This window comes from Narcine bancroftii, chromosome 13, assembly GCF_036971445.1.
Source record: "Narcine bancroftii isolate sNarBan1 chromosome 13, sNarBan1.hap1, whole genome shotgun sequence".
Lineage (NCBI taxonomy): Eukaryota > Metazoa > Chordata > Chondrichthyes > Torpediniformes > Narcinidae > Narcine > Narcine bancroftii.
The window spans coordinates 52,035,103-52,179,281 of record NC_091481.1 but is presented as its reverse complement, the minus strand read 5'-3'; the positions used below and the strand labels follow the sequence as shown (position 1 = coordinate 52,179,281).

General features: G+C 47.4%; 1 protein-coding gene across 5 annotated transcripts; it reads left to right on the top strand.

Annotated features, from left to right (window-relative positions):
• Positions 1 to 27,196: 27,196 nt before the first annotated feature.
• LOC138748198 (protein starmaker-like) lies at positions 27,197 to 128,578 on the top strand. 5 transcript variants are annotated; one of them, XM_069907985.1, is made up of 72 exons: positions 27,199 to 27,408; positions 29,022 to 29,051; positions 29,163 to 29,183; positions 37,080 to 37,133; positions 39,550 to 39,585; positions 39,733 to 39,768; positions 40,089 to 40,124; positions 41,096 to 41,131; positions 41,865 to 41,900; positions 42,406 to 42,462; positions 44,376 to 44,411; positions 46,127 to 46,183; positions 47,091 to 47,126; positions 47,259 to 47,294; positions 50,484 to 50,519; positions 50,665 to 50,700; positions 51,909 to 51,965; positions 53,007 to 53,042; positions 53,190 to 53,222; positions 53,687 to 53,743; positions 54,922 to 54,957; positions 55,416 to 55,469; positions 58,585 to 58,641; positions 60,613 to 60,645; positions 61,377 to 61,433; positions 62,707 to 62,742; positions 63,945 to 64,001; positions 65,407 to 65,451; positions 67,898 to 67,933; positions 68,483 to 68,539; positions 69,083 to 69,139; positions 70,356 to 70,391; positions 70,528 to 70,563; positions 74,788 to 74,844; positions 76,084 to 76,119; positions 76,257 to 76,292; positions 76,862 to 76,918; positions 78,800 to 78,835; positions 79,393 to 79,449; positions 80,630 to 80,665; positions 80,802 to 80,837; positions 81,401 to 81,457; positions 82,505 to 82,540; positions 82,677 to 82,712; positions 83,282 to 83,338; positions 84,740 to 84,775; positions 85,339 to 85,395; positions 86,567 to 86,602; positions 86,739 to 86,774; positions 87,344 to 87,400; positions 88,627 to 88,662; positions 88,799 to 88,834; positions 91,056 to 91,112; positions 92,538 to 92,573; positions 93,141 to 93,197; positions 94,326 to 94,361; positions 95,099 to 95,155; positions 96,556 to 96,588; positions 97,143 to 97,199; positions 98,393 to 98,428; positions 98,574 to 98,609; positions 99,173 to 99,229; positions 100,659 to 100,694; positions 102,819 to 102,875; positions 103,885 to 103,941; positions 105,922 to 105,978; positions 107,256 to 107,312; positions 110,214 to 110,249; positions 114,606 to 114,641; positions 114,771 to 114,806; positions 116,783 to 116,858; positions 126,268 to 128,578. In XM_069907985.1, the coding sequence occupies exons 1-72, from the start codon at positions 27,351 to 27,353 to the stop codon at positions 126,401 to 126,403; spliced, it is 3,294 nt and encodes a 1,097-aa protein (XP_069764086.1). In that variant the 5' UTR covers positions 27,199 to 27,350; the 3' UTR covers positions 126,404 to 128,578. The 5 variants fall into 5 exon arrangements, with proteins under 5 accessions (XP_069764089.1, XP_069764086.1, XP_069764088.1 ...); XM_069907988.1 differs by lacking the exon at positions 107,256 to 107,312 and having other exon boundaries at positions 27,197 to 27,408; XM_069907987.1 differs by lacking the exon at positions 83,282 to 83,338.
• The last annotated feature ends 15,601 nt before the right edge of the window (positions 128,579 to 144,179 follow it).

Below are 144,179 nucleotides of genomic sequence, written 5' to 3'. Positions count from 1 at the left end.
GACATTATTTGCCCTTGTACATAGCCATCTTCTACATATCTGATCCCTTTACATGACCAGGCATGTAGAACTAAATTATCCATTAAGGAAATTAATCGATTTTGAATCAAGGGCATTTTTGGAGTTATTTTTCCAGGAAAGTTCAGGAAAAACAAATTTGTACCATATATTAAAAACATGCTTTGTTAAAGGTGCTTCGTTTCCACCAGAAATAAATTTAATATCCACTTTTATTTGAAAATTTTATTTATTAAATCTTGATGTATATATTGAAACATACAATTAATGAATAAAACTTAAAAACAATTAAAAAATATACATACATGATATTTTTAAACTAACCCCCTACAATCCCCAACCCTTTCCCTAACCCACCCACCCTCTTCTAACCTTCCCCAAAAGAAGAAAGAAAGAAAATAAGATCACCCTTAACAACAAAATTCCCATTTATATATAAGATCTTCTGCCACTCTTCGACTTTGTGTAGTTCAATTTCCACCCATGAAGGCTTGGCTCTTCCATCAAGAGAAACAAATTTCATCTGGGCCACCCAATAGTAATATTTGAAATTTGGGAGAAGTAAACTCATCATATGATTTTTCCAAGTTAATTTTTCTATGAAGACTCTGGCTAACTTACCTTTCAAAAGAAACTTCCTAATTAACAATTTTCCTAAATTGATAAATATGGATCAAAATGGATTTGTGAAGAAAAGGCAGTCAGCAGATTACATAACAAGACTGCTTGGTGTCATTTATTTGGCCCAGAAAAGAGATGAATCTAGTGTGGCAGTTGCTCTGGATGAGGAAAAGGTCTTTGATAGATTGGAGTGGGACTTTTTATTTAAAAGTATTGGAGAAATTTTGATTAAGTCACAATTTAATAAATTGGATTCAAGCTCTGTATAATGAAACTAAGGCTAGAGCTGTGACCAATGGACAAATATCTCCGACATTCCTAATACCTATGACTAGTAGATAAGGATGTCCACTATCCCTGGCTCTCTTCGTATTGGCCATAGAATCTCTGGCAGAAACTATTCAATGGGATCCAAACATTAAGGGGTGCAGAGTGGACCAAGATGAACATAACATTAAACTTTTTTTTTGCAGACAATGTATTAATATATCTGACAGACCTGTAACTTCTCTACAAAGACTGCATTGGCAATTGAAATATTATGGGAGGGTCTGTGAGTACAAAATAAATGGGAATAAAAGTGACAGTATATCTTTAGTGGATGGGGACTATACAGATTGTAAAAGAAATAGATGGCCAATAAATGGGATCAAGTACTTGGGGATTAAAGTAGTTAATGATCGAAAACCATATAAATAAATTGAACTACCTCCCCTTGCTTAAAAGGTTGATTTAAATAAATGGGAACTCTTCCAATAACATTGATTGGAAGAGTGAACTGTATCAAAATGAATATATTCCCACATTTACAATACCTTGTCCAGACTCTTCCAAAACCATTACCATAGAAATTCTTTCAAACTTGAATAAGTTCTTCAGGAAATTTCTTTGGAAAGTTAAGCCAGCCAGAACCTCCATGGAAAAACGAATTTGAAATACCATGGGGGGGGGTTGTAACTCCTGACTTTCAAATATTACTATTGAACGGCCAAGATGAAATTTGTCTCTTCCCTCTTGATGGAAGAAACAAGCCTTCATGCGTGGAAATTGAACTGCACAAAGTTGGAGAAAGAGGAACAGAAGACTTTATATACAAATTTATTTCTGCTGAAAAGGGAGGCTCTATTAACAAATTGTATTTTGAACATTCAGCACAAATTGAACAATTTAATTGGTGATCATGTCTCTCCATCAATCACGGACTCTGACCCTTCATATGGTTGCCGCCTCCCCTGTTTCTAACCATGATGTTAATGCATCTCTCCTTTTCATTCTCTGTCTGCCTCACTTTCTTTTTCCTTCCTGCTTTCCAGTTGTAACTAAATGTTCTCATGTATCTCTTTGCATGATGTGTGCAAAGAATTTTTGATTTCTGTTTTTGGATTCTTTTAAGTGATGTGCATTTTGTTTTCGTTCTTTGTAGAACTTCCTTGTTTGTTATCCTGTCCATATGCACAGTGTTCTTCTGGAAAACTGCATCTCTGCTGCATTGATTCTTTTTCCCATTGTATTTGTGATGGTCCATGACTCACAGCCAGACATCCATGCAGGAAGAATGGAGCAGCTGACAGTTCGAAGGCTGACATCAATAACTTGTTCGTTAAGACGTTTCTCACTTTTATAAATGTTGTTCTTGCCATTGCTGCTCTTGCTTTTATGTCTATGCTTTGAGACACTGGTCATGCCCAGAATTAACGTGGATCTGAGCAAAGATCTTGACCCGCTGCAATTCGTCTATTGCCACAATCGCTCCACAGCAGATGCAATATCACTGGGTCTCCACTCAGCTCTGGATAATCTCAAAAACAACTCATACACACAGCTGCTCTTCATCGACTACAGCTCAGCCTTCATTATTCCCTCAGTGCCGGTTAAGAAGCTACAAACTCTGAGTCTCTGCAGCTCCCTCTGCAACTGGATCCTTGACTTCCTTGTTGGAAGACCTCAGTCAGTATGAATTGGAAACAACATTTCCTCCTCACTGATCATCAACACAGGTGCACCACAAGGATACGTGCTTAGCCCACTGCTCTACTCGTTATAAACCCACGACCGTGTGACCAGGCACAATTCCAATGCTATCTACAAGTTTGCCGATGACACCACAGTTGTTGCCAGAATCACAAACGGCAATGAAGAAGTGTACAGGAGGGAGATAGATCAGCTTGTTGAATGGTGTAGTGACAACAACCTTATGCTCAATGTCAGCAAAACCATGGAGATAATTGTGGACTTCAGGAGGAAGTCAGGGGAACACCACCCAGTCCTCATCGAGGGTTCAGTAGTGGAGGGAGTCAAGAACTTCAAATTCCTTGGTGTCAACATCTCCAAAGATCTGTCCTGGAGTCTCCATGTTGATGCAATCGCAAAGAAGACTCACCAGCGGCTATACCTTGTGAGGTGTCTGAGGACATTCTGTACGTCACCGAAGACTCTCATAAACTTCTACAGGTGTACTGTGGAGAGAATTCTGGCTGATTACATCACTACCTGGTATGGAGGCACCAACTCTCAAGAATAAACTCCAGAGGATGGTAAAATTGGCCTGTGACATTATAGGCACCAGACTTTACTCCATTGAGGACATCTACATGAGGCAGTTTCCTAAAAAAAAAGCAACCTCTATCCTCAAAGATACCCCACCACCCAGGCTCTTCACTCTGCTACCATCAGGGAAAAAGGTCCAGGAGCCTAAAGACGAGTGCTCAGCGGCACAGGGACAGCTTCTTCCCCTCTGCCATCAGATTCCTGAATGATCAATGAACCCAGACACTGCCTCACTTTTCATACACTATTATTTTAATTTTTTGATAGGAATGTTGTAAGATTGTCATAATATGAATGTTTGCTCTATGACGCTGCCACAAAACACCAGATTCTCATTCTGATTATTTTGCATTTACCATCAGATGTTCCTTGTGATCCAAGGTACTTGAAGTTATGAACTTGTTTCAGGATTTCATTTCCGAATACTACAATTTGGAAAATCTGGTATCTTTGATATTACCAATACTTCAGTTTTCTTTCTGTTTATATTTAGGCCAAATCTTTCACTCTCTGTGTTGATGACAGATACTAATTTCTGTAAATTTACTTCACTGTTTCCTATCACGAAAGGTTAAAATGGCCAGAGTCCAAAGGGTTAAGGTAAGAGGAGGAAGGTTTAGGGGAGATGTCTGTACCGCTGGCCAAGCAGCTATCTCCTTTACTGAAAGGCACACCCTGCTGACCAGCAACCGGCCAATCAGGTGTGTACCACCCACAAGCCTGAGTGTGCACTGCCGTTGGCTGTTGGCTGGTCCTGGTCATTGGCCGCTGACCAGCAGAGCGGGTAGTATTTAAGTCTGAGTGGGCTGCTTCTCGCTCTCTTCCTCCCCTCCACGTGGCGAACTCCCACTGTGTTGCTACAGTAGATTCCATCCGTGAGGATCACAGGTAATGGGACACTGTGTCCCCTAAGGCCAGCCAGGGTATCCCGGTGTACAGAGATACTGGAGCAGATACACAGTCCTCCTAATCCCCAGAGAGGGAGACTGTGAAATCCTCTTGGGAATCACATTCCCCTGGAGTCCAGCACAGAGGGAAATCTCCCCTCTTGCCTCCAACTTCACAGAGCCCCTTCCTTCCCCGTCGGGTCCCACCGTCTGAGTGTGAGTCAGCATGAGTGTGCGAATGCTTATATGAGTGGGTGTAGCGGGAGAGCTGTTGCACTGGGCTGTAGGCTGATCATTGTATTGTGATCCGAATCTTGGAGCTTGCACCCCACCAAACCTTCCATACAGTACAATGTCAGAGGCAGGTTTTTGACCCAGAGAGTGGTGGGTGCCCGGAATGCATTGCTAGGGGTGATGGTGGAGGCTGGAACAATAGGGACAGTCAAAAGACTCTAGGGAGGGTACATTGATGAAAGAAAAATAGAGGGTTAAGGGAGTAAGGTGGAGAGAAATTGGATTATTTTGGTCAACACAACATTGTTGGCTGAAGGGCCTGCACTGTGCAGTAATGTTTGATGTTCTGTTAATGGTGGAGCCGGTTCAAAGGGCTGAATGGCCTAATCTTATTTACTGGGTTGCTACCTTGTACCCTGGCACCACAAGGTTTAACAACCTCCTGCCCACATGGAACCCCCATAAATTCAAGCCCATTCCTCATTTCCTTGTCCTGTGGTCCAGCCATTCTCAACCTGTGGCCTCCTGAGGACTATAATTTATCGGCCCCCTTCCCTGTGAAGCAGTCTAGTTGGTTTCTTCAGTATTTCTCTCAGACCGTCTATAAAAAAAAATTATGAATTCAATCTGTGGGCCCCTTGAAATGTGCTGTGATTGAGAATGGCTGCTCTTGGCTAGGGTTGTGCAACCTGTTGAAATGAGCAATAGGTGAGCATATCATCTGACTGAGCCTCTAACTCGAACTCCCACTGTGACCCCGGCAGCGCACAGGCCCGAGCCTCCGACTTGAACTCCCACCCTGGTCCCTGAACTCGGCAGCCCACAGGCTTGAGTTTCTGGCGTGAACTCTCACCCTGGCCCCAGTGACCTACAGGACGGAGCTTCCAATGCGAACCCTCACCTTGAACTCGGTGACCTACAGGCCTGAGCCTCCACTTTGAACCCTCACCCTGACACTAGCGGCTCACGTCTGAGACTCTGATGTAAACTCTCTCTCTCTGATCCATTTCACCACCCCCCTCAACCCTCTGACTTGCCCTACCCTCCCCTCCTTCTCTTGGATTCTTCCTTTGACCCATGGACCTCACCCCAGTCTAACCTGTCTGGTCTTTAACATCCACCCTGACCTTCCCCTATCAGAGACAGAAAGGACTGTCCTCAGAAGAGACCTCACGTTCGTCCTCCTTCGCCTACACCTCAACGGGTTTACGCCCACTACGATGCCGAACTCTTCTGTCAGCTCCACTTCTGCAATCAGGATTCTCCACCCCCCACTACAGATCCCTTCCACCTTAAAACTTCTTCCTCCCCCTGAATGCACCCTACCAGCCTGGCCTGGACCTTTATATTTCCAGCTGCAACTAAGACATCAACTGTTTTGACTTCACCTCTTCCCTCACTCATTCCAGTCTCATCCCCTCACAATGCCTGGCCCTCCACCCTCTCCACACTAATCCTAACCTCACTATCAGACCCACAACGCCTGACCCTCCACTCTCTCCACACTAATCCCAACCTCACTATCAGACCCACAATGCCTGGCCCTCCACCCTCTTCACACCAATCCTAACCTTACTATCAGACCCACAACGCCTGGCCCTCCACTCTGTCCACACTAACACCAAACTCACTATCAGACTCACAACGCCTGGCCCTCCACTCTCTCCACACTAATCCCAACCTCACTATCAGACCCACAATGCCTGGCCCTCCCACTCTCTCCACACTAACCCCAACCTCACTATCAGACTCACAACACCTGGCCCTCCACTCTCTCCACACTAATCCCAACGTCACTATCAGACCCACAATGCCTGGCCCTCCACCGTCTCCACACCAATTCTAACCTCACTATCAGACCCACAATGACTGGCCCTCCACCCTCTCCACACCAATCCTAACCTCACTATCAGACCCACAATGCCTGGCCCTCCACCCTCTCCACACCAATCCTAACCTTACTATCAGACCCACAATGCCTGGCCCTCCACTCTCTCCACACTAATCCCAACCTCACTATTAGACCCACAATGCCTGGCCCTCCACCCTCTCCACACCAATCCTAACCTTACTATCAGACCCACAACACCTGGCCCTCCACCCTCTCCACACCAATCCTAACCTAACTATCAGACCCATAACGTCTGGCCCTCCACTCTCTCCACACTAATCCCAACCTCACTATCAGACCCACAATGCCTGGCTCTCCACCCTCTCCACACTAATCCTAACCTCACTATCAGACTCACAACGCCTGACCCTCCACTCTCTCCACACTAATCCCAACCTCACTATCATACCCACAATGCCTGGCCCTCCACCCTCTCCACACCAATCCTAACCTTACTATCAGACCCCTAACACCTGGCCCTCCACTCTCTCCACACTAACCCCAAACTCACTATCAGACTCACAACGCCTGGCCCTCCACTCTCTCCACACTAATCCCAACCTCACTATCAGACCCACAATGCCTGGCCCTCCCACTCTCTCCACACTAACCCCAACCTCTCTATCAGACTCACAACACCTGGCCCTCCACTCTCTCCACACTAATCCCAACCTCACTATCAGACCCACAATGCCTGGCCCTCCACCGTCTCCACACCAATCCTAACCTCACTATCAGACCCACAATGACTGGCCCTCCACCCTCTCCACACCAATCCTAACCTCACTATCAGACCCACAATGCCTGGCCCTCACACACTCTCCACACTAACCCCAACCTCACTATCAGACTCACAACACCTGGCCCTCCACTGTCTCCACACTAATCCCAACCTCACCATCAGACCCACAACGCCTGGCCCTCCACTCTCTCCACACTAACCCCAACCTCACTATCAGACCCACAACGCCTGGCCCTCCACTGTCTCCACACTAATCCCAACCTCACCATCAGACCCACAATGCCTGGCCCTCCAACCTCTCCACACCAATCCTAACCTTACTATCAGACCCACAACGCCTGGCCCTCCACTCTCTCCACACTAATCCCAACCTTACTATTAGACCCACAATGCCTGGCCCTCCACCCTCTCCACACCAATCCTAACGTTACTATCAGACCCACAATGCCTGGCCCTCCACCCTCTCCACAGCAATCCTAACCTTACTATCAGACCCACAATGCCTGGCCCTCCACCTTCTCCACACCAATCCTAACCTTACTATCAGACCCACAACGCCTGGCCCTCCACTCTCTCCACACTAACCCCAAACTAACTATCAGACTCACAACACCTGGCCCTCCACTCTCTCCACACTAATCCCAACCTCACTATCAGACCCACAACGCCTGGCCCTCCACCCTCTTCACACCAATCCTAACCTCACTATCAGACCCACAATGACTGGCCCTCCACCCTCTCCACACCAATCCTAACCTCACTATCAGACCCACAATGCCTGGCCTTCCCACTCTCTCCACACTAACCCCAACCTCACTATCAGACTCACAACACCTGGCCCTCCACTCTCTCCACACTAATCCCAACCTCACTATCAGACCCACAATGCCTGGCCCTCCCACTCTCTCCACACTAATCCCAACCTCACTATCAGACCCACAACACCTAGCACTCCACCCTCTCCACACCAATCCTAACCTCACTATCAGACCCACAACGCCTGGCCCTCCACCCTCTCCACACTAACCCCAACCTCACTATCAGACCCACAATGCCTGGCCCTCCACCCTCTCCTCACCAATCCTAACCTCACTATCAGACCCACAACACCTAGCCCTCCACCCTCTCCACACTAACCCCAACCTCACTATCAGACTCACAACGCCTGGCCCACCACTCTCTCCATACTAATTCTCCTTCGACTCATCACAGGTCAAAGAGGTACCTGCTTGGCCCCAGCAATGACTGATATTTTGTTGGCTACGTGCCTACACAGGCAAGGCCCCTCAACTCTTCCTCTGCTATGCCGATGACTACTTTCGTGCTGCCTCATGTGCCCATGATGAGCTCATCGACTTCATCCACTTTGCTGCCAACTTCCACCCTAACCTCAAATTCATTTGGTCCATCTCCAGGAACACTCTTCCTTTCCTCGATCTCTCTGTCTCTATCTTGGGGACAAAATTTCCGATAGACATCTACAAACCCACCAACTCCCACAGCTACATCTTCCCTCCCTGTCCCCTTAAGGATTCCATTCCATTCTCTCACCTCCTCCGTCTCAATTGTATCTGCACCCAGGATGAGGATTTCCTCGTCAAATCATCTCCTTCTTCAAACAATATGTCTTTCCCTCCACCACCATAAACTTGGCCCTCACCCACATATCCTCCTTTCCCAACACATCTGCTCTCGACCCTCTGCCCTCACACACAAGGAAAGGATTCCTCTTGTCCTCACCTACCACCCCACCAGCCTCCATGTCCAACACATCCTCCTCTGCCATTTCCACCACCTCCAATGTGATCCCACCACTAGACACATATTCCCTTCTCCCCGCTCTGCCTTCCACAAGGACTGCTCCCTCTGTGACTCCCTCATTCGCTCCTCCCTCCCCACCAATTGTTCCCTTGGCACCCATCCCTCTGTCCGCAGGAGATGCTCCACCTGCCCTCACACCTCCCTCCCTCACCACCATTCGGGGCCCCAAACAATCCTTCCAAGTGAAACAATATTTCACTTGTGAATCTGCAGGGGACACCTACTGCATCTTGTGCTCCCATTGTGGTATCCTCTCCATCGGAGACACTGGGCACAGATGGGGAGATCACTTCAATGAGCACTTCAGCTTTGTCCACCGTGGATCTCCTAGTGGCCACCCATTTCAATTCCCAGGCCCATTCCCTTGCTGACAGGAACAGCACCTCATCTTCCGACCGGGTTCCCTCCAACCTGATAGCATTAATATGACTTCTCTGGTCTCCATTAATTTCCCATCCCTCCCATCCCCTGTCTCCTTTCCTCTAGTTCTGCCTATCTCTTCCCTTTACCATCTGTGCCCTTTCCCCCCGATCTGCATTCACAGAACCAAACCTCCACCCCCACCCCACCCCCACCCCAATCCTCCCAATCATTTCTCCTCTCCACTGGCCTCCTCTCCCTGTTAATTAACACCTTTCATCTATTGGCCCGTACTCCTCCCTCTGCCCGTTCTTTAAATTCAGGCATCAGCTTTAGGGTTTAGGCCCAAAATTCGGTAACGAATCTTCACCTTCTTTGGACGCTGAGTTTCTCTGGAATTTATGGGTTTTTAAAGGATCAGTGGTGGCACTTGGCGAGACAAAGAACCAAGAGAATTGGGCAGCACGTTTGGCATTGCAGTGAGTGCAATGCCTTTACAGCGCTAGCGATCAGGACCCGCGCTGTCTGAAAGAGAGTTTGTGTGTTCTGCCTGGGTCTGCATGCTTTTTCTCCGGGTGGGGCTCCGGTTTCCATTCAAAGCGTACCGGAGGTTGTAGATTAACTGGATGAAATTGGTGGCATGGACTCATGGGCCGAGATGAACTGTTACCGTGCTGTATGTTGGCATTTTTAAAAAAAATCTAAACCCTAGCTGGTGAATGGATCACACAATCCAGAGAGCAGGCCAGTTTATTATCTTTCCTGTACATTCACAGGATAGATTAGACTGATTTGGAAGCTGTGATGTCTGGAGCTGGATTACTTGATCAGCAGATGTTACTCATTAAACACCCATTTAGATAGCCCATTCAACAAACATGACTTAAGATTTCCAGGAAGGGATATGGATTGTTTGAACAACACTCCCTGCTAATATTCCACTTCTATCCTGTTTCTATCTCGTTCCTCGATCAGTCAGTCTCTATCTCTGTCAGTTCAGGCCATGGAACAATGCCCTGTGAGAGAGAGGGTAAAGTAAGCCTGGAAGAGCAAAGGTCCAGAGTTGGAGACACAAGTGACAGCAGACACTGGAATCTGGAGCAAAACACAAATGGCCGGGGATCTCAGCGGGTCGAGCTGTATCTGTGGAGGGAGAAGGGACAAAGAGGTCTTCACCTGTAGGTCAGGGGCCAGAGCCTTGAAACACAATCAAACGCAGGGTCATGTTTCAAGATTCACTCCAGAAATTAGAGCAGAGATTGCAAGCTGAGGTCTAGAAGGACTGGGGGAGTGTTGCACTCTCAGAGGGGCAATGCTGAGGGAGTTGGACACAGGCCATGGGTTCTCAATCGGCAACCTTACCCACACAATCTGAGCCGTCTCTTGTCAACGCCCACTGTACTATTCCCAGGGGTGGAAAGGAAGTTCCTGTATGGGTTATTGCTCCACACCTTCTAATTCCTTGTCCCCGTACAGTGGCCAGACACGCCATGGCGCTTGGTGTTGCCATCTGCCAATCAGGGGCGGTCCCCAGTGGTGGCCGCTCTATGCTGGGATCCACCCCTTGTACATCAGGGACCTGGGGTGGAAGGTATTATACCAAGCGGTGCCCTGCGACTAGTATTGAGTTGGTACCCAGATCTCCCAGCTGTGTACCCCTTCTGTGGTCTGGAGGAGACCGGGTACCACATATACGTTGGGTGTGCGGCGTTGCAGCCCCTCGTTGCCTTTCTGAAGAGGCTGCTCCTTGCGTTCTGGTTACATTTCAGCCCGACCCTCTTTATCTTAGGCCACTCAGTGAGGAAGGGAGCGGGAAGGGAGGGGGATGTCCTCGTCACCTTACTCCTAGGCCTGGCCAAACTCTCCAACCGAGGCTCCCACAAGCAAGCGGCTCAGGATCCCTCCCTCAATGCCGTGCTGGACATCTTCTGGGGATACGTTCATGCCCAGGTGACATTAGAAAGGGACTATGCGCTGTCCTTGGATCCATGGAAGGGTTTCGGGAGCGTTAGGCACCGCGGGGTGTGCACTTCATCCTCGACGGGACCGTACTATTTTAATATAATCATATAGTTACCTTGTGTTTCATATCTAGTTGTTGTTTGATGACCTAGATGTATTTGTGAAATAAAGTATATTTTTCAAAAGAAAAGGAACAGGTGGATCCGGCTCTCAGGTGAGCGACAGTAACCATCCCCTCTCTCAGCTGATTGCTCCCCTCACATTACTGGCAGGACGAGCAGGAGAATTCTCGGTGATATCTGACCAATGTTTGCTCCCGCCCATTTCCTTACTGTTCAATCTCGTGGCGAAGAGATGAGGCACTCTGTTACTTTACTAGCTCTGTGGCAAAGGTACCACATGGGCTGCAAATTGTTTTGGGAAGGTGTGCACATGAAGGGGTTTACCGGAAGACAGGACTTTCTGAGGTGGGGGCTTAGTGCTGGTCCTGCCCTTGGTCTCCACTCTGCTCCCAATATATATCGTGCCTCGCTGTGGTCGTTCTCAGCCTCAAATTCCTGTCTCTTCCCTCTCACTGACAGCACTCAATTATCCAATCCCATACTGGGCTGACACCAAACCTCTTCTATCTCTCCATCCACAGCACCCGCCCCCCTCCCCCACCCATATCCTCCCACCTCCTCCAGGAGGCAGTGTCAAGGCATGTTTTTCCCTGGATTGGTGGCTTTGTTCAGTCAAGGGGACAGGGAGAATCGTTACTGACTCTTCCTCTCTCCACCTTCACCAGCTGGTGGAAACATCTGTTGTTGCAGGAAGGAAGAACTTCCACCAGGATTGGCTAACTCATGGACACTGAGATGTGTTAGCAGAGGTGCAGCCGGGCTTGAGGGTGGTGGGAGAATAACCATCGTCTGTGTCGTTTCCCAGCAAAATGATTCCAGATGGGAACGAGTTGGGTAGGAGGCAGGGGTGCACAGCAGTTGTGGGAGCTGCCTGTTAAACATAACCTCGGGGCCTCAGGTGTGATCCTGGTTTCAGAGGCTCTGATTGAAGCTGAGAGGAAACATTGACCGTGATTTGATGTAACTCTTACCTTTCAGGATGGAGAATGGCCGGATACTCCTGGCTATTAATCCTTTGATGGTCATTTACCCAACTTTTCCCGACATTTCTCTGGGCTGTCAGTGGTGAGTCAACATGTGGGAGGATTCAACTTCTGCCACTGGTGCAGTTGTTGCTTCCATTGTGGTTAACATTTCCTCTAAAAATACCTTCAGCTTCTCTCCTGGCTTCTCTTTAATTCCATTATGTTTCACATCGGAAGATGACAAATTGATTTCTGCAGCCAGTTTTCCCTCAGTTTCCCCATTTACTTTATAAATGGACACGCAGTGTCTGGGCAACTGCACCGTCTCTGGTGAAAAAAAAACCCCAGCAGATGTGCAAATTTGAAATAATTGTTTCTACTCCTTTGGAACATGAAGAAAATTCGGCAGGTCTCCCCAATGTGGGGTGAGAGGGACTCTGCTCACTTGCAGAAGATGACGGAGAAGGTGATGAACGAAGCTCAGGATATCACATAGCCCCCTCCCCTCCAGAGGCTCCGTCTATGTCTCCCGTGGTCTGGGAAAAGGCAGCCAACCTGAAGGAACCATCACACCCCAGACACACTCCCTTCTCCCTTTCCCCCCATCGGGAGAAAGCTTAAAAGTGTGAAAACACGCACCAACAGATTCTTCCCCGCAGTCATCAAGTTCTTGAGTGACCCCCTCAGCTGTGCTCTCCCGCTGCCTGTGACTGAGGCTATTTGATCTTCCTTTACAGCGTAACCCCACACTCTGAAAATTGGGCTCTTTACAGAGCTGTATGATACCAAAATGACACAAAAAGGCTGGAGGAACTCAGCCCATCCATAGCATCCATAGGAGGTAAAGATACATCACCGATGTTTTGGGCCTGAGCTCTTCATCAAGGCATTAACAAAAAGCAGGCAGGCATCTTAATTAAAGGCGAGATATTGAGAGGGAAGAAAAGGAGGGGGAGGAGTCCAGACAACAGACAAATAGGATACGATAAGAGGAGAGGTGAGAATTGATTTTGGCTTTGTGAATGGCGATAGAGGGAAAAGAGAGAGTCTGTGAAAAGATAGAGTCTGAGCTCGAGGAAAAGAGACAGGGGAAGAAGTGGGGGGGTTTAACAGAAACTGGAGGTCAATATTCTATCTGGTGGGAGGGTGCCCAGACGAGATGCTGTTTCTCCAATTTGCGGGCGGTGCATGAGACCACGGACAGACATGTCGGCAAGGGAATGGGGCGGGGAATTGAAATGGGCAGCCCCTGGGAGATCCATGTTCTTGCAGTGGTCAGAGCTGAGGTACCCCACAATGTGATCTCCCAGCCTGAACCCAGTCTCTCCGACATAGTGGGAGCACCTGTTGCAGTAGACGATCACGGCAGATTCACAAGTGGAATGTTGCTTCACTCGCGAGGACTGGGGCGACGAATAGTGGTGAGGGAGGAAGTGTGGGGGCAAGTGGAATATCTCCTGCAGTCTCTCACAGGTGCCACGTGGATGATTGGTGGGAAGGGAGGAGTAGACAAAGATCACAGTGACAGTGGTCCCTGCAGAAGGTGGAGACGGGAATATCTGTCTGGTGGTTGGATCATGTCGTAGATGGCAGAAATGGCAGAGGAGGATATGTTGGACATTGAGGCTGTTAGGATGGTAGGTGAGAACAAGGGGAATCCTGTCCTGGTTGCACTGGGAGGCAGAGGGTCCAGGGCAGATGTGAGGCAAATGGAGGATATGCGGGTGAGGGCCGAGTTAATGGTGTAGAGGAAAAGCCACATTGTTTGAGATAACCCTTCTCATTGTACTTGGTGACAAATAAATTTAAAATTAAAACAAAAATATGGAAATACTCAACAGATTAGGCAGCATCTGTGGGGAGAGAGACAGAGACAATTTGTGTATATGTGTGTGTGTGCGCACGAGAAACTGTGTATGCGTGTGTGTGTGTGTGTGTGTGTGTGTGTGTGTGTGTGTGTGTGTGTGTGTGTGTGAGAGAGAGAGAGAGAGAGAGAGAGAGAGAGAGAGAGAGAGAGTGAGAGAGAGAGAGAGAGAGAGAGAGAGAGAGAGAGAGAGTGTGCGACCTCCAGGGTCGTGATCTCAGGATTTTTACCCGTGCTAGTGGGGTGAGAAATAGGAGGATAATGCAGTTTAACACGTGGCTAAATCATGGTTCAGGAGGGAGGGCTTCAGGTTTCTGGATCATTGGGCTCTCTCCCAGGGAAGGTGGGACCTGTTCTGTTAGGACGGTTTGCATCTGAACTGGAAGGGGGGATTAATATTCTCGTGGGAAGGTTTGCTGGTGCTGCTCTAGTGGGTTTAAACTAGATTTGCAGGGGGAGGTGAACCAGAATGCCAGAGCAAATAGAGGAGGAAGGAGGGAAAAGATGATGTGAAAATTGCTTGTAATATTAGAAGTCAACGATTGTACGTGGTAGAACAGTTAGAGGAGTGGAGGAGGAAAAGATGACGTGAAGACTGCATGTAAAGTTCAAAATCAATGGGCTGTGCGTGGTGGAAATGTTCTCAGGTACATCTATTTCAATGCAAGGAGTGTTGTAGGAAGGCAGACAAGCGTAGGGTGTGGACTGACACGTGGAATTATGACATTGTGGCCATTAGTGAAACTTGATTGCAGGTGGGGCAGGACTGGCAGCTCAGTGTTCCAGTATTCTATTGTCTAAAACATAATAGAGCGGGAGGGATGAAAGGGGGAGGAATGGCATTGCTCGTCAGGGAAAATATCACAGATGTGCTCAAGCAGGACAGACCAGAGGGGCTCATCGACTGAGGCTATGTGGGTGGAGCTGAGGAATGGGAAGGATATGACTACACTTATGGGGTTGTATTATAAACCACCCAATAGTCAACGAGAATTGGAGGAGCAAATCTGTAGAGAGATAGCAAACAAATGCAGGAAACATAAGATTTGTGATAGTAGGAGATTTTAACTTTCCACATATTGACTGGGACTCCCACACTGTAAAAGGGCTGGATGGCTTGGAGTTTGTCAAAGGTGTTCAGGAAAGTTTTCAAAATTCATATATATAGGTTCCAACTAAAGAGAGTGTAATACTGGATCTCCTATATGGGGCCGAGGCAAACAGTTGACAGAAGTTTGTGGAGGGGAACATTTTGGCTCCAGTGATCATAATGCCATTAATTTCAAGTTAATTATGGAGAAGGAAAGGTCTTGTCCTCAGGTTGAGATTCTAAACTGGAGAAAGGCCAATTTTGAGGAAATGAGAAAGGATCTGGAATGTGTGGGTTGGGATAAGTTGTTTTCGGGCAAGGAAGTGTGAGGGAAGTGGAGGAACTTCAAAGGGGAAATTTTGAGAGTCCAGAGTCCAGAGTTTGTCAGAATTGAGGGCAAAACTAGCAGGCAGAGGGAACCTTTGTTTTTGAGTGATATTGGGGATCTGGTTAAGAAGGAGAGAGAGGTGTATAACAGGTATAGATATTATGGAGCAAATGAGGTACTTGAACAGTATAAAAAATGCAAGAATCAGAATCCAGTTCAGAATTTATTGCCATGAACGTTGCAAAATTCATTGTATTATGGAAGCTTCACAGAGCAAACATTTCTATAAATTACATTTAAAAATAAATAAAAATAGTGCAAGGAAAAGAAAAAGTCAAAATGAGGCAGTGTCTTTGGTTTATTGATCATTCAGGAATCTGATGGTAGCGGGGAGGAAGCTGTCCTTGTGCCACTGAGGGCTCATCTTCAGGCTCCTATACCTCCATCCTGATGGTAGCAGAGTGAAGAGGGCATGGCCTGGGTAGTGGGTGGATCTTTGAGGTTAGTGGCTGCTTTCTTACGACATTCCCTCTTGTAGACGTCCTTGGTGGAGTGAGGTCTCGTGCCCGTGATGTCGTAGGCCGAGTTAACAACCCTCTGGAATTTATCTTGCCCTGAGAGTTGGCGTCTCCGTAACAGGCAACCAGTCAGATACACCTGTAGATGTTTACGAGGATCTTTGGTGACATCGCCATTACTGGTTCAGGCACTTGATGAAGGGCTCTGTATCTTTATCTTTGCTGCCTTAAGTACCCTGTTTGACCTGAGTTTCTCCAGCATCGTGTTTTCACTCCAATCACAGTGTCTGCGGACTTTTATGTTTTACACCTATTACACAATCCTGATAGGCTCGTGTTTACACTCACTCACTAAACACAGAGCATTTCAGCGTTAGAAACAGGCCTTGTGGTCTCTGCACCAAACCAAATGCCCAAATGAAATGACAAATCTGCTGCTACCTGCATATACAGATCTGCACAATCCACTTCTCTGTGGTAAATGTTACGGTAGTTTCTGTTTCCACTCCTACTCTTGGCTGCCTGTTCCAAACACCTACCACTCTCTAAGATTCTGTACACTTTTGCCCCACACATCTCCTTTGCCCCATGTCATTTGAAATGCATGTCCTCGAGTGAGGTATCACAGTGCCGGCAATCCAGGTTCGAATCTGGTGCTGTGCATTCTCCCTGCGAGTGCTCTGGTCTTCTCCACCCTCCAAAAACATCCAGGGTTTGCGGATTAATTGGTGTATTTGGGTGGCACAGGCAAGTGGGTTACAAGCACCTGTTACTGTACTGCATCCTTAAATTAATGGTTGAATTCTTAACTGAGTAGAAGAACAGAGGGACCTTGGGATCCAAGCCCATAGAGCTCTAAAGGTTGCCACACAAGTTGATAGGGTAATTAAGAAGTCATATGCTGCCCTTCATTTGTTGAGAGATTGCATTCAAGAGCCAAGAGGAAATGTTGCAGCTCTACCAAACTCTGGTTTGGCCACACTTGGTATTCAGTTCTGGTCGGCTCATTACATGAAGGATGCGAGTGCTCTGGAAAAGGGTGGAGAGGGATTGACCAAGATGTTGCTTGGATTGGAAAGGTTAGCAGAGCTGATGCTTTTCTCTTTGGAGCGAAGAAGGATGAGAGATGACTTAATAGAGCTGTACAAGATTATGAAAGGCATAGATAGACAACACCTTTATCCCAGGGTGGGAATAGCAAACAGCACAGATCATCAGAATAATTTTAATTTAATTTAGACATACATCATGGTAATAGGCCATTTTGGTCCACGAGCCCTTGCCACCCAATTTACACCCGATTAACCTACAACCTCCGGTACGCTTCGAATGGTGGGAGGAAACTGGAGCCCCTGGAGAAAACCCATGTAGACTCAATGGGAGAACGTGCAAACTCCTTACAGACAGTGCAGGATTCAAACTCCGGTCCGGACCGTTGGCGCTCTAAAGGCTAACAACAGCTACACCAACCATGCCACCCATTAAGGTGAAGAGAGAAAAGCTTAGGGAAGATGTTAGGGGTAGCGGGTGCCTGAAGGCATTGCCAAGGATGGTGGTGGAGGCTGATACTATCGGGACCTTTAAAAGACTCTGAGACAGACACATGGATGCAAGAAAAATAGAGGGTTATGGGTGTGGGGCCAAATGGCCTGTTACTGTTCAGGAAGCCGTGGAGAAGAGCAGAATGCCATCTCTAAAACCAGTGGTGTGATGTAACGTCGGGCACTCTGCCTACACTCTACCACATTGTGTATAAATAACAGCACCAACCTCTGTGCAGCTTTTCCATACCGTGCATAGTTAAAAGCCCCATTACAATTCCCAGCAGCATTACTAACGACCCTACCCTACACCACATCCAGCAGCCCCCGCAGTATCCCCTGAGGACTGGGCCAATTGTCGATGTCTGACTTTCGGAAGGACTAGTATTTACTCAGTGGAATGGTCCAGTCCAGCCCTGAGTGCACTCTCTGTGTCAGCACCTGATGACCAGTGACTAATGCTGTGGTGCACATTGTGGCCAACACTTCCAGCTCATTAGAACGGGACTTTCACCTACGCACACTGCCTGCATTGAGCCTGTATTGTTTGGACTCATTCTTCACTGAGCAGTCCCTCCGCTGCTTCCCTGCCAAGTATCAGTCCCCAGAGCCAACGGGCTTAGCTAGACAAGTTTCGAGAGATACAGCCCCTCGCTCACCTGAAGACAGACCTCGCTTCTGGGACCACTGCATTTCCAGGAAGACCACAAGACCCATTGCTGCTGTGACAAGAATTACCTTCATTTAACATCCCTAGAGCAGAATGGTCTCTGACACAGTGCTGTTAGTGGAATCTTGCTGTGTAGGGATGACATGGAACAGACACCATTGGTGAGGTATACCGGTCATAGTGCTGTTAGTGGGATCATCCTGTGCCTGGATTATGGGACATGGGCAAAGTCGCCCACCTCGAGGAAAAGGAGCCCAATTGGCTGAGTCTTAGAGAGTGCCAATGCCGTAACAGGCCACTTATCCATCGAGTCTGCAGAAACCACCAATCCCATGGGGTTCTCGTGCGGGGTTTTCAACGGATGAGGCAGCATCCATGGAGGATGATCCCCGCCAGCCTTTTATTGTTTAGGCCAGATTCCAGTGCCTGCTGTTCCTACCCTGACCCATGATCATTCTCTCCCACTCTCCATCCCAGGTTCTTTCACTCAACCTCTGAACCATGAGCAATGTACAGTGACCAGTTACCTGACCAAACTACGCCTATTCGGGGAACCCCACCCAGTCACAGGCAGAACGCCAACAGGCAAGTAGCCCTGGGCTGACTGCCTTCCCCTCTCCCAGTATGATGTCCATGCCCCTGTGGTCCTGGAGAAGGTGTCTGCAGCTACAATGGGGGAATTCTGGGACCATTGGGAACCACAGTGCATTCTGGACGGTGCTGATCACATCACAACCTGAACATGCCTAGCGTGGCGGTTAGTGCAGTACTGTTACAGTGCCATTGACCCAGGTTCGAATCCGGCGCTGTCTGTAAGGAGTTTGTATGTTTTCTTTGTGTCTGCCTGGGTTTCCTCTGGGGGCTCTGGTTTCCTCCCACCCTCCAAAACAAGCAGGGATTGTGGGTCAAGTAAGGGAAATTGGGTAGCACAGAGTTGTGGGCTGAAAGGGCCTGTTAAATTTAAATTTAAATTCATGCAGTGTGTAACTGAAATAATATAATATTGTGATTTCACTCATGCCCCAATCAACATGAATGATACACGTGGTGGAACGTGTATCAAGCTTCAAATTCCTTGGTGATCACATTCTCCTGGTCCCTGAACTCCTCCATCCAGCGGGTGGTGAGAATTGCCCAGTGGATTATCGGCACCCAATTGCCCACCACTGAGAACATCTATCAGGAACGCTGTCTGGATGGGGCGAAGAGCCTCATTAAGGATGCATCTCACCCTAACTATGGGCTTTTTACTCTTCTCCTGTCCGGTACGTGCTAAAGGAGCCTCCATTCCCAAACAAGCCAGCTCAGGAAGAGCTTTGTCCCCCAAGGAGCGCTGAGTGGTTCTTCACCCACATTGTACTGTCAATACTTTTAGATTTGTTTGTTGCTGAATTCATTTGATTTTATTTGCATGTAGTTATTTGTATAGAGCACAATTTGTTTTAACTTCTGGTTGGATGCAAATTGTATTTCACTGGCTTTGAATTGTAATTGGCACAATCACAATAAAGTTTAATCTTGTAATCACTGAATAAACCACCTTTGTAAAAGGAAAAAAGTAGGCACATAGCCAGGGTCAGGTCTGATCCGAGGATATTGGTAATGTGGGCCAGTGACCCTATTGGCTGCACCACCACTATCAAGTCTGTTTCAGGACTCAGACCATACATGTGGCCCTGTGACCTGCTCGATCCTCCTCTTGCCTGCTGCCCCTCCCCTCTGAAGGCCGTCAGAGCCAGTGGGGTGTGCTTAAACCGCTGTCAATTCGTAAGTATCTCTGTGTGCGTCAAGGTGCAGTGAGGAAGTTCATTTCGCATAGTACAGCGGTACAGGCACAGTGGTGGGGGCAGGGTAACAGCGAGAGAACAGAGCCAAGGCAGGAGATTCCTCCTCCCCCTCGGGGACCCAAACCGTTCTTCCGAGTGGAGCAACACCTCACTTGTGAATCTGCAGGGGGTCGTCTGTCGCATCCCATGCTCCCGATGTGGTCTCCTCCAGAGACCCCTGACCGCAGACTGGGAGATCACTTCTTGGAGCACCTCCCCATAGCTACCCATTTCAATTCCCCACCTCGTTGCCAACATGTCTCTCCACGGCCGGACTGAGACCATCTGCAAATAGGAGGATCAGCAACTCATCTTCCGTCTGGGCACCCTCTCATTGACATTGACTTTTCTGGTTTCTGTTAACCAAACTCCCCTCCCCTTCCACCTCCAACTGTCTCTCCCATTCCCTATCCCGATGTCTCCTTTCTCCGGCTCCCCATCCCCCCTCTCCATTTCCATCTTCCATCTGGGCACCCTCTCATTGACATTGACTTCTCTGGTTTCTGTTAACCAGACCCCCCTCCGTCTCACCTCCAACTGTCTCTCACATTCCCTATCCCGATGTCTCCTTTCCTCCGGCTCCCCATCCCCCCTCTCCATTTCCATCTTCCATCTGGGCACCCTCTCATTGACATTGACTTCTCTGGTTTCTGTTAACCAAACCCCCCTCCGTCTCACCTCCAACTGTCTCTCACATTCCCTATCCCGATGTCTCCTTTCCTCCGGCTCCCCATCCCCCCTCTCCATTTCCATCTTCCATCTGGGCACCCTCTCATTGACATTGACTTCTCTGGTTTCTGTTAACCAAACCCCCCTCCGTCTCACCTCCAACTGTCTCTCACATTCCCTATCCTGATGTTTCCTTTCCTCCGGCTCCCCATCCCCCCTCTCCATTTCCATCTTCCATCTGGGCACCCTCTCATTGACATTGACTTCTCTGGTTTCTGTTAACCAAACCCCCCTCCGTCTCACCTCCAACTGTCTCTCACATTCCCTATCCTGATGTTTCCTTTCCTCCGGCTCCCCATCCCCCCTCTCCATTTCCATCTTCCGTCTGGGCACCCTCTCATTGACATTGACTTTTCTGGTTTCTGTTAACCAAACTCCCCTCCCCTTCCACCTCCAACTGTCTCTCCCATTCCCTATCCCGATGTCTCCTTTCTCCGGCTCCCCACCCCCCTCCCCCTTTTTATTTCCAACTTCCGTCCAGGCACCCTTTCATTGTCATTGACTTTTCTGGTTTCTGTTACCCCCCCCCTCCCCCCCCAACCACCCACTGTCTCTCCCATTCCCTATCCCGATGTCTCCTTTCTCCGGCTCCCCACCCCCCTCCCCCTTTTCATTTCCAACTTCCGTCCGGGCACCCTTTCATTGGCATTGACTTTTCTGGTTTCTGTTACCCCCCCCCCCTCCACCCCCAACCACCCACTGACTTTCTCATTCCCTATCCCAATGTGTCCTTTCCTCCGGCTCCCCACCCCCCCCTCCCCCTTCCCTCTCTGTCTCCTTCCCTCCAGCTCTGCATTCCACCTCCGATCAATTCTCACCTTTTCTCTCCTGCCCTCTGATCCATCTATGGCCTGTTGGACTTTGCTCGTTCCCCTGCCCCTCCTCCCCACACTGTTTTAATCAGGTGTATGTCTGCTTTTTGCTCGCACCTTGGTTACAGATCTTTACCTCCTATGTTGTTGGGCGACCTGCTGAGTTCCTCCAGTGTTTTTGTGCATTTGTATTTTGTGTGAAAGGCAAAGTTATTTCATTTGTGTGAAGTTCATTCAGTGGGTAAGGAAATATCCTTGAATCTGGCAAACAGAGATCTCACCCTACTGTGGCAACGTCAGACATATATTCACGGTGCACTGCAAGCTCCCACAAACTGCATTTCTGTCATGAGTAAATAGTATGCTCCAGGATAATGTTTAAATCTTCTTTGAACAGAGGTGGACGATCCAGTGATCATTGGGGGATGAGAGGTGGAGAAGGTGAACACATTTAGGTTCTTGGGAGTCACAATCTCGGAGGACCTTTCCAGGAACTAACCCGCCAATGGCATCGTAAAGAAAGCACATCAATGCCTCAACTTCCTCAGGAGTTTGGGGAGGTTTGGAATGACACCCAAAACCCTGGTGAATTTTTGCAGAGGTGCAGTGGAGAATGTGGCTGACCGGCTGCATCAAGGACTGGTATGGCATGAGCGTAAAGTCCTTCAAAAGGTAGTGGATGCAGGCCAGAACACAACAGGCAAAGGTCTCCCAACCATAGAGGACATCTATGGGGAACGCTGCCGTCGGAGAGCAGCAGCGATCATCTAAGGCACTCACCACCCAGTACACGCTTTGCTCTTGCTGCTGCCCTCAGGAAAGAGGTGTAAGACTCGCACCACCAGGTCCAGGAACAGCTGCTACCCCTCCACCACCAGACTCCTCAATGACAAGCTCAACCAGGGACTCATTTAAGGACTCATGCACTTCATTGATTTTTTTTGTTCTCTCTGTATTACAGAGTTAGTTTGTTTACATTCATTACTCATTGATAGTTATTTGCATGTTAACACTGAATACAGTTTATTTTTTGGCACTACCAGTTAGTGGTAATTCTGCCACACCTGCAGGATAAAGGAATTCAGGGTTGTGTGTGATGTCATGTATGTTCTCTGACAATAAATCTGAAATGCGATTAAGCTTTGATTTCTCGATGCAAAGACTTGAGCCGAGGAAGTGTGCCATTCCTTCATTACCGGCTGTATCCTGTGAGGAAGGGACTTCTGCACCCCTGTAATGTCAGCCAGGAGGTGAGTTACCTGCAGGAAAAGATTAGAAGGAACTCTGAAAACTTTCAGGAACTCTGAGCCGTGTTCGGTGCTGATGTGTTGCATGGGGAAGGCAGGAGGAGTGAATGAGGAAGGGAGAGAAGGGTATGTCTCTGTGACCCTCGGACCAGGCTGGGTACCTACCAGTTGTCAGGGCGCACTTCCTGCTGCAGTTACGGGCTCATGGACAGGAACAGGAGTGCTGGCTAAAACTCCTCAAGGAATGATGTTGACAGCACGGCACGAGACCCATTGTCCTGTCACAGTTCTGAAACTATCGTATCATTTTCCTTGATCCTGGATAGTTGAGGTTTCCTGACATTGGGGATGAATTGGTCTGGAGGCACAATGATTCAGGGGTGGAGCTGGGGAAAAATTCAGACAGTCACCTTGACCTCCTCCATGATCCCTTCCCGGAGGCAGGGGAGTCTGCTCGGTCTGCTGGACAGACCCCAGACTCAAATTCACTGGGATTGGATCAGGGACAGGTTACTAACCTTGGAAAGTATCAAGGCAAGAATTGGTTTCCTCGGAGGGTTACTACTGGAAACGTAGCCATGAGGAAGCATTGTCCCTCCCCCCTCCCCTCACTTCCTCCGCACTGGAGCTGGACAATGCCATGGTTGTGGGTTCTGAAGCACCAATGGGCTGGCACAGGGTAGCCGAGCAGGAGAGGACCCGGCAGGGTAGGACACCATGGCGTTGAACCAGCGAGGGGATCAGTGGCTGAAGGACCCACACCAGTCCGAGGTCCATAGGGGACCAGGCAACGGGACCAGGGTGCCCGCAGGGGAGCTGATGATGAGCAGAGCTCCCAAATGGCCTCAGCCACTGGTGGCTCCCTGATCGTATTGGGGTTTGGGAATCCGGACGGAAATTCAGCCACCTAGAGTTCAGGTACTCCGCAGGAACGGACAGGAGGCCGTGCTGGTAAGGAGGTTACGAGACCACAGGAGACAGTGGCATCAGAGGAGATTCATGTCTCTGAAAGGACTCCCCCTTTGTTTTTCTTTCTCTTCTTGACGGGGACAACTGGACTCATGGCAACTTCACGCACCTTTATGGGCAAACTAAAGTGTGTATTTATGAAAATAAAAATAAGGGAACTTTTCTGGACAGAGCCATAGCCCAAGAAGAGCAGCTTGGACCGATTAGTTAAACCAATAAAAACATGACGTTGGAGAAACTTGGCAGGTCAAACAGTGTCCTTTATGTAGCAAAGATAAAGATACAGAACCGACATTTTGGTCCTGAGCCCTTCATCAAGGTACAAGTGAAAGGTAGGCTGACACCTGAAGAAAATGGTGGGGGGAAGGAGAAGATGGCTCTCTGAGTGGAGATAGAAGAGGGTGGGGAAGCTGGAGGAAAGGAGACGGGGGGGATGGGAAGATAGGGAGAATGGGGAGTGGGGTAGCAGAAACCGGAGAGTTGATGTTAATGCTGTCCAGTTGGAGAGAGTCCAGATGGAATATCAGGTGCTGCTCCTCCAATTTATAGATGGCCTTGGTTTGGCCATGCAGGAGGCCATGGCCAGACGTGTCGGTACAGGATTGAAATGGTTCGCCACTGGGAGATCCCCGTCATTGCAGCGGACAGAGCCAAGGCGCTCAGCAAAGCAATCTCCCAGTCTCTCCGAGGCAGAGGAGACCAGGACGGGATGTAGTAGATGACCCCTGCAGGCTGTCAAGCTTTGCTTTACCTGGAAGGACTGTTTAGGGCCCCGAGGGAGAAGGACTGGGGGCAAGTGGAGGATCACCTGCAGTCACAGGGGTATGTCCCAAGGGAGCGATTGGTGTTGAGGGAGGAAGTGTGGGGCAAGTGGAGGATCTCCTGCGGTGTGCGGCATTTCCCAATGCCCCTTTATTTGCTTTGTAACACTCCTGAAGTTGTTCTTCCTCAATCGCCAGGAAATCTCGCACTCCACCCTTTATTTTATTAAGAATATTTATTTTCATGTATGTACTGAGTGTATGCTTTGTTGTCTACATGTCTCTTGGTGTGTTTTTCACTGTGGACTGGAAAATGCTGTTTCGTTAGATTGTAATGGTACAATCGGATGACAAACAAGTTTAAATTCCAGTTAACTCACCAAGCAGGCAGTCCCTCTCACAGCTCCAACTTGATGCACAGCACAGTTACTGGGCTAGAACCAGAAGGCCAAAGGGCCCCAGAATACATTCACTCAAAGATCCCAACCTGGTGGAAGCCTGCAAAATCACGAGAGGGATGGATGAGGTGCACAGTCCACATCTTTCGCTCACAGAGGAGGTGTCAAAAACATGAGGGTGTGGGTGAACGGTGAGAAGGAAGTTTACGGGGGATCTGAGGGGAGAGTTTTATTTTCGCAGACAGCGGTTGATATCTGTAGCTCGCTGTTGGAGGAGGTGGTGAAATCGAGCACAGGAATGCTGAATGAACTCAGCCGGTCTTGCAGTGTTTGTAGGACATAAAGATATATTACCAACATTTCAGGCCTGAACCCTTTCTCGAGGTATGTTAAAAAAGGGCTCAGGCCCGAAACACCGTCACAGTATGTAATGGCATCTAAGACCCACTTTTATTTCCCAAAAACTGGCTCAAAAATATTCCCCCGTCTTATATGCAAAGCTGTAATTGAGCAGGTCATCAGCTACTCGCCCAGCTTTAAGAAGCACGTGGAGGTGCTGATGCAGCCGTCCAGGAAACAGGCCCCCAGTTTCTGGATCCAGCTGCCACCGCCTCTCACTTCCCCCCACTGAGAAGGCCAACCACAACGGCCCCTGCCAGCAGTGCAGAGCCCGTGTTTGTAGAGCGTGCCGATGGTCTGGCCAATCGCTTGCTTTGAGGGGAGCATTGGGCCTTGGTGATCAGGTTCCACATGGGAGTGGGTGGCAGTGAGGGAGCAGCCTGTTTCTTTATTTCCTCTGTTGAAATGGGGGGTGGGGTGGGGGGGCGGGGGCGCTTGTCTTATATGCCTGTATGCTGTCAAATATGGTATATATCTTTCCCTCCAATGGACACTGCTGAGTCACTCCAGCATTTCTGTGTCAATCCAAATCAGATAAAATCCCTGTGTTTAAGTAAGAAGCATTTGGACAGATACGCCAATTGGGAAGGACACTGAGCAAGGAACAATCGGTTGGACAAGATCATCAGGTCGAACAGCATTTGTGGGTGAAAAACGAATGGATGATGTTTGGGGCAGAACCCTTGATGAAGAGTACAGGACAGGCCCGCTGAAGGGTCTCCCTTCCATCCATCGATGACATTGTCCAGTAGTGTTTTTTTAAGTGGGGCTCAGATTTCCATCCATCACACAGTATCTTTGACCCACTGCCATCAGGAAGGAGGTACAGGAGCATATATTGGGGGTAACTGAGTGGCACGGGCTTGTGGGTTGAAAGTGCCTGTTGCCATGTTCTATGTCCAAATTTAAATGTTGCAGAGGGGGAATGGATGTGAAGGGCAATGGGAGTATCTCTCTGATAGGGTGAGACTGTGGGTAAATGTGGTGACTAGAGGCAGTCGAAGAATGAAGATGAGTTTGTGGAATTTGCTGAGAGAACTGTCAAGAAGGAGACCGGTGATTGGAGAGAGCTGAGATGCATGGATGGAACAACAAAGGGGAATGATGGGAAAAGGGGAGGGGGAGGAAGAGGCAAGACCCTCGATGGGGGAATAGAGGGGGTTTGTGTAATGCAGAAGATCCGGTACTGGCTGATGATCTGGGTGGGGGGGGGGGGTGTCAGGGGCTGGGGCGAGAGGGAGTGCTTGGCTTAAAGGAGTGGAAGGCGTGCCGAGCGGGTCAGCGGAAGGTTCAGGGGTGGATGGCCGTTTCAAGGACTGGGGTGGGTGCTGCAAAGAGGGTGGGGAGGGGGGAAGGGGGGAAGCAATAATCAGTGGAGGTAACACTAGGTCGCAAGGATGGATTGGGGGGAGGGGGTGCGGGGTAAAGAGAGTTAGAGCAGCGTAGAATATTACGGATCATTGATCCTTGGCATTTCCAGCAGAGGTGGTGGAATGTAGACTGCAGTGGCACAATGATGAAAGGTCAGTGGCACAAAATGAGTGCATTAGGTTGGAATCCTGGCGACAACAATGTCCAGAACTGAAAGAAAAAGATTCACTTCATTGAGAACATAAATAGCCTGCAAACCTAGCATGACCACAGCTGTCCGGAATTAGCTCTGCACCAGCTCTGAGAGATGGAATAATTTGTCTGCATCACCACACACACATCCACCAAACAAACACACACTCTCCCCCTGTGCATTGTGACCTTCGAGGTTTTGTCCCGTCAAGATTGTGATTCACCAGGCAGTCGGTGAGGGGAGGAGGGGAGAGGAGGGGGAAGGAGGTGAGGGGCGGAGGGGGGGGGGCCTTCACTGTGGTTACCTCTGCTCCGTCCTGTGAGCAGATGGTAGCTGCCACAGCGTCACGTGACTCACCCTGACAGTCAGGAGGAACAGCATAAGAAGCCCGGTCTGCCTCTGCAATCATTCCAATCCCAGTCTCGGGTCTGACTGCATCCTTCCTGCATCAAGGACAAGGAAAGATGAACAGCCTTTACCTACTCTTGCTGCTTGGATTGGTGGCTCAGACTCATTGTAGAGGTAAGCTGTCTCTTCGTAGCTGAAGAATTAATCAGCTCTGATTGACACTGAAAAATCTGCAGTATGGAAGAATATGCATCGTACCTTGCAGGGATGCAAAGCCAAGGAATGTTTATAGTGTGCAGCCGTTTTTTGTAATGTCAGGTCATTTGTTGAATTATTGACATGATCTGTTCTTGGTTCCTGGCAGTCTCGGAATCTCAGCTGCGCATTTTGCAAAGAACAGGTTGAAAGGTGCTTAACTTCTGCACCATTTCACGGGCCACAGCTCCCTTGCAGTCGAGCTGCCCTCTGCAGCAAACAGGCGGCGTCCTGTGCTCACCCGGGGCTGCAGTGCTCCCCACCTGACTCTGAAGGGGGGGTGGGGGGTTACTTCCAGCTGGTCTACCTGGGGTGGAGGCACTGGACGCTGGCCCCAGCAGCGACCTTGCCACACATCCGGTGACATTGACAGCTGGCAGAAAGAAGCCTTTCCAACTCCCCTCCTCACAGCCCCTCTGCGGTGCTTTGGTGACCTTGTGACCTGATAAAGCTGGAGGTACTCCTACCTCCTTCACAAGGATCCCATGACTTTGTACAGTCTATGCCCCTCCACTTCCCCAGCATTCCCTGGGTGGGAGCCAGGAACCCCCACCCCTTGATTTTTTTCCTGAACTGAAAGGGTTTCTGGAGAAGGTCAAGTCAAATTAACTTTACCATCATCTGATTGCATAAGTACAACCTGATGAAACAGCATTTTCCGGTCCTCGGTGCAAAACACGCAGACATACGACCAGACATAACACGCACAGACAAACAATATACACGCAGGACAAGTCTTCATAGATACAATTAAATAAATAAATAAAAATTGCTTCATAATTATGAGGGCTTCGGATGGTGAGTGTGAGCAGTTCATCCTGCCTTGCTTCTCCCCCACTCCTCCCGCCATTACCTTTTTCTTCAGACGCCTGCCAACATTTTTCCATACCTTGAATAAAGCCTCAAGCTGTAAACGTCGTTTGTGTATCTTCCTTTGCTCTATAAAATGCGCCATTTGACCTGCTGGGTTTCTCCAGCGATGCATTTCCACTTCAACCACAGTGTCTGTAGACTTGTGTGTTTTACCTCAGCCTGGTGGGGCTGGCTCTGATCCTCCTGTGTCTCTTCCCCAACGGGAGCAGCTGAAAGATGCCATCCTCCACAATTTTACGTGTCCACTTCAGAAAACGATCCCAGTAGATCACGTTGATGGGGTGTGGGGGTGGGGGAGGGCGTCACCGCGAACAAGAGAGGGCAAAGCTTCAGCAAAAGACAATGGGGAGTGAGCAGAGCGTTCCTGGCCGAAAGGTTGAGACAGTGGATGCTGCTGATGTATCGGGGATTTAGCAGGTCATCTCCATCATTGCACAGAATGTGAGCCTCCCCCCCCCCACCCCCCTTCTCTGTCAGCATCCGGCAATGGGACAGAATGATGGAAGAGCAGAGGGAGAATGAGGGAAATATACAAATACTGCATGTAGTTGGAAACATTGGGCAAATCTCTCCATGGTAGAATTGCCTGTCCGTAGTGACCTTTGGTCATTGACCTGGCAGGAAGTACCTCTTTAACATTGTGTGTTTCTTTTTCCCAGTGATTTTGAGACACTCTGAGGAGGAAGATGGTGAGTTTCCCCAACCTTAAAATGTGTTGCTCTTCTCACCTGGAGATTCAATTTTAATTCCATTTTGATTTAAGATCTGTATCTAATTGTTTCTTCTTTGTTCATCTGTAGATCAATGGGGACCTGCTGAAGGTTTGTACTTTTGGAATTTAAATGTAATTAAAAATGGCCTTAATTATTCTGTTCATGCCCTGCAACAACTAGGACAAGAAATATAATTTGTTCACACACAGGATATCTTCCCAAACATCTCACACCTCCTGGAGGCTTGGAGTGGGGCATGTGTAAAGGATGAGTATATGGCAATCCACACTTTTTCTCAGATCCATTTTTGAGATGTGAAAGAGAAAGAGAGAAAGTGAAAGAGAGAGAGTGAGAAGGAGGAAGGAGAGGGGGAGAGAGAGAGAAAGAGAGAAAGGCAGATGGAGGCAGTGGGAGAAAGGGGGGATAAGAGAGGATGAGGGAGAGAGGGTAAAAAGAGGAGAGAGGATGAGGGAGAGAGAGAGAGAGAGAGAGAGAGAGAGAGAGAGAAAACCAGAGACAGGCAGGTGGAGACAGTGGAGAGCGAGAGGGAGAGAGAGGGAGGGGGCAGGGAGAGAGAGAGAGAGAGAGAGAGAGAGAGAGAGAGAGAGGGAGAGAGAGAGAGAGAGAGAGAGCAAGAGAGAGAGATAGAGAGAGAGAGAGAAGAGAGAGAGAGAGAGACTAGAGACAGAGGAGAGGGAGGGTGAGAGAGAGAGAGATGAGAGAGAGAGAGATGAGAGAACCAGACAGTGGAGAAAATTGGAGGGGGGTGTGGGGGGAGAGAGAGACAGAGACAGCGAGAAAACCAGTGACAGTGGAAGAGAGGGAGTGAGGAGAGGGATGAGGGAGAGAGGGGGTAGAAGGAGAGAGTGAGAAGAGAGAGAGGCTGTTGGAGCAGTGGAGAGCGAGAGGGAGAGAGGAGGGAGGAGGGGGAGAAGAGAGAGAGATGAGAGAGGAGAGAGCAGAGAGAGAGAGAGAGAGAAGAGAGAGAGAGAGAGATGCCAGAGAGGGGAGAGAGAGGAAGGGGTGGGGTGGAGGGGGGGGGTAGAGGGAGAGGAGAGAGAGAGAGAGAGAGGAGAGAGAGAGAGAGAGAGAGAGAGAGAGAGGAGAGAGAGCCAGAAAGTGAGAAAAAGGGAGGGGTGGGGATGGGGGGAGAGAGAGAGAGACAGTGAGGAAAACCAGAGACAGTGGAGAGAGAGAGAGAGAGAAGAGAGGATGAGGAGAGAGACGGAGAGGAAGGAGGGATGGAGAGGAGAAAGATGTTAGAGAGAGGGAGAGGGGAAGAGGAGGAGTAGAGGAAGAGGAGTAGGTCAATGAGGATGAGAGTGAGAGGGTGAGAAAGAGAAGCAGGTGAAAGAGAGAGAATTAAGAGTAGAATGAGAAGGTGAGAGATGAGCGAAACAAGGACTGGCAACCCAGTATCATTCCATGTCTCAGCTCTGCCTTTTGTTTGTCTACCTACTGCTTCCTTTTATCTATGTTACACTGATAGGAAGATAGAAGAAGAGAGAGTGAGAAGGAGGAGAGGGAGGAGAGAATCAGGCTGATTCTATATTAGATGAGTAACAAGCAGATGCAAGAGAGAGAGAGAGAGAGAGAGAGAGAGAGAGAGAAATGGCAAGAATTGATAAGCCTTTGACGCTCTTATGCCTGGAGGGGTGGGGGGTTGCAGGGGTGGGGGGGGGGGGGCTCTAGTGTATTCTCACATTGTTCACTTCATTGCTGTTGCTCTCAGCTGGAGAGGACAGGGTTCTCAATAAATCTTTGACTGCACCATACTGCTCCTCTGCTGTAACTAACACCTGACTCCACGGGTGACCAACTTTTTAATATTTAATTTAGACACACAGCGCAGTAAAAGACCATTTCGGCCTATGAGTCTGTGCTGCCCCATTAACTTACACACCTGATACAGACACGTGGGCCGAAATGGCCTGTTACCGCACTGTGTGTCTAAATTAAAATTAAAAATTAAATGTTTGGCCACCCCTGCTACATCCACTCTGCTGTAACTAATTCCTGCTTGGACTTCACCATCCCCTCTCCAACCTATCCTCTCAGAGACTGAACACTCCATCCTCAGTAGAGGCCTCACATTCGACCCCCCTTGCCCACACCATAACGTTTCCATGCACACCATGATATTGATTTCTTCTTCCGTTGGCTCTGTCTGCGCATCCACGACTCTCCCCTCCCCACTACAGATCTCTTCTCTCCCTTTAAACCTTCCTACTCCCTCCTGGACACCTCGTTCCCGACCTTCTGCTTGCTCTGGACCTTTATATTTCCAGTTGCTGCTGTGACATCAACTGTATAGACTTCACTACTCCCCTCACTCTTCCAATCTCATCCCCGCTGAATGCCTGGCCCTCCACTCTCTCTGCACCAATCCAAGCCTCACCAATTAAACCCGCAAACAAGGGTGGTGTTGTTGTGGTCTGGTGCACTGATCTCTATCTGGCTGAAGCCAGATGACAAACACTTAGACACCTCCTCTCACTTACCCCTCCAACAGGACGCCACCAAACACATCAAACCACTGTGTCACATGACATACTCAGCTGTTCGGGTCACCTCCCTGGCATGGCATTAAGTCCACGTGCTCCTGCCCCACCGAATTGGTCTCCACTTACCTCAACTCTCTTTTGTCCCACCTGGACTTGTTCTTCCCCACCTGCATCTGGGACACTTCACTCGCCCACCATCACTTCAACCGCTTCCAGTTCCCCAAACTCGATATCCAGTCCCTGTACATCTCCACCCCCCCCCCTCCCCCATACTTAAGGCCTCAAAGCCATTCATCTCTTTCTGAACAATAGACCCAACCAGCACCCCCCTCCACCACCACCCTCCTCCGGCTGACAGAGCTTGTCCTCACCCTCAATAACTTCTCCTTTGACTCATTCCACTTTCTCCAGGTTAAAAGGCTGGCCATGAGTACCTGCATGGGCCCCAGCAATGCCAGCCTTTTTGTTGGATCCATGCTACAAGCCCACACAGGCAAGGCCCCTCAACTCTTCCTCCACTACATTGATGACTGCTTTGGTGCTGCCTCATGTGCCCATGAGGAGCTCATTGACCTCACCCACTTTGCTGCCAACTTCCACCCCAACCTCAAATTCACTTGATCCATCTCTAGCAACACTCTCCCTTTCCCTGATCTCTCTGTCTCCATCTCAGGAACAAAGTCTCAACAGACATCTATAAACCCACCAACCCCCACAGCTACCTCGACCACACTTCTTCACACCCTACACCCTGTAAGGATTCATTCCATTCTCTCAATTCCATTTGCACCTGAAAGTGCGTTTCCATGCCAGACCATCAGAGATGTCCTCCTTGTTTAAACAACGGGGTTTTCCCTCTACTACTATCAACTCGGAACTCACCCGCATATCCTCCATCGTCCACACATCTGCCCTGGCCCCCAATCGCAACAAGGACAGGATTCCTCGTCCTCATGTCCCACCCACCAGCCTCCACATCCAGCACACCCCCCTCTGCCATTTCCGCCACCAACTGTGTGATCCCACCACCAGACACATACACCCCTCTCTTCCCATCACGGCCTTCCACAGGCACTGCTCCCTCAATGAATCCCTCGTCCACTCATCTCTCCCCTGTGACTGAATGAGATGCTTCGCTTGCACCCACAACACTAGGGTCACTAGGGTGGGTGCGGGGGGGGGGTCGAACCACAGTGGGTGACACCATCAGAGAGGGTGACATCAAAATGACTGTCTATATAATTTTTGTTCAGTGTTTCAGCAGAAATAACATAACATAATGTAACATAACATAACAATTACAGCACGGAAACAGGCCATTAGGCCCTTCTAGTCCGCACCGAACCAAACACCCCTTTCTAATCCCACCTCCCTGCACAATGCCCATAACCCTCCATCTTCTTCTCATCCATATACCTGTCCAACCTTTTCTTAAATAATACAATTGACTCCGCCGCCACTATTTCTCCCGGAAGATCATTCCACACAGCTACCACTCTCTGAGTAAAGAAGTTCCCCCTCATGTTACCTCTAAACCTCTGCCCCTTAATTCTTAACTCATGTCCTCTTGTTTTAAACTTTCCTCCTCTTAATGGAAATAGTCTATCCACATCCATTCTGTCTATCCCTTTCATAATCTTAAATACTTCTATCAAATCACCTCTCAACCTTCTACGCTCCAAAGAATAAAGACCCAATCTGTCCAATCTCTCCCCATACTCCAGATGCTTAAACCCAGGCAACATTCTGGTAAACCTTCTCTGCACTCTCTCCACTCTGTTTATATCCTTCCTATAATTAGGCGACCAGAACTGCACACAGAACTCCAAATTTGGCCGCACCAACGTCTTATACAATCTCAACATCACCTCCCAACTCCTATATTCCATGCAATGATTGATAAAGGCCAGCATACTAAAAGCCTTCTTCACCACCCTATTCACGTGAGTTTCTACCTTCAGGGAACGATGTACCGTTACTCCTAAATCTTTCTGCTCTTCTGTATTCCTCAATGCTCTCCCATTTACCACATATGTCCTATTCTGATTCTTCTTACCAAAATGAAGCACCTCACACTTATCAGCATTAAATTCCATCTGCCATTTTTCAGCCCACTTTTCTAAGCAGCCCAAATCCCTCTGCAATCCTTGAAAACCTTCTTCATTATCCACTATTCCACCTATCTTAGTATCGTCAGCATATTTACTAATCCAATTCACCACCCCATCATCTAGATCATTAATGTATATAACGAACAACAATGGGCCCAATACAGATCCTTGAGGCACACTACTGGTCACCGGCCTCCAACCTGACAGACAATTATCCACTACCACTCTCTGGCCTCTCCCTTTCAGCCAATGTTCAATCCATTTGACTATCTCAAAATTTATACCTAAAGACTGCACCTTCCTAACTAACCTTCCATGTGGTACCTTATCGAAGGCCTTACTGAAGTCTATATAGACAACATCCACTGCGCTACCCTCATCCACATTCCTAGTCACCTCTTCAAAAAATTCAATCAGATTGATCAAACATGACCTTCCTCCCACAAATCCATGTTGAGTGCTCCTGATCAGACCCTGTCTATCCAGATGTTTATAAGTACTATCTCTAAGAATTTTCTCCATTAATTTACCTACCACAGACGTCAAACTTACAGGCCGATAGTTGCCAGGCTTCCTCCTTGAACCCTTTTTAAATAATGGAACCACATGCGCAATGCGCCAATCCTCCGGCACTATCCCCATATCTAATGACATTTGAAAAATTACCGCCAGAGCCTCTGCTATTTCCTCCTTCACTTCTCTCAATGTCCTGGGGAAGATCCCATCTGGTCCCGGAGACTTATCCACCTTTATATTCTTCAAAAGCCTTAAAACTACACCTTTTGTAATCTCTATATTCCCCATAATTATTATTTTTTATAAAAATATCCATGTAGTTCTTTGTAACAACAAAAACATTTTTCATTAGCTCAGCTTACACGTATTAATATATCTACAAGGCTGAAACTCATTGCTCATTTACTTTTTGAACCAGTCAGAGCTGTTGTTATGGACCCAATGATAACGACGCTTTCAATCATGTGGTTTTGTCTGCACATGCGACCAGCAAGCGCTGTTGTTTTTATAGATGCCGATTTTTGTCAAATTTTCTGGTGTCTTAGCTACAATATTGTGGCCATTCCCATTTGGTTTCTTACTAAATTTTCCCGTTAACCACATGAGAGTATGTAAATGTAAATGCATTTAGTATGATGTTGCAATTTAAAGGTGTAATTTTAATTTTGCTTGTTGTTCATCTCGCTACTATCGGGAATTATGACTTATGAGTAACATTAGGTACTAAAAACTTTACTGAGGGTTTTGGATGGTCTCGTAGGGGAGCAGATCCATTGAGGGGGGAGGCATGACACAACGAGTTACCACACTGGGTGTCGCCAACCCTAGTGATGCCACTGGCCCACAACTCCTCTCTTACCACCATCCGTGGTCTCAAACAGTCCTTCCAAGTGAAGTAACATTCCACGTGAACCTGCAGGGGTCGTCTTCTGCAGCTGATTCTCCTGTTGTGGTCTCCTCTACATTGGAGAGACTGGGTTCAGACTGGGAGCTCGCTTTATTGAGCACCTCAGCTCCATCCCTCGCAACAGCGTGGATTTCCCAGTGGCCACCCATTTCAATTCTCCATCCCATTCCTCTGCTTGCATGACTGTCCTTGGTCTCATGCAATGCCAGACTGAGACAACACCTCCTTTTCCCACTGGGCCCATTCCAACCAGATGTCATTAATATCGACTTCTCTGGCTTTCGTTAACCCTCCCCCCTTCTTCTCCTGTTGCCTTTCCCTTCTCTGTCTCTCCCTTCCATCTCCATTCACAGAGACATGATAAATTCTGACCTCCTCCCTTATCATATTCAATTAACACCTTTTGTTGGTCTGGATTCCTCCCCTGTTGATTGAATTCTAAGACTTTCTGAGATGGCTCCTGGCTTATTCTGCTTATTCCTTGAAGAAGGGCTCAGGCCAGAAACACCAGTGATATATCTTTGTCTCCTACGAGCGCTGAGAGACTGGCTGAGTTTCCCCAGCATTTCGGTGTTTTTACTACAATTATTTTTCTTTGATCTCTAATTGCTCTCCTCCCTCCCTCATTTGGATGGGGAGATGACGGTTCGTGGATCTCTCTCTCTTTATGTAGTGAGGGATGGGGGGGCAGAAGATGGTGCTAATAGTTGGGGAGCTGGGTGCATCGGGATTAGCAAAGCCACTCTGATAAGGGTCATTCTGACAGTCAGTGCATCCATTTGCCTCTTCCTCCACTGAATGTTTGGGGGACTAAGATCTGGGAAGGCCGGGCACCTCAGGATGTGGACAGCCACAGACTGGAGAATCTGGGGCAACCCCTTAACAATGAACTTTGGCGCATACACGTTGTCAATTTTCCAGCACTAATTCATGGAGCACCAGAATTGATTGGGGTGGGGTAATTTTTGGGAGCAACGATTGGTCCAATAGCCCGTCCCCAGTGTGGTTTCCATTTCAGCCCTATTGTAGGCAAGGCAGTGTTTCCTTCATGAAACGCAGAAGACTGCAGGCGCTCTGACTGTAGTAAAAACACACGGCAAATTTGGGGCCACAAGCATCACTTCACTTGTGAATCTGCAGGGGTCAACTGCTGTATCCGGTGCTCCCATTGTGGTCTCTACATTGGAAAGACTGGGCGCAGACTGGGGGGATCGCTTTGGTGAGCACCTCGGCTCTGTCTGCCACAATAGTGTGGATTTCCCATTGAACCCAATTCCCCCTTGCCAACATGTCTGTCCATAGCCTCCTGCACTATTAGACTGAGTCCTCCCTCAAATAGGAGGAACAGCACCTTATCTTCTGTCTGGGCCCCCTCCATTAACATTGACCAGATTCCATTAAACCCTTCTGTTTAATTCCCCTGTCTCTTTTTCTCTAGTTCTGCTTTATCTTCCCTTTTCCCTGTCTCCTTTCGCAGTGCCCCAATCATATCTAATTAATGTTGGTCTGGACTCCTCTCCCTCCCATTCTTCCCACTTTCTCTCTCCCAGTCTTTGTTCAGACGCCTGCCTGCATTTTGCTTATACCTTCAGGCCTGAAACGTCAGTGATATATCTTTACCTCCTATGGACGCTGCGAGACCGGCTGAGTTCTTCACGCATTTCTGTTTGATTTTTGAGATGCAATGGGCCAAAATGCCTGTTTCTGTGGTGGATGTCTCCAGGATATCTAACAGATCCTAAAATACGCATTTGGGTTGGGAGAGACATCCAATGGGAACATCCCAGGGCTGTTGGTGTACGAGTTTGTTCAGGTGTAGCAGCTGGACCTGATCCCATCCACCCTCCCCCCTCCGATCTGACTGATTGAGGGAGTTCTCATTGTCCAGTCACACGCTCCTTTTTGAAGCTGTGATCCTTTCACATTCTTCTTCCATTTTATAACCAGAAACTGCTTTGCATTTCAGATTCCAAGGAGAGCGTCGAGAAGAAGATCGAAGGGTTTGGATGGGGAGATGACGGTTCGTGGATCTCTCTCTCTTAATGTAGTGGGGGATGGGGGGGCAGAAGATGGTGCTAATAGTTGGGGAGCTGGGTGCATCAGGATTAGCAAACTCTTCATTTGCCTGATATCGATTTCATGTGGGCCATCAACAGAATGGAATGTAGGTGGACACAAAGCAAGTTCAAGTTCACGCTTCTTGCTACATGAATCGCGAATCCAGTGCGAGAGGACGTTTGGCGGCCTCATACATGGAAGACACCATATAAAATCTAGAGATCAGTTGGTATGGAGTAAAAGGCGATGTCGTTTTATAATTTTTGGGTTCATTCCGGAGTCTGATAAGATCAGAAATAAACTCTGCCTGAATCTGATGGTAACCTCACACTTGCAAAATCTTCTTCCTAACAGGAGGGATTTGAAGAGAATGTGGCTGGGGGAGGATCAGTCTTCTAATATGTTGGCTCTAGGAGTTATAGATGGAGTTGATGAAAGGAAGGGGGGTTGCGTGATGGCCTGAGCCATATTCACAACCCTTTGCCGTTTCCTGCGGCCTTGGATGGAGCAGTTCCTGTCCCTTGCAGTGATACACTCTGGCAGAACACTCTCGACGATGCGCGTGTGGAAGCCGTTGACATATGCCGATAACTTTCCACATTTACTCAGTGTTCTGAGGAAGAAGAGGTGCAGAAGGATCAAGTTCCAGGGATTATGAGGCACTGGTGAGACCTCGCTTGGAGTACTCTGGACAGTTTTGGGCACTTCATTTAAGAAAGGATGTGTGGATGTTGGGGAGGGTTCAAAGGAATTTCATTAGGATGATTCTTGGAATGAGAAGCGATTGCCAGCTCTTGGCTATTAGTTGGAATTTAGGAGAATGACTTGCGATCTCATTGAAACATTTTGAATGTTGAAAGGCATGGACAGAATTTCCCATGGTGGGAGGGTCTAGGACAAGAGGGCACGACCTTAGGGTTGAAGGACGTCCGCTTAGAACAGAAATTTGTAGGAACTTCTTCAGCCAGAGGGTGGTGAATCTATGGAATTTGCTGCCACGGGCGGTTGTGGAGGCCAGGTCATTGGGCTCATTTAAGGCAGAGGTTGGTCGGTTCTGGATTAACCAGGGGATCAATGGTAATGGGGAGAAGGCTGGGCAGTGGGATTGAGTAGGAAAATGGATGAGCTCATGATTAAATGGTGGGGCAGAGTCAATGGGCTGAATGGCCTATTTCTGCTCCTATGTCTTATAGTCCAGATTGAGGGAAGGATGGGTGCTGATGGATCTGTGAGAAAATGCAAACATCCAATTAGTCATTGTAAATAGCAAATGAATTGGATAGTTTTCAGGTCAGTATGTATACAGGACTGAGATAAAATAGGAGGTTGACAGGCCCCTGCAACACAATATTAAACATCTAAATGGGGAGAGAAGGAACAAAGAAATTGAGGAGAGAGATTCCCAATTCAAAGCAGCAACACATGTAAGTAAAGACACACACTGTGGAAACTCAGCTGGTTAAACAACGTACTTTATGGAGCAAAGATAAAGGTGCATAACAACGTTTCGGGCTTGAGAAAGTTGTTGATGCATCTTTATCTTTGCTCTATAAAGTACACTGACCAGCTGAGTTTCTCCAGCATCATGTTTTTACTTCAGTCACGGTATCTGCAGACTCTCTTGTATAACACGGGAAGAACATGAAGATAATTCTCAGGTCGTGGAGGGATGAAGAGAGATTAAGCAGAAGGACAAAAGGGATATAAGGACATATATCATTGAATTGTTAAACAGAGGAGTAGCCATTCACTCCATCAAATCGATGCAAGCCCCTGATAGAGCAATCCCTTGAGGCCCATTGCATGCTGGTTGATTTGAGAGCCCAATCTAATTCTCAATTCAGGGCACGTGTTGGCAGATACTTTCAGATTAAAACTACATCTTGTGTAAAATGAAGTTCTCCTCCGGCTTTGTTCCAAATGTTACGTCTGCCTCTCCTGGTCTTTGAACTATTTGCCATTGGCTACAGTTATTTAAACTTTAGTAGCACTCTTTGAACTAACCTGCCAAGTGTCTCTGCTCCAAGATAGAAAATCCCATCCTCCCCTGATCTTCCTCCCAATACCCTTCGTCCCTGGAACCACTCCACTAATTGGTGGCATGGTGAACAACACTGTTCCAGCACCAGCAATTGGGAATGGGGTTCAAATCCAATGCTGTCTGTAAGGAGTTTGTACGCGTCTCCCCGTGTCTTTGTGGGGTTCCTCTGGGTGCTTTGGTTTCCTCCCACCATTCAAAATATACTGGGACTGTAGCTCAATCGGCTGTAATTGGGCAGCAGGGACTTGTGGGCTGACACATACCGTGCTGTATGTACAAATTAAAAAAAAACTCTCCATATGGTTGGGAAACTGAAACTCTCCCCCTTGTGTTTCAGACTCTGTCGAGAATGAGAGTGGGCCGGACTCCAAAGGTAGTTCTCCTGATCTGTGAACGATGCCTTACCGGGGTAGAGTGAAATGTCATTAAAATGGGGGGTGGGGGTGGGGGAGAGATTTAGATTAAGAGTCAAAGTGAAATAGCTGTGACTTGTCAATTGAAATTATTTTCTTTTTTCCAGGTTCTGCAGAGAAGGAGAGTCATTCTGTAGCTCAAGGTATTGATATTTCTAATTTCACTGCCTCCCTGATGAATGATCCACTGATGATTCTACCAATGAGTCTGGGAAAATATTGGAATCTGCCAGCCGTAGCTGGAAATCCAAACCTGGGAGCTTGGAGTCAGTGCTGGGTTCCCTGTCCTTGTATCTGTAGAAATGGGAGAGCAGAGAGTGTGGGAGAGGGGCAACCTCATCCAAGGACACCAGTCCCTCAGGATACTGGGCTTGGCTGGCTTGAAACAGGCAGGTCATGAATTTGGGGGAGTGAAATCCTGGAAAATTCGGGGAAAACTGAAACTCTCCTCCTTGTGTTTCAGACTCTGCCGAGAATGAGAGTGGGCCGGACTCTACAGGTAGTTCTCCTAATCTGTGAACGATGCCTCACTAGGGTAGAGTGAATGTCAACTTGGGGGTGGGGGAGGGGGGAGGGTGGGTTGGGGTACTGTTTAACTGCTCTGAAAACACTGGATAACAAAAATTTTTTTAAAGGCTTGTTTCCTGAAAAATCTGAACATATGATAGACAACTTCATGCTGAACACAAAGATAATTTCCAATTTGCTGTATCTCGTAGGAGATGGGAGAATCATTAAATTAACTTTTATTGAATTGAGCACGTTTAATCGCATCATGACGCTGACACATTGCATTACTTCAACTGACCAAAAAATGTTTTGCCACTGATGTTCATTTGTACTCAGCATCAGATGCCTCTCCTGTCAGTGTCCAACAATAGTCGGCCAGCACTGACGGATTCCAGTTGCCCCAATACCGCTTTTCCATGGTCACAATGTCCTGGTGAAACCTTTTGTGGTGAACTGCTGTGCCCTTGGTTACCTGGCTCCGCCCAGCTCTGTTACTGTACCCGTGGTTCCTCCCTCTTGACCCTTTAACCCTTCCCCTGAAAATTTGGGTCACAGCACAGGAGATGAAGTCCAAGTTTATCGTGAAGAAAAGCCTGTTGATCAGTGACTCATTCTCAGTCTTTTGGATTATTAACAGTGTGTCACCTTTCACCATGTTCGTCACTGAGGGCACCAAGATCAGCCGGGAAGGAGTCCAAGTGCGAATCCAGAAAATGAATTTTCAAAGATTTGTTGCACTTTCATGGTTTTATAGGCTTGAAGTATGTTAAAAATAGCAGGAAATCACAAAAATAGGTTATATCTAAAAAACGGTACGTGATAGGCAAATGTTAAGGTGATTTTCACGATCAACTGCTCAAAATCCACAAAGTGTTGAGGAAGTAAAATCTTCATTGACCAGTGTAATGGGACGTAGCATTTCCTGTGATTAGTGGATTGAAATTCATCTTTCTTTTCTAGATTCTGCAGAGAAGGAGAGTCGCTCTGCAGCTCGAGGTATTGATATTTCTGATTTCACTGCCACCCTATAACGTTCGTTGGTGAATCATCCACTGACAATTGTACCAGTGAGTCTGGAAATCTGTTGGGATCCACTGGCCTTGGCTGGAAACCCAAATCTGGGAGCTCGGAGTCAGTGCTGGGCTCCCTGTCCCTGTATCTCTAGAGGCAGGAGGGCAGAAAGTGTGGGAGAGGGACAACCTCTTCCCCGGGCATGAGTCCCTCGGGTTACTAAATATGAATGGGACTTGGTTGGGGGGTCAAATGTTGGGAGGATGCAAACCTGGACCCACATCATCTTGTCTCACCACCAGGAGAGAGATCCTCTCATGCCAGAGACACCGGATACAAGCATAAACATTGGTATAAGCAGCCGAACTCTTGGCCTGATTCAGTGCTGTAAATTCAATGTATTTCTGAGTCACTAATCTCACTGATGATGATGCCCACCCAGCTCCTGGTGGTGTCTGTGTTCACTGTGGGGGGGTGGGGGGGGGGGGTAGGATCTTGGAAAACCATTTGGGGAGCTATACACATGGTCAGGGAACTGAAATTTCCCTCCTTGTGTTTCAGATTCTGCCGAGAATGAGAGTGGGTGGGATTCTAAAGGTAGTTCTGATCTGTGACCAATACCTTTACCAGCATGTAGTGAGAGGCCTCAGAATGGGAGGTGGGGGTTTAAAAACCTTCTTGTGTTTGGTGGATTGAAATTCTTTTCTTTCTATTCCAGATTCTGCAGAAAGAGAGAGTCACTCTGCAGATCGAGGTATCAATGTTTTTAATTTCAACATCTCCCTCTCATCATCCAATCACTGGGAATCTGCTGGGATCCACTGGCCTTGGCTGGGAACACAAATCTGGGAGCTTGGAGTCAGTGATGGGCTCCCTTTTCCTGTTATCTGCAGAGAAAGGAGGGCAGAGAGTGTGGGAGAGGGACCACCCCAGCCCGGGACGCCAACCCCTTGGGATATGAGACGTGCGGAGCTTGGTGGCAGACATTGGGCGGACACTAACCTACATCCACAGTGACCTGACTAACTGTCAGGAGAGAGACTCTCTCGCACGGCAGGCACGAGATACAGGCCTTGGGGTCCTGAGGAAAGGCCAGATCTGAGTCCCAACTTCAGCTGGGTCATGGGGCGATGGGAATAGGTACCAGATCAGTGAAGGAGCAACATGTGAGTTAGGATAAGGAAGTGACACATTACTCAGATGCCCCTAGATCTGTGAACGTTTTCCATTGTGTAAAACAAACACGGATTTCCTTTCAGATTCCAAAGAAAGTGGCAAAAGGAAAATCAAAGTGATTGGATCCAGAGAAGATGATGGTTTGTGGCTCTCTCTCTCTCTCTCTCTCTCTCTCTCTCTCTTTCTGGGGAATTACTGAACGAGCTGCTATATGGGAGCTGGGTCTGTGAGAATTAGCAAACTGTTCATTTCACATCAAACCCACACGCAGTTAGGAAGATGGACAACAAACTGGCATCAAAACATAAATGTTTACACCAGGACAGATTCACTCAAGGGCTGAAGAAACTCAGCAGATCGTGCAGCATCTATGGGTCATCGACACATCTGGCCACAGCCTCATGTACAGTCAAAGTGGAAGGACAACACCTGGTATTCCGTCAGCTCTCTCCACCAGACAATATCCACTAATACCCCTCCCCTGGCCTCTCTCTCTCTTCCCCTGACCCTCTGTCTCCTTTCCTCCAGCTCTCTACCCCCTTCCCTCCTGTCTCCTTATCAGAGAACTACCCCTTCACCCTCTGCCTTCTCCCCATCAGCTTCTTTCTCTTATACCCTCCCATCTACATTCATCTATGAACGCTTACCTGCTCGCCTGTGCTCCTCCCCTTCCCCCACCTCTCCCCTCCCCCCATCCTCTGTCTGCCTGATTTTTCACATTCCTGAGGAAAGGCTCAGGCCCGAAATGTTGACTGGCTTCCACTTCCTGTGTGAGTTTCTCCAGCACGTTTAATGCTGCACTGTTCCTTTTTAACTGGGACCCATTAATGTGTTAAACATGTATCAGACAGCACAACGCTGTTACAGCGCCAGTGACCTGGGCTCAAATCTGGCGCTGTCTGTAAGGAGTTTGTACGTTCTCCCTGTGTCTGCGTGTGTTTCCTCCGGGTGCTCCGGTTTCCTCCTGCCTTTCAAAGCGTACCCAGGTTGTAGGTTAATTGGGGTTTTTGAGTGGCGTGGGTTCATGGACTGGAAGGACCTGTGACCGTGCTGTATGTCTGAATTTAAATAAAAAGTATAATTATCCCAGGATAGTGATTGGCAGATAACTGAGGCAAAGATCTAGATGGGGAGTGAGGGAAGGGGGTTAAGCTCTGTTATAACAAGAGGGGATGAGTGGTGTGAGGGAGAACAGAGTAATGGGGAGAGCTCATCACAACTTGTACAACATACCCAGTTGGTGCAGCAATGTGGCCATTTTCGATGAGCGGATATGTTGCATTGAGCATATGCAGGATATTGCTTGGTGCAGACCCAGGTGGGAGGGCACAGATCTGCTGGCTCAACCACAAAATGGGGTGCAAGGAATGGGTGATGGTGCCAAAGTGTAGGGCAAGGATGAACTGACAAGTGAGAACTGGCACGGAAGGATGGGCAGGTTCAGAAAACTCCCGAGAACACGCAGAGACCCAGAACGATTTGGGTGAGAAGTATTTACAGACAGAAAGTCACAGCTGTGTTTATCTCCAGAGACCAGTGTAACATTGTTGGTGATCCAGTGGAGAATGAAGGAACTTTACTCGGAGTCAGGAAAGTGGAGCTTATCCCGGGGAGGGGCTGGAGGGAACTGGCAGTGGTGGCACTCCGGGGATGCTGCGGAAACACACTAGGGCAGGAGGAGTTGAAGCATACAGTGATGGAGGATGGCGGAGCGGGAGGGTTGGCTCATGTGGTGCATGCTTACTGGTTCAACACAGCTGGGACCCTCGGACAGATTAGGCGCTGCAAATTCAATGCATTTCTGAGTCACTAATCCCCCTGACGATGTGGCCCACCCATCTGCTGGGTGTGTCCATGTTCACAGGGGGAGTGGGAAACTGGTAAACTGCCAAGAACGAGAGTGGGCTGGATTCGAAAGGTAGTTCTCCTGATTTGTGAACCGTGGAAGAGTGAATGTCCTTAGAATGGGGGTGGGGAGGTAGATATAAACTGCTCTGAAAATGGGGCATCAAGTTTCCTGTGACTGGTGGATTGAAATTCTTTTCTTTCTCAGATTCTGCAGAGAAGGATAGTCAGCCTGCAGCTCGAGGTATTAACATTTTACTGATTTCACTAGGCCCTTCCAACCTGCCTTGTAAAATGGGGTGAACCGAGCAAATTACTCGGTTGAAAACCCCGGGATCGACCTATTTGCAAGATCCAAACTGGACCAGCCCAGTCATAATCCACCCGGGTCCAAAACCTACCTGGGAGGAGGTCAGGGAACCCAGTAAAACCTACCGGGGCCCCCTCCTCTGCTGATTTGAAAGGGCAAAATGGCTTACCCAGTAAATCACGTGACATCAGCGCTTGCTTGCGTGTGGAACAGGGAACCCCTGGCTGGCTCAACGCAGGATCAATGGCTGGCTTCCTTACCCATAATCCTTCACACTGCTGGAACCACTCTGGTGTTGGCAGAGTGGATTATGGGTAACGAAGACGGCCATTGCTCCCGCCTTGAGCCATCGCCGTGAACCAGAGTGACACATCACAGCGACACCCCCTCCGCTCATGGCAGTGACGTGTCGGGGCAGCACCCCTTTTTGTTTGTGGCAGCAATACATTCCGGCAACACCTACCCTCCCCCACTTCATGGCAGCACCCCGTGTTATTTTTGGCCTGGTTTGGGGGTGGTTTTTGTGTCCGATTGGGGTTTTAATTATTAGGGCATCTGGCGACACTGCATTGCCCAGTTGGGAGTTAGATTGGGGGGGTGGGGAATGACTGCCGAGAGTGGGAGGTGGGAGATTAACGGGGCGGTGGGGAGGGGGGCGTGGTTTAGGGCAACTTTAAACAGAAAGGGAGCTTTGACCAGAAAGAGAACAGAAGGATCTTAGGGAACAGGGTTTCCTGTGACTGGATGATGTGTCATTCACCATGTCATCACAGAGGCGGGATCCCCCTTTAATCACCGGGCTATTAATTTAGCAGGTAAATTATCCTTCAGTTTAAAAGGACCAAGTGGTGCCAACTACCCAGTTATCTCACCCGGATCCTAAGAGGGCCACACAGGTGCTGCAGTTTGAAATAACATTCACTGGTGACAAATGTACCAGTGACTCTGGGAATCTGTTTGGATCCACCGGCTTTGATTGGAAACCCAAATCTGGGACCTCAGAGTCAGTGCTGGGCTCGGTGTCCAGTAGAGACAGGAGGGCAGCGAGTGTGGGAGAGGGACAACCTCATCCCAGGACACCAATCCTTCAGGGCACTCAGGAACCTCCCTGTAGATGAGCTGCAGTTTGAGGCTGACAGTCATTGGATGGGGCAGTATCCCAGCTGGTAGAGCCGCCCCTTCACTTCTCCTAAGGTCCGCAGGTCAACCCCGATCTCCGTGGTGTGGAGTCTGCATGTTCACCCTGTGATTTCTCCACCCCCAGTTCGGGTTTCTTCCCCATCCCAAAGCATGAGAGTTGGCCAGTTAATTGTCCTGTGTACAATGTCCCCAGAGTGTGGGTGAGGATATGGTTGAATAAAACTGGAGGGATTAATGTGGCAGAGTGGTGGTTGGAATTGGAATGCATTGGAACTGTCCCCAGGCAGGATCTCCCTGCGACACCAGTTCCGACCCACTGCACCATTTTCTGTGCTGCAATCTAGGTCCAGTTTTGTTGGGAACTGGGGAAACACTTCATGGGGGGATTCTCAGGACAGTGTGCGTGCAATGTGTATGGGTGAGACTCGCGTGGTCTGCTGTTGGCTGATAATGCTGAGGACCTTCCACACACGTGTCCATTTCATGTCCGGAATTTGCCTCCTCCGCAGATTCCAATGAGAGTGGCGAGAGGAAACTCACCGTAATGCGATCCAGAGAGGCTGATGGTTCGTGGATTCTCCCTGCGATGTTGATTATTGGCTGATCTAACATCTGGGGGCTGTGTCCATTCATGCATGTAATGGCCATGGGTCTGAGGCAGTTGGGGGTGGGGGGGGGAGTTGCTTACATGGGCAATATGATCAGAATGGGCCAAAGTGTCTATTTCCTTGCTGTAGAACTCCATGTGGGAGCTGTGAACTGCTTTGAGACGGAGAACAAGGAGAGTGCAGGGGGGTTAGGGTGGGGCAGGAGGGGAGGGGGATTATGGACACAGGATCTGAGGAGGAATAGATTCACAGCTCATTTTAAAAATATAGCAGAGCAGTTAGTGCCACGCTCTTACAGCACCAGCGACTGTTCTGTCCCTGTGTCTGTGTGCGGGTCCTCCGGGTGCTCTGATTTCAACATACCATTCAAAATGTTCCAAGTTGCAGGTCAATTGGGTGTAATTGAGAGGCTCAGGCTCGTGTGTTACTGTGGTTTATGTCTAAATTTAACATTTAACCAAAACAGAAGAATGACATCAAGTTGTTTCCCTGAAACTTAACAAGTTCACTGGAAAACCAATTCTATGACTCGACAGTGTAATGTCCAAACCAAAGTCGATCATATATGGTGGAGTTTTACTTGGAGGAACATCCAACAGCCTGGAAAATCATTCATTCTGGCCCCAGAATTGATAGGGGTTGATGGAGTGAGATGGATGTTCAGAGGGGGTTTGAGTGGAGAATAAACACTGGGACCACCCAGCCTGGTCTCTTGGCCTGATTGTGCTGTAAATCCAGTGCAAATCTGCGTCACTTATCTCTCTGGCAATGTCCCCCGCCCTGGTGCTGAGTGGGATCTTGGAAACTGGTTTGGGGAACTGTCCGTGGGCTCGGGAAACTGAAACTCTTCTCCCTTGTGTTTCAGACTCTGCCGAGAATGAGAGTGGGCCGGACTCTAAAGGTAGTTCTCCTGATCTGGGAACAATTCCTCACCAGGGTGGAGTCAATGAAATGGGAGGGGGAGATTTAAAATAAGAGGGTAGAGAGAAATAGCTGTGACCTGTCAAGTGAAATTCTTTTCTTCCTTTTCCAGGGTCTGAAGAGAAGGGGAGTCGCTCTGCAGCTCAAGGTATTGATATTTCTGATTTCACTGTCTCCCTATAATGATTGTACCAGTGACTCTGGGAATCTATTGAGATCCCCTTGCCTTGACCGAAAACCCAAATCTGGTCGATCGGAGTTGGTGCTGGGCTCGCTGCCTCTGTATCCAAAGAACCGGAGGGGGTGCAGGGAGGGAAGAGAGGGACAGTGTGGGAGTTTCCTTCCATAATCCCAAAGACATGAGTTGAACCGGCCACTGTAAATTGTCCCTGTGTGCAGGTAGGCAGTCGAATGTAAGGGTTTGCTGATTAGAAATTAGGGTGCATAAAAGTGGAATTAATGTAGGATTTGTGTAAATGGTCAATATAGGTTTGGTGGGCCGAGTGGACTTTTTCTCTGGTGTCTCTCTCTGTGACGCCAACCTGGAACCTCAGACAGCTCTCTCAGTGTCTTGGTGTGAGGACGTGCACTTTGGGCGAAGGTGAGCCTTCCACACTCATGTCCAACTTGTAACTGAATATCCCCTTTTTCACATCCAAAGAGAGTGGCGAAGGGAAAATCACAGTGATCGGCTGCAGAGAAGAGGATGGTTTGTGGATTTCTCTGCATGGGAATTATATGGGAGCTGGGTTCATATTCACTTGAATTACATTGTGGGTGAAAAGGTGCAGAACAGGAGGAATGGGGAGAATGAGGAGGCAGCAGGTTGGGTGAATAGTGGGAGCAGGGCAGCTGTAGCGAGGAAGAATTTCAGTGCATTGTCTGCTCCAGTTGTACCTCCAGCAGTAAATCGTCATGCTCACAACTTGTTGAAACAATCCAGAGGGCAGAATAAGAAGATAGACTCATCAGGCCACCAATTCCCATGCTCCATGGATTTTATTTCCTAAAATCCCTTCAAACCTAGATACAATAAAATCCCCAGTATCTGGCATCTATAGATGCTGGATAAGTACATTTTCCAGTTGACTGAGATTGTGTGTTGTGAGGATTGGCTAACTAATGGTGATGCACGCCAAATTTAAACTTCTGTAATTTTTCCTATTTAATTTCATTTTTTTTTATTTTGCCCAGTTGCTTGAGGCTGCCAGTTGCTTGAATTTCGGATAACAGGGGTTTTACTACAGTTCACTGTAACATTGATTATATTATTGCACTGTACAGCTTGTAATCAAGTGTATTCGAGTATTAATTGAAAATAACGTTCAATAGTATGGAAAATCTGGCCTAATGCCATCAAAGAGTTCCAGTTGAGTTTTTAAGTTATAAAACATTATACCTGCTGCAGTGAGAAGGGTTTCATCTGCGCGGAGTCGAACAGCCAGCTTCAACATTCATCTTGCTGCGCAAAGTGGAAGGGGCAGGAGTACAACAGAGTTGCAAGGGAGAAAGATAAACGAGAAAGAGAAATCTTTTTGATCCAAAATGCTTTGCTTTATACAATTGGATATTCTGAAACCTTTGGAAAATTTTAAATTGCCTTTTGCAGCAGTAAATTTTCAAAGTCTCCAAAGGTTTCAGAATGGTCAAGATGTTTCTTTGAGTGAAGAAGATATATCGAGATATTGTATCCAGACGCATCCAGATGTCTCTTTGAGTGAAGAAGATACATTGAGATATTGTAAGCAGAATATTGCAAACATTAAAATAAAATAGCTATTTTGAAGTATCTGCACAACTATTAGTTTATGTCACAATTTTTCTAATATATTTATGCAGAAGGACAATACAGACATTTCAAAGTTAGTCAGAAGTATCCATTGTGTAAGGTAACACATTTGAGATCAGGATGATTCATTGATTGACAAAATTACATCCAGATTTCACATTTACTATCAGATTGCATACATAGCATCACGTACAACCCTGAGATTCCTTTACCTGAGGGCACGGCAGAATTACCACTAATTGGTAGTACACAGCGTAAACATGTAAACAGAACTTTGAGTGGATAACGAGTGTAAACAAACTGACTGTGCAATACAGGGAGAACAAAGAAAGTCAATACAGTGCACAAGTAAGAGTCCTTAAATGAGTCACTGATTGACTTTGTCATTGAGGAGTCTGATGGTGAGGGGGCGGGGGAAGGGGGGGTAGGAGCTGTTCCTAAACCTGGTGGTGTGAGTCTTGGTAAACATCATAACAGAAAGGAACAAAAAAGAAAGAAGAAGTAAATGAGAAGATCATCAATGGGTTGTGAGCCTGGATGTGGTGGATAGAAGTGTTATAGAGAAGCTGAACCTGACTTTGGGCACAGAGATGGGTTGACGAACCTGTGACCACACTGTGTATCTCTGTGACTCTATAGTTCCTTTGCCATTGGAACCTTGTCCCAGGAATTGACAGCCAATTTACTGGTTAAGGGTCCAGTGGGAAAGGAAAACAATCCGCACGCCGGTGTCAAATCATGCCAGGTATTGACGGCCTCGACCCTCTACTCAAATCTCCAGTGCCAGCATGGCGATTAAACCAGTGGGAAAAGGACAAATTGCATCCCGGGACTATTGTAGAAGGAAGACTCTCCTATCCACAGGTCAGTAGGAAAGCAGGTGGTGTCCCGGTTAAACATGGCCCAGTGGGAACAGCAAAAGCAGCTTCTTTAACCGGGACATTGCACGGCCAAATAACTGGGATGCCAGTGGAAAAAAGAGTTATGACAGAGCTGGTGTCGGTGGCACAGAGAGGAGGAGATACAGCAATGGCGATATAAGCGATGCTGTGGTAAACAAGGAACCGACGAGTTTTGGAAGAGTATTCCAGGAGGGGATCAACCACAATGCGTAAGAAAATGAGTGGTAGGGAAGACTTGGCAAGTGTGGTGCAATCTGTGTCTGACATCAGTGTAGAACTGTCATTGATTTCAAAGGGAATGGAAGTTTCCTCAGGCAGAGAGTGAGAGGAATGTGGAGCTCCCTCCCACGGGGAGAGGGTGAGGAAACTGTCAGGGATGGGTTCAAGGGGAATCTGAGGAAACACCCGATGGCAGGAGGAGTTGAAGTACAAGGTTCGAATGGAGAATAAACACTGGGGCCACCCAGCCTGGTCTCAGCTTGATTCTGTGCAGGAAAATTCACTGCATTTCTCTGTTCCCTGGCAATGTCACCCATCCCAGTGCTGAAAAGTGTCTATATTGGCAGGGGAGGGGGAATCATGGAAAACCTGTTCGGGGAACTGTCCGTGGGGTCAGGAAACTGAAACGCTTCTCCTTGTGTTTCAGACTCTGCCGAGAATGAGAGAGGGCCAGACTCGCAAGGTAGTTCTCCTGATCTGGAAACAATTCTTCACTGGGGTAGAGTGAAATGTGACTGAGATGGGAGGGGGAGATTTAAAATAGCCTTATAAGTGGGTAGAGAGAAATAGCTGTGACCTGTCAACTGAAATTCACTTTTATTTTCCAGATTCTACAGAAAAGGAGAGTCATTCTGCAGCTCGAGGTACTGATATTTTTGACTTCATTGCCTGCCTATAACGTTCACTAGTGAATAATTCATGTATCAGTGTCTCTGGGAATCTGAGGGGATCCCCTGGCCTTGGCTGCAACCCCAAATTTCGAGAGCTCGGAATCAGTACTGGACTCACTGTCCCTGAGGGGAGGGCAGAGAGTGTGGGAGAGGGACAACCTCATCCCAGGAAACCATTCCTTCAGGACACTGGACTTGTGTGGATAGAGACCAATAGGTATTGGGTCAACTCCAACTGGACCTACATTCACCTGTCCCTCCACCAGGAGAAAGACTCTCTCGCATGAGGGACACTGGAGTCGAGCATCATTCTCTCAAGGAAAGATCAAACCCTAATCCTGACATCTTCTGGGCTCAGGTAGAAGGAGAGGGGCTTGGGGTGAGAGAGAGGGGCTCAGGTAAAGGAGAGGGGCTCTGAGTGAAGGAGAGGGGCTCTGGGTGAAGGAGAGTGGCTCTGAGTGAAGGAAAGGGGCTCTGGGTGAGGGAGAGGGCTCTGAGTGAAGGAAAGGGGCTCTGGTTGAAGGGGAGGGGCTCAGGATGAAGGGGAAGGACAGGGTGAAGGGGAGGGGTTCTGAGTGAAGGAGAGGGGCTCTGGGTGAAGGAGAGGGGCTCTGGGTGAAGGGGAGGGGTTCTGTGGAGAGGGGCTCAGGGTGAAGGGGAGGGGCTCTGAGTGGAGAGGGGCTCAGGGTTAAGGGGAGGGGCTCTGAGTGAAGGGGATGGGCTCTGAGTGAAGGAGAGGGGCTCTGAGAGGGGCTCAGGGTGAAGGTGAAGGAGAGGGTCTCAGGGTTAAGGGGAGGGGCTCAGGGTGAAGGACAGGGGCTCAGGGTGAAGGGGAGGGGTTCTGAGTGAAGGAGAGGGCTCAGGGTGAAGGAGTGGGGCTCAGGGTGAAGGGGAGGGGTTCTGAGTGAAGGAGAGGGGCTCTGGGTGAAGGAGAGGGGCTCTTGGTGAGGGAAAGGGGGTTGTGGTGAAGGAGAGGGGCTCAGGGTTAAGGAGAAGGACTGGGTGAACTGGGTGAAGGAGAAGGGCTCAAGGTGAGGGAGTGGGGCTCTGGGAGAGCTATTTAGATCAGTGAAATGTGTGGGTGTGAACAAACTACAACGTGTGACACTGACACCTTTCACAACCATGAACATTCCCTGCTCTCCTTCCATTTTATAATCAGAACCCATTTTTGATTTCAGATTCTAAAGAAAGTGGTGAACGGAAAATTAAGGCGTTTCGATCCAGAGAAGATGATGGTTTGTAGATCTCTCTGTATGGAGAATTATTTAGAATGGGAGGTGGGTCACCTCATCAATGGTAAATGATTCCCGAGACAGATGAGGGGAAGGTTTGAGGACCCACTTCCGGTGCGGAGGATACTGAGGCCACAGGGTCATTAGAAAGGAACCACCTAAGTCAGGCATGCTGGGGAACGGGGTAAAGGGATCTGGATCTGTGGAGAGAGATTCTGGATTCAATCGAAACAGCAATGTCAGACAATAAAGGGGAAAAGTCATAAAATAGTTTTAGAGGAGCAGGGAGCGGCTGTGAATGAGAGCCAGTTGTTGGTTGAAATGGAGCCTGACACTGGGCTCAGAGCTGGTCTGTCCTCCAACCAAGGCTGCGGAGAAGGTGGCATGTAGAGGTGACAGGGTTACAACTGCCAGGAGTTATAGAGCGGTGTGGTGAATGTTAACAAGAGGTTCAGGCCCAAAATGTCAATAGCATTTTACTCCCTCTGGAGACTGTGCACCTCCTGATTTTCTCCAGCACTTTTGTGTGCTGCCTCCGAACAGTGAGGGACGAAGATCAACTTGTCAAATCAAGAGAGGTGGTATTTGGGTAAAGATGGCAAAAGTGGTCCACGCCACATCCGAAACCAGGGCAAAGGTCGTCAGTGAAGAATAGTCAGTGATGGGAAACGAAGGAGAGGGCTTGATAGGGAGAGGGTGAGGGGAATGTGGTGCTCCCTCTGGCAGGGAGATGGTAAGGAAACTGATAGGGATGGGTTCAAGGGGAATCTGGGGAAACACAAAGGCGTTTAAAGGGAAGGGTTGAAGGACACGGTGATGGAGGGAGAGGGAGGTTCAAATGGGGTTCAAGTGGAGAATAAACACTGGAGCCATCCAGCTCAGTCTCTCGGCCTGATTCTATGCAAATCTGTGTCACTAATCTCCCTGGCAACGTCGCCCACCTCAGTACTGAGTGTGTTGGCAGGTGAGAGTAGGATCTTGGAAACCCATTCGGGGAACTGTCCATGGGGTCGGGAAACTGAAACTCTCCCCCTTGTGTTTCAGATTCTGCCGAGAATGAGAGTGGGCCGGACTCTAAAGGTAGTTCTCATGATCTGTGAACAAATACTCACCGGGGTGGAATGAAATGTCATTGAAACAGGAGGAGAAGATTTAAAATATCCTTAGAAGAGTGTAGAGAGAAATAGATGTAACCTGTCAACTAAAATTCTTCTCTTTCTTTTTCAGATTCTGCAGAGGACAGTCAATCCGCAGCTCGAGGTACTGATATTTCTGATTTCACCCTCCCCTTCCCTGTAATGTTCATTGATGAATAATCAACGTACCAGTGGCTCTGGGGATCTGTAGGGATCCCCTGTCCTCGGCTGGAACCCCAAATCTGGGAGCTCAGAGTCAGTGTTGAACTCGCTGTCCCAAAGGGGAGGGCAGAGAGTGTGAGAGAGGGACAACCTCATCCCTTTGGGACTCTGGTCCTCTCTGTGGCCTGCTTGTGTGGAGATGAGCAGGCAATGGCCACTCACCAACCCAGACACACTGCCAGCTTCAGTGGCAGGTGGAACTATCATCCCACCCTGACTGGGCGCTTCGGTGACAGAGGTGCAACACATGAGGACATCAGTGTGTGAGTGTGAGCAAAGATTTAGGTGTGACATGGACACATGTTGACACAGTGAACCTTCCACACCCATTTCCAATTATAATTGGACATTGCCTTCTCATTTCAGATTCCAAAGAGAGCAGTGAAGGGAAATTCACAGTGGCTGGGTCCAGAGAAGCTGACGGTTTGTAGATCTCCCTGTGTGGGGATTATTGGCCGCACTAATGTCTGGGAACTGGGTCCATTATCATGTGAACCCCTTCTGGGTTTGAATGGGAAAACCCATTTAGAACAGATCAGGATGGGGAATGTGGACAAGAAGGAGATGGCAATCGGAGACATCAATGGGATCAGGAGAAGAATTAGATGAGGCAATGCCAGTAGAACGTGAGAGATAAATGCATCACTGGGGCATACAGTAAAACCCCATCTATGGTGATTGGTACTTGCCGGATAAGTGCATTTTCTGGTTGCTTGAGACTTTCTCTTACAAAACCTAATACACCTACATTAAGAATAAATCATTTAAAAGATAAAAAAAACTAGACTATTCTTACACTGAACAAACTTCACTTGCATGAATATATAAACTTAACGCATTTTACTTTATTTTCAGTCAGATTCTTTGAAAGCATTTAACCGTGGCTGCATCTGCAGGCTCCTCCCCCTCCGTGGAGCCGCATGAAAGATGGACGATAACATTATTGATAATTAACCCCCCCTCTCACAAGTTTACAGATAAAGCCTCTGACCGGGGCAACTCTTACGAAGCAGGGATAAGGAGACACATTAAGAGAGTGATCCCAATGGCGAGCGGCATCAACCAGCTCTTCATCCTGGGTGACGCCATCGCTGTTTCACACAACTCCAATCCACAGTGGAAGATTTGCTCCCATCTTTACCAAAGGTTTATGTGTTACATCAGAGACCATTTATTATTAAACACGCATTTTTACTTATTCTTTTATTCTCATTTATTTTAATTTTTTAATTTATTTTCCTCAAATTTTTTTAATGCCGGTTGCTTGAGGCTGCTGGTTGCTTGAATTTAAGATACCAGGGGTTTTACTGCATTGTGAAAATGGGATGTGGAATTTTAGTGTAAACGTGCTGGAGAAACTTAGCAGGTCATGCAGCATACCATTGGAAGCAAAGTGTAACCAACGTTTCGGGCTTGACCCTTCGCCTTGATACTGTTATGATGTCCCTATGGATGTTGCATGACCTGCTGAGTTTGTTCAACACTTCACGATCACAGTGTCTGCACATGTTACGGTTTAACTCCATGTGGAGATTAAATGTGATCGTATCATGCAACACGGAGAACTTCCTGTCATTATTCATTTCTCCTTTCTTTTCTAGATTCTGCAGAGAAGGAGAGTCGCTCTGCAGCTCAAGGTATTAATATTTCTGATTTCACTCTCTCCCTATAATGTTCACAGGTGAATCATACAGTGACCATTGAACCCGTGACTCTGGGAATCTGTTGTGATCCACTGACCTTGGCTGGAAACCCAAATCTTGGAGATCTGAGTCAGTGCTGGGCTCACTGTGGGGACGGAAGGGTCGAGAGTATAGGAAAGGAACAACGTCATCCCGGGACACCAATCCCTCAGCACACAGGACTGCTGTGTAGCATGGGGAAGGTCAGATCAGCAGGCATTGGGGGAGGCCACCAACCTGGGATTGCATGTGCATGTCCCAACATCAGGAGAGACAACCACACTCAGCCCCCAGGTTGATGGTGAGAGGTTCATGGGGAGGTTCCCAGATCTGTGGGAGGGGGGGGGCGATGGGTGAGTGTCACCCTGCAATACGGTGTACCTTTTATAATCAGAAACTGGTTTCCATTTCAGATTCCAAAGAGAGTGGTGAAAGGAAAATCAAAGCAGTTGGATCGAGAGAAGATGGTTTGTGAATTTCTTTCTCGGGGGATTATTGACTGAGCTGGGACCCCAGAGAGTGGAGCAGGGACAGAGAGTACCAGAGACTACTGAGCCCCTCGCATACGACGACCGCTTCACACTCATTTGATGCAAATTCATCGTGTTGATCCCAAACTCAGCGAGTAAAGACCTCAAGACAATAGGAGCAGAAGAAGGCCATTCAGACCATCTAACTTCCCCCAGCATTCAGTAAGATCATGTTGATCTAACCCAGGTGAAGGGTTGGAAAATTTTTCCCCATCTTTCCCAACCAGGTTGGAATACATTCCCCAAAGTGTCCTTCACCCCCCCCCCCTTAAACAGATGTCCTCTGATATTTGCTGATGTCGCCCTATCCTATCTAAGCCCCCTAATAATCTTATTAGCTTTGATTGTCATCTCACATTTTTCACTGGTCCAAACACCCAAACATGGATATTTCATCATGGTAACACCAATCTGGATATTTCACCACAGAAACACCGACCTGTATATTTCACCACGGAAACACCGACCTGGATATTTCACCACGGAAACACCGACCTGGATATTTCACCAGAGAAACATCGACCTGGATATTTCACCAGAGAAACACTGACCTGTATATTTCACCACGGAAACACCGACCTGGATATTTCACCACGGAAACACCGACCTGGATATTTCACCACGGAAACACCGACCTGTATATTTCACCACGGAAACACTGACCTGGATATTTCACCACGGAAACACTGACCTGGATATTTCACCACGGAAATACTGACCTGGATATTTCACCACTGAAACACCGACCTGAATATTTCACCACAGAAATACCGACCTGGATATTTCACCACAGAAACACCGACCTGAATATTTCACCACAGAAACACCGATTTGGATATTTCGCCACGGAAAAATTGACCTAGATATTTCACCACAGAAACATCAACCAGGATATTTCACCACAGAAACACCGACCTGAATATTTCACCACGGATGCATTGACCTGGATATTTTACCATGATAACACTGAACTGGATATTTCACCACGGAAACACCGACCTGAATATAGGTTATCGTGGTGTGAGTCATTTCACCCACCCCACATGACACCCCATATCGATGTGGCACCATCTCGTATTTGGAGTGAAACCCTCCCTTGTGTGGATTACTGTAGTTTAACAGCAGCCAGGAATCTTTGCCATGAAGCCCACGGATCCACTGCAGCCATCGAAAATATTCAGTCTCCCACAACCAGAGCACAGTGGCTGCCCTGCCTGGAAGTTGCAGAATGCACTCTATTCACTCACCCGGGTCATTGGGACAGCACCCTTCACCCATGGAGCCCGCCCACCCATGGAACTCCCTCACCCATGGAACTCTCCCCACTCATGCCACCCCAACCCATGGCCTCCTCCACTCATGGCACCCCTCCACCCATAGCACCTCACCACCAAAGAGAAGCAGGTGCCTACCGTTTCCCCTTAAACTCCCTCACAAGGCTTCCTTTGTCATAATTGTTTGTCCCCTCTCCATGCTGGCTCCAAATCCTCAACACCCCCGTGGGGGCAACCTTCATCAGGGGTCCTGCAGTCATCCGCTACCTTTTCCTGAATGGTATCAGGCAGTGCCTTGCCCGATTTGCCCTGGGTAACATGGACGATAGAACGGTGGCCTTCCTTACAGGAGTTTTGGACGAAATAGACTAGATAGGATCTTTTGTGGGGAGGAGGCCTCATGTGGGAATTTTGGGGTCTGCATAAAGGAAGATCTATCGGAGATGGTTCCACAGAGGTTCATCAGCCACGGTTAGAACATAGAAATTTACAGCACGGAAAATGCCCTTTGGCCCACAGTGTTGCACCATCATAATAATTGACTCAACCTAGTAATTCCCTACTGCATAACAGCATGGGCAGCATGGTTACTGTAGTGGTTCAAGCAATGCCTTTACACCCCCAATGATTGGGACCAGGCTTCAAATCCTACACTGTCTGTCAGGAGTTTGTTCATTTTTCCCATGTCTGTGTGGGTTTTCCCCTGGGTTCCAGTTTCCTCCCACCATTTGAAATATACCGGGGTGGGGAGGGGGAGAGGGGTGTAAATTAATTGAGTGTAATTGGGCGACATGGGCTTGTGGGCCGAAATGGCCTGTTACCGTGTTGTATGTCTAATTTTAAAAATACAAGGATCCACACCAACCAGCTCTTGCTCTGTTCTCACTGCTCCCATCAAGAAAGAGGTGTCAGCGCCACCAGGTTCAGGGGCAGCTGCTCCCTTCCACCCACCAGTCTCCTCAACGACAAACTCAATCAGGGACTCATTTAAGGACTTTATTGATTTTTTTTTCTCTCTGTATTGCACAGTCAGGTTGTTCACATTTCTTTATTTGTTTACATGTTTATGCTATGTAGAGTTTATTTTTTGCTCTACCATTTAGTGGTAATTCTGCCTGCCACGCAGGAAAAAGAATCTCAGGGTTGTATGTGATGTTATGCACCTTCCCTGACAATAAACCAGAAATTTGAGGTGATCCCACTGAAACCGAAGCAAAACCTCTGATGGAAAAACAGAGGGTGGAAGTCCTACTGCTATGAATGAAGAGTTTATTGTCATAGACATTGTACAGTTTACATGCCTGCAGTGGACCTGGCTGTGCTTGCAATCGTTCTGTGTGGGATTTTATAAGGCTGCCATCAATTACATTGCATGACATGTTTGGCGTAGAGGTTCGCATGACGTGGTCACCTAGTCAGCGTCTGGGGTTCAAATCTGGCACTGTCTGAAAGAAGGTTGCATGTTCTCTCTGTGCCTGCATGGGTTTTCCTCAGGGGCTCCAGTTTCCTCCCACCATTCAAAACAGACTGAGTTATGAAGGGAAATGGCTCTGAGGCCAGCAGCCCCCACTGAATGGCAGAGTAGGTTAGGAGTGCACAGCAGACAGCAGCACCTGTATTTTACATCCAGTCTGAGACCTCATGTATTGGGAGATTAACTCATAGGGTGTTTCTGATCCAGTGTGCAGAGCGGACTAGGACAGAGAGCAATGGGTGACACAGAAGCACTTTGAAACTGTGAATCTTTCACTATAAATGGAATCCGGTTTTCGTTTCAGATTCCGATGAAAGCTTTGAAAGGAAAATTGAAGCGATTGGACCCAGAGGAGCTGATGGTATGTGGATCTCTCTGCCTGAGAATTCTTGGCCTCATGGGGGATGCAAGCTCCCCGTTTACACGACAGCTAATCCATGTGGAGTCAAGGGATGGGCTGAACATTAGAGATAAACATGGGGATTTATTCTACATTGTAGGAAGGTTGTGGGAAACTAAACAGCACACTGGCTGGTGCTGTAGGTTCTGCGTTTAATATTCTTCAATGTAAAAATCTGCCTGGTGATGCAGCGAAAGTCAGCCCACAATGTAATAAAACAAACAGCAGAACACTGCAGAACCGATTAAGCGTACAACAGCTTCTTCTTTCAACCTTGATAATGCTAGTGGGAGAGAGTTCAGTAACTCATTCTCTGCACTGAGCCCCACTCAGAGCATACAGAGTGTTCACCCCACTTTTATACACGCTTGGGCAGGGGTCTGCGTGAGACCCGACACGTTTCACACAGCTGGTGCTTCTTGTTTTTACATTAATATGTCTACAAATGGCTGGGAAATAGAAACATAGAAAAACAGGTGCAGGAGTCAGCCATTTGGCCCTTTAAGCCTACACCGCCATTCAGTACCCGGTTCTTGCCTTCTCCCCATACCCCTTGATCCCCTTAGCTACAAGGGCCAAATCTAACCTACTCTTAAATATTGACAAGGTACCAGACTCAGAAAATTCCACAGATCTACCACCTACTGAGAGAAGAAATTCTTCCTCATCTCAGTCCTAAAGAATCTTCCCCCTTATCCTTAAACTCTGACCCCTGGTTCTGGTTTTTCCAAGCATTGGAAACAACCTTACCTTCGTCTAGTCTGTCTAAACCCTTAAGAATTTTATATGTTTCTATAAGATTCCCCCCTCAATCTTCTAAATTCTAGAGAATACAGGCCCAGTCTATCCAACCTTTCTTCATATGCAAGTCCTTCCATCCCGGGTATCAGACTAATGAACTTTCTCTGCATCCCCTCCATGGCGAGGATGTCCTTCCTCAGATAAGGAGAGCAAAACTGCACGCAGTACTCCAGGAGTGGTCTCACCAAGGCCCTGTACAGCTGTAGCAGGATCTCCCTACTCCTGTACTCAGATCCTCTTGCTATGAATGCCTCTCTGCATCTCCCCTTTTCCTAGATTTACTTTTACCGCATTCTTTGTGGTGTAAGTTACCATCTCACTGCAGCACAGGGAAGGTCATGTGAGAAGGCAGTCACATTCCCACCAAGTTACAAGGCAACTATACTCTCATTAACCCTTTGTTAAGCATATTCATTAAACTTATTCTTTCACGATGCCAGCGACATAATTCCTGATGAGTATTTCATAGACAAAAGTGCTGAAGAAACTTGGCAGGTCCCACAGCGTCCATTAGAGGCAAGGATAGGTAACCAACACTTCAGGCCCGAGCACTTTGACAAGCTGAGAGCAAAAATTGGTAGGGGAGGGGGCTGAATAAAATGGTGTGGGAAGTGGGGGAGGAGCGCAAGCCAACAGCGAGGAGGCTAGAACTGGGCATGGATAGGAGGGCAGGACAGAAAAGCTGAGAGTAGATCAGGGGAAGGGGGAGGGGGTGGCTCAGAGCTGGAGCAAAGGAGACAGAGAGAGAGAGCTGGAGCAGAGAGAGGGATAAAGGGAGGGGAGGGGAGGGCTAAGGGAAATGCAGAAGTTGATGTTAATGCCATCTAGTTGAAGGTGAAAGGGAGTCCTGCAGTGGGGGAGGGGGGTGCGGGGGAGTGTGGGAGAGGGTAGGGATCTGGAAAAGCCATTTGGAAAACCAACTACATGGCCAGGAAACAAAAACTCTCCCCCATGTGTTTCGGACTCTGCCGAGAATGAGAGTGGGCCGGATTCTAAGGGTAGTTCTGATCTATGAACCGGGGTAGAGTGAAATGTCATTAAATCGAAGGGAGGGCTTTGGAATGGTTCTGACAATGAGACACAGAGAACACTCCGCAATTTGTACATTGAAACTCTTTTCTTCTTTTCTAGATTCTGCAGAAGAGGGTCGCTCTGCAGCTCGAGGTATCGCTGTTTCTGATTTTACTCTCTCCCTTTAACATTCATTGGACGATAATCCACTGACGATTGTATCTGTGACTCTGGGGATCTGTTGGGATCCTCCGGCCTTGGCTGGAAACCCAAATCTGGGTACTCAGTGTCAGTGATGGGCTCGCTGTCCTGGTGACTGTAGAAATGGGATGGCAGAGAGTGTGGGAGAGGGACAAGCTCATCCCAGGACATCAATCCCTCGAGACACTGGACGGCCGGTTTGAGACTGGCAGACTTTGGAAAGATATGAACCTGGTCTCTGGGGTGCCTGTCCGGAAGAGACTTCCAGAAACTCCTGGGTTCAAGCCTCGGAGTCTAGGCTAAAGATTGGACTCTAAACCCAAACTCATTTGAGACAATTGGTGGTGGGAGAGTTGTTCATAAGGAGTATTCAGATCAGTGGGGGTTGCAATGTGTCTGTGTGCTCAAATATCAGTGGAAGTGTCACACCTTGAAACTGTGAACCTTCCAGTTGGTAATTAGTGCAGTAAAACCTCTGATATCCCTATGGGGATTGGTAGATGCTGGATAAGTGTATTTTCTGGTTGGTTGAGATTGTGTGTTTTGTGATTGATGAACTAACAGTAAGACATGTCCATGTTAAACTTCCATATTTTTTTACCTTTTTATTTTACACAACCTTTTTTGCTGGTTGCTTGAATTCCGGATAATGGGGGTTTTACTGTACCTGCTTTTCATTCCAGATTCCAAAGAGAGTGGGGAATGGAAAATGAAAGTGTTTCGATCCAGAGAAGTTGAAGGTTTGTGGATTTTTGGTGTGAAGATTACAGACAGCGCAGATATCTGTGATGATGAACGTAGAACAGAGAGCATTCAGCCCACGATATTGTGTCGACCTACGGAAACAGTCCACAACCCTCTATGGATCATCCCCATGACCCTCTATTTTGCTTGCATTTATTTGCCTATCTAAGTGTCTTTTGACTGTCCCTGTCATACCAGCCTCCACTACCAACGACATTAACATATTCCAGGCACCCACTAATCTCTTTACCTCGGACTTCTTCCACTGTATGTTCATCCCATGTTTCTGTTCAAAATGTACATTAATTGGTGTATTTTCAGCATGGGGCCCAAAGGCTGGATAGGCCTGTTACTGTGTTGTATCTCTACATTTAATTTAAATTTAATCTTGTCTTTGCTCTACTTAATTCAAATAGATATCCTCTAATATTTGTTGTCCAGCTAAATGGTGATGACTGTCCATCATACCCTCATTATCTCAAACACCCCTATTAAAACACCTCTCATTCTTCCTCACTCCAGAGAGAGAAACGTTTTCATCCAGGCAATATCCTGGTAAATCTCCTCCACACCCTCTCCAAAATATCCAAGTCCTTCCTGTACTGAGGTGGCTGGAGCTGAATGTAATACTCCAAGTGTGGTCTGACCAGAGGTTGATAGAGCTGCAACATTACCTCACGCTCTTGAATTCCGTCTCTATCAACTTCTGTGGCAACTTTAAGGCATCTGTTCTTCCTTCCTGGTGAGGCCGCAGCTCCTGGGAAAATAAACTGAGGATCTGGGCAGAGAGGGTCACAATTCACTCTATGAAGGGGACCCCAATCCAAACCACAGCACGGCCTTTTCGAGTTGGAATTTCATTTCCCTTTTATTCCAGATTCTACAGAACCAGAGATTCACTCTCCACCTCAAGGGACCAATATTGATCATTTCCCTATAAAACACTCATTGGTGGAAAAAACATTGACAATTTACCAAGAAATCTGGGAATCTGAGGGGGTCCATCTGAGAACCTGGAGTCAGCGCTAGGGTTGCTGTCCAGGAGGAGAGGAATACTTCAGGGAACTGTCCGTGGGGTCGGGAAATTTTGAACTCTCCCCCTTGTGTTTCAGACTCTACCGAGAATGAGAGTGGTCCGGACTTTAAAGGTAGTTCTCCTGATCTGGGAACAAATACACACCAGGATAAAGGGGCAGGGCAGGTTTAAAGTATTCTTCTAACTAACTGGACACACAGAATGTCTTGTAATTGTTCATTTTCCTTTTCTAGATTCTGCAGAGAAGGAGAGTCACTCTACAGCTCGAGGTAAAGATCTTTCTGATTTCACTCTCTCCCTATAATGTTCGTTGGTGAAAGAATCCACTGACGAATGTACCAGTGAACTCTAGGAATCTGGAAACCCAAATTTGGGAGCTCAGAGTCAGTGCTGTGCACGGTGTCCCTGTGGAGATGGGAGGCAAAGAGTGTGGAAGAGGGACAATCATCCCGGGGCACCAATCCCCTGGGACACTGGAACCTCTGTGCAGCCCACTAGCTTGTGACAGGCTTTGGGGAAGTCACCATCTTGGATCCACAGAGGCCTGACTCACTGCTAGGAGAATTGCACAGTCATCCTTGGAAGACCTCCTGTTTCTTCTTCGCTCTAAGTTATAAAGTTCTAACCTGTTTCATCTTTCCCTGTAACTCAACTCCTGAAGACCCAGCAGAGAAGATTTACTAGGATGTTGCCGGGTCTTCAGGAGTTGAATTACAGGGAAGGATGAAACAGGTTTGAACTTTAATCCTTAGACCGTTGAAAAATAAGGGGAGGGTTGCGAAATTATGAGATGTATAGACAGCAAATGTGAATAGGCTCTTTCCACTTCAGATTAGGAGAGATAAATACAAGAGGATATGGCTTTCGGATGAAAGAGGAAAGGTTTAGGGGGAACATTGGGGGAAACCTTTTCACTCAGAGAGTGTTGGGAGAGTCAAACGAGCTGCCATATGATGTGGTAAATGAGGGCTCAATCTTAAATTTTAAAACTAAACTGGGTAGATACATGGATGGAAGAGGTTGGAGAGTCGTTAAATGAGTGTAGGTCAGTGGGACTAGTGGTTTTCGGCACAGACATGAAGGGCCAAATGGCCTATTTTCTGTGCTTTAGTGTTCTGCGATTCTATGGAATCATAGAACAATGTTGCCCAGAAACAGGCTGGTCTGTGCTGAATGATTATTCTGCAAAGTCCCATCAACCAGCACCCTCCAAACTCTTTTCATCCATATACCTATCCATATTGTTCAGAAATGTCAAATTCGAGCTCACATTGACCTGGCAGCTTGTTTCACAGGGAATGGCCTGACCTGGATCTGCTGGGATTCGGTGATGGCAAAGCTGTTCACTGCGGGGTGTTCACACTGGTAGCGACTAAAAGTGTGAGCAGATTGCCACATGTAACATGTACACACTGTGACACCATGAAGCTTCCACACTCATATTCTAACCAGAAACTCAATCGTATTTCAGATTCCAAAGAGAGTGCCGAAAGGAAGTTCAAGGTGTTTGGATCCAGAGAAGACAAAGGTTTGTGGATCTCTCAGTGTGGGGATTATTGGCTGTGGTAGTGGACAGGAACTGAGATTGTTAACATGTGAATCACTCAGGAGTCAAGGACAGATAACTTGGAAACAGATCTGGTTGGGAAGGTGCACCTGGTAGGAAGGAGAAGGTGACCACAGGCACTTGGGTAAATAAATATGGAAGCGGTTTGTGACAGTAAAGGGATCTGGGTGGAGTTAAACAAGAAAGTATGAAGATGCCAGGATTGAGTTCAAAACTCAGAAGTTCTGGAGAAACTCAGCAGGTCACGCAGTATCTACAGGAAGTAGAAAGGGCAGCATGGCTGCCATTGCCCTTTAAAGCGCAAGCAATCGGGACCGGACTAGGGTTCGAATCCTGTGCTGTATGTAAGGTGTTTGACTGTTCTCCCCATGTCTGCTTGGGTTTTCCCCAAGGGCTCCAAATGTACCGCGTGTAGGTTAATGGGGTGTAAATTGAGCGGCATAGACTCTTAGGGCCAAATTAGCCTGTTGCAGGACTGTATGCTTAAATTTAAATTTAAATGTTTTGAGCCCTGTCAGGAATGGCCTTTTACTTGGTGTGGATGCTGGGGGTTGTTGGGGGGGGGGGGGGGGGGTGGGAGGGGAAATTCACAATGTGTGCAAAGTAGCAACAGTTATTCAGGAGATAAAGTGTCAAAACCCCTCATAATTTGATAAGTCTGGCAATATCCCTCATGCTGCCACCAAAGGAATTCAGAGCAGGGGGAAATAGATTCAAACTCAGTTCAAGCTTTGATCGAATAACATATAATGGTTCAGATAGTGCCCTGATCCAGAGAGACAGACGTAGCCCACTCAAAAGTGTGCTGGTGGCTGACTCAAGGGTCTCAAATTTACAAATTATGGATAAAATGAATAAATATGACATTGTACTAAAGAAAATTGTAGTGAATATTAAACCCTTTATAAACATCACCAGATTAATGTTTCTCTGTTCATTATCACATTTCTGCTTAGAAGCATGGAACACGACAGCAGAGAAACAGGCCCTTCAGCCCATCTTGTCTGTGGAAACTATGATTTCACCTTGTGCTGTTGACCTGCACCCTGACCTCCGTACCCCTCCTATCCATGTACCTCTCCAAATCTCTCAGAAAGCAAACCCGTATCCAACTCATCCACTGTTCCAAATTAAATGTCTGAAATCGATGGAATAATTTTTATTGACAACATTCTCCAATGCAGTCAAGGTCCTTACAAATCCTTTCTCTAACCTCATGTGTTTTTTTAATCCTTTGTGCCCAGACCAGGACACTGAGGTCTACCTGTCCCCCAATGTTCACAAGGTTCTAGCTGGCCTCGTCTGAGAAGCAGCCAACCCTCTGGACTGCGTTTTAACTGTTCTGCCTCCTCTGTTTCTGATGCAGATTCAGGAGAGAAAGAAGAGAGGAACAGGAACAACAACAATTCCAGTGAGTGGGCTGTGGGAGGTGCCACAGAGCTGAGCCGTGTCTGGGCCGAGGCTCCGTCTGTCTGCCGGCCAAAGAATTGGCCTGGGCTTTAAGTCTGATTGTTTTCTCCAACCCTGTTATGCAATTCATGTTCACTTGTTGCAGCACTAATTAGAACAGCAAACGAGATGTTTCCCTTCACTGTGATGGAGATGGGAGGGGTCAGAAAGCAGGGATGGGGTTTGGGGAGACCACTCTGTCCAGGTTGAGTGTCCTTTGAGGAAAGGTCCACTTGAGGCTGCAACAGGTCATGTCCCGTGGCTGCAGGATGTTTTCAGTCCAGATGGACTGACAAATCTGGGTCCACACTCTCTAATTTTGGAGGATGAGAGTTGACATCATTTAAAAACATAAAATTCTGATGACCTTTGTCTAGTGAGGTGGTGTGATGTTGTTTTCCCAGCTGCTTCGGGGTGGAGTGGGGTAAACTAGGAGGTCTCATCTCAGCTGAGGTTCATGGAGAAGAAAGCTCTTTACCCAGAGTATTGTGAATTTCCCACCACAGCGCGTCATGTCGGCTGTTCAAGGAATATCCCGCAAGACCAATGAGAAATTTCAATCGGTCAGCAGTCCAGCAGGTCAAAACAGACATAGTACAGCAGTTCAAACATGGACCAGAGTGCGGGTTTCCCAAGGAACAGAGAGAGCAGATGGAACAGGGCAGAGGCAACGTTATTTTACTGGTGTCAGAAACATTCTGGATCCTGATAACAGTGGGAAAGACCCACTTGAACCTGATGGTGGGAGGGCTCACACTCAGGAGTCACACTGGATTCCTGGAGAAGAGGGTAATATACCAGTGACAGGAGTTAAACAAGAACATCTGGAGTCAAGTGCAAAACGCAAACATGCCGGGGAAACTCAGCAGGTCACACAGTAGCCACAGGAGGTATAAGGGTAACCAACATTTCATCCTTGTTGGTTACTCCCGGTGGATGCACTGTGACTTGCTGAGTTTCTACAACAGGATGGTGGACTCAGGCATGTGGCCATACCACGTGGATACGCCTGGGCCCACTCCTGCCCTGTGTCCATGCAGGAACCCTGAGTAATGGCGCTGCAGCTTGTGAGCACCTCCCCAGATAGCGGGACCACCGCAGGTGAGTGTGAACAAACTGGGGACCCGGTCATATTGGGATCCAGACCTCCCTCACTGCCTGCTGTTCTGTAATCAGAAATCTGCTTCCATCTTTCAGATTCTGATGAAAGCATCGAATGGAAAATAAAAGTAGTGGGATCCGGAGAAGAGCATGGCTTGTGAATGTTTCTCCTTGGGCAATGTGGCACAGTGATTCATTTACTTGCAGAGATCCATCACACAGGAACGTGTCCTTGAGTACAACTCCAGGCTGATCATGACCCCCCCCCCCCCCCCATTGAACCTGGTTCCATTTGTATTAGGCCCATCTCCCTCCACGAACCTGTTCAAATAAAACATTGTAACTCTACCCATCTCCTCCTACATCCTCTGGTCACTGGTTCAATATATCCCCCTCCCTCTGTGGGAAAAATTCTCCCTCAGACCTTCTTTAAATCTTTCCACACTCAGCATAAACCTGTGCCCTCTAGATCAGTCATTCTCAATCTTTTTCTTTCCACTCTCATTCCATTTTAATTAAGTAGTCTATTGCTGACCATGGAGCACAGATTGCTTAGGATGCCATAGGTGCTTTGTGGTTAGTCAACAGTTACTTAAGATCGTATTAGAGTAGAAAAAAGTTTGAGAACCACTGCTCTTAATTGAGCCATTATCTGACCGATCTACACACATGATTTATGGCAGATGCCTCAATGAAGATTGATCAGCTGGCCATGCAGTCCATTCTCCAGGAATGGAGAGCGGGATGGGTTCAGTGCATTGCCATGTAAACACCTCTGTCCACTCACTCACCCACGAGGTGCAGGTTACAACAGGACGTTTAACCTCCCAGTGCCCAGCTCATTTGTGTGTGGATGGAAACTGGAGCATCTGGGGGAAACGCAGTGTGGGAAAACTCCACACACCGCACCGTAGATCAGGATGGAAGCCAGGTCCCTGGAGCTGAATGTGGAAATGTGTGGGGAAGGTTAAGAGGAGGGGAAACATTGGGTTGAATGGATTGAATCTGCTCAACGGTCAGTGCATTTGCATATAAATGATCCATCTCCAGTCCAGGTGCAGGGTCTGTGGGAGTTTGAAGGGGCTATAAAACCGTTCGGGGAACTGAGCGTGGGGTCAGGAAACTGAAACTCTCTCCCTCTGTGTTTCAGACTCTGCCGAGAATTAGAGTAGTTCTCCTAATCTATGTACTACGCCTCATCGGGGTAGAGGGAAATGTCATTAAAGAGGGAGAGGGAGATTTAAAGTTGTTTTGATGACCAGAATAGCGTCCTGCGATTGATTTACTAAAATGATTTTCTTTCCCAGAATCTGCAGAAAAGGAGAGTAATTCTGAAGCTCGAGGTACTTATATTTATTACTTTACTGCCACCCTATAACGTTCGCTGGTCAATCATCCACTGAGGGTCGTACCATTGACTCTGGGGACCTGTTGGGATCCACCGGTCTTGGCTCAAGTCATTGCTGGGCTCACTGACCCTGTGCCTATGGAGACAGGAGGTCAGAGAGTGTGAGAGAGGGTCAACCTCATCCCAATCCTTCAGAATACTGAACTGAACGGGTTTGAGCCGGGCAACTCTGGATACAAACCTGATCTCAGTGGTGCCTGTCCATTAAAAGACGGAGACAGTCAGTTGAAGCTTCTGTGTCCTGGGTTCTTAACCCAATTTCAGCTTGAACAATGGGTGATGGGAGAGTTGTTCATACTCAGATCAATGGGGGGTGTAACACTAGTGACACACCTTGAAACTGTGAGCCTTCCAGTTTGTAATTAGTGCAGTAAAACCCTTGGTATCTGGCATCTATGGGGAATGGTAAATGCTGGATAGTGAATTTTCCAGTTGCTTGAATTCTGGATAACTGAGATTTTACTGCTCCTGGCTTTCCTTCCAGATTCTAAAGAGAGTGGGGAACGGAAAATCAAAGTTTTTGGATCCCATGAACATGAAGGTTTGTGGATCGCTCGGTGTGGAGATTACTGACAGTGTAGATATGGGACTGTGAGGATGAAGGTAGAACAGAGAAAAATTACAGGCTATTTAGCCCACCATGTTGTGCCGACTTGATCTACATCTGTAAGGAACTTGAATGATTTCCCGTTGTCTTCCAGCCACTCCTCTTTCCTCACACCCTTCAAAATGCATGAGGATTTACATTAATTGGGATATTTATGTGGCACGGGATCATGGGCCAGAAGGACCTGTTATCGTGCTAATGTGAAATTGTCTGCCTGAATTGAATTTAAATTTCATTTATTCTTCTCCCCACCTTAAACCGATGCCCTCTAGTATTTGACATTGTCAGCCCAGTTAAAGGTGCTGGCTGTCCACCCTACATAAACTCCACATAATCTTCTATAACTCTATCACATCGCCTCTTATCATTCATCACTCCAGAGTATGAGATGTTCTCCAATCCAGGCAACATTATGATAAATCTCCTCCGCACCCTCTCCCTCTCCATTTTATAATCCAATTTTGGATTTTATTTCAGATTCCAAAGAGAGTGACGAAAGGAAGATCAAAGTGTTTGGATCCAGAGAAGATGAAGGTTTGTGGATCTCTCTGAGTGGGGACATTTGTCTGCTCAACCATCTGGGAACTGGGTCTCTGAGGATTAGTGGACTCATTACTTATGGGACATCAAATCTACGTGGAGTCAGGAGACCAGCATTACAATTGGGAACATTGTGGACACAAAAGTGGAAGAGTTATTCATGGGGAAGGTTTGATACAGAGGGAAAAGCCACAAAACTGTAAACCAATAACGGGAGTAAATGAACTGTATACTGGAGATGAAAGCTGGTGCAGAGAGGAAGGAGATTGCAGAATCCTGGGAAAATGGGTCCAGAGGCCGGGAAGGGGGGAGCAGAGATTCACAGCTCTTTCAATAACTTGTACAGGGTGACTGGAAGGAATATCAGATGTGAAAGTCGTTCCCAGAGTGAGTGATGAAGGGAGTGATGATAGGTTGGAGGAGAAGCTGGGGTAACATGCAGATAAGGAAGGGACAGAACCACTGGACAGGACAGAGTCAATGCTCACCCTTGTGTCCCACAGTTCACTCATTACCCAGAGCTTGGCATTAAATTCAGTATATCTTGTCCTTCTCATTCCAGATACCCTGATTGATTGTGTTTCCACTTGATCTCCAGACAGTTAGTTCCAGATCATGGCAATACACACAGTTAATAATAAACCTACCCTGTGCATCAATGAACCTTTTACCCACACTTTTTTCCCCAGTGGGCCCTGAACCCTGAACCAACTGCCCATGGGTACAAACCTCCTTGGGGTAATCTCTCGAAAGCAGATAAGACCGTCAACACCACTGACATATCACATATCATGTGCTCTGCTGCAGATTCGAGATTCTAGCTTTATTGCTGATGGCCCTCATTCCCAAAATCTGCAGGCCTTTCATCATCTTCCTGAGGTGACCATCCAGATACTGCCCACAGAATGCCAGTTCTGGCCTAAATGGTGTTGAAAGAGATTCATCATAAATTTCCAAATTTAAAGCTCCATTCATGAAAGCAAGGATCCAATTACACGTTCGTGCTGACCCCTATGGTGACTGTGGGTGTGAGGAGGTGTCTCTGATCCAACAGCACGTCGCAGTTGGTTCCTGTGCTGATGTTTAAAGCCGAATTCTTTCTGCTGATGGCTCCTGCTCAGTCAGCGCAGAGAGATTCCAGGAGGGGTGGGACTCTTTGGGGAACTATCCCTGTGTTTGGAAAACTGAAACTCTCCTCCTTGTGTTTCAGATTCTGCCGAAAATGAGAGTAGGCCGGACTCTACAGGTACTTTTCATGATATTGAAGAAACACGTCTCCGGGGAAGAGTGAAAGCTCATTAAAATGGGGCGGGGAGATTTGAAGTGATTGTGATAACCAGAGGAATGTCCTGTGATTGAACTAAAACTATTTCCTTTTCCAGATTCTGTAGAAAAAGAGAGTCACTCTGCAGCTCGAGGTATTGATATTATTGATTTTACTGTGTCCCCATAACATTTGTTGTGAATCATCCACTGATGATTGTACCAGTGATCAATTACACAAAGGTTGAAGTATTTGAAACTGAAGGCTTTTATTTACAAGAGGTGCACAGCATCCCAGCAGTGTTCATTCACACTGACCCAGACTCGAACTGGGGGCAGGCTTGTGACATGACAGCCTTTATAGGGGAGAAAGGAGAGGAGTCATGAGCCGGCCATTGAGAGCAGGGTCAACGAGGAAAGTTCATTTAATTTGCATATGATGAGTATGTACAATGGTGGGTTCACCACATACACCAATTGCTTTTAAAAGTCCTGAGGGCAGGTGGATGTGTGGTGTGGTCAGCCGTCCTCACAAGTTCAGTCTGTCTGGCGGTCTCCTTTGGCATTGCAACTGGCTTGTCTGTGGTTTCTGTCCATCCTGTTCGGCCCAGCGAGGGACTGAGCCAGGTGTGTGTGTGTGTGTGTGTGTGTGTGTGTGTGTGTGTGTGTGTGTGTGTGTGTGTGTGTGTGTGTGTGTGTGTGTGTGTGTGTGTGTGTGTGTGTGTGTGTGTGTGTGTGTGTGTGAGCTGTCAGGTTGGCAGGGATGGTGGGGGTTGGGAAGTGAGGCCCTGGACAGCTTGGGGTTGGTGGGGGGGGTTCCAGATGCTCCCGTGTGTGTCAGGTCCTGGATAGATACCATGTCCTAGCACCTATTTGGAAATGCCACGTAGGTGTACTGTGGGTTTACGTGGAGCAGCTGGACCCTCTTGACGAGATGGATCCTCACGTGCCTGCGGAGTAGGATGGGCCCAGGAGTCATTCCTGACGCCAATCTCCTGGGGAATGTAAAGAGTTCATCATGAGGTGTCTCATTGGTGGCCGAACAGAGGATAACGTGGAGGGCCTCTGGGAGAACCTCTTGCTAGTGGGGAATGGGGAGGCCCTTGGACTTTAAGACCATGCTATTTTCCCACTCCACCTGGCCATTCCCTTTGGGGTTATAACTGGTGGTCTAGCTAGAGGTGATGCCATTGGACAGCAAATATTGACACAGCTCATTGTTCATGAAGGACAAACCCCTGTTGCTGTGGACGTAGCAGGTGTATCCGAAAATAGTGAACAGATTGTTCAGAGCCTTTATGTCTGTAGCTGCAGTCATGCCCAGGCAGGGGATGGCAAAATGGAACTGCAGTACTCTTCAATGACATTGATGAGGTTCGTTTAGGGTAGGAGTCCTTTGAAGTCTATGCTTAGATGTTCAAAGGGATGAGTGACCTTGATCAGTTGGGCTGGTAGAAGTGCAGTTTGCACTCCGCACAGACCTGGAAATTTCTGGTCATTGTCCTGATGTCCTTGATGGAGTAGAGGAAATTATGGGCCTTGATGAAGTGAAAAAAAAGGGTGATCCCGAGGTGGCAGAGGCCATCGTGCAGTGCCTGGAGGTGATTCATCTGCGCACTGGCACAAGTGCCCCGAGACAGGGCGTCAGGTGTCTCATTGAGCTTTCCGGGTCAGTACAGTATGTCAGTATGTACAGTAGGTGCAGAGCCCGATTCTCTACCTCATGATTTTATTGTTTTTGATTTTACCCCACTGATGATTGTTAAATATGAAGGTGACTGCCCGTTGGTCAGTCAGAAGGGTAAAATGTTTCCTGGTGAGGTAATGTCTCCAGTGCAGTACCACTTCAACGCCTGGGGCTTTTTCTCGATGCAGGTGTGCCGGTTCTTGAGGCCCTGGAGGGTGTGAGAGAAAACACCACAGGCCTCCCCACCTGGTTAAGTGTGGCAGCCAGGGCAAAGTCCAATGGATCACTCTCCACCTGGAACGGGGTGGATTCATCCACTGCGTGCATTGTGGCCTTTGCAATGTCAGCATTGATACAGTCGAATACCTTGCGGGCTTCTGCCAACGGGGAAAATGGTGGGCCTTTTCCACATAGCTGGGGACCCACTGAACATAATAAGAGAAAAACCCCAGGGACCTTTTCAAGATCTTGAGGCACTAGTGGCGTGGAGGTTCTAACAGGGGGTGTATGCGGTCAGGGTCGAGGCTGATGACACAGCCTAGTACAGCCAGGCGATGTGTGCTAAAGACACATTTCCCTGTGTTATACGTCATATTTAGCTGTTTTGCGGTATGGAGGAACTTCTGGAGGTTCCTATCATGGTCCTGCTGATGGTGACTGCAGATGGTGACAACGTTGAGGTATGAGAAAGTGGCCCACAGTGCATGTTTGTTTACCAACTGATCCATTTCCCTCCGAAAGAAAGTCATTCATGACTCCAAAGTGGTCCCTCAGGAAACAGTAAAGGCAATCATCCACCTCGAAGGTGGTACATTAGTGATCTTCTGGGTGAATGGGGAGCTGGTGGTAGGCGGACAAGGTCTATGGTGGAGAGCACCCTAGTGATCTGGTTCACCATGTCAGATATGTGGGGCAGGGGGTATGCATCCAGTCGGGTGAACCCTTGATGGTCTGGGAGTAATCTATGACCATCCAGTGTTTCTCCCCACTCTTCACCACCATTATCTGGGCTCTCCAGGGGCTCATACTTGAAGTGCTAGTTAATGAAGAAGTCAAAGGCTGTGTAGTTAAACAGGAATCATGGCTTTTATAAGCAGAAACTAGTGGTACAATAACTAATGGTACAATAAAGAACTGTGCATACACGGTTATACCCAAAGAGAGTGTCTTTCGTGGTAGAGATAACATACACGTCTAATGTCACTAAAGAAGACTAAGCACAGCGAGAGTCTGACAGCACAACACAGATTCACCACAATACTCTATTCTATCACTTCCCTCAGCAAGGATGCATCTCATCTCTGACTTAATAAATGCCCTGTCCCCGGTGCTATTTTGCCGACTTTTAGTGGTGACGGGCTTACAGTCAGGGTGAGATTGGTGAACAGGAGTGAGAGGGAGATCCGGAGCGTGGAGAGGCTGCATGTCAGATGTGGTAACTGGGTTTAGGACTGCTCGTCGGCTACATGGTGAGGGGGTTGCATGTGGTTTAAAAACTGCTCTTTACTGATGTGAGTAGTCTCTGCCTTGTAGTCGGAGTGGACGCCAGTTACGCAGGCATCTCTGATCAACAGCTGTGTGTGCTGTTCTGCACGCACAGCCTGGCAGTTACAGTCCCTTGTAAGCTCCTGCAGGGCCCTGACAGAGTCGTTGAAGGTTTTCCCGGGTCACTGCCTGCATGAGTGGAGGGCGTGCCACGCATAGACCTTGTTAACATGGACTTTGTACTGATCCTTCAGGATGTCCATTGTGGCTCCGTAGGTCTAGCAGTCCCAGATCATCTGGTAGACCTGGTGACTGGAGTATGAATACAGCAAGTGAAGCTCGTCCTAGTCACCATGGATCACAGCTGTGAGGAATTTTTTGAAGCAGCGGCACCAGAGCGCAAATTTGATGGCTGCTTTTGGTTCTCTAGGACTGATCCAACGTCAATATTTCTCTATGTTCTGGGAAAAACAAAATCGTGCAAATAAAATTGATGCACAATCAATTACACAAAGACTGAACTATTCCAAGGCTTTTACTTACAAGAGATGGACACTGCCTCGGTCTCGAACTGGGAGCAGGTTTATAGTACGACATCTTTTATGGGGGAGAAAGGAGAGGAGTCATGACCTGGCCAGTGAGAGCAGGGTCAAACAGGAAAGAACATGATATTTACATATAGTGAATATATACAATAGTCACTACCAGTGACTCTTGGAAACTGTTGGGATACACTGGCCTTGGCTGGAAACACAAATCTGAGTGATTGGAGTCAGTGCTGGGCTCCCTGTCCATGCATGTGTAGAGACGGGAGAGCAGAGAGTGTCGCAGTATGACCAACTCATCCCTGGGACACCAATACCTCGTGATACTGGAGTTCTATGAGACGCAAGGATCAGCTGGGTTGGGAAAGGCAGAGTTTGGGATGGCATCAGCCAGGAACTGTTCCAATACCAGGAGGATGAGCCACACTCACCCCTGAGGGGCCTGGTTGGAGCCACAGTGTCTGATAATAGGCTGGACTCTAACCCAAATCACAGCAGCTCTCGGGCTGATGGGGAACAGTTCACGGGGAGGTGTCCATATCAGTTAGGGCATAATGAGTGAGTATAATCAAACTGCAGTGTGTGAAAGGGACATGGTTTCAAAGTGTCAGCCTTCCTCACTTCCTCTCCATTTTATAATCCAGTTCTGGATTTTATTTCAGATTCCAAGGAGAGTGATGAAAGGAAGTTCAAAATGTTTGGAACCAGAGAAGATGAAGGTTTGTGGATCTCTCTAAGTGGGGACATCTGTCTGCTCAAACATCTAGGTATCAGGTCTCTGAGGATTAGTTATGAGACATCAAATCCATGTGGAGTCAGGAGACCAGCATTAAAATGGGGAACAGTTTGGGGACAAAAGAAAAGGAGTTATTCCTGGGGAAGGTTTGATGCAGAGAGAAAAACCACAAAACTGTAAACCAATCACGGGAGTAAATCAACTGGATACTGGAGATGAAATGTGGTGCAGAGAAGAAGGAGGTCACAGAGTCCTGGGAAAATGGGTCAAGATGTCGGGACAGGGGGGTGGGGGGAGAAAAGAATCACAGCTCTTTCAATAACTTGTACAGGGTGACTGGAAGGAATATCAGATGTGAACATCATTCCCAAAAGGAGTGATGAGGGTAGGGGCAGAGATTGATTGAGGGATAAGCTGGGAAAACTTGCAGATAAGGAATGGACTGAAGCACTGGACAGGACAAAATGTCCACTCGGCCATAGGATCAATGCTCACCCTCATGTCCCACTTCTTGCTCATTCCACAGAGCATGGTATGATATTCTCTACCTCATGCCCTTCTCATTTTCAATGCTCTCATTGATTGTGTTTCCACCGACCCACCAGACGGTCAGTTGCAGTTCACGATGATACACAAGGTTAATAATAAACCTACCCTGTGTGTCCCCAGAACTTTTTACCCACAATTTTCCCACAGAGATGCCTGGAACCTGAACCAACTGCTCATGGGAATGAACTCCCTAAGGATAACCTTATTGAACCCAGACAAGATCGTCAACACCAATGACATATCATCCCTCAATGTTCTCTGCTGCAGATTCAAAATTTTAACTTTAGAGCCAAGAGCCCTCGTCCCCAAAACCAAAATTGCAGACCCTTCATCTTCCCCCTGAGGGAAGTCCCTGATAGTGGCACAGAATGCAAATTCCGGCCTAGATGGTGTTGAAAGAGATGCATCATAAATTTCAAAATTTAAAGCTCCATTCATGAAAACAGGGGTCTAGTCACACATTCGTGCTGACCCCTATGGTGTCTGTGGGTGTGAGGAGGTGTCTCTAAACCAACAGCACATCCCAGTTGGTTCCTGGGCTGATGTTGAAAGCTGAATTCTTTCTGTTGATAGCTCCTCCTCAGACAGTTCAGTGAGATTCCAGGAGGGGTGGGACTCTTTGGGGAACTATCCTTGTGTTTGGAAAACTGAAACTCTCCTCCTTGTGTTTCAGATTCTGCCGAGAATGAGAGTGGGCCAGACACTACAGGTACTTATCATGATCTTGCTGAAACACATCTCCAGGAAAGAGTGAAAACCCATTAAAATGAGACGGGGAGATTTGAAGTGATTGTGATAACCAGAGGAATGTCCTGTTGATTGAACTAAAACTATTTCCTTTTCCAGATTCTGTAGAAAAAGAGAGTCACTCTGCAGCTCGAGGTATTGATATTATTGATTTTACTATCTCCCTATAATGTTCATTGCTGGATAATCCACTGATGATTGTACCAGTGAATCAGGGAATCCTTTGGGATCTACTAGCCTTGATGGATACCCAAATCTGGGAGATCGGAGTCAGTTCTGGGTTCCTTGGCCCCGTATGTGTAGAGACAAGAGAGGAGAGTGGGTCAGAAATTGACCAATTCAACCTATGACCCCAATCCCTCGGGATACTGCAGTTCTGTGAAGCTCAGGGATCAGCTGGGTTTGGAAAGGCAGAGTTTGGGATGGTGACAGCCAGGAGCTGTTTCAATACGAGGAGGACGTGGCACACTCACCCCTGAGGCATCGGGGTTGAGCCACGATGTCTGATGATAGACTGGACACTAATCCCAATAACAGCGGCTCTAGGGCTGAAGGGGAACAACTCACGGGGAGGTGTCCAGAATAACGAGGGTGAAATGTGTGAGTGTAATCAAACTGCAGTACATGAAAGCTACACAGTTTCAAAATGTTACCCTTCCTCACTCCCTCTACATTTCATAATCCAATTCTGGATTTTATTTTAGATTCCAAAGAGAGTGATGAAAGGAAGATCAAAGTGTTTGGATCCAGAGAAGATGAAGGTTTGTGGATCTCTCTGAGTGGGGATGTCTGTCTGTTCAACCTTCTGCGATCCGGGTCTCTGAGGATTAGTGGACTCATTAGTTATGGGACATCAAATCCACGAGGTGTAAGGAGACCAGCATTAGAATTGGGAACATTGTGGACACAAAAGTGGAAGAGTTATTCCTGGGGAAGGTTTGATACAGAGGGAAATGCCACAAAACTGTAAACAATCATAGGATTAAATGCACTGGTTAGTGGAGATAAAAGCTGGTGCAGAGTGGAAGGAGGTCACAGCGTCCTGGGAAAATGGGTCCAGAGGTTGTGGCATGGGGAGCCGAGATTCACAGCTCTTTAGCTGAATATCAGATGTGAACCTCGTTCCCAGAGAGAGTGATGAAGGGAAGGGGCAGAGATGTGTTAGAGGAGAAGCAGGGGAAACATGTAAATAAGGAAGGGACAGAACCACTGAATGGATCAAAATGTCCACTCGGCCACTGGGTCAATGCACACTCTTGTGTCCTACGTCTCTCTCATTTCCCCAGAGCACGGCACAAAATTCCCTACCTCAAGCCCTTCTCATTTTTGAAGCTCTGATTGATTCTGTTTCCACTGACCCTCCAGACAGTGAGTTGCAGTTTGTGATGATACACACGGTTAATAATAAACCTACCCTTGGTGTCTACAGAACCTTTTACCCACAATTTTACCCCAGTCATCCCTGGACACATAACCAACTGGCCATTTGAATTAACTCCCACAGGGTAATCTATCGAACCCAGTCAAGACTGACAACACCAGGACATATCACCCCTCAATCTGTTCTACTGCAAATTTGAGATTGTAAATTTATAGCCAAGAGCCCTCATCCCCAAATCCCAAAATCTGCAGGCCCTTCATCTACTGCTGAAGGGAAGTCCCTTATTCTGGCCACAGTATGCCAATTCTGGTCTAGATGGTATATGTATTATGTATTATGTCAACCTGGAAATTAGAAGACAACTTGACAATACAACAATGGTACATAGAAATAAGTAAATGTATTCCATTAGAAAAAATAATATATAATTTAAGAAATAACATCACAATATTTGAACAAATATGGGAACCATACATGAAATACAATAGAGAAATCCTGCCATGAACCTCCACCACCTAAAATGACAGAAGGAGAAGACAACAAAATGAACTGCCTCAATATATAAAAGTAAAAGATAAAAATTTCTTGTTTATTTTATTAAGTGACAACATTGTTTAACGGATTTAATGTATCTTATAGATTGAACTTTGAATAAATGGGAAGGGGGAGAGGGAGGGAGGGAAGGGAGGGGGGAAAAAGGGGAGAAAATGACACTATATATTCAAGAGAAAAATGTCTGTATGTATTTTGGTCAATATGGTTTATTGTGTAAACAATAAAAAATTTAAAAAAATAAAATAAAATAAAGAGTTTCATCATAAATTTCCAACTTTAAAGCTCCATTCATGAAAGCAGGGATCCAGTGACACATTCATGCTGACCCCTATGGTGACTGTGGGTGAGAGGAGGAGTCTCTGAACCAACAGCACATCCCAGTTGGGCCCTGTTCTGATGTTTAAAGCCAAATTCTTTACTGATGGCTCCTGCTCAGTCAGTGCAGAGAGGTTCCAGGAGGAGTGGGATTCTTCGGGGAACCGTGAGGGTTTTCGGGAAACTGAAACTCTCCTCCTTGTGTATTAAAATCTTCTGAGAATGAGAAGGGGCCGGACTCTAAAGGTAGTTCTCCTGACCTGTGAACAAATACTCACTGGGGAGGAGTGAAATGTCATTGGGACAGGAGGGGGAGATTTAAAATATCCATATGAGGGTACCGAGAAATAGATGTGAATTGTCAACTGAAATTCATTTCTTCCTTTTCTAGATTCTGCAGAGAAGGAGAGTCGCTCTGCAGCTCGAGGTATTAATATTTATGATTTCACTGTCTCCTTGTAACATTCCTTTGTGAATAATCCACTAACAATTGTAACAGTGAATAGGAAATCTGTTGGGATCTACTGGTCTTGGCAGGATTCATAATCTTGGAGCTCAGATTCAGGGCTGGATCCCTGTCCCTGTATCTGTAGAGATAGGAGAGCAGAGAATGTTGGAGATTGAACAACACATCCTGCGACCCCAATCCCTCGGGATACAGCAGTTCTGTGATAAGCTAGGCTACGAATGGCAGAGTATGGGATGGCGACAGCCAGGAACTGTTCCAATACTAGAAAGACGTGCCGCCCTCACCCCTAAGGCACCTGGTTGGAGCTTCAGTGTCCGATGATAGGCTGGACTCTAACCCCAATCACAGCGGCTTTCGGGCTGACGGGGAACAGCTCACGAGGAGGTGTCCAGATCAGCGAGGGTGTAATGTATGGGTGTAATCAAACAGCAGTGTGTGAAAGGGACATGGTTTCAAAGTTTCAGCCTTCCTCACTCCCACTGCATTTTGTGATCCAATTCTGGATTTTATTTCAGATTCCAAAGAGAGTGACGAAAGGAAGAGCAAAGTGTTTGGATCCAGAGAAAATGAAGGTTTGTGAATCTTTCTGAGTGGGGACATCTGTCTGCTCAACCATCTGGGAGCTGGGTCTCTGAGAATTAGTGGCCTATTAGTTATGGGACATCAAATCCACGTGGGAGTCAGGAGATCAGCATTAGAATGGGGAAAATTGTGGACACAAAAGTGGAAGAGATCTTCCTGGGGATGGTTTAAAATAGAGGGAAAAACCAGAAAACTGTAAACCAATCACAGGAAGAAATGAACTGAATACTGGAGATGAAAGCTGGTGCAGAGAGGACGGAGGTCACAGAATCCTTAGAAAATGGGTCTAGATGTAGGGGTGGGAGCAGAGATTCACGGCTCTTTCAACAAATTGTAAATGGCGACTAGAAGGAACATTGGATGTGATCCTCATTCCCAGAAGGAGTGATGAATGGAAGGGGCAGAGATGGGTTGGAGGAGAAGCTGTGGAAATATGTAAATAAGGAAGGGATAGAACCACTGAATAGGCAAAAAGGCCACTCATCCTCCAGGGCAATGCTCACCCTTATGTCCAATGTCTTGCTTATTCCTCAGACCAGGAGATGCTAAGATGCTATTCCCTCATTTGTGCCCTTCTCTTTCTCGATGATACAAATGGTTAATAATAAACTTACCCTCTGTGTCCCCAGAACCTTTTACCCACACCCCCAGTGACCCCTAGGCCCTGAGCCAACTGCCCATGTCAATTAACTCCCTCAGGGTAACCTCTCGAAGCAGGACGTCCATCAACTTATCTGACTTATCACCCCTCAATGTGCTCTTCTGCAGATTCAAGATTCTACCTTTATAACTGAGGGCCATCATCCCCAAAACTGCATAACCATCATATTCCTCCTGAAGTAACGTCCCGATATTGGCCACAGAATGCCGGTTCCAGCCTAGATGCAGATAAAATAATTTCTCCAAAAAATTCCCAGATTTAAAGCTCTATTCATGAAAGCAGGGATCCAGTTACATGTTCGTGTTGACCGCTATGGTGACTGTGGGTATGAGGAGGTGTCTCTGAACCAACAGCACATCTCAGTTGGTCCCTATCCTGATGTTAAAAGCCGAATTCTTTCTGCTGATGGCTCCTGCTCAGACAGCGCAGTGAGATTCCAGGAGGGGTGGGATTCTTTGGGGAACTATCCCTGTGTTTGGAAAACTGAAATTCTCCTCCTTGTGTTTCAGATTCTGCCGAGAATGAGAGTGGGCCAGACTCTACAGGTACTTTTCATGATCTTGCTGAAACACGTCTCCAGGAAAGAGTGAAAACTCGTTAAAATGGGACGGGGAGATTTGAAATGATTGTGATAACCAGAGGAGTGTTCTTTGATTGAACTAAAACTATTTCCTTTTCCAGATTTTGGAGAAAAAGAGAGTCACTCTGCAGCTCGAGGTATTGATATTATTGATTTTACTCTCTCCCTCTAACATTCATTGTTGGATAATCCACTGATGATTGTACCAGTGAATCAGGGAATCCTTTGGGATCTAGTAGCCTTGATGGATACCCAAATCTGGGAGATCGGATTCAGTTCTAGGTTCCCTGTCTATGTATGTGTAAAGATAGGAGAGCAGAGGGTGTCGGAGATTAACCAACTCAACCTGTGACCACAATCCCTCGGGATACTGCAGTTCTGCGAAGCTCAGGGATCAGCTGGGTTGGGAAAGGTAGAGTTTGGGATGACGACAGCCAGGAGCTGTTTCAATACCAGGAGGTACACTCACCCCTGAGGCATCGAGTTTGAGCAACGATGTCTGATGATAGGCTGGACACTAATTCCATTAACAGCTGTTCTCGGGCTGATGGGGAACAGCTCACAGGGAGGTGTCCAGATCAACTAGGGTGCAATATGTGAGTGTAATCAAACTGCAGTGCACGTAAGGGACATGGATTCAAAGTGTTTGCCTTCTTCACTCCCTCTCCATTTCATAATCCAATTCTGGATTTTATTTTAGATTCCAAAGAGAGTGACGAAAAGAAGATCAAAGTGTTTGGATCCAGAGAAGATGAAGGTTTGTGGATGTCTATGAGTGGGGACATTTGCTCAACTATCTGAGAGCTGAGTCTCTGAGGATTAGTGGACTCATTAGTTATGGGACATCAAATCCACATGGAGTCAGGAGATCAGCATTACAATTGGGAACATTGTGGACACAAAAGTTTAAGAGTTATTCCTGGGGAAGGTTTGATACAGAGGGAAAAGCCACAATATTGTTAACCAATAATGGGAGTAAATGCACTGGATAGTGGAGATAAAAACTGGTGTAGAGAGGAAGGAGGTCAAAGAATCCTTGGAAAATGGGCCAGAGGTTGTGGTGGGGTGGAGCAGAGATCCTCAGCTCTTTCACAACTTGTACAGGGTGACTGGAAGGAATATCAGACATGAACATCATTCCCAAAGGGAGTAATGAAGGGAAGGAGCAGAGATGTGTTGGAGGAGAAGCTGAGGAAATGAGCAGATAAGGAAGGGAGAGAACCACGGGATGGGACAAAATGTCCACTTGGACACAGGATCAATGCTCAACCTCCAGAACCTTTTACCCAAAATTTTCCACAGAGACCCCTGGAACCTGTACCAGTTGCCCATGGGAATGAACTCCCTAAGGATAACCTATCAAACCCAGATAAGACAGTCAACACAACTGACATATCACCCCTCAATGTTCTCTGCTGCGGATTCGAGATTCTAACTTTATAGCCAAGAGCCCTTGTCCCCACTGCAGGCTTTTCATCTTCCCTGATGCTGGCCACAGAATGCCAATTCTGGCCTAGATGGTGTTGAAAGAGATTCATCATAAATTTCCAACTTTAAAGCTCCATTCATGAAAGCAGGGATCTAGTCACACATTCGTCCTGACCCCTATGGTGACTGTAGGTTTGAGGAGGTGTCTCTGATCCAACAGCATATCTCAGTTGGTCCCTGTGCTGATGTTTAAAGCCAAATTCTTTCTGCTGATGGCTCCTGCTCAAACAGCTCAGTGAGATTCCAGGAGGGGTGGGACTCTTTGGGGAAATATCCCTGTGTTTGGAAAACTGAAACTCTCCTCATTGTGTTTCAGATTCTGCCGAGAATGAGAGTGGGCCAGACTCTACAGGTACTTTTCATGATCTTGGTAAAACACGTCTGCAGGAAAGAGTGAAAACTCTTTAAAATGGGACGGGGAGATTTGAAGTGATTCTGATAACCAGAGAAATGTCCTGTGACTGAACTAAAACTATTTCCTTTTACAGATTCTGTAGAAAAAGAGAGTCACTCTGCAGCTCGAGGTATTGACATTATTGATTTTACTATCTTCCTATAATGTTCATTGCTGGATAATCCACTGATGATTGTACCAGTGAATCAGGAAATCTCTTGGGATCTTCTGGCCTTGATGGATACCCAAATCTGGGAGATCGGAGTTCCGTTCTGGGTTCCTTGTCCCTGTATGTGTAGAGATGGGAGAGCAGAGTGTTTCCGACATTTACCAACTCAACCTGTGACCCAATCCCTCGAGATACTGCAGTTCTGCGAAGCTCAGCGATGAGCTGGGTTGGGAAAGGCAGAGTTTGGGATGGCGACAGCCAGGAGCTGTTTCAATACGAGGAGGACGTGGCACACTCACCACTAAGGCATCGGGTTTGAGCCACGATGTCTGATGATAGACTGGACACTAATCCCAATCACAGCGGCTCTCGGGCTGATGGGGAACAGCTCACAGGGAGGTGTCCAGATCAACTAGGGTGCAATATGTGAGTGTAATCAAACTGCAGTGAGTGAAAGGGACCCAGTTTCAAAATGTTAACCTTCCTCACTCCCTCTCCATTTCATAATCCAATTCTGGATTTTATTTTAGATTCTAAAGAGAGTGACGAAAGGAAGATCATAGTGTTTGGATCCAGAAAAGTTGAAGGTTTGTGGATCTCTCTGAGTGGGGAGATCTGTCTGCTCAACCATCTGGGAGCCGGGTCTCTGAGGATTACTGGACTCATTAGTTATGGGACATCAAATCCATGTGGAGTCAGGAGACCAGCATTACAATTGGGAACATTGTGGACAACAAAAATGGAAGAGTTATTCCTGGGGAAGGTTTGATACAGAGGGAAAAGCCACAAAACTGTATACCACTGGTTAGTGGAGATAAAAGCTGGTGCTGAGAGGAAGGAGGTCGCAGAGTCCTGTGAAAATAGGTCCAGAGGTCGGAGCGGGGGGGCGGGGGGGGGGGGTTGACAGCAGATATTCACAGCTCTTTCAACAACTTGTACAGAGTGACTGGTATGAATATCAGACATGAACCTTGTTCCCAGAGGGAGTGATGAAGGGAAGGAGCAGAGATGTGTTGGAGGAGAAGCTGGGGAAACATGCAGATAAGGAAGGGACAGAACCACTTGATGGATCAAAATGTCCACTCAGCCACTTTGTCAATGTCCACTCTTGTGTCCTACATCTCTCTCATTTCCCCAAAGTACGGCACTTAATTCCCTACCTCAAGCCCTTCTCATTTTTGAAGCTCTGATTGATTCTGTTTCCACTGACCCTCCAGACAGTGAGTTGCAGTTTGTGATGATACACACAGTTAATAATAAACCTACCCTTGGTGTCTACAGAACCTTTTACCCACAATTTTACCCCAGTCATCCCTGGACATACAACCAACTGCCCATGGGAATTAACACCCACAGGGTAACGTATCGAACCCAGACAAGACCGACAACACCAGTGACATATCACCCCTCAATCTGCTCCACTGCAGATTCGAGATTGTAAATTTATAGCCAAGAGCCCTCATCCTCAAATCTGCAGACCCTTCATCTTCCCCTGAAGGGAAGTCCTTTATACTGGCCACAGAATGCCAATTCCAGTATAGATGGTGTTGAAAGAGATTCATCATAAATTTCCAACTTTAAGCTCCATTCATGAAAGCAGGGATCCAGTCACACGTTCATGTTGACCCCTATGGTTATTGTGGGTGTGAGGAGGTGTCTCTGAACCAACAGCACATCCCAGTTGGTCCCTGTTCTGATGTTTGAAGCTTAATTCTTTCTACTGTTGGCTCCTGCTCAGTCAGCGGAGAGAGGTTTCAGGAGGAGTGGGATTCTTCGGGGAACTGTGAGGGTTTTCAGGAAACTGAAACTCTCCCCCTTGTGTATCAGACTCTTCTAGAATGTTAAAGGGCCAGACTCTTTGTGAACAAATACTCACCGGGGAGGAGTGAAATGTCATTGGGACTGGAGTGGGAGATTTAAAATATCCATATGAGGGTACGAGAAATAGATGTGACTTGTCAACTGAAATTCATTTCTTCCTTTTCTAGATTCTGTAGAGAAGGAGAGTCACTCTGCAGCTCGAGGTATTAATATTTATGATTTCACTGTCTCCCTGTAACATTCCTTTGTGAATATTCCACTGACAATTTTACCAGTGAATAGGAAATCTGTTGGGATCTACTATTCTTGGCACAATTTGTAATCTTGTAGCTCAGATTCAGGGCTGGATCCCTGTCCCTGTATCTGTAGAGATGGGAGAGCAGAGAATGTCGGAGATTGACCAACTCATCCTGCAACCCCAATCCCTTGGGATACTGGTGTTCTGTGAGGTTCAGGGATCAGCTGGGTTGCGAATGGCAGAGTTTGGGATGGCGACAGCCAGGAACTGTTCCAATACTAGGAGGACGTTCCACGCTCACCCCTAAGGCACCTGATTGGAGCCACAGTGTCCGATGATAGGCTGGACTCTAACCTCAATCACAGTGGCTCTCAGGCTGACGGGGAACAGTTCATGGGGAGGTGTCCAGATCAGCGAGGGTGTAATGTATGACTGTAATCAAACAGCAGTGTGTGAAAGGGACACGTTTTCAAAGTTTCAGCCTTCCTCACTCTGCATTTTATAATCCAATTCTGGATTTTATTTCAGATTCCAAAGAGAGTGACGAAAAAAATATTAATGTATTTGGATCCAGAGAAGATGAAGGTTTGTGGATCTCTCTGAGTGTGGACATCTGTCTGCTCATCCTTCTGGGAGCCGGGTCTCTGTGGATTAGTGGTCTCCTTAGTTATGGGACATCAAATCAACATGGAGTCAGGAGACCAGCATGAGAATGGGGAACAGTGTGGACACAAAAGTGGAACAGATCTTCCTGGGGAAGGTTTAAAACAGAGGGAAAAACCAGAAAACTAAACCAGTCACGAGAGGAAATGAACTGGATACTGGAGATGAAAGCTGGTGCAGAGAAAAAGGAGATCACAGAGAATATGGGTCCAGAGTCGGGGTGGGAGCAGAGATTCACGGCTCTTTCAACAACTTGTACAGGGCGATTAGAAGGAATATCGGATGTGAACTTCATTCCCAGAAGAGTGATGAAGGGAAGGAGCAGAGATGGGTTGGAGGAGAAGCTGGGGAAATATGCAAATAAGGAAGAGATAGAGCCACTGGATGTGCAAAATGGCCACTCATCCTCCAGGTCAATGCTCACCCCAATGTCCCATATCTTGCTCATTCCTCAGACCACGAGATGCTATTCCCTCATTTGTGCACTTCTCTTTCGCGATGATACAAACGGTTAATAATAAACCTACCCACCCTTTGTATCCCCAGAACCTTTTACCCATATTTTTCCCCCAGTGACCCCTGGGCCCTAAGCCAATTGCCCATGTGAATGAACTCCCTCAGGCTAACCTCTCGAACCCAGACAAGTCCATCAACTTATCTGACTTATCACCCCTCCATGTGCTCTGCTGCAGATTTGAGATTCTACCTTTATAACTGAGGGCCATCATCCCCAAAACTGCAGACCCATCATCCTCCTCCTGAGGTAACGTCCCGATATTGGCCACAGAATGCCGGTTCCAGTCTAGACGCAGATGAAAGAATTTCTGCAAAAATCTCCAGATTTAAAGCTTCAATCATGAAAGCAGGGATCCTGTCTCACGTTCGTGCTGACCCCTATGGTGACCGTGGGAGTGAAGAGGTGTCTCTGAACCAACAGCTCATCTCAGTTGGTCCCTGTGCTGATGTTTAAAGCCAAAATATTTCTGCTGATGGCTCCTGCTCAGACAGCACAGTGAGATTCCAGGAGGGGTGGGATTCTTCAGGGAACTATCCCTGTGTTTGGAAAACTGAAACTCTCCTCCTTGTGTTTCAGATTCTGCCGAAAATGAGAGTGGGCCGGACTCTACAGGTACTTTTCATGATATTGAAGAAATACGTCTCCGGGGAAGAGTGAAAGCTCATTAAAATGGGGCGGGGAGATTTGAAGTGATTGTGATAACCAGAGGAATGTCCTGTGATTGAACTAAAACTATTTCCTTTTCCAGATTCTGTAGAAAAAGAGAGTCACTCTGCAGCTCTAGGTATTGATATTATTGATTTTACTCTCTCCCTCTAACGTTCATTGCTGTATAACCCAATGATTATTGTAGCAGTGAATCAGGGAATCCTTCGGGATCTACTGGCCTTGATGGATACCCAAATCTGGGAGATCAGATTCAGTTCTGGGTTCCTTGACCATGTATCTGAGGTGACAGGAGTGCAGAGTGTGTCGGAGATTGACCAACTCAACCTGTGACCCAAATCCCTCAGGATATTGTAGTTCTGCGAAGCTCAGGAATCAGCTGGGTTGGGAAAGGCAGAGTTTGGGATGGTGACAGCCAGGAGCTGTTTCAATACCAGGAGGATGTGTCACACTCATCCCTGAGGCATTGGGTTTGAGCCACAATATACGATGATAGGCAGGAAACTAATCGCAATCACCACGGCTCTCGGGCAGACGGGGAGCAGTTCACGGGGAGGTGTCCAGATCAGCTAGGGTGGAATGTGTGAGTGTAATAAAACTGCAGTGCATGAAAGGGACACGGTTTCAAAGTCTTAATGTTCTTCACTCCCTCTCCATTTCATAATCCAATTCTGGATTTTATTTTAGATTCCAAAGAGAGCGACGAAAGGAAGATCAAAGTCTTTGGATCCAGAGAAGATGAAGGTTTGTAGATGTCTCTGATTGGGGACGTCTGTCTGTTCAACCATCTGGGAGCCGGGTCTCTGAGGATTAATGGACTTATTAGTTATGGGACATCAAATCCACGTGGAATCAGGAGATCAGCATTAGAATTGGGAACACTGTGGACACGAAAGTGGAAGAGTTATTTCTGGGGAAGGTTTGATACAGAGGGAAATGCCACAAAACTGTAAACAATCATAGGATTAAATGCACTGGATAGTGGAGATAAAAGCTGGTGCAGAGTGGAAGTAGGTCGCAGAATCCTGGGAAAATGGGTCCAGAGGTCGTGGCGGGGTGGGGAGCAGAGATTCTCAGCTCTTTCGCAACTTGTACAGGGTGACTGGAAGGAATATCGGATGTGAAAATCGTTCCCAAAGGGAGTGATGAAGGGAAGAAGCTGGGTTGAGGGTTGAGGGAAAAGCTTGGGAAACATGCAGATAAGGAAGGGATGGAACCACGGGATGGAACAAAATGTCCACTCGGCCACAGGATTAATGGTCACCCTCATGTCCCATGTATCGCTCATTCCATAGAGCACTGTTTGATATTCTCTACTTCATGCACTTCTTATTTTCGATGCTCTCATAGATTGACTTTCCACTGACAGTTGCAGTTCATGATGATACACATGGTTAATAATTAACTTACCCTGTGTGTCCCCAGAACCTTTTACCCACAATTTTCCCCCAGAGACCCCTGGAACCTGAACCAACTGCCCATGGGAATGAACTCCCTGAGGATAACCTATCAAACCCAGACAAGACAGTCAACACAACTGACATATCACCCCTCAATGTTCTCTGCTGCGGATTCGAGATTCTAATTTTATAGCCAAGAGCCCTCGTCCCCACTGCAGGCTTTTCATCTTCCCCCTGAGGGGAATTCCCTGATGCTGGCCACAGAATGCCAATTCTGGCCTAGATGGTGTTGAAAGAGATTCATCATAAATTTCCAACTTTAAAGCTCCATTCATGAAAGCAGGGATCGAGTCACACATTCGTCCTGACCCCTATGGTGACTGTAGGTTTGAGGAGGTGTCTCTGATCCAACAGCACATCTCAGTTGGTCCCTGTGCTGATGTTTAAAGCCAAATTCTTTCTGCTGATGGCTCCTGCTCAGACAGCTCAGTGAGATTCCAGGAGGGGTGGGGCTCTTTGGGGAAATATCCCTGTGTTTGGAAAACTGAAACTCTCCTCATTGTGTTTCAGATTCTGCCGAGAATGAGAGTGGGCCAAACTCTAGAGGTACTTTTCATGATGTTGGTGAAACACGTCTGCAGGAAAGAGTGAAAACTCTTTAAAATGGGACGGGGAGATTTGAAGTGATTCTGATAACCAGAGAAATGTCCTGTGATTGAACTAAAACTATTTCCTTTTCCAGATTCTGTAGAAAAAGAGAGTCACTCTGCAGCTCGAGGTATTGATATTATTGATTTTACTCTCTCCCTATAATATTCAATGCTGGATAATCCACTGATGATTGTACCAGTGAATTAGGGATTCCTTTGGGATCTACTGGCCTTGATGGATACCCAAATCTGGGAGATCAGATTCATTTCTGGGTTTCTTGTCCCTGTGGTAGACGTGTGGAATGAGCTTCCGGGAGAAATAGCGGCGGCGGAGTCAATTGTATTATTTAAGAAAAGGTTGGACAGGTATATGGATGAGAAGAAGATGGAGGGTTATGGGCATTGTGCAGGGAGGTGGGACTAGAGAGGGGTGTTTGGTTCGGTGCGGACTAGAAGGGGCTAATGGCCTGTTTCCGTGCTGTAAATTGTTATGTTATTATGTTATGTTATGTGTTGAGACGGGAGAACAGAGTGTGTCAGAGATTGTGCAACTCAACCTATGACCCCAATCCCTTGGGATACTGCAGTTCTGCGAAGCTTAGGGATGAGCTGGGTTGGGAAAGGCAGAGTTTGGGATGGCGACAGCCAGGAGCTGTTTCAATACCAGGAGGACGTGGCACACTCACCCCTGAGGCATCGGGTTCAAGCCACGATGTCTGATGATAGGGAGGAAACTAATCCCAATCACAGCGGCTCTCGGGCTGATGGGGAACAGCTCACAGGGAGGTGTCCAGATCAACTAGGGTGCAATATTTTTCTTTCTTTGGCTTGGCTTCGCGGACGAAGATTTATGGAGGGGGTAAAAAGTCCACGTCAGCTGCAGGCTCGTTTGTGGCTGACCAGTCCGATGCGGGACAGGCAGACACGATTGCAGCAGTTGCAAGGGAAAATTGGTTGGTTGGGGTTGGGTGTTGGGTTTTTCCTCCTTTGCCTTTTGTCAGTGAGGTGGGCTCTGCGGTCTTCTTCAAAGGAGGCTGCTGCCCGCCAAACTGTGAGGCGCCAAGGTGCACGGTTTGAGGCGTTATCAGCCCACTGGCGGTGGTCAATGTGGCAGGCACCAAGAGATTTCTTTAGGCAGTCCTTGTACCTTTTCTTTGGTGCACCTCTGTCACGGTGGCCAGTGGAGAGCTCGCCATATAATACGATCTTGGGAAGGCGATGGTCCTCCATTCTGGAGACGTGACCCATCCAGCGCAGCTGGATCTTCAGCAGCGTGGACTCGATGCTGTCGACCTCTGCCATCTCGAGTACCTCGACGTTAGGGGTGTGAGCGCTCCAATGGATGTTGAGGATGGAGCGGAGACAACGCTGGTGGAAGCGTTCTAGGAGCCGTAGGTGGTGCCGGTAGAGGACCCATGATTCGGAGCCGAACAGGAGTGTGGGTATGACAATGGCTCTGTATACGCTTATCTTTGTGAGGTTTTTCAGTTGGTTGTTTTTCCAGACTCTTTTGTGTAGTCTTCCAAAGGCGCTATTTGCCTTGGCGAGTCTGTTGTCTATCTCATTGTCGATCCTTGCATCTGATGAAATGGTGCAGCCGAGATAGGTAAACTGGTTGACCGTTTTGAGTTTTGTGTGCCCGATGGAGATGTGGGGGGGCTGGTAGTCATGGTGGGGAGCTGGCTGATGGAGGACCTCAGTTTTCTTCAGGCTGACTTCCAGGCCAAACATTTTGGCAGTTTCCGCAAAGCAGGACGTCAAGCGCTGAATAGCTGGCTCTGAATGGGCAACTAAAGCGGCATCATCTGCAAAGAGTAGTTCACGGACAAGTTTCTCTTGTGTCTTGGTGTGAGCTTGCAGGCGCCTCAGATTGAAGAGACTGCCATCCGTGCGGTACCGGATGTAAACAGCGTCTTCATTGTTGGGGTCTTTCATGGCTTGGTTCAGCATCATGCTGAAGAAGATTGAAAAGAGGGTTGGTGCGAGAACACAGCCTTGCTTCACGCCATTGTTAATGGAGAAGGGTTCAGAGAGCTCATTGCTGTATCTGACCCGACCTTGTTGGTTTTCGTGCAGTTGGATAATCATGTTGAGGAACTTTGGGGGACATCCGATGCGCTCTAGTATTTGCCAAAGCCCTTTCCTGCTCACGGTGTCGAAGGCTTTGGTGAGGTCAACAAAGGTGATGTAGAGTCCTTTGTTTTGTTCTCTACACTTTTCTTGGAGCTGTCTGAGGGTGCAATATGTGAGTGTAATTAAACTGCAGTGCATGAAAGCTACACGGTTTTAAAGTCTTAACGATCCTCACACCCTCTCCATTTCATAATCCAATTTTGGATTTTATTTTAGATTCCAAAGAGAGTGATGAAAGGAAGATCAAAGTGTTTGGATCCAGAAAAGATGAAGGTTTGTGGATCTCTCTGATTGGGGACATCTGTCTGTTCAACCATCTGGGAACCGGGTCTCTGAGGATTAGTGGACTTATTAGTTATGGGATATCAAATCCATGTGGAGTCAGCAGACCAGCATTACAATTGGGAACATTGTGGACACAAAAGTGGAAGAGTTATTCCTGGGGAAGGTTTGATACAGAGGGAAAAGCCACAAAACTGTAAACCAATAATGGGAGTAAATGCACTGGATAGTGGAGATAAAAGCTGGTGCTGAGAGGAAGGAGGTCGTAGAGTCCTGGGAAAATGGGTCCAGAGGTCGGAACGGGAGGAGCAGAGATTCACAGCTCTTTCAACAACTTGTACAGGGTGACTGGGAGGAATATCCCACGTGAACCTCGTTCCCAGAAGGAGTGATGAAGGGAAGGGGCAGAGATGTGTTGGAGGAGAAGCTGGGGAAACATGCCGATAAGGAAGGGACAGAACCACTGAATGGATCAAAATGTCCACTCGGCCTCTGGGTCAATGCACACTCTTGTGTCCTACGTCTCTCTCATTTCCCCAGAGCACGGCACAAAATTCCCTACCTCAAGCCCTTCTCATTTTTGAAGCTCTGATTGATTCTGTTTCCACTGACCCTCCAGACAGTGAGTTGCAGTTTGTGATGATACACACGGTTAATAATAAACCTACCCTTGGTGTCTACAGAACCTTTTACCCATAATTTTACCCCAGTCATCCCTGCACCAAGAACCAACTGCCCATGTGAATGAACTCCAACAGGGTAACGTATCAAACCCAGACAAGACCGACAACACCAGTGACATATCACCCCTCAATCTGCTCCACTGCAGATTCAAGATAGTAAATTTATAGCCAAGAGCCCTCGTCTCAAAATCCAAAAATTTGCAGGCCCTTCATAGTCCCCCTAACGGGATGCCCAGATATTGGCCACACAATGCCAATTCCTGTCAGATGGTGTTGAAAGAGATTAATCATAAATTCCCAGATTTAAAGCTCTATTCATGAAACCAGGGATCCAGTCACACGTTCATGCTGACCCTTATGGTTACTGTGGGTGTGAGGAGGTGCCTCTAAACCAACAGTACATCTTAGTTGGTCCCTTTTCTGATGTTTAAAGCCAAATTCTTTCTGCTGATGGCTCCTGCTCAGTCAGCGCAGAGAGATTCCAGGAGGGGTGGGATTCTTCGGGGAACCATGAGAGTTTTTGGGAAACTGAAGCTCTTCCCCTTGTTTCAGACTCTTCTGAGGATGAGAAAAGGCCGGACTCTAAAGATAGTTCTCCTGACCTGTGAACAAGTACTCACCAGGGAGGAGTGAAATGTGATTGGCAGGAGAGGGGGAGATTTAAAATATCCATATGAAGGTACCGAGAATTAGATGTGACTTGTCAACTGAAATTCATTTCTTCCTTTTCTAGATTCTGCAGAGAAGGAAAGTCGCTCTGCAGCTCGAGGTATTAATATTTCTGATTTCACTGTCTCCCTGTAACATTCATTGGTGAATAATCCACTGACGATTGTACCAGTGAATAGGAAATCTGTTGGGATCTACTATTCTTGGCAGGATTCCTAATCTTGGAGCTCAGATTGTGGGCTGAATCCCTGCCCCTGTATCTTTAGAGAAGGGAGAGCAGAGAGTGTCGGAGATTGACCAACTCATCCTGAAACCCCAATCCCTCTGGATACTGGTGTTCTGTGAGGTTCAGGGATCAGCTGGCTTGTGAATAGTGGAGTTTGGGATTACGACAGCCAGGAACTGTTCCAATACCAGGATGATGTGCCGCACTCACCCCTAAGGCACCTGGCTGGGGCTTCAGTGTCCACTGATAGGCTGGACTCTAAACCCAATCACTGCGGCTCTTGGGCTGTTGGGGAACATTTCACATTGAGGTATCCAGATCAGCGAGGTTGTAATGTATGAGTGTAATCAAACTGCAGTGTGTGAAAGGGACACGGTTTCAAAATGTCAACCTTCCTCACTCCCTCTCTATTTAATAGTCCAATTCTGAATTTTATTTTAGATTCCAAAGAGAGTGACGAAAGGAAGACTAAAGTGTTTGGATCCAGAGAAGATGAAGGTTTGTGGATCTCTTTGAGTTGGGACGTCTGTCTGCTCAACCATCTGGGAGCCGGGTCTCTGAGGATTAGTGGTCTCCTTAGTTAAGGGACATCAAATCTACGTGGAGTCAGGAGACAAAAGTGGAAGAAATCTTCCTGGGGAAGGTTTAATACAGAGGGAAAAACAAGAAAACTGTAAACCAATCACAGGAGGAAATTAACTGGATACTGAAAATGAATGCTGGTGAAGAGAGGAAGAAGATCACAGAATCTTTAGAAAATGGGTCCAGAGGTCAGGGGGGAGCAGAGATTCACGGCTCTTTCAACAAATTGTACAGGGCGACTAGAAGGAATATCGGATGTGAACTTCATTCCCAGAAGAGTGATGAAGGGAAGGAGCAGAGATGGGTTGGAGGAGAAGCTGGGGAAACATGCAAATAAGGAAGGGATAGAAGCACTGGATGGGCAAAATGGCCACTCATCCTCCAGGTCAATGCTCACCCCGATGTCCCGTGTCTTGCTCATTCCTCAGACCACGAGATGCTCTTCCTTCACTTGTGCCCTTCTCATTCTCTATAATACAAATAGTTTATAATAAACCTACCCTCTGTGTCCCCAGAACCTTTTACCCACACTTTTCCTCCAGTGAGCCCTGGACCCTGATCCAACTGCTCATGGGAATGAACTCCCTCATGAACCCAGAGAAGAGCATTAACACCACTGATTTATCACCCCTCCATGTGCTCTGCTGCAGATTTGAGATTCTACCTTTATAACTGAGGGCCATCATCCCCAAAACTGCAGACCCATCATCCTCCTCCTGAGGTAACGTCCCGATATTGGCCACAGAATGCCGGTTCCAGCCTAGACGCTGATGAAAGAATTTCTGCAAAAATTCCTTGATTTAAAGCTCCATTCATGAAAGCAGGTCACACGTTCGTGCTGACCCCTATGTTGACCGTGGGTGTAAGGAAGTGTCTCTGAACCAACCGCAGATCCCAGTTGGTCCCTGTGCTGATGTTTAAAGCCGAATTCTTTCTGCTGATGGCTCCTGCTCAGACAGTGCAGTGAGATTCCAGGAAACGTGGGATTCTTTGGGGAGCTATATCTATGTTTGGAAAACTGAAACTCTCCTCCTTGTGTTTCAGATTCTAATGAGAATGAGAGTGGGCCGGACTCTACAGGTACTTTTCATGATCTTGGTGAAACACGTCTCCGGGATAGTGTGAAAACTCATTAAATTTGGACAGGGAGATTTGAAGTGATTCTGATAACCAGAGGATGTTTGAACTAAAACTATTTCCTTTTCCAGATTCTGTAGAAAAAGAGAGTCACTCTGCAGCTCTAGGATTGATATTTCTGATTTCACTCTCTCCCTATAATGTTCGTTGGTGAATCATCCATTGACAATTGTACCAGTGAAAAAATCTGGGAATCTGTTGGGATACACTTGTCTTGGTTGTAAAACAAACTCTGGGAGATCGGAGTCACTTCTGGGTTCCAAATCCCTGTATCTGTAGAGACAGGAGAGCAGAGTGTGTCGGAGAGTGATCAACTCATCCTGTGACACCAATCCTTCAGGACACAGGACTTCTGCGATGCTCAGGGATCAGTTGAGTTGAGAAAGGCAGAGTCTGGAATGGAGACAACCAGGAGCTGTTCCAATATCATGCGGATGTGCCACACTCACCCCTGAGGCACCTGGTTGGAGCCACAGTGTCTAATGATAGGCTGAACTCTAATCCCAATCACAGCGGCTCTGGAGCTATCGAGGAACAGTTCATGAGGAGGTGTCCACATCAGCGAGGGTGTAATGTGTGAGTGCAATCAAACTGCAGTGTGTGAAAGGGACACAGTTTCAAAGTGTCAGCCTTCCTCACTCCCTCTCCATTTTATAATCAAGTTCTGGATTTTATTTCAGTCTCCAAAGAGAGTGACGAAAGGAAGATCAATGTGTTTGGATTCAGAGAAGATGAAGGTTTGTGTATCTCTCTGAGGGGGGATGTTTGCTCAACCATCTGGGAGCTGGATCTCTGAGGATTAGTGGACTCCTTAGTTATGAGACATCAAATCCATGTGGACTCAGGAGACCAGAATTAGAATTGTGAACAGTGTAGACACAAAAGTGGAAGAGCTATTCCTGGGGAAGTTTTGATACAGCGGGAAAAACCACAAACTGTAAACTAATCATGGGAGTAAATGAACTGGATACTGGAGATAAAAGCTGGTGCAGAGAGAAAGGAGGAGGTCACAGAGTCCTTGGAAAATGGGTCCAGAGTTTGGGGAGGGGGGGAGCAGAGATTCACAGCTCTTTCAACAACTTGTACAGGGTGACTGGAAGGAATATCAGACGTGAACCTCGTTCCAAGAGGAAGCGATGAAGGGAAGGGCCAATAATGGGTTGGAGGAGAAGCTGGAGTAACATGTAGATAAGGAAGGGACAGAACCAATGGATGGGACAGGGTCAATGCTCACCCTTGTGTCCCACATCTCACTCATTCCCCAGAGCTCGGCATTAAATTCACTATATTGTGTCCTTCTCATTGTCGATGCTCTGATTGATTCTGTTTCCACTGGCCCTCTAGACAGTGGGTTGCTGTTCATGATAATACACATGGATAATACTAAACCTACCCTGTGTGTCCCAGAACCTTTTACCCACAATTTTATCCTAAAGACCCCTGGACATTGAACCAATGGCACATGGGAATGAACTTCCACAGGGTAACGTATTGAACCCAGACAAGACCGTCAACACCACTGACATATCACCCCTCAATGGGCTCTGCTGCAGATTTGAGATTGTAACTTTATAGCCAACAGCCCTTGCCCCCAATCCCAAAATCTGCAGGCCCTTCATCTTCCTCCTGTGGTGACATTCCAGATACTGGTCACAGAATGCCAATTCCGGTCTAGATGTTGTTGAAAGAGATTCATTATAAATTCCCAGATTTAAAGCTCCATTCATGAAAGCAGGGATCCAGTCACACATTTGTGCTGACCCCTATGGTGACTGTGGGTGTGAGGAGGTGTCTCTGAACCAACAGCACATCCCAGTTGGACCCTGAGCTGATGTTTAAAGCCAAAGTCTTTTGAATGATGGCTCCTGCTCAGACAGCGCAGTGAGATTCCGAGTGAGATTCTTCGGGAACCGCGAGCGTTTTCAGGAAACTGATACTCTGCCCCTTGTGCTTCAGACTCTTCTGAGAATGAGAGTGGGCCAGACTATACAGGTAGTTCTCCTGATGTGTGAATGACACCTCACTGGGGTAGAGTGAAATGTCATTGGGGCGGGAGGGGGAGATTTAAAATATCCATAAGAGGGTCATGAGAAATAGATGTGACTGGTCAACTGAAATTCACTTCTTTCTATTCCAGATTCTGTAGAGGAGAGTCGCTCTGCAGCTCGAGGTATTGATCTTTCTGATTTCACTCTCTCCCTATAACATTCATTGATGAATCATCCACTGACGATTGTACCAGTGAATCAGTGAATCTGTTGGGATCTACTGGCCTTGGCTAGAAATCAAAATTGGGAACAGCGAGTCAGTGCTGGGCTCCCTGTCCCGGTATCTGTAGAGTGTGTTGGAGTGTGACAAATTCATCCTGCGACTCCAATCCCTCTGGAATCTGGAGTTCTGTGAGGTTCAGGGATCAGCTGGGTTGGGAAAGACAGAGTTTGTGATAGTGACAGCCAGGAGCTGTTGCAATAACAGGAGGATGTACCACACTCGCCCTTTAGTCATCTGGTTGGAACCACGGTGTCCGATGAGAAGCTGGAAAATAATCCCAATCGCAGCGGCTCTCAGTTGTCGGGGAATGGTTCACACAGAGGTGCCCAGATCAGCGAGGGTGTAATATGTGAGTGAAATCAAACTGTAGTGCGTGAAAGGGACATAGTTTCAAAGTGTCAGCCTTCCTCACTCCCTCTCTACATTATAATCAAGTTCTGGATTTTATTTCAGATTCCAAAGAGAGTGATGAAAGGAAGATCAAAGTGTTTGGATCCAGAGAAGATGAAGGTTTGTGAATCTCTCTGAGTGGGGACGTTTGTCTGCTCAACCATCTGGGAGCCAGGTCTCTGAGGATTAGTGGACTCCTTAGTTATGGGACATCAAATCCACGTGGATCAGGAGACCAGCATTAGAAGGGTGAACAGTGTGGACACAAATGTGGAAGAGTTATTACTAGGGAAGTTTTAAAAAAGAGGGAAAAACCACAAATCTGAAAAGCAATCATGGGAGTAAATGAACTGGTTACTGGAGATGAAAGCTTGTGCAAAGAGGAATTTGGTCACAGAGTCCTGGGTAAATGGGTCCAGACATCGGTGGGCGGGGAGGGGGGGTGTGGAGTAGAGATTCATGGCTCTTCCAACAACGTACTGAGTGACTGGAAGGAAAAATGGACGTGAACCTTGTTCCCAGATGGGTTGGAGAAGAAGCTGGGAAACATGCAGATAAGGAAGGGCAGAACCACTGGATGGGACAAAATGGCCACTCGGCCACAGGGCCAATGCTCACCCTCGTGTGGCACGTCTTGCTCATTCCCCAGAACTTGGCACGAAATCCCCTACTTCATTCTGGATACACTGATAGATTCTGTTTTGCAGTTCATGATAATACACACGGTTAATAATAAACCTACCCTCTACTTCTCCTGAACCTTTTACCCACACTTTTCCCCCCAGTTGAGCCTGGATCCTCAACCAACAACACATGGGAATGAACTCCCTCAGGGTAACCTATTGATCCCAGACAAGACCGTCAACACCGCTGACATATCACCCCTCAATGTGCTCTGCTGCAGATTCGAGATTGTAAATTTATAGCCAAGAGCCCTCGTCTGCAAAACCAAAAATCTGCAGGCCCTTCATCTTCCTCCTGAGGTGACCTTCCCAATACTGCCCACAGAATGGCAGGTCTGGCCTAGATGATGTTGAAAGAGATTAATCATAAATTTCCAGATTTAAAGCTCCATTCATGAAAGCAGGGATCCAGACACACGTTCGTGCTGACCCCTCTGGTGACATTGGGTGTGAGGAGGTGTCTCTGAACCAACAGCACATCCCAGTTGGGCCCTGTTCTGATGTTTAAAGCTGAATTCTTTCTACTGATGGCTCCTGCTTAGGCAGCACAGAGAGATTCCAGGAGGAGTGAGATACTTCGGGGAACTGTGACTGTTTTCGGGAACTGAAACTCTCTCCCTTGTGTTTCAGACTCTGCCGAGAATGAGAGTGGGCCGGACTCTAAAGGTAGTTTTACTGATCTGTGAACAACAACTCACCAGGGTAGAGTGAAATGTCACTGGGACAGGAGGGGGAGATTTGAAATATCCATAAGAGGGTAGCAAGAAATAGATGTGACTTGTCAACTGAAATTCACTTCTTTCTTTTCTAGATTCTGCAGAGAAGGAGAGTCGCTCTGCAGCTCAAGGTATGATCTTTCTGATTTCACTGTCTCCCTATGACATTCATTGGTGAATAATCCACTGATGATTGTACCAGTGAATCAGGGAATCTATTGGGATCTACTGGCCTTGATGGAAACCCAAATCTGGGAGATTGGTTTCAGAGCTGGGCTCCCTGTCCCTGTATCTGTATAGAGGGCAGAGCAGAGAGTGTCAGAGAGTGACTGACTCATCCTGCGACCCCCAACCCCTAGGATACTGGAGTTATGTGACACTCAGGGATCAGCTGGGTTGGGCAGAGTTTGGGATGGCGACAGCCAGGAACTGTTTCAATTTCAGGAGGACGTGCCCCACTCACCCCTGAGGCGCCTGGTTGGAGCCACCGTGTCCGATGATAGGCATGACCGTAACCCCAATCACAGCAGCTCTCGGGGTGTCAGGGAACAATTCACGGGGAGGTGGCCAGATCAGTGAAGGTGTAATGTGTGAGTGTAATCAAATTGCAGTGTGTGAAAAGGAGACAGTTTCAAAGTGTCAGCCTTCCTCACTCCTTCTCCATTTTATAATCCAATTCTGGATTTTATTTCAGATTCCAAAGAGAGTGGCGAAAGGAAGGTTAAAGTGTTTGGATCCAGAGAAGACGAAGGTTTGTTGATCTCGCTGAGTGGGAATGTCTGTCTGCTCAACCATCTGGTGGGAGCCGGGTCTCTGAGGATTAGTGGACTCCGTAGTTAAGGGACATAAAATCCACGTGGAGTCCGGAGACCAGAATTAGAATTAGGAACAGTGTGGACACAAAAGTGGAAGAGTTATTCCTGGGGAAGGTTTGATACAGAGGGAAATGCCACAAAACTGTAAACCAATCATGGGAGTAAATGAACTGGATACTGGAGATGAAAGCTGGTGCAGAGAGAAAGGGGGTCACAGAGTCCTGGGAAAATGGGACCAGAGGTCAGGGTGTGAGGGGGAGGTGGAAGCAGAGATGCACGGTTCTTTCAACAACTTGTACAGGGCAACAAGAAGGAAAATCGGATGTGAACCTCGTTTCTAGAGGGAGTGATGAAGGGAAGGGACAGAGATGGGTTGGAGGAGAAGCCGGGGAAACATGCAAATAAGGAAGGGACAGAACACTAGACAGGACAAAATAGCCACTCGGCCACAGGGTCAATGCTCACCCTCGTGTCCCACGTCTCGCTCATTCCTCAGAGCATAATATGATATTTCCTGCTTCATTCCAGATGCACTGATAGATTCTGTTTCCTCTGGACCTACAGACAATGAGTTGTACCTCATGACGATACGCATGGTTAATAATAAACCTACCCTTTATGTCCCCAGAACCTTTTACCCACACTTTTCCCGCAGTGATCCCTGGACCCTGAATCAACTGCCCATGTGAATGTACTCCCTCAGGGTAAACTATTGAACCCAGACAAGACCGTCAACACCACTGACATATCACCCCTCAATGGGCTCTGCTGCAGATTTGAGATTGTAACTTTATAGCCAACAGCCCTTGCCCCCAAATCCCAAAATCTGCAGGCCCTTCATCTTCCTCCTGTGGTGACATTCCAGATACTGGTCACAGAATGCCAATTCCGGTCTAGATGTTGTTGAAAGAGATTCATTATAAATTCCCAGACTTAAAGCTCCATTCATGAAAGCAGGGATCCAGTCACATGTTCGTGTTGACCCCTGTGGTGACCGTGGGTGTGAGGAGGTGTCTCTGAAGCAACAGCATATCTCAGTTGGTCCCTGGGCTGATGTTTAAAGCTGAATTCTTTCTGCTGATGGCTCCTGCTCAGACAGCGCAGAGAGATTCCAGGAGGAGTGAGATGCTCTGGGGAACTCTGAGTGTTTTCGGGAAACTGACACTTTCCCCCTTGTGTTTCAGACTCTTATGAGTATGGGAAGGGGCTGGACTCTAAAGGTAGTTCTCCTGATCTGTGAACAAATACTCACCAGGGTGGAGTGAAATGTCATTGTGACGGGAGGGGGAGATTTAAAATATCCATAAGAGGGTACCAAGAAATAGATGTGACTTGTCGACTGAAATTCACTTCTTTTTATTCCAGATTCTGTAGAGAAGGAGAGTCGCTCTGCATCTCGAGGTATTGATATTTCTGATTTCATTCTCTCCCTATAACATTCATTGTTGGATAATCCACTGATGATTGTACCAGTGAATCAGGGAATCTATTGGGATCTACTGGCCTTGATGGAAACCCAAACTTGGGAGTTCAGATTCAGTGCTGAGTTCCCAATTCCTGTATCTGTAGTATGTGTTGGAGAGTGACCATTGCAGACAAAATCTTCACTAGGATTCTCCTTAATAGACTAATACCTAGTGTCGCCGAAAATGTCCTCCCAGAATCACAGTGTGGCTTTCGCGCTAACAGAGGAACTACTGACATGGTCTTTGCCCTCAGTCAGCTCCAAGAAAAGTGCAGAGAACAAAACAAAGGACTCTACGTCACCTTTGTTGACCTCACCAAAGCCTTCGACACTGTGAGCAGGAAAGGACTTTGGCAAATACTAGAGCGCCTCAGATGCCCCCCCAAGTTCCTCAACATGGTTATCCAACTGCACGAAAACCAACAAGGTCGGGTCAGATACAGCAATGAGCTCTCCGAACCCTTCTCCATTGACAACGGCGTGAAGCAAGGCTGCATTCTCACACCAACCCTCTTTAATATCTTCTTCAGCATGATGCTGATACAAACCATGAAAGACCTTAACAATGAAGACGCTGTTTACATCTGGTACCACACGGATGGCAGTTTCTTCAATCTGAGGTGCCGGTAAGCTCACACCAAGACAAGACGCAAGAGCAACTTGTCCGTGAACTACTCTTTGCAGACGATGCCGCTTTAGTTGCCCATTCAGAGCCAGCTCTCCAGCGCTTGACGTCCTGTTTTGTGGAAACTGCCAAAATGTTTGGCCTGGAAGTCAGCCTGAAGAAAAATGAGGTCCTCCATCAGCCAGCTCCCAACCATGACTACCAGCCCCCCCACATCTCCATCGGGCACACAGAACTCAAAATGATCAACCAGTTTACCTACCTCGGCTGCACCATTTCATCTGATGCAAGGATCGACAACGCGATAGACAACAGACTTGCCAAGGCAAATAGTGCCTTTGGAAGACTACACAAAAGAGTCTGGAAAAACAACCACCTGAATAAACACACAAAGAACAACATGTACAGAGCCGTTGTCATACCCACGCTCCTGTTCGGCTCCGAATCATGGGTCCTCTACTGGCATCACCTACGGCTCCTAGAACGCTTCCTTCAGCGCTGTCTCCGTTCCATCCTCAACATTCATTGGAGTGACTTCATCACCAACGTCGAAGTACTTGAGCTGGCAGAGTCCGCAAGCATCAAGTCCACGCTGCTGAAGACCCAACTGCGCTGGGTGGGTCATGTCTCCAGAACGGAGGACCATTACCTTCCCAAGATTGTGTTATATGGCGAGCTCTCCACTGGCCACCGAGACAGAGGTGCACCAAGGAAGAGGTACAAGGACTGCTTAAAGAAATCTCTTGGTGCCTGCCACATTGACCACTGCCAGTGGGCAGATATCGCCTCCAACTGTGCATCTTGGCCCCTCACAGTTCGGCGGGCAGCAACCTCCTTTGAAGAAGACTGCAGAGCCCACCTTATTGACAAAAGACAAAGGAGGAAAAACCCAACACCCAACCCCAACCAACCAATTTTCCCTTGCAACCACTGCAACCGTGCCTGCCTGTCCCACATCAGACTTGTCAGTCACCAACGAGCCTGCAGCAGACGTGGACATACCCCTCCATAAATCTTCATCCGTGAAGCCAAGCCAAAGAAGAAAGTATGTGTTGGAGAGTGACCAACTCCTCCTGGGACCCCAATCCCTCGGGATACTGGAGTTCTGTGAGATTCAAAGGTCAGTTGGGTTGCGAAAGGCAGAGTTTTGGATGGTGACAACCAGGAACTGTTCTAATTCCAGGAGGATGTGCCGCACTCACCCCTGAGGCACCTGGTTGGAGCCACAGTGTCTGATGATAGGCTGGACTCTAATCCCAATCACAGTGGCTCTCGGGCTGTCAGGAAACAGTTCACGTGAGGAGGTGTCCAGATCAGCGAGGGTGTAATGTATGAGTGTAATCAAACTGCAGTGTGTGAAAGGGACACGGTTTCAAAGTGTCAGCCTTCCTCACTCCCTCTCCATTTTATAATCCAATTTTGAATTTTATTTCAGATTCCAAAGAGAGTGACGAACGGAAGATCAAAGTGTTTGGATCCAGAGAAGACAAAGGTTTGTGGATCTCTCTGAGTGGGAATGCTTGTCTGCTCAACCATCTGGGAGCTGGGTCTCTGAGGATTAGTGTATTCCTTAGTTATGGGACATCAAATCCACGTGGAGTCAGGTGACCAGAATTAGAATGGTGAACAGTGTAGACACAAAACTGGAAGAGATCTTCTTGGGGAAGGTTTGATACAGAGGGAAAAATCACAAAACTGGAAACCAATCATGGGAGTAAATGAATTGGATACTGGAGATGAAAGCTGGTGCAGAGAGGAAGGAGGTCACAGAGTCTTGGGAAAATTGATCCAGAGGTCGGGGAGGGGGGAGCAGAGATTTACAGCTCTTTCAACAACTTGTACAGTGCGACTGCAAGGAAAATCGGACTAGAACCTTGCTCCCAGAGGGAGTGATGAAGGGAAGGGGCAGAGATGGGTTGGAGGAGAAACTGGGGAAACATGTAGATAAGGAAGCGATAGAACCACTGGATGGGACAAAATGGCCATTTGGCCACAGGGTCAGTGCTAATACTTGTGTCCCATGTCTTGCTTGTTCCCCAGAGCTCAAAATTTAATTCCCTACTTCATTCTGGGTGCACTGATAGATTCTATTTCCACCGGACCTCTGGACAGAGAGTTGCAGATCATGATCATACACACCGGTTAATAATAAACCTACCCTCCGTGTCTCCAGAACTTTTATCCACACTTTTCCGCCAGTGACTCTTGGACCCTGAACCAACTGCCCATGGGAATGAACTCCCTCAGGGTAACCTATCAAACCCAGACAAGACCATCAACCTTTCAATGTGCTCTGCTGCAAGTTCTAGATTCTAACTTTATAGCCAAGAGCCCCTGTCCCCAAAACCCAAACGCTGCACGCTCTTCATCTTTCTCCCGATATTGGCCACTGAACCCCAGTTCCAGCCTAGATGGTATTGAAAGAGATTCATCATAAATATTCAACTTTAAATCTTCACACTCGTTTTCCACCACAGAATCAAAAAACTTTTTTCTTTCAGATTCCAGAGAAAGTGGTGAAGTGAAATTGAAAGTGATTGGATCGAGAGAAGATGAAGGTTTGGGCACCTCTCTGTGACTGTGCTAATGTACGGCTGGGTGTGTGCGCATGAATTGGCCTGACATTTATTTGGCATATAATCCACATGGAGTCCGGGAGAGCGGAGATGAGACTGAAACAAAGCACAGGCCAGAGAGACCAGACTGGATCAATATTGAGGGAGCTACACAATTATGATATCAATGTTAAACAAGACAGTCTGCAGATGCTGGGTTGTCATTTAGTACATAGAAAGGCTGGAGAAACTTGAGTTAAAACACAAAAGTAACAAAAGTCTGTAGACACCGCAGTTGGAGTAAAAACCATACTGGAGGAACCTCAGCAGGTCAAACTTAGCAAAGATACAGATACATAACAAGCCCTTCTCAACCTGATACATTGGTTACCTTTATCTTTGCTATTTGACCTGCTGAGTTTCTCCAGCCTTGTGTTTTACTTGCAAACATGCTGCTGTCCGCAAGCTCTCGTGTTCTACTACTGACTCATCCCCACCCCAGGTGCTGGGTGTTTGCATGAGGCTAGAAAACCGTTCCGGGAACTGTCTGTCTGCGGGGTCAGGAAACTGAAACTCTCCCCATTGTGTTTCAGACTCTCCCGAGATTGAGAGGGGGCTGTAGCTCTCCTGATCTCTGAACAATGCCTCACTGGGGTAGAGTGAAAGAGGTTTAAAATGGAAGGGAGTTTACAATTATTTGGCTCATGGGCCATGAAGAATTTTATGGGCTGTGAATTGAATTTCTATATTTTCTTCACCAGATTCTGCAGAGAAGGAGAGTCACTCTGCAGCTCGAGTTATTGATATTTCTGATTTTAATATTGGACTTTTTGTTTAAAAATCTCTGGGCAGTTTGTGTGAGAAGCAGGTTTAAAAATGGTACAGTTAAATAGTAGTTAGCTCAACAGTGTTGCAGCCACCAGCAACCCAGGTTCAAATCCAGTTCTGTCTGTTTGTACATTCTCTCTGTGTCTGTGTGGATTTTCCCCGGGGGCTCCAGTTTCCTCCCACCGTTCAAAACATGCGGTGTTTGTGGATCAATTGGGATTTTCTGACATTATGGGCTTGTGGGCTGGAAGGGCCTGTTACTGTGCTGTATGTCTAAGTTAAATTAGATGGGCAGACAAAAGGCCCAGGTCCGAAATGTTGGTTACCTTTTATTGCCTGTGGACGCTGCGTGAACAGCTCTTGATCTCAACATCCACAGACTTTCTTATTCTTGTTGTGGCTCTGGAGTCAGTCCAGATCTGCATCTGAAGAGCAGGGTTTAGATGGAGCGAGAAAGATTGTCTCCCCCGACACTGGCGAAGATTGGCACTCATTGGCAGGATACCAATCTGACCTACCCGTGCCCATCTCAGTGTTCAAGATTATTTTGTTGTCATGCAATAAAGCAGAAAATGTACTCTACTGTGAGACAGACAAAGATTCGCTATCAACAGAAATTGCATGGCGCCCCTTACAGTCAGAGAAAGAGAAGCAAAAGTGAGCCCCTTCAGGGTCACCGAGAGACCGTGGATTCACCTCCAACCCTCCCACCACTTCCGCAGCCGCAGAGAGTCCAGTCCAAGCCATCTGCCCCAGCCCAGATCCACACACCTCCAACATGATCAGGAAGCCTTCTGTGCTCTCAGCACCTTCTCACATCCCAGAATGGGGTGCACTCTGGGATTCGAGCGGCTATCTTTGGGTGAGAGGCCAGACCCCAACCTGACCCTGAGAGGGGCCTGTGGCTGATAAGGGAGAGCTTGCTCATTGGGGGTCCACCTCGGTGCAAATCACCAGCCGCACTTTGAAACTGGATCGGATGGAACAAGCTGCCAGCTGAAGTGGGAAATGCAGGCTAAATTTTGATATTTAAGAATAATCTGGATGGGCACATGAGTGGGAGAAGTGGGCTGAAGGGCCTGTTTCTGTGCTCTAGTGTTATATGGTTCCTTATTCATTGACTATTTTATAATCAGTATCTGGTTCTGATTTCAGATTCCAATGAAAATGCCGAGCGGAAGATCCAAGTGTTTAAATCCAAAGAAGATGATGGTTTGTGGATCTCCCCATCTGGGGATTATTGTCCATGCTGATGCAGAGGAGTTGGGTCTGGTTGGTTGGGTGCAGTTGGAATGGACACAAACGAGAAACCTTTAAGCTGGGTCTGACAAGAATGGGGGAAGAGTCAATACACAGGGAACAGCAGCAAACCATTAATAGTAATATGGAGCAGTATGGTTAGCGTAGCAGTTAGTGCAATGCTGTTACAGCGTAGGCAACTCGTGTTCGAATCCGGCGCTGCCTGTAAGAAGTTTGTACGTTCTGCCTGTGTCTGCGTGGGTTTCCTTTGGGTGCTCCAGTTTCTCCCACTCTCTATAAAGAAAACGTACAGGGGTTAATTGGGTGGCACAGGCTAGTGAGCCGGAAAGGCTCAGGCTTGAAACGCTTTCAATATATCTTTATCTCATATGGACGCTGCGAGGCCGGTTGAGATCCTCCAGCATTTCAGTGTGTTTTTACCACAATCACAGTGTCTCCAGACATTCATGTTTCACTCCACCATACATGGGTTCAAGTATCCATTAACTTTCTCAACACCACATGAAAGAACATCAATTCCAGCTAGCAACCACGTGCATGTCAATGTTTGCTAATTGTGAAACAGTTGGAACTATTTGCCAAGCTGATGATTTATCTACAGAGCTGAGTTTCTTTGCATAGGTTGGCCGACCAAGCAAGTTTTATTTATTTTTTAACATTTAGACATTTGGAGTACGGTAACAGGCCCTTTCGATCCACGAGCCCGTGCCGCCCAATTGACCTACAACCGCAGTATGTTTAGAAGGGTGGGAGGAAACTGGAGCACCTGGTGGAAACCCACACAGAGACAGGGAGAGGGTGCAAACTCCTCACAGACAGTGCCAGATTCGAACCCTGGTCACTGGCACTGTAACAGAGTTGTGCTAACTGTGCCATCGAATTAATGACCTCTGAGTGGAATGATCTACTGGAAGAAGTAGTTGGGGCAGGGTTAGTTCTGTCATTTAAGAGGAGGCTAGATGAGTACATGGATGATAGGGGGGGAATTTTGGAGGGTTATGAGCATGGGAGTGGATAGGTGGAACAAGTGGAGTTTCACGTAAATTGGTGCGGACTAGAAGTACTGTAAATTGTTATATGGTTATATGGTTATATATTTGATGGAGGAAATTCTTGCGAAGTGTAAGTGTGAACAAACAATCGCGTGTGACATCGGCATGCTTTGCGATGTGAGCCTTCCCCGCTAGGTCTTCTATTTTACGACTGGAACCTTTTATTTGAAATTTCAGATTCCAACGAGAGCGTGGAAAGGAAAATAAAAGTGATTGGATCAGAAAGAGATGATGGTTCGTGGAGCACTAATTCACACTTTATTGGTCCAATGGGAATTGAAACCGATTGGAGCACAAGGTTCTGAAGGGGTTCAGTTAGGCGGGAGCTGAGGTTGTTTCCACTGGTAGGTGAGACTAGGACTAGGATACAGGAGAATGGATTTAAGATAGAAATTACGGAGGAATAGCTTCTCCCAGAAACTAGTGAACCTGTGGAGTTTCCTGCCAAAGAAACTGTTGTACACACTTCCTCTTTAAATGTACTTAGGACACAGCTAGGTAAGAGCATAGTAGGGGAATTAAGGGTTATGGGGAATGGGATGAGTCGAGGGCCAGACATGATCTTACGGAATGGCAGGGCCGGCTCCCTGGGCCGGATGGCCGACCCTAGTTCCCATTTCTTCTGTTCCGTCCCCTCATGAAGCAATGTGAATTGAATTGTTTATCGTCAGGTACAGCAAGGAAACTCTTTTTTGCAAGCTATCCAGGCAGGTCAACCTCAACAGGTAATAAAAGAATCTCAACTGATGGGGGGGGGGTTTGTTTTAGAATTAAGTGTCACCTAGTTATCATAAAGATGAAGAGGAATTTCTATATTCAGTGTTCCAGTTTCTGACACATACCGAGGGTTGCGCGCTTTGGAATTCTCTGCTCCAGAATTCTCCAGAAGCTGAAAATTACATTATTCATTTTTAAGGGAGTCACAATAATATTATCCATGATCCTCATGGGATCATGTGGTCTAATCCTGCTCCTATTCACTTTGTTTTTGTACTGAATCATAGTCTGGAAGTCATGTAGGGCAAAACAGGCCTTTCAGCCCTCCATACCCATGTTATCTATCAAGCAGATCTCTGAATTAATCCTCTTCAGTGAGGCGTGGCTAGCATGGAAGGGGGCATGGTTAGCGCAATGCTGTTACAGCGCCGGTGACCTGGGTTTGAATCTGGCGCTGCCAGTGAGGAGTTTGTGTGTTCTCCCCATGTCCGGGTTTCCTCCGGGTGCTCTGTTTTCCTCCTACTGTTCAAAAACATACTGGGACTGTAGGTCAATTGGGTGGCGAAGGTTCAAGGACCGGAAAGGCCTGTTACCGTTATATATGTATGTCTAAATCTAATCCCTAGTCTTCTATTTTAATCATACCTTGAATATCACATAGAGGGATATCAAGGCACTGAGGAAAATAAAATAAAAGACTTACAAGATGATCTGTGAACTGAGAGCTTAGGATATTTATACGCACTCTGGGAAAGCCTACTCTCGAAGAGGAGATACTGAACAGAGAACACTACACTGCTAGAAGGATTCGACGGGGCAGGCAAAGTAATGATGTGCGAAACCAGAACTGGACCACTTTGTCATCGAGCCACACAACACCACAACAGAGAAGCAGGCCCTTTAGCCCATCTAGTCTCGGCATATCTATTATTCCGCCTAGTCCCACTGATCTGCATCCAGTCAACATCCCTCCCACCCATGTACCTGTCCAATTTTTATCTTAAATATCAAAATCAAGCCCGCATTCACCAGTTCAGGAGGCAGTGCGTTCCACACTCCCACCACACTCTCCATGAAGAAGTTCCCCCTAATGTTCCCTCCAAACATTTCCCCTTTCACTCTTAACCCTTGTCCTCGCACCTACACTCAGTGTAAAAAAGTCCACTTGCATTTACTCTGTCTACGCCCCTCATAATTTTAAATACCTCTATCAAATCTCCCCTCATTCTTCAATGCTCCTGGGAATAAAGTCCAACATTAACCATTGCCATAAGGTCCATATCCAACTTCTATTTGAATATATTTTGAAAAAAGAGAAAAAAATATTAAATCTGATGGAAGGTTCTCAATATAAAATGCGACTCTCTGACCACCCCTTCAGTTGCTGCCTGATCTGTTGAGGATTTCTGCCATTTATCAATTACTACTTTAGATCATTGCGGCAGGATTAAACCCATTGCAAATTTAGAAAAGGAACTTCTTTACCTGGAGAGGGGGAAGAAAATTTGGTTGTCATGAAGTGGTTTGAAGTGAGGCAGAGGGGCTTAAGAAGCAGGTAATGTGTACAGAAGGTGGGGTGATATGACATATGATCAGGTACAAAAAAAAATGGAAATCTGTTCATAAATTGACTTGTAATTAGATGAAACTTCTCGAGTGTGGGTTTGCAAGGGAGAAGGAATTTTAAAAACCATTTGGATAACCACGCCTGCTGAGAATGAAGGTGGGCCGGACACTATACTTCTCCTGATATGTGAACAATACATTATCAGGACATGTTGAAATTTGGTTAAAGCAAGAGGACAGAAGTTAGAAGGTCATGCTGTACTTGAATAAGATGTTGGCGAGGCCCCATTTGTTGTGTTCAGTTTTGGCCAATTGTAAGATGTTCTTACACTGGAGAAGGGGGCAGAGAAAAAATACATGAGGATGCTGTCCAGAATCAGGGGGGCCTAAGCTATAGGGGGAGGTTGAGCACATTGGGGCTTTATTCCTTGGAGCACAGGAGGATGAGGGGTGATCTCACAATCGCAGAGGAATAGATCAGGTGAACGCGGAGACAGTTTTGCTCAGAGTAGGGGAATCAGTACCCAGAGGAAACTGGTTCAATGTGAAGGGGTGGGAGAGATATTTAACAAGAACCTGAGGGTAACTTTTCTTTACCCAGAGGGTGCTGGAGGAGGTGGTTGAGGCAGGGACTGTTGCAAGGTTAAAGAAACAATGGACGGATAGTTGGGAAGTATGGGTTTGAGAGATATGGTCCAAATGCAGGTAGGCAGAACAGGTGGGTGGGACATTTTGGCCAGTGTGAACCGAAGGGCCTGTTTCCACACTGTATGGCTTTAAAATGATTTCAAGACAGGTACAAGGGCATTTTCTTGTGATTGCTTAACTGAAATTCTTTTCCTTCACTTCAAGATTCTGCTGAAAAAGAGAGTCATTCTGCAAGTCATGGTAACTATTTCCGATATTTATATCTTGCTTTTGACAAGGCGCTGCACATGAGTTTACTGAACAGTATAAGAGCCCATGGTATTATGGAAAACATGCTAGTGGGGGGGGGGAGAGCTTTGGCTGATTGGCAGGAAGCAGAGAGTCGGAATTCAGGGAACACGTTCTGATTGGCTGCAAGTTGCTGGTGGTGTTCTACAGGGATCGGTGTTGGGGCCACTTTTTTTAATGTTCTATATTAATGATTTGGATTATGGAATGAACGGCTTTGTGGCCAAGTTTGCAGATGATATGAAGGTCAGTGGAGGAGCACATCACGTAGAAGAAACTCGGAGGCTGTGAAAGGACTTAGACAGATTAGGAGAATGGGCAGAGAGGTGGCAAATGAAATATAATTTAAAGGAGACAAAATGTGCCTGGAGGCAGAAGAGGTTGGGAAGGTCCTAAATGAATACTTTGCTTCAGTATTTACAAGAGAAAAGGACCTAGATCAGGGTGAGGCTGGAACAAATCAGGCTTGTGCGCTGAATGGTGTTGAGACTGGGAGAGAGAGTGTTGGATCATCTTCAAAACATTAAGATTGATAAGTCCCCTTGGCTGGACGTGATCTACCCCAGGTTGAGGTGCGAAGGGAGGGGATGATGGCTGAGTCCTCTTTGACCACAAGAGCGGTGCCGGAGGATTGGAGAATGGTAAATGTTTAAAATAGGTACTAGGAAGAATCCTAGGTGAGTCTGACATCTATTGGTGAGGATTCTAAAGGATAAGGTCTATGAGCATTTCAAGAAGTAGTCTTCTCAGGGTTAGTCAACATGGCTTTTTAATTTTTAATTTTTAAGAAAATTTAGACATAGCACAGGAACAGGTAATTTTGGCCCAGGAGTCCTACTTCAACATTTACCCCCAATTAGCCCTCATCCCTGGTACGTTTTAAACGGTGGGAGGAAACCGGAGCCCCTGGGGTCAGGGGGAGGATGTACAAACTCTTAACAGGCAGCGTAGGATTCAAAGCCGAGTCCTGATCGCTGGCACTGTCAGGACATTGTACCAACCATGCCACCCCATGAAAGGAAGGTCACGCCTCACGAGACTAATTAAGATTTTAAAGAGGTAAGAAAAGAAATTACTGAGGGTCGGTTAGTAGCTGCGATCCATATGGATTTTAGTAACGTATTTGACAAGGTCCCCCATGAGAGACTCGTTTAGAAAGTCATGAGGCAGGGGATCCAAGGAACTTTGGGTGTGTGCATAAAAAATTGCATGTAGAAAGCAGAGAGTAGTAGTGGAAGGAAAGTATTCTGCCAGGAGGTCAGTGATGAGTGCAATTCCACAAGGATCTATTCTGGTACCCTGCACTTTCTGATTTTTATAAATGACCTGGTTGAAGAGGCGGAAGATGGGTCAGTAAGTTTGCAGATGATACGAAGTTTGGAGGAGTTGTGGATGGTGCTGAAGGATCTACAAAAGGAAAGAGACAGGATGCAGAGTTGGGCAGAAAAATGGCAAATGGATTTCAATCGGATAAGTGCAAGACGATGAGTTTTGGAAGGACAAACCAGAAGGCTGAGTACAGGGTTAATTGTCAGTTACTTAAGAGTGTGGATGAGCAGAGGGACCTTGGGGTCCAAATCCATGCATCCCTCAAGGTCGCTGTGCAGGTTGCTAGGTTAGATAAGGCCTATGGGATGTTGGGCTTCATTAATAGGGGATTGAGTTCAAGAGTCATGTTGCAACTCTACAAATTTTTGGTGAGACCACACTTAAAATATTGTGTTCAGTTCTGGTCACTTCATTATAGGAAGGTTGTCGAAGCTATGGAGAGGGTGCAGAGGAGGTTTCCTGGATTGGAAAATGTCTTATGACATGTTAGCAGAGCTGGGACTTTTCTCTTTGGAGCGTAGAAGGATGAGAGGACAGTCAGCACCTTTTTCCTCAGGGCAAGAATAGCAAATACCGGAGGACACGTGCACAAAGTGAAGGGAGGGAAGTTTAGGGGAGACGTCAGGGGTAGGTTTTTTATGCAGAGAGTTGAGGGTGCCTGGAATGCCTTGCTGGGGGTGGTGATGATGGCCTTTAAGAAACTCTTAGACAGGCACATGGATGGAAGAAAAATAGAGGGTTATGAGGTGGGGAGGTTTAGTACTTTTTAAGGAATATAAAGTTTGACACAACATCTAGGGCTGAAGGGCCTGTTTGGTGTTGTAGTATTCTATAATGTGGTAGCTATACGATCATGCACTTGGGTAGAAAATACAAATGGGCAGATATTTTTTTAAATGGGTAGAGAATTGAAAATTCCCAGAAGCAAAGGATCCTGGGAGTTCTTGTGCCTGAAGGGAAACCTGCAGGTTGAGTTGGTGGTGAAGAAGGCAAATGCAATGCTGGCGTTCACTTCAATAGGAACAGAATCTAAGAGCAGGGATGTGACGTTGAGGGTTTATAAGCCACTGGTGAGATTTCACTTGGGAGTATTGTAAGCAGTTTTGGGCTCCTCATTTAAAAAATGATGTGGTAATGTTGGAGAAGGTTCAGAGGGGGTTCACAACGATTAATCCAGGAATGAAAAGGTTATCACATGAGGGGCGTTTGACAGCTTTTGGCCTCTATTCATTGGAATGATGGAGAATAAGGGGGATCTCATTGAAAGGCGTGGACAGAGTAGATGCAGAAAGGTTGTTTCCCATGGTCAGAGAGTCTAGGACAAGAGGTCACAACAGGATTGAAGGGCATCCACTTAGAACAGAGATGGGGAAGAATTTCTTCAGCCAGAGGGCAGCGAATCTGTGGAATTTGTTGCCACAGGTGGTTGTGGAGGCCAGGACATTGGGTGTTATAAATGCAGACATTGATAGGTTCTTGATTAGCTGAGGCATCAAAGGTTACGGACCGGGCAGTGGGACTGAATGGGGAAATGGATCAGCTTGTGATTGAATGGTGGGGCAGAGTTAGTGGGCTGAACAACATATTTCTGCACTTGTGTTATGATCTTTATAATATCCCTTTGAAAATCACCAGTTGACATTGTCCAGACTAGGGAGTGTCATTGGTCTCGCAACCTTTACACTAATGATGATTTGAGGACGGTGCAGTGAAGGAAATGGAACACGTGTAATGTTACAAAGAGGGTTTATATTGTCATAGATTTGTATTCATTGAATCGAAGAGCATTACATCCATTCTGGGCATCAAGTAGAAAAGAGAAACAGACCAGTGACCAGTGGGGTGCCGCAGGGCTCCGTGCTGGGCTCACCATTATTTACAATATATATCAACGACTTAGATGTGGGAATAGATAGCATTATTTCAAAATTTGCAGACGACACAAAGTTAGGTATCAGGGCTGGCTGTGTCGAGTGATTTGGACAAGTTAGATGAGTGGGCCAAGATGTGGCAGATGCAATATAATGTGGATAAATTGGAGGTAAGAATTGGAAAGAGGACTATTATCTAAATGGTATCTGTTTAGGAAAAGGGGAGATGCAGCGAGACTTGTGTGTTGCTGTGCATCAGTCGTTAAAAGTGGGCGTGCAGCAGGCAGTGAGGAAGGCGGATGCTATGTTGGCATTCATAGCGAGAGGATCTGAGTACAGGAGTAGGGAGATCCTGCTACAGCTGTGCAGGGCCTTGGTGAGACCACTCCTGGAGTGCTGCGTGCAGTTTTGGTCTCCTTATCTGAGGAAGGACATCCTCACCATGGAGGGGGTGCAGAGAAGGTTCACTAGACTGATACCAGGGATGGAAGGACTTCCAAATGAAGAAAGTTTAGATAGACTGGGCTTGTATTCTCTGGAATTTAGAAGATTGAGGGGGGATCTTATAGAAACATATAAAATTGTTAAGGGTTTAGACAGACTAGATGAAGGTAGGTTGTTTCCATTGCTTGGAAAAACCAGAACCAGGGGTTTAAGGATAAGAGGGAAGTTTTTTAGGACTGAGATGAGGAAAACTTTCTTCTCTCAGAGGGTGGTGGATCTGTGGAATTCTTTGCCACAGGAAGTAGTTGAGGCCGGTTCCTTGTCAATTTTTAAGAGTAGGTTAGATTTGGCCCTTGTGGCTAAGGGGATCAAGGGGTATGGGGAGAAGGCAGGAACTGGTCAGCCATGATCATATTGAATAGTGGTGTAGGCTTGAAGGGCCAAATGGCCTACTCCTGCACCTATTTTCTATGTTTCTATGCTGGAACCTTGAAAAAAGAATTGCTGGAGGAACTCAGTTGAGATAAAGGGTCCAGACTTAACCCTGACTGATATGTCTGACCTGCTGACTTCCTCCATCAATTCTTTCCATGGTCACCCAATTTGTTCCAAGCCCTGTGCCTTGGTGATTCAACTGCTTAAATCTTTCTCTTTTTTATTTCAGACTCCATGGAGAACGAGAGTAGGCCAGACACTAAAGGTATTTTTAACTTTCCATCAGTGGGGTGGTTTGAAACATCCCTTAAGATGGGGGAGGGCAGTTTGATCCAACTCTGATAACAGGGTTTCCTCTGATTGGGGAACTGAACTTCATTTCTTTTTGTTCCAGATTCTGCAGAAACAGGGAGTCGCTCTGCAGCTCCAGGTATTTTAATATTTTAATATTGAAATACAAGCGACTGATAAAGGAATAGGGTGGATTCATTGCTATTGGCTGGCACCTATTACCATGAGAATCAGAGCCTCTGGGTACTGTTGACTCTGGTCTGTAGGACACGTTATGAATGAAGTTAGTGTGAACGTTTCATGCTCATGCTGAGTTGCAATGATAAGTGCACTGTGATTGGCCTTCTGTTCCCCCCTCGGTACTGAGACCTGTTCTGCATCCTTTCTTTAGGGATCTTGCTATGCTCAAATTTAAATTAAACAACTTTAGACATACAGCTCGATAAAAGGTCCATGAGTCTGTGTAGCCCAATTGGCCAACAATCCCCATACGTTTTGAATGGTGAGAGAAAACCAAGAGAATGTACTAACTTCTTATTGACAGCACTGGATTCACCAGGCACCTACCGACAATTTTCCATACCTTAATGAAGGGCTCACGTCCGAAACATCAGTTCTGTATCTTTTACCTTTGCTCTGAAAAAGGACATTGTTTCTCCTGCATTACGTTTTTGCTTCAACTGCGGTGTTTGCGGAATCTTGTGTTTTTCATTCGTCGTGAACCTCATGGCAGACAGGAACCAGTTGCATGGATCAGTTCTGCAGATTGCATTTCCGTTGCCTCAAACAGCTGCAGAGGCCAATTCATTGGGTGGACAAAGCAGAAGCTTGGTTGGTTCTTTGGAGTAAGGGTTTCAAATGTTAAATGGGAAAAGGCGGGTGAAGGGGGCCGAGCGGGAAAAAATACGTCAACCATTCATGTTCGTCCGTTCATAATAAATCATTGCTGAGATTTGCCTCTTCTGGCACTATCTAAGCTCACTGTTGCTTTGAGAGAAGCCCAGTGTCTGTCCCAAGATGGGTGTAGATTTGGGCTGGACTAATGTGGGCCAGTCGCCAGGAAATGTAGCTTGGACTGACCCATGACCAGGGAGGCCCACAGTTCAGTACAGTCGATCTCCTGGGACAGAGTGTTTCCATGGCTCCAGGACAGTCTGCACCCCAGTGCCCTCAACACTACTAGGCAGGGGATTAACCTGCAAATGGGAGATAATCACCCTGCTCAATGTTCTCCTCTTGCCATTGGCTGAGCAGGGTTGATGGGCCAAATGGCCTAATTCTGCTCCAACATCTTGCTGCTTGAGCCATTTGAGAGACATTGGGCTCCACATTCTGCAGCAGGATCCTTGCCAAGGAGAGTGGGCAACCAGGAATGGCGGTTGTCGTGCTCTGCCTGGGGATCCTGGGGACCTGTGCCTTCCATCTCCGTGTCTGGAGAAGGTTAAGGATGACAACTATCTCTTCAACCTCTGGGTTGCTGTAAGAGCAAAACATTTAAGACAAACATTGTTTAGATCTGTCATCCATGGCTGAGCAGGGTTTAATAGCGTCTGGCTCGGGTCGGAGAGCCAACATCTGTTGCACAGCTGTTGAATCCTTGGCAGTCTTTAAAGGTGCAAAAACACTGAATGGAGAACGTAAGCAAAGAGGGAGCTTTGATCAGTGACAAGAGGAGAACAGTGAATGTGGTGATTATCTCCCGTTTACAGGTTAACCCCCTGCTCAGTGGTGTCAAGGACACTGGGGTGCGGACTGTCCTGGTGCTGTGGGAACGCACCGTCCCAGGAGATCGACTGGATCGAACTGTGGGCCTCCCTGGACATGGCTCAAGCCCAACTACACATCCTGGTGACTGGCCCACATAAGACCGGCCCAAATCTACACCCATCTTGACAGACACTGGAGAACACTGGGCTTCTCTCAAAGCAACAGTGAGCTTAGATAGTGTCAGCAGAAGTGAATCTCAGCAATGATTTATTACAAATAGACGAACATGATTGAAAGGGTGATATGAGCTTCACCGATAAACTCTTCCCCACTGACTTCCTGACACTTTATTGCTACATTGTGTGGATTCCCCATCTGTATGTTAATTATTAATATCCTTTCTTCCAGGGCCATTTCTCGAGAAGCAGAAGGCTAACTCGGTCATGACGAGGCCCAGAAGATCAATTCATGAATATTATGAAAGGTCAGCTGTGCAGATTTTCCCCTTCCTTTGCAGGGGCATATGGGAGTCAATGCAGACAGGGCTTTCCCCCCCCCCCACCCCACCACCCAGAGGTTGGATGATACGAGAATGAGAGGACAGGGATCGAGGAGGGAAGGGGAAGTGTTCAAGGGGAATTGGAGGGTGGTGAAAGTGTGGAATGAGATCTGGGCAGAGATGGCTGAGAGGGTTCAATTTCAACATTAGGATGGGTATATGGATAGGAGGGGAATGGAGAGCCTTGGTCCGGGTGCAGGTCAATGGGACTGGGCAGAGTTATAGGCTAATGGCACAGACTAGATGAGTCGAAGGGCCTGCTTCTGTGCCGCAGTGCTCTACGTTTCAGGGATCTTGCTTCAGCATCCCTGGTTCACTGCCACACAGATTGAGATGCAGCAAGAAACTGGGTGACATGGTAAGTGTAGCTCAACATTATTAATGTGCCAATGGCCAAGGTTCCAGTCCCGCGCTGTCTGTAAGGAGTTTATATGTTCTCCCCATGCATGGGTTTCCTCTGGGTGCTCCAGTTTCCTCCCACCCTCCAAATTGTATGGGGGGTTGTCGGTCAATGGAAGTGTTTAGGTAGCATGACCTCGTGGGCCTGAATGGCCTGTTACTGTGCTGTATGTTTAGATTTTTTAAAAAGCAGGCCTCCAGCCCAATGATGTAGCATCTAATCCTGTACTAACCACATCACTTACCTACCCAATGGGGGATGAGGTACAGCAGCCAATGAACCTACCGACCCACACATCAGTGGGATTAACAAGAAGGCCTGGGCACCCAGGAGAAACCCACGCAAAACTCCACACAGGCTGGGTTTGAAGCTGGGTTTCTGAAGGAGCAGGGCAGCAGTTTCATTCACGGTGCCACTCCTCTCTGCCACCCATCCCAGAGAGATTCCCAAATGTGCTTCCCAGATAAATGTTGGGCAGCAGAGGTACCCGAAACTTTTTTAAAATTTTAGTTTTTAAATTTAGGTATACAGCGCGGTAACAGGCTATTTCGGCCCACAAGTCCATGCCGCCAAAGTTAAACCCCATTAGCCTATAACCCCTGGTACATTTTAAACAGTGGGCGGAAACTGTAGCCCTCGGGGGAAACCTGTGCAGACACGGGGAGAATGTACAAACCTTACTGACAGTGTGAGATTCGAAGCACGGTCCAGTTCCAATCACTAATGCTGAAAAGGCATTGCATTAACCCAGTGGTTTTCAAACTGCCCCCCAAACTCACTTTCTACTTGAAGTATTCTCTATGCCATTGGTGCTCTGTGATTAGTAAGGGATTGCTTAAGGTGGGATGTGGGTGGAAAGAAAAAGTTTGAAAACCACTGTTTTAATCGTACCTGATTGTCTCATTATGTGCGCGGTTTCAGAACTCCAAAGGAAATGGGCCAATGACCATTTTTCTCAAGCAAAATATTTCAGTCACAATTGGGTCTAGAACAGTGATACTCAGCCTTCCCTTCCCATCCAATCCTGGTTACTAATCACAGAGCACCGATGGCATATGGATTACTTAAAGTGGAATGTGAATTTAGGGGGGTAGTTTGAAAACCACTTCGCTAACTGGGACACCAACCGTGCCACCCCTACACCAACCATGCTGCCCTACACCAACCATGCTGTCTCCTACACCAAATGTCCTGCCACTACACCAATCATGCTGCTCCTATGCCAACTGTGCCACTCCTACACCAAACATGTTGTCCCTACACCAACCATCCTGTCCTTACACCAACCATGCCACCCCTACACCAACCGTGCCCCCTACACCAACTGTGCTATCTCCTACACCAACTGTGCTATCTCCTACACCAACCATGCTGCCCTACACCAACCATGCTGTTTCCTACACCGAATGTCCTTCCACTACAACAACAATGCTGCCCCTATGCCAACCGTGCCACCTCTACACCAAGCGTGCTGCCCCTATGTCAACTGTGCCACCCCTACACTAACCATGCCACCCTTATACTAACTGTGCTGCCCATACACCAACTGTGCTGCCCCTACACCTACTGTGCCACCCCTACACCAACTGTGCCACCTTTAAACTAACCATGCCACCCCTACACCAACTGTGCCACCCCTACATCAACTGTGCCACCCCTACACCAACCATGCTGCCCCTATGCCAACCGTGTAACATCTACACCAAGCATGCTGCCCCTACGCCAACTGTGACGTCCCTACACCAGCCATGCAACCCCTACACAAATTGTGCCACCCCTACACCAACTGTGCTACCCCTATACTAACTGTGCTGCCCCTACACCTACCATGCCATCCCTAAACTAATTGTGCTTCCCCTACACCAACTGTGCCACCCCTATACTAACCTGCTGCCCCTACACCAACTGTGTTGCCCCTACACCAACTGTGCTGCCCCTACACCTACTGTGCCATCCCTACACTTACTGTGCCATCCCTACAGCAACTGTGCCATCCCTATACTAACCGTGCCACTCCTAAACCAACAGTGCCACCTCTACACCAACTGTGCCACCTCTACTACAACTGTGCTGCCCCTACATCAACTGTTCCAACCTTACACCACTGTGCCACCTCTAAACCAACCATGCCACCATTACACCAACCGTGTCACCCCTACACCAACCATGCTGCTCCTATACCAACTGTGCCACTCCTACACCAAACATGCTGCCCCTACAAAAACCATCCTGTCCCTACGCCAACTGTGCCACCGCTACACCATCTGTGTTGTCTCCTGCACCAATTGTGCTGTCTCCTACACCAACCGTACCATCCCTACACCAACCATGCTGCCCCTATGCCAACTGTGCCACCCCTACACCAATTATGCTGTCCCTACACCTATGTGGCATACCTAAACTAACTGTGCTGCCCCTACACCAACTGTGCCACCCTTACACCAATTATGCCACCATTACACTAACTGTGCCAACACTACAACAACAGTGCCACCCCTACAACAACCATGCCACCCCTATACTAACCGTTCCAGCCTACACCAACCGAGCCACCCTTACCCCAACTGTGCCACCCCTACGGCAATCGTGCCACCCCTATAACAAGCATGCTGCCCCTAAACCAACTGTGCTGCCCTACACCAACCATGCTGTCTCCTACACCAACTATCCTGCCCCTACATCAACCATGCTGTCCCTATGCCAACTGTGCCACCTACACCAACTGTGCTGTCTCCTACACCAACCATGTCACCCATACACCAACAGTGCTGCCCTACACCAACCATGCTGTCTCCTACACCAACCATCCTGCCCCTACACTAACCATGCTGACCCTATGCCAAATGTGCCACCTCTACACTAACTGTGCCACCACTACACCAACCGCGCCACCCATAAAACAACTGTGCCAGCCCTAAACCAACTGTGCTGCCCCTACACCAACCATTCCACTCCTACACCAACTCTGCCACCCCTAAACTAACCGTGCTTCCCCTACACTAACTGTGCCACTCTTCACCAACTCTGCCACCTCTACACCAACCGTGCTGTCTCCTACACCAACCATGTCGCCCATACACCAACAGTGCTGCCCTATACCAACCATGCTGTCTCCTACACCAACCGTCTGCCCCTACACCAACCATGCTGACCCTATGCCAAATGTTCCACCTCTACACCAACCGTGCAACCCCTACACAAACTGTGCTGCCCCTATGCCAACTGTGCCACTCCTATTCTAAATGTGCCACCACTACTCTGTGCCACCCTTACACCAATTATGCCACCCTACACCAACTGTGTTACCCTTACACTAACCATGCCACCCCTACCCCAACTGTGCCACATTTATACCAAATATGCCAACACTACAACAACCGTGCCATCCCTACACCAAATGTGCCACCCTTACACAAATTATGCCACCACTACATGTACTGTGCCACCCCTAAAACAACTGTGCCAGCCCTAAACTAACCGTGCTGAACCTACACTAACTCTGCCACCCCTACACTAATCGTGCTACCTCTACACTAACTGTGCCACCCTTCACCAACTGTGCCACCCCTACACTAACTATGCCATCTCTACACCAACCTTGACACCCCTACACTAACTGTGCCACCTCTACACCAATCTTGCCACCCCTACACTAACTGAGCAGCCTCTACAACAGCTGTGCTCCCCTACACCAACTGTGCTGTCTCCTACACCAACCATCCTGCCCCTACACCAACCATGCTGCCCCTATGCAAACCGTGCCACCTCTAAACCAAGTATGCCAACTGTGATTCCCCAATGCCAACCGTGCCTCCTCTACACAAAATATGCTGCCCCTATGCCAACTGTGATGCCCCTACACAAACTGTGCAACCCTATACAAACTGTGCCATCTCTATGCCAACTGTGCCACCCTTACATCAACCATTTTGCCCCTACACCTACCATGCCACCTCTACACTAACCATGCTGCTCCTACACCAACTGTGCTATCCCTACACCAACTGTGTCACCCCCTACACCAACTGTGTTGCCCCTACACTAACTGTGCCACCCCTACCCCAACCGTGCCACCCTTACACTAACCATGCCAACACTACACCAACCATGCCACCTCTAAAATAACCATGCTGCCCCTACACCAACTGTTCCACTCTTATACCAACTGTGCCACCCCAACACTAACTGTGCTGCCCCTACACTAACTGTGCCACCCCTTCACCAACTGTGCCACCCCTACACCATCTGTGCCACCTCTACACCAACCTTGCCACCCCTCCACTAACTGTGCAGCCTCTGCACTAACTGTGGCAACTCTTCACCAACTGCGTCACTCTGACACCAAATGTACTGCCCCTACACCAACTGTCCTGTCCCAACACCAACCATGCTGCCTCTACACCAACCATGGCCCTCTACACCAACCATGCTGTCTCCTACACCAACCGTGCCACCCCTACACCAACCATGCTGCCCTACACCAACCATGCTGTCTCCTACACAGACCGTCCTGCCCCTACACCAACCATGCTGCCCCTATGCCAACCATGCCTCCTCTACACAAAGTGTGCTGCCTCTATGCTAACTGTGATGCCCCTACACCAAATGAGCAACCCTACACAAACTGTGCCATCTCTATGCCAACGGTGCCACACCTACATCAACTGTGCCACCCCAACACCAACCTTGCTGCTCCTATGCCAACTGTGCCACTCCAACATCAAATGTGCTGCATTGACACCAAATGTCCTGTCCCTACACCAACCGTGCCACCCCTACACCAACTGTTCCCCCTACACCAACCGTGCCACTTCTACACCAAGTGTGCTGCCCCTATGCCAACTGTAATGCCCCTATGCCAACTGTGCCACCCCTACACAAACTGTGCCACCCCTATAATAACCATGCCGCCCCTACACCAACTGTGCCACCCCTATACAGGCAATTATCAAGTTGAAATAATTCCTATAACATTAGATGCTCAGGAGGTTGGGGCTGGTACTCAGATGGGAGTCCTTCCCATGAATTTTGCTGGCTTCCTTCTCCATTCATTGGAGATGGGACATAAACCAAATGGTTGGGGTTAGTGTGAAAGTGGGGCATGGCTTTACCCTGGTCACACTGCCTTGCCCACTTTGTGAAGACCTCCCTGAAGTGAGCAGGGGCTATGCTGAGGGATGAAGTATCAGGGCTGTGCCAGGATATAGTTAAACATGAGAGACCGCAGATGCTGTGGTCCAGTGCTGGAGAAACCCAACAGGTCACGCAACGTGTGATGCAGGAAACGAACACAAAACTCAAGAAGACTGTACTACAGATTTTAATCAGCTTAAGGTTGACACATTGGATGACCACCAAGGTCCCTGTACCCTTTAGTTCCAAGTGCCTGACTGATTTAGGAAGGGGCCAGCTCAAGACTTTATATGGGCCAGTGATTGACAGCCAGCCAGATGGGGCCAGCTTCCCAGGTTGCCTACCTGCAGGTACAGTGGTTGCCCCTTGCAGAGGACCGGTAGGGGTGCAGCCACTATAGGGTTTATATCACCACACAGCGTCCACAGGAAGTGAAAGGTAACAAACATTTCAGGCCTGTGCCCATCAGGGGCGAGTAAGAGCAGGCAGATGTGTGAATAAAAAAGGTGAGGAGAGGGGGATGGAGGGAGAAAGGGGTGCAAGCCACAGGTGGGAGGGTAGAAGAGGAAAAGGCTGAGAAATAATGAGAGATTAGGGGAGGCAGTAGCTCTGATGGGAGCAGGGGAAATGGGGTGGAGAGCTGGAGGAAAGGAGGAAGTGGGATAGGGGAAGAGAGGATAACAGGTGGATGTTTCGAGTCCAGAAGACACCAAAAACCCAGCAGCAATAGATATTCATCAAGGCAAATTGTTACTTAAACAAATGATGCTTTTATATTTTAGTTAGGCAAAGGAGGAAAAACCCAACACCCAACCCCAACCAACCAATTTTCCCCTGCAACCGCTGCAACCGTGTCTGCCTGTCCCGCATCGGACTTGTCAGCCACAAACGAGCCTGCAGCTGACGTGGACATTTACCCCCTCCATAAATCTTCATTCACGAAGCCAAGCCAAAGAAGAAACATAAAAAGAGAATCAAACTTTAACGTATCTCCATTGACTTAGTTAACCTAACTTATCCCCCTTCTAATTCTAAGCCCATGTGTGTGTGATGTGGGTGTAAGTTCAGAAAAGTTCTTTGGTACACAGTCCAGTCTCACTTCTCATTCCTCCAAGTTCACTGGTTAAAGGCAATTCTTATACTGTACACAGAATTTAACATTTATAAAGTTCACCAGATTTTAGTGCTCGAAAGGTAAATGGTTACCACTCAGGATGGTTCTTGTTGGTTTTCAGAGAGAGATTTGTTGTTCCAGGACATCCACAACTGATGTACTTCCATCAGTCACCTCAGCATCTTACTGATGAAACTTGCCCTGTCAGGGTTCTCCAGATGATAACCTCCTTCTTTCAGGTCACCACAGAGTTTTTTTGTTTCCCTTATTCCAAGTTAAACATTAGACAGCCAGATCTCTCCTCTTGCATGAACCACAAGGGCTTTGACCAGGCTGAACTAAGCACTCACAACCCATCTTGCCAGCTATCCCTGTTCCAGTCCCAGCTACTTCTGCTGGCTGTAACACTGTAGAAGTGATGTGTGTGTGTGTGTGTGAGTGAGTGAGTGAGTGTGTATGTGTGTGTGTGTGTGTGTGTGTGTGTGTGTGTGTGTGTGTGTGTGTGTGTGTGTGTGTGTGTGTGTTTCTCTCTTTCGCTCTCTCTCTCTCTCTTTCTCTCTCTCTCTCTCTCTCTCTCTCTCTCTCTCTCTCTCACTGAGAGAAAACAGGGTTCTCTCTCTCTGCTTGCAAAACCACATGATCTTCTCAGAACAGTAAGTTCTCTTCCAGACAATATGTGGCTCCAACAAGCTCTTTCATCTGTTGCCTTTTGTTAACAGCAATCCATTAGTGAAGTCTCTTGAACACTCTTCAAAGCTCTTGCAAAATGTCTGATGCGCTGATATGTCTAGCATTGGGCAGAGCTTCAGTATTTCAAATAAGATCTGTTTTAAAGTGTTTGTATGTAACCTTCTCTAACAAACCTTTCCCAATGTATCTCCCAAAAACATATCTATATACTCTGTATACTCTGCCACACGGAAAACTGGAGAAGTTGATGCCATTGAGTTGGAGAGAGCCCAGACACAATACAAGGTGTTGTTCTTCCAGGTGCCACCCTGCCTGAACCCAGGCTCTTGTTGAGCTAAGCACTGCACTGTGCTGCAATTTCAAACAGAATACGTTGGCTCATTTATTGCCAACTCCAGGGCCAATAAAACACACGCAAAGCCTAAAATGAGATGCTTCAGCTGTCCGCAGGAGAGTCAGAACATAAACCCTTTGATGGTTTAGTATTTTCCTTCTCACACAATAGAGCTCTGGAAGTATTTGATTTGACTGTGACCACTACTAACCACTCTCCCTCCTGCCAGACAAATTCATAACCTTCTCAACAAATTGCTTATCCTCAGACGCAAACCCATTCAATCCTAGGAATCCTCTCCACAGTCACCCATAAACTCCGGAATCTGAAGGGAAATTTAAGGAAATGCTCCAAACAAGAAGTTCTACAACTGCAAAGTTCAACTTGATGCATTGCCACACAACTCGGTCTCCAAGATAAGCCCTGATGATATCCTTCCTAATCCCCAAATAATTCATCCCCCACACTTCATTGTCATGAAGGGAGGAAAGTTTAGGGGAGACATCAGGGGTAAGTATTTTACACAGAAAGTTGTGGGGGTCTGAAATGCCTTGCCAGGGGATGGTGGTGGAGGCTAGAACATTAGGGGCATTTAAGAGACCCTTAGACAAGCATATGGATGGAAGAAAAATAGAGGATTATGGGGTAGGAAGGGTTTAGTTTTTTTTATTTGTTAGAAATATATTGATTGGCACAACATCGAGGGCAAAAGGGCATGTACTATGCTGTTTTTAAATAAAAACAATATTTGTTAACTTCTGTTTGTAGTGAAGACACACAGGGGACCAACTAGTCCCTTCAGAGCCTCCTGCACTCCTGGAACCTCTGCAGCCACACAACCTCCTATCCATTCCAGTGGTGGACCTGAGCTTCTGATTCTGATTCTTCAATAAAATCAGGAACCAGTTAACCCCCGAGGCTCCATCGGGATCCCTGCTTGCCATCGCCGCCCCTCACGGATTCCAGTCCCTACACCTGGTTCCCATGAGCCAGTCTCCAGCTGCTTGTGGCTTGGCATGAGTCATTCAAGCCCTTCACTGGTCTGCTGCTGGGGCCTCTTTCCCCATCGGGACCTCTCCCAGCCTTCTCCTTCATAATGGAGGAAGGGAGGGGTGCATTTCTCTGCTCTGGACACCTGTGCTCAACAGCTGATCCCCAGGAGCCCACAACCCTCCTGGTCTGATGCTATATACAGACACCTCCATCTTGGGCTGATGATGTTGAAAGAAACGCCAGGCCCTAACCTGTACGGGGAGGTCGTCATAACAAGTGGACTCTGTGGAGGACCTCTGTGTCTTCCAGGTCTATACCATAGAACATTACAGCAAAAAAACAATCCCCTTCAGCCTTTCTATTTTGTGCCGAACCATTTTTTTTGGCTAGTCCAACTGACCTGCACCCTGTCCATAGTGCTCCACACCCCTCCCATCCCTGTCCAAATTCTTCTTAAATGAAAAAAGCTGACCTACATTTCCTCTGTCTCTTCCCCTCATAATTTTAAATACCTCTATCAAATCTCCCCTCATTCTTCTACATTCCAGGGAATAAATCCCTAACCTGTTTAACCTTTCCCTGTAACTCAAGTTCCTGAAGTCCAGGCAAAATCTTAGTAAATCGAATAGTAAGTGCTATCTTATTTGACACTAATTTATCTTATTTCTAGACACCGTGAATACTATTACAAGACACCCTATGAGCGCCGCAGAGAACTGTGCAAATCTTTCTACCCCTGCAACTATTTGGCAAACAAGATTGGATTCCAAACTGCCTACCAACAATACTTTGGAAATTACTATTAATAAACTCAAGGCCAAGCATTGGTGACATCACAGCACTTTGTATCTCACATAATTTTGATCACAGTGAATTGGACCACGTGAATTGAAATGTTGAACAAGTAGCTTCCATCAAAGGCTTTGAATCTAGTTCTGCTGGTCACAACTTTGCCCATAGGATGTAAATGGTCTTCACCAGACCCCAGGGATGGCACAAAATGTTTTGCTTGCTCACCAATCCTTTCCATCTCCCACTCACACCCTGTGAGCTTTGAGCCTTCAAAATTTCCCAAGCCATCATCCACAAATTGGATTACTAAATGAGGATGTTCTTTTCCCCAACCTCCCCCCCAGCACCACCCCCCCCCCCCTGCATTCTTGGCACAGTCACTCTGTTTACAATTAGCTGCTATTTTGTTATTTCAAATGATTGAAAAGCTTCCAAGTGCACAGGAAGCTCTGCTCAGGAGCCTGGGCTGAGCTCCATCCACCTGAGCCTGTTGTCTTTTTAAAGGAGGGAGGGGGAAAGTGTTGTGTTGTGGAAGGTTTTCCTGAAATATTATGCCTTCCCCTCCACCCCCACCTCCTTCCATCCCATAACGTTGGAAGTGGAGAACTGCCCACCCGATTATGTGGTTCAGGCCAGCTGAGGCACATTAACCCATTTCCCATAAAGTATTTGCCCAGATAAATTGGCTGCTGGCAGCAGTGGGCTTTTAATTGCCCTAATTTTGCCCATCTCCTCACTGTGACCACAGTGCAGTAGATGTTGGAAATGGAAGCCCGCCCAGTGGTTTACTAGGAGGTGGGGTCACGAGGACGGAGCCATTGTATTTCCAACACCACAATCTCGCTCGCAACCCCTCTAACAGCCCTTGATGACTACTATACTTGTTCTTCTATCCTTTCAATTGCAAAATAAAATGAGCTCCAGCTCAGCAAACATTAAACGCAGTGCAGGAGGGAATGAATTGAAGGGTCAAGCAAAAGACTAATAAAAGAAACCTAACCTGCTTTAAAACAGGGCACGTTCGACTTACTGTGGATGCATTGTGCGTGGCATCATTGTGCGTGTGATGGGGCAGTGGGAGACCCAGTTGACCTAGAAGTGAGGGAGACATACACCCTGGTTAGAAGCACACTACATTAACTGCATCAAATACTTCACGAGCATCTGCTGCTTTCAAGGAATATAATAGCAGCCAAGAGATCGATATAAAAAGCATTTTGTGCACAAAAGCATTTTGCATGCCATGTTTATATATAATAACATCACACAGGACATTTCCGTATCAAGGTTGTGTGCAGTACCATTTAGTCTAGGCCTCAGAAGTCATGTATTGTTTCAGCAATAGGAGTAAACTAGGTCTCTGACATTGCCCTTTTTAGAGTTTCATCACCAATGTTTACTTCTGTCTTAAGGCACAAATGTTTTATAATTTAAACATGAAAAGACACATGGTGACCCTCTCCCCAGCAAGCCCAATTACTGGCTGTACAGTTGTACATAGTTGAAACTTAAGGCGTTTTAAGTTTTGTAAATTTTTTGTTTAGACCGACGCTGTTAATTGTCTCCATGGTACGGAGCCGAATTGGATATTTGGACAAGGGCGACTATTTTAAAACAAAACTCTTTGGCTGGTCTTTAATTATTTGGGCATTAATATAAAAGTTCTGTGGGAATGAAAAATGTTTATTGCAGAATGTTTACGCTCTCAGAAGATTGGCCTCACTCCATCTTTCGGGAGTACAGAAGCGTCTTGTGTAGTGGAGTAAAACCTGGAAGCCTGGAAGTAAAAATGCGCTGCTGGAGAAACTCAGCAGGTCGAATAGATGTGTTTCTCTAACATCGTGATTTCATTTCCATCATGTGTAGAGTCTGCCCTGAGTCAGAACCATTTCTATCGTAGACTTGCACATCAAAGGCAGCTTCCTTGATTTGTAAAAGATTTCCAGCAACATTGAGAGGGTGAATAACATTCTGCCAACAAGTTAACTGTTCTGGGGTTTAGGGGAGATCAACAGTGTCTTCTGTTTTCCAGTACATGCTGTTCGGAACCAGTATCACTGCTTTGTTGCACTCGCTGAAAATACTGCACTTGTTTCTTGCTTTGTATTTTCTCATTTTAGTTAAGCTGAAATCCTGTAGTGTGATGTCTGCATTTTATGAAAACAATAATAAAATTTAAATAAAATTCATCATGTGTGGATCGTGCTCTCATAACAGTTTGGTTGATATTGTTAGAGTTCCTCTGCCAAAGCCCCATTTACTCCCCTCACCCAGTGCTGAGGCTGGGATCAACAGGGTAAGAGCAGGCAGGAGAGTGATACACAGACATGCTGGAGAACCCCAGCAGGTCAAGCAGCATCCAAGGAGTAACCAACCTTTGGATGGCACGGTTGACGTAGCGGTCGGCACAATGCTTTTACAGCGCCAGCAATCAGGACCATGCGTTCGAATCCCGTGCTGTCTGTAAGGAGTTTGTATGTTCTCCCTGTGTCTGCGTGGGTTTTTCCCGGGGCGTCCGGTTTCCTCCCTCCGTTCAAAATGTCCCGGAGTGCAGGTTAGTGGGGTGTAAATTGGGTGCTGCAGACTTGAGGACCGAAATGGCCTGTTACCATGCTGTATATCTAAAAAAAATGTTAAAGTTTGTAGCCTGGGCCCTTTGTCAGGTATAAGAAAAATCACAGGCAGTCACTGGGATGGAAAAGGTGGGGGAGTGGGGTAAGGGAGGAGGAGAGGAAGGAGGAAGGGGCTAACAGGCAAAAAGCCATAGGTGGATACAGGTTGGAGAAGGGATGGGGAGAAAGAAGAAGCAGAAGAAGAGATCCCATGGGTCTTTCAAATTATGGTTTTGATCTCATAGTTCTTTCACATTATGGTTTTATAAGGACAGATGTGAGGGAAGCCACAAATGCAAGACAAGAACAAGAAAAATCCTCTTTATTCAGAATGAAAGTGTAGGGATTTCACTCCCAACTCTAGGGGTGTAAGACATATTACAGAAAGTATCACGAAGTCTCCTAAACACAGCTGAAGGTTATGAGATGAAGGGCGCAAAGAGGCTTATCTGGAACAGAAACTCTAAGCCAGTGGTTCTCAACCTTTTTATTTCCACTCACGTCCCACTTTAAGTAATCCCTATGCCATCGGGGCTCTGTGATTAGTAAGGGATTGCTTAAGGTGGGATGTGGATGGGAAGAACAAGTTTGAATCATCCTTAATTGACTCATTATGTGCACGGTTTCAGAACTCCAAAGGAAATGGGCCAATGACAATTTTTTCTCATGCAAAACATTTCAGTCACAATCAGGTCCAGAACAGTGATTCTCAACCTTCCCTTCCCATCTACATCCCATCTTATGTAATCCCTTACTAATCACAGATACCAATGGCACAGGGATTACTTCAAGTGGGATGTGAGTAGAAAGAGAAAGGTTGAGAACCTCTGCTCTAGGTCATTGAGGAAAATATCCGGCTCCCATCCAATTTTCCATTTAATGCAGTGGACTGGCAATCGCAGAAAATGAAACATTTCCAACCAACCAAGTCGACCCTCATCCATTGGAGAGAGGGGTGGAGCCCCAACGCACAGGCAGTGAACTCAGAAGCCCTGGGGCCCCTGAAAGTGGTTCTCCAGCCTCCTATGGAATGGGAGGGGGGACAGCAACTGGGGGAAGGGAGGTGGGGGGGGGCTGGAGGCAAGTGTCACCAACTTGTCCTCAACAGCTATGACCTCTGCCAAATTCCTGCTCCTGCCTGAGTCAGGGGGTGGTTAAGGCATTCACGCACCCAGCATAAGAAGGAGACATGGCAAGTTAAATGGTACCCTTACCACGATCTACTGACAAGCTACATAGCAAGGTACTGACATACCAATAGGAAAATCCCACCCAGTGTGTTCACGGGTCTTGGCTGATTCATCCCACAGCCACAATACCTGATCACCTCCTTTTCAGCCAAAGTCTCGAACATTGAACTGCTAACCCTCTCTTGATCCCTCTCTAGCTGAGTGACCAAGTGAGGGAATTGGGAAATTGGTGGCTGTCACCTATGGGCTCAGCTGTAAAGACAGCAGTGGTCTAAGACGGGAAAGATTTGAAGGAGAAGAGGGGAGGGGAGCCCAAAACTAGAGTGCGAGGGAGATTTAAAAGCTGCCAGAGGGGCAACGTTATTCACACAGAGGGCACTGATTACATGGAAAGCACTGTCAGAGGAAGCTGAGGAGATTTGACATTAAGAAACATTTATATACCAAATTCAGTTTGTGAAGGTTGCCTTGTTGGTCGCCAGGAAGTATATAACAGTCACATGGAAGTCTGACTCCCAACTAAATATTACATGATGGAATACGGAGATACAGAATTATATTCCCCCGGAGAAATTTAAGGAAAAAGTATGACACATTTGTTGGGGTGTGCGATGGGCTCTATCAAAGCCGTAGAGTGAGGAACGAGAGGCTTTATTACGCTTTAGATTTGAGGCTAGCCCGATTGCAAGTGTTTAACTGGGACAGGAAGAGGGAGGTCAACCTTTATTCCAGGGTCACAAGGGGAGGAGTTACCAGAGAGCGAGTTGCCATTGGGGGACGGACCAACTCCCCATGGCCAGTAATATATTTGTATCACCACATTCACCCCCTCTTTTAAAGCAAAGCCCCCGCCGGGTTAAAGGTCCTAGAGGCTCAGCTGGTCCTTTGCCTCTGTGACTGGCACATTTCCACCAGTGGTACAATGGTCGGCTCCATTGCCGGTCATATGTCCTGAGGCTGGGAAGGGAGGGCTGGCTATGTAGGAAGAGTGGCTTGCCTGTAGGGTGGTTGGAGCAGCTGGAACAGGGTCCGGGGTGTATGGTGCAATGGGCGGGGGTGGGTCACTGACCTGCACTGAGTCCCTGACGGGGGTTTAGCTAGGACCTGGGTTGAAGGGGGTGGGGAGTGGGCAAGTTTCTCCGGCACCTGCCAGGTCCCAGACAGGGACGGTGTCCTCATGGCCGTCCGGGTACACCATGAAGGCATACTGAGGTTTGGCGTCCAGGAGGTTCACATCTTCGACCAACGGGTCGGATTTATGACTCCTCATGTTTTCACACAGGACAGGCCCCGGGTATGGTAGTGTGGTTCCATTTGCCGACTTTCTGGGGAAGGAAACCATTCGTTCAGGTGGGGTTGAGATGGTAGCAGTGCATAACAGAGATTGGATGGCATGGAGTGCTTCTGGCAGGACTTCTGGCAATGGAATGCCAACAGGCCCTTGGATTTAAGAGCCAGGAGGACAGCTTTCCAAACTGTGGCATTTTCTTTCTCTACTTGGCCATTCCACCAGGGGTTGTAACTGGTTGTCCTACTCTAGCCAACAGGTACTGCTGCAGTTCATCGCTGATAAGCGTTGCTCTTCCGATCACTGTGGATGTAATTCGGGTACCTGAAGAGGGTAAATATGCTGCAGAACACCTTTATGATGGTGGCTGAGGTCATGTCGGGACAGGGGATGGCAAAAAGGAACCTGGGGTACTCGTCAATGACGTTCAAGACATAAACACTCCTGTTTGATGAGGTCGGGGCCCCTTGAAATCGATACTGGGTCATTTAAAGGGGTGTGTGGCGTTTATGAGGTGTGACTGTGGTTTGCATTCCATGCAGTCCCAACAGTGTCTGGTCAATGGAGTAGGGAAGGTTCTGGGCTTTCACGAAGTGGAATAATATCGAGACACTGGGGTGGCAAAGATCGTCGTGAAGGGACTGTAGGCGGCTAAGATGCGTGCTGACACACGTTCCCCAGGATAGAGCATCTGGGGAGTTGTTGAGCTTGCCCAGCTGGTAGCTGTACGTGGAGAGCTCGATTCTCCACATCCAGATTTTGTCATTTTTGATCTTACCCCGCAATTTTGTATTGAGCATGAATGCAACAGCTCGTTGGTCCATTAACAGGGTAAACCTTGTCCTGGCCAGGTAATGACACCAATGGTGTACCGCCTCAATGATGGCCTGCGCCTCCTACTCAACAGAGGAGTGCTGTGTCTTAGGACCGTGAAGGGTATGGGAATAAAAGTCCATTGAGGGGGGAGACAGGCAGCGTGGCAGACATTCACCACACTGCCTGCCTGGCTGAGAGTGGTGGCCAGCATGAAGTCAGAGGCCCCGCTCTCCACCTGGAATGGGATGGAATCAACCACAGCATATATTGTGGCTTTGGCGATTTCTCCCTTGATCTGGATGAAAGTTGCCTGGGCTTCTGCCGATAAGAGGAAGGTTGTGGATCTTACTGGGTTTTATCAGCATAGTTGGGCACCCATTGGATGAAATAGGAAAAAACCCCAAGCACCTTTTTTAGTGCCTTGAGGTTGGGCAGGATAGGGAGTTCCATAAGGGGATGCATGTGGTTGGGGTCAGGGGCGATGACACCATGTGCCATGACACAACCGTGGAGGGCCAGGTGAATTGTGCTAAACACACACTTGTCCTTGTTGAAGGTCAGACTGAGGGACTTAGCAGTGTGGTGGAATTTGGCAAGTTCCGTGTCGTGGTCCTGCTTGTTGTGGCCACAGATGGTGACATTATCTAGGTAGGGGAACTTGGCCGTCAGTTTGTGCTTGTCCACCATCTGATCCATTTCCCTCTGAAATACGGAGATGCCATTGGTGACTCCAAAGGGTCCCCGGAGGAAGTGGCAGAACCTGCCACCCACTTTGAACACAGTAAGCTGGCATTCTCCTGGGCGTAGAGGGAGTTGGTGGTATGCCGACCAGGTCAATGGTGGAGAACACCCTTTACTGGGCGATCTTGTTGACCATGCTGGTGATCCGGGGAGGGAGGTATGTCTCCAGTTGCGTGAAGCGGTTGATCGTTTGGCTATAGTCGATCACCATATGGGGTTTACTTCTGCCCCTGACCACCACGACTTGGGCTCTCCGTGGGCTGGACCTGGGCGCTGTGACACCCCCCCCCCCCCCCGCCAGGAATTGCTGCACCTCAGACTTTAAGAATGCCATGTCCTCAGCACTGTAGCATCTGATCTAAATGGCTATGGGTTTACAGTCCGGGGTCAGGTTCTCAAGCAGTGATGGTGGGGGTATCCAGATGGTAGAGAGACAGCAGGTGGGGCCTAGCTGCAGGGGGTTCATGAGCTGGGTGTTGTATACAGTGATGGGTGGTTGGGGCCTCCTGAACCCCATCGTGACACTCCTGAATTAGGACTGGAAGTTCAACCCCAGAAGGATCGATGCTCAGAGCTCAGGCATTAACAGTAAATGGACATTGCCATAATGTTCACCCCGCACCATAAATGACACAATACAATACCCACAGATCTTGGCAGATTGCAGCCATTTATATTATGACACTTGTTGGTCTGACGGGAACAGAGTGTTTGTGAGCAGTGACTGGGTGGATGAAGCCTTCAGTGTTTTCACTGTCAAGCAGGCAGTTAGTTTGTTCCCCTTTACCACAATCTCCATCAAGTGGGTGATTGGGTGAGGGCTGCCCTGATCCAAGATGACGGACACCAGTACTGGGTCGCTGACGGAGAGGGAGCCAGTTTGGAAAGATGGCGGCCAAATGCTGACCACGTGGTTGCACCAGGAGAGGAGGATGAAGAAGGCAGAAGTGACATTGCCCATGATAGCGGTATTGGAGTCGGATAACGTGGTGACCCTCGGGTCATGCATATGGTCGAGCTGTTCGAGGCCGGAAGTGATGTCATCGCTGCAGGAGGAAGTGAAGTCGGGTTCGATGGCCAACCTCCAGAGGTGTACTGCTTGGTTACCAAGACTTCGACTTACACACTCACTCGCAGTCTCCTTTCTTCCTGTAACCCGAGCAGGTGACTTTTCTCACCAGGCATCATTGCCGGGGTTGCTTCTACTGGCCCCAGAGTAGCACTTCAGGGTGCTCAGTTGTGGCAGCAGTGAAGGTGGTGGGGTCATGGCCTCCATGTACGGAAGCAGTCTGTGACATCATGTCCCAAAATGGCTGCACCCGCAGCCCGCATGTGGAGGGCCCATTGCCAGCAGCGATGGATTCAGCGTTGCGGTGGGCTGAGCCTAGAGTCATAGTGAGCTGGAGGGCTCTCCACATCAGCAGCCTGTCTTTCTCTAGTAGTCACTGGTGAATGTAATCGGACCTTACCCCAACCACGCAGACATCCAAGATGAGCTCTTCCACATACTGGTTCACCGATATTGTAGGAGGGATTTTGCCCCTGCATTCTTGCCCTAGATCATGCAGGACCCGAAAGAAATCATCCAGGGACTCACTGAGTTGCTGTTTTCTCGAGGGCAGGAGGTACCATGAGTCTACTTCGTTTGTCCGTGGTCTGTAAAGGTTGCAGAGCTTGGTCATGGCTGCGGACTAAGCCGTGCAGCCCCCCTGATCAGCAAGTATGCACAGTGGCCAACCCTCGCTCATAGTAACATTTTTTTCGGTGAATGATCTGATACAATTCCAGGTTTATATTGTACATATTCAATCCTTGCTTGTAAATGAGCCAAAATTAAGAAAAAAATGAATTCTAGAATAGGAATCAAATCGATAAAAATAAAATGAATAATCTCTCCCTCTAGGAGTCAATTTTCTACGAATATCCACCAAATTTAACTCTTCCATTAATATCAATATTCTTTTAGCCAATTTCATTTTAACTTCACTCGCTGTAATTTGAGTTTCTTCTCATAAGAATCCATGAGATTCCCAGAAGCTTCCAGGAAACCTGTGAAGCACCTGGTCCACTGCTCGTAGAGCTCTGGGGCTCTGCGTGTCTGTGGGTCGAGGTCTAGCCTGTCGGGTCGCAGCAGTTTGTCCATCCTGTGCGGGAAACTTGAAGTATAGTAAATTGATCGGCTCTATCAATGACCCCAAAGCCGTAGAGTGAGGAACAAGAGGCTTTATTACACTTTAGATGTAGCTGGCCAGATTCCAAGAGCTCGACTGAGGACAGGGAGAAGGAGGTCGAACTTTATTCCAGGGCCACAAGGGGAGGAGTTACCAGGGAGTTATGGCAACCTTATCTGCAGCAATATAGGGGCACAGATATAGTTACGCCCCATCTAAATGGAAGAAAGGTAAAACTAATCATGGAACGATTGAGATAATGGTTGGGGCACAGACAAAGTGCCCTTGTTTTGTGTCTTTTTCATTTCACTTTATATTACTCTGGGTTCAAATCTAGAGATTTTTGGCTCTGTTGGGCGCTATCGGTAGCCCCAATAATGACACAGATAGAAGACTGAGGCAATCAATAGGCTTTATTGAGCAAGAGACTGCAGGCCTAGGTCTAGGCTAGGAAAATGAGAGGGGACTCGACCTTTATGGCCTGAAGTCACATGGGTAGGATCAAGGGAGGAGCTAAGGCAGGGAGACATCCGGAGGGAAGGCCAACCAGTACATACAGCCATATCACCACATTCACCCCCCCATTTTTAAAAAGAACCCAACGGTGACTACAAAACCCAGAGGCAATACAACAACAATACAGAAATATTCAACAATTAACAACCAAACTGGCTGAAGAAACGGTCGCCCCCTGCACCGGCTAGAGGTTGAGTCATACAGGCTGACTCCTTCCATCTGCCGGACTGCCGGGGGAGTGTCCGCTGCAGGAGGTGTGGGGGTTGGGGTGCTGGCAGTAGACTCCTGGAGTATTGGGGGGTCCTCCACAGCTGCAGGAGAGGTCGGATCCTGGACGTCCTGCTGCAGGGTCGGCGGCTTGGCCTCCAGGGTCGGGCTTGAGTGTGGCACCATTAGGTCCGCGGCGTGTTCAGCAGTGTCCTCAAGGCAGTCTGGGTACCTCACAAATATGTACTGAGGGTTGTCATGAATTAGGTGTACCACTTCAACCAGTGGACCCATCTTATGCCCTCTGACATGCCTCCAAAGGAGAACTGGCCCTGGGGAAGTCAGCCAGGGAGGGATGGAAGAACCATTCGCCGACCTCCTAGAGAAAGCAAAAAGGTGTTCATGCGGGGTGGTTAGTAGCGGTGCAGAGTAGCAAGTGGATAGCTTGGAGGGCTTCCGGAAAATCGTCCTGCCAGCAGGACACTGGCAAATCTTTGGACCTAAGGGCCAGGAGCACCATCTTCCACCTGGCCATTACCTTTGGGGTTATAGCTGGTGGTCTTGCTATGTGGTGGTCTTGCTATGCCTCTAGTCAGTAAGTACTGACACAGCTCCTCACTCACAAATGAGGTCTCCCAGTCACTATGAATGTAGTCGGGGTACCCAAACAGAGTAAAGATACTGCTCAGGGCTTTGATGACCATGGTTGAGGTCATATCGGGCAGGGAATTGCAAAGGGGAACCTGGAAAATTCATCTACCACCATCAGGAAGTAGGCATTCCTATTTGTGGTAGGGAGGGGGCCCTTGAAATCGACACTGAGTCATTTGAAAGGGTGAATGGCCTTGATGAGGTGTGCCTTTTCTGGCCAGTAGAACTGAGGCTTACACTCAGTGCAGATTTGGCAGCGTCTGGTCATGGACCAGACATCCTCGACTAAGTAGGGGAGGTTCCTTGACCTAATAAAGTGATAGAGTCTTGTGACTCCGGGGTGGCACAGACTGTTGTGCAGGACCTGGAGACGGCCGAGATGCACACTGGCGCACGTCCCTCGGAATAGGGCGTCCAGGGGATCGTTGAGCTTACCCGGCTGGTACAAGATATCATAGTTGTAGGTGGATAACTCAATCCTCCACCTCAGAATCTTGTAACTTTTGATTTTACCCCATTGTTTGGTGCTGAACCTGAGGCCACTGCCCTCTGATCAGTCATCAAGGTAAATCTCTTACCAGCTAGGTAGTGCCGCCAGTGGCGCCCTGCCTCACTATCGTTTGTGCCTCCTTCTCGATGGAGGAGTGCCGGATTTCAGGGTCGTGAAGAGTTTGGAAAAAAAATGCTACCGGTCTGCCTGCCTGGATTAATCTGGCAGAGAGCATAAAGTCTGAGGCATTGCTTTCCACCTGGAAGGGGACGGACTCATCCACGGCATGCATCGTGACCTTAGCGATATCTCCACAGATCTGATTAAAAGCAGCTTGGGCCTCTGCCGATCCTGGAAATGTGTTGATCGAATTAGAGGATGGGCCTTATCGGCGTAGTTGGGCACCCATTGCTCGCATTATGAGAACAGCCCTCAGCACCTTTTCAGCGCCTTCAGGGTGTTCGGGACAGGGAGTTCCAGAAGTGGTCTCATGCGGTCAGAGTCGGGAGCAATGACACCATGTGCCTCAATGCATCCAAGAAGGGCCAGGCGCTCTGTGTTGAACACATACTTGTCCTTGTTGTACGTCAAGTTGAACTTTTTGAGGTTCGTGTCATGGTCAGCCATCGCCTTGGTGTAAGTCGTACAGCCTAGGATGGTCAGGTAGACCTTCTGGCTGACTCGTGCCTGAAAGATCTTGATCTTCTTTTCATCCAAGTCGACCACCTCCACAGTGGCATCGAGGAAATTATTAAAACAGTTCACCCATTGCTCGAAGAGTACCAATGCACCTGGGACTTGGGGGTCTACTTCCAGCCGTTCAATAAATTGTTGGGCATTATCAGTAGCCCCAATAATGATGCAGACAGAAGACTGAGGGGAACGATAAGCTTTATTGTGCAACAGACTGCTGGCTCGGGTCCAGGCTAGGAAAATAAGCAGGAAGGAGAGGGGATTTGAACTTTATGCCTGGGGTCACATGGGTAGGATCAAGGGAGGAGCTAAGGCAGGAAGCACCAGGGGGGGCGGGCCAGTCAGTACATACAGCCATATCACCACAGGTTCTTTACGTTTGTTTAATTTATATAACCTTTTCATGGAATTAGGGTATAGGAGGGAAGAGAGAGGGGTGGGGGGGGGGGTAGTGGAATGGACTCTGAATGTAATATTATTCTTGAGAAAGATTGTTCTGTTATTTTGGATTTGTGTGAGCCTTGAAAATCAAGAATAAAATATTCAAAATAAGAACATTTATAAATTAAATTACTGTAACAGGCCTTTTGACCCATAAGCCCAGATGGACTAATTACACCCAAATGACTCACAACTCTGGGTATGTTTTTGAAGGGCGGAACGATGTCGGAGCATGAAAACCCCTTACAGACAGCGCCGGATTCGAACCCAGGTTGCTGGCATTGTAACAGCGTTACGTATACCACTAATGGGCCAAACAAAGGGAGACGAGACGAGCTTGGACAGACAACCTGGTGAGTTGGGATGAAGGGACAGCTTCTGGGCTGACCAGCTCCCTAACCCTGACATGGAAAGGTTCAGTTGGAGGTCAGGAAGAGTGGCCAGCGATGAGTAACACTTGGGGGCTAGAGGAGGTTGCAGTGCAGGGACAATCCGCTAAAAAAAGGCAGAACACAAGTTATTTCCAAACACCACGGTTTCACTCCTAAATAAATGTTACATCTGGCACGTACCAACCACAAGAACCACAGACATGATGAATGGCACCAACAGAATGTTTTTTTTTGAGAATACACAGTCAATTCTTCAGCCTTTCTCAAATGGCACTTGGCAAATTAAAGAATTAAAACAAGAGTCTGCAGACCCTGTGGTTGAAATAAAAACACGACGCTGGAGAAAATGAGCAGGTCAAATAACATCCCTGACATAGCAAAGATAAAGGTACATCGCTGACGTTTCTGGCTTCAGCTCCTTCATCAAGGAATAAGCATAATCTTGACGGCGGCCGCATTGGTCGTCTGCCAAGACTGCTCATTCATTAACGAAGGGATGAAGCCTGAAACGTCGGTGATGTATCTTTATCTTTGCTACGTCAATGACGTTATTTGAACTGCTCAGTTTCTCCAGCGTCGTGATTTTACTTGGCAAGTCAAAGTTCCCTTTGCAGAGCTTGAACAATTTTATAGACGTTTCTGCAAGGAATTCACCAGCAAGGACTGCACACCCAGCCAAGTATTTGTCATCATCCACTTATTCTGCCAACAATAAAGTCTGAACTCGGGCAGGTTGTTGTCTCACCAGCATACAAAATATAAAATCAAATCTGGCAGTAGGTTGAGTGGCCTGCCCATGGTTCAAGAAACTGGGCAGCACGGTTACTCCAGGGGTTAGAATGATGCTGTCACAGCGCCAGTGGCCTGATTCAAATCCGGCGCTGTTTGCACATCTCCCTGTTCCCACGTGGGTTTCCTCTGGGTGCTCCAGTTTCCTCCCACCCTCCAAGACGAAGATTGATTGGGTGTAATTGGGTGACATGGACTTGTGGGCCGGTGGGGCCTGTTTCCTGAACCTGGTGGTGCAAGTCTCTACTGATTTCTACTGTTCTCCAACGGTGACGTTCCCTTAGATGTTCTCGATGGGGGGGAGGGTTTTGCCTGTGATGTCCTGGGCTGTATCCACTACCTTTTGCAGGGCTTGACGCTCAGGGATATAGGTGTTCCTAGACCAGGCCATGATATAGCCGGTCAGCACACTTTCCCCACACCACTGTAGAAATTTTCCAGGGTTTCTGATGTCATTCCAAACCTCTGCAAATTCCTGAGGAAGTAGAAGTGCCGACGTGCTTTCTTCATGATGCCATTGGTGTGTTGGATCGTTCCTGGGAAAGATCCTCCAAGAGAGTGACTCCCAAGAACCTAAATGTGCTTACCCTCTCCACCTCTGATCCCCCAATGATCACTGGATCGTCCACCTCTGGCTTGTCCTTCCTGCTCAACAATCAGCTCCTTGGTTTTATTGACATTGATATTGTTGGTGAACCATTCTCCAGTAGGCTGACTCATTGCCCTTTTTATGCAATCATGACCTATGGTATCATCAACAAATTTGTAGATGGTGTTATTGTTGTACCGAGCCACACAGTTGTAGGTGTAAAGTGAGTAGAGCAGGGGGCTAAGAACACAACCTTTGGTACTGACGGAGATTCTTCACCAATCCTCAATGATTTTCAAAGATGCATCTCACCCTAATTATGGACTTTTTACTCTTCTCCTATCGGTAGGCACTATAGGAGCCTCCGCTGTCAAAGCAGATGGCTCAGGAATAGCTTTTTTCCCCCGAGGCTGTGGCCCTGCTGAACCTTAAATCCCAGCGCTGAGCAGTATTGGACCTGTATTGTACTGTCAGTACTTTTAGAATTGTTAGTTTGCTGGAGCACTGATTTTTATTCACAGTCCCTTGTAAATAGCACGATTCTCTGTACCTCTGGTTAGATACTAATTGTATTTCATTGGCTTTGTATCTATACGATGCAATAAAAATACAATTGAATCTGATCTATCTATCTATCAGGATCCATTTACACTGTGGGGTGTTGAGTCCCAGGTCATGATGGAGTTTGCTGATCAGTTTTGAGGGGATGATGGTGTTAAATGCCGAACTGTACTCTTTGCTGTCCAGGTGTTCCTGGGCTTTTTGTAGTACTAGTGAGATGGTGGACCTGTTGCTACAGTAGGCCAATTGGAACATATCTATGTCGCAGCTCAGACAGGCACTAATATGCATCAACTCCAGCCTTTAAAAACTGTTGCGTGAGTGCCACTGATCAATAATCATTTAGGCAGGTTAACATACTCTTCTTAGGCGCTGGTACGATTGATGCCTGTTTGAAACAGGTGGGTTCCATGCCCTGCCGAAGATGTTGACGATATCCATGAATGCATTGGCAAGTTGGTCAGCACTTGGCCGTATACTCCTTCTGGGCCAGATGCTCTCCTCTGATTCACTCTCCTGAAGGCAGATCATGAGTTAACTTTGTGCTGACGGTAAGTGAGTCCACAGGTCCCCAAGATCCTGGTGCTGGTCATTATTGGGCGATTGCTGCTGTGCATCTGTGAATGCCAGGACAGCATGGAAATGGGTGAATCCTTCTGCACGGTGCTGCTCCAAAATGAGTGAAGGTATTGTTATCCTGCAGTAGCAGCCCTGCTCGTCCCAACAAAATCAATGCCACGTTTCTGCTGCCAACTTGAATAACTTACTGGCCAGTCTTGGTTTGAATTAACAAGAGCAACACACTTCGGGGCTAGATCTAAGGAGCAGCTACACTGACCACTGCCATCGATCTGTCCACCCACGCGGACAAATCCCACGCATGCTTTCAGGGCTTTGCTGCTTTTGCAATTGCTCCAGGAAAACAATCCTGGGCTTCTTCACATGCGGGAAAAAGTTCTGCTCAGGACACTGTGCAGACAGTGTGTCTGTTATGTAATGTGATTCTGGCACTGAAGCGATTGATATCTTAAACCAAAAACATGCCGGTGGATTCTTTCTCAGGCAAAACATTTCCCTTCTTGCAGGCTCCAGAAGTGGACGGTGACATCATTTCAGTCTGTTGAGTTGAATGGTTGTGGTGCAGTAATTAATGTTGATTATTTTGGCAGGTAACTTTTCAATTTTGATTCTTAAAAGCCCCTCACTCAAATCAGGCAAAGAGGGAGTGAGCAGTATAGTTCTAATTTCCCAATGACGTCCACAACCAGTCAATTTTTCCATTCTGGACAAAGACCACGAACATTATCATTAAAAAATAAGTGATAGGAAATATATTTGTTTATTGAATCAGTGTGCAGGAGTGTGTGTATTTTTGTCGTGTATCCCCAGGGACACTGTGTGTACCTACAGGATTGGTACAACGTGTGCTGTAAGAGCAGGGATGTTTCATTCCTTGTTTATACAATTAATACTTGTGGCTGTTATAGAATATTTCTAATTAAATCTCATCACTGGAAAAACAAGAATGTTGTCAAAGTTAATTGCTTTTCAAGGTGACATCTCATAAAAACTGGCAGCATGATTAAAATAGTGATAAACGCAACGTTGTTACAGCACCAGCGACCCAGGTTTGAATCCCGCGCTGTCTGCAAGGAGCTTGGTTGTTCCCTTCATGTCTGCATGGGTTTCCTCCGGGAGTCCGGTTTCCTCCCACCATTCAAAACATACCAGGGGTGCAGATCAATGGGGTGCAGTTGGGCAGCATGGGCTCGTGGGCCAAAATGGCCTGTTACCATGCTGTATGTTGAAATTTAAATTTTGAAAATAAAATATAGTTTATCTTTGAGGAAATAAAATGGAACTGAATGGGCAGGGGAGGTTTTCTTGTTGTTGCCTTGATATGATTATCTGATGGGAATGGAGGGATATAGGCCGTGTGCTGGAAGAAGAGATTGAGTTTAATTGTGACACTGTGTTCAGCATAGACATCATGGGCTGAAGGGCCTGTTGCTGGCCTGAACTGTTCCAGGTTTTAAAATCCTGCTCTTCCCATGCCCTGTGAAGAGGAATGAAATGAGACTGTGGTTCATGTCAAGGTTGAGAAATTACACAAGGGAAACATTTCTTGTGTAATGTTACTTTGTGGCATTAACAGGGGAAGCTGATGCTCGACCTGCACAATGAGGACCAGGGTGGATCAAGGACTGTTCAATTAATCTGGTGGATTTTGAGGATGTGTAGTTTTGTTTGCAGAGAAATGGATCGGAGATCAAAATACCGGACTGTGATAGTGGCAGAGAGGATCACTGGAGTTTCCCTCCCCCCCCCCCAACATCAACGTGATCTACCGGGAAATCGTTGTCTGAAGAGGGCGCACAAAATCATTGAGGACCCCTTCCACCCTACACACAGCATCTTTCGGGGAAGAGATACAGGAGTATCAAAGCCAGCACCACCAAGCAGGATCTTCCCACAGGCAGTCCGAATGCTGAACGATCAAAGGAACCGCTCACACTGACCCTCCGAGACTCTCATATTCACAAAGCAATATTTATTTGCTTATATGTAGATATGAATATGTCCACTGTTTGTCTGTACGTGTGTTATGTCTGGTTGTGTGTCTGCACCGAGGACCTGAGATCACTTCCGGAAGAGGTGATTGCAGCAGGTTCAATTTTGTCATTTAAGAGGAGGTTGGATGACTACATGGATGTGAGGGGGTTGGAGGATTATGGGCAGGGAGTGGGTAGGTGGGACTAGTGGAGTTTCACTTAAATTGGTGCTGACTGGAGGGGCCGAGATCACCTGTTTCCGTACTGTAAATGTTATATGGTTATATATATATGGTAAACGGTTGGTAAAAGGCTGTTACAGCACCAATGATCAAGACTGGGTTCAAATCCTGTGCTGTCTGTGAGGAGTTTTCGCATTCTCCCCATGTCTACTTGGGTTTCCTCGGAGTGGGGGGGGGGCCTCCGGTTTCATCCCACTGTTCAAAGTGTACCGGGGTTGTAGGTTGATTGGGTGCATTTGGGCAGCATGGGCTTGTGGGCCGAAAGGGCCTGTTACCCTCCTGTACAACTAAATTAAATTAAAACTTAAACAAATAACAAGACTACGTGTCCAGGGCAGTTTGCCGAAACGCAGGGTGCCTGCTGACAGCACCCCGAATCTCCACATTGATCAGGTGCACTGCTCCCACAGCCTGTCCAACACCAGCCCTCGCCGAGGGTCTCTGCATTGCTCTGGTGCTTCGCTCCACACAGTGCTGCCACGCTGAGTCCACTGCTTCATTGTGGTGGCAGTGCCAGCGGAGAACAGGGACCTGTGGCATGTTTCTGGCACAGCCACAGTCAGCCAAGCAGATTCCCTTTTATTAAAGTAAAGGGATGTAATGACACAGCCCAGCCAGTCCATGCTATCTCAATAATAGTCCCACTCCCCCATGTTCATATCCCTGCAACATTTTTTTGCTCATGTGCCCTCTATTTCTCCACTGATTCTTTTTTTTTCTTTCAATTCATGTACCTCGAAGGATGCAAACCCATGTGCTCATGCAGAGACATTCAAACTCAACACGTGCACCTGAGATCAGGATCGAGCCTCAGTTCCTGAAACTGATGGCATCCGCACTGCCTCCCTG

What these genes read in the sequence shown, in the direction of transcription:
- LOC138748198 (XM_069907985.1), top strand. Translation starts at nt 27,351, where the DNA reads ATGAACAGCCTTTACCTACTCTTGCTGCTTGGATTGGTGGCTCAGACT. An exon ending in TGGATCCAGAGAAGATGAAG is followed by an intron (nt 81,458 to 82,504) that starts GTTTGTGGATGT and finishes ATTGTGTTTCAG; the next exon opens with ATTCTGCCGAGAATGAGAGT. An exon ending in GAGTCACTCTGCAGCTCGAG is followed by an intron (nt 82,713 to 83,281) that starts GTATTGACATTA and finishes ATTTTATTTTAG; the next exon opens with ATTCTAAAGAGAGTGACGAA.